The sequence below is a fragment of the Amblyomma maculatum genome, chromosome 3, assembly GCF_055883805.1.
Source record: "Amblyomma maculatum isolate TAMU_Amacu chromosome 3, ASM5588380v1, whole genome shotgun sequence".
Lineage (NCBI taxonomy): Eukaryota > Metazoa > Arthropoda > Arachnida > Ixodida > Ixodidae > Amblyomma > Amblyomma maculatum.
The window spans coordinates 47,756,200-47,900,378 of NC_139346.1; the positions used below are offsets into that span (position 1 = coordinate 47,756,200).

Sequence of the window (144,179 nt, forward strand, 5' to 3'; positions counted from 1 at the left end):
ACTGAAACCTAGAGCATCCCCTTCGTCTCCGCAATACTTAACTAGAGTTTGCAATTTTTCCATACTCTCAGCTAGGAGCACAATATCGTCTGCATGCATCAAACCGGGGAGGCGCTGCTCTACAGCCTTTTCACCTAATCTATATGACAGGTTAAAACCAAGGTTACTGTCTTGTATCCTCCGTTCCAGGTTTACATATAAAGCGCGAACAGCAGCTCTGGTAGAGGACAGCCTTGTCTTAATCCTTTGCATACTTTGACATCTTCCCTACTTCTTATCCCTTCCATTGTAATTTCTACTTTGTTATCCTGGTATATTTCCTGTAGGAACTCTTATCTCATAACCGATACCTTCTTCTTTTAATATGTTCCACAGGAGTTCTCTGTTTACGTTGTCGTACGCCCCATTTATGCACAGGAAGGCCAACTACAAAGGTCAATTTTCTACTCTAGATATTTCCATACATTGGGTAAGCACGAACAGGCTATCATCTAATTGCCTACCATTTCTAAAGCCGTTCTGAAGTTCTTATGGTAATCGGCCAGAGGATTTTATGTGCATCCTTTCTCATTTCGCTTTATAAATCAAATTCATTTTACTCTGCCGCCAGCTGTCCGGAATTTCCGGATTCCTCGGAACAGGTGCCACCTGGCAACATATAGTGTGTATATTGTCCAAAACGAATAACGCATTTAAGGGGCACCGTTTCTGTTGATTTGGTGGCGCAATGGATCAAGATCACCCATCTATGCTCCGATGCCACTTAAACAGCTCTTCGACTCCTGTGTTGCAATTTTTTTATATATTTGTTTTTGCAATTGCCTTCAGCACAATTACACACTGCCTTCAGTGAGTGTATGTTACCTTTACGTTGAGTTCAGAGAGACGCTCAGCAAGAATTGGCATGACACCCGTTACACTAGCCAGTTACATTACATTGCAGTTACATTACATTCCCCATTATCATTTCCTGCATCAGTGAGTGTATGTTACCTTTAGGTTGCATTTCGAGAGACCTTTCCTCAACAATCGCCGTTTAACTCACTGAGGGCGTTGTCTGCTCGAGTGCGCCTACGGGATATGGTTTAATTGCCAATACGCACCCTGGTGCTCTGCTTGCAACGCCGGTAAACTTTGATGCGTTCAGCAAAATGCTAGTTGAGTTCTGATACAACGCTCGATCACCTCAGCTAAAGCTTTCACTCCATATTATGTTCAAGAGCATTGAAACCCTAAAATGTTTTTAGATGTCAATAGGGTATCGCAGCAGAATATTGTCACGTACACGGTGACTAAGGATACCAATGATAGCAGGGGGTAGCCCAGACACAACAACACAGCACAGACGCAAACGCGCAATCGACACTTCATCGTCCTTTCAACTTCGTCCTCCTTTCACATCTCAGTCCTGCGCCACCTGGCAACGCTAGGTGGCATTCCCCCCCTTCCGAAAAAAAAAATACAGAAAATGAGGACGGCCGGAAAAAACGGTGTGAAAAGCAAGAGAGTGTTCACAGCGGGTGGCCATACGCTATCGGCGGTAATACGGCTTCATTCGCACTATGTGCACAATGTCTCGAGCTGGGCTTTCGACGTTTTGGTTGTGTGACACTGTCTGGAATAACTTCATAACTGAGGTCGCACACACGACGCAACACTTTGTACGGCCCGAAGTCTGACAAGCCTAGACGGCGAACTGGTGTCCATACCCAGACTTGGTGTCCAGGTTTGTAGTCAACCTGGCAGTGCCGGAGGTTGTAACGGTGCGCGTCAGCGGTCTGCTGCCGCCCAATGTGCACACGGGCGAGCTGGCGGGTTTCCTCAGCGCGGATGGCATATTGCTGGGCATCTGAGGGAAGCTGGTCGTCATCTGGGCACGGGGGAATGGAATCGAGCATGCTCTGAACTTTGCGTCCGTAAACAAGTCGAAATGGTGTTAAGCGCGTTGTCTCTTGTATGGCTGTATTATATGCAAATGTGACGTACGGCACCACCTCCTCCCAGGTCTTATGCTGCATATCGACGTACATTAACAACATATCTGCAATCGTCTTATTCAATATTTCTGTAAGACCATTGCTTTGTGGATGGTACGCTGTGGTCTTGCGATGGGTCGTGCAACTCAGCTGAAGTGAAGAAACAAGCTCCGAAGTGAAAGCTGTCCCTCTGTTGATAATGACGTATGAAGGGGCGCCATGCCGCAAGACTATGTTGTGCATGAAAAACTCTGCTACTTCGGAAGCTGTGACATGAGTGATTGCCTTTGTATCAGCGTATCGAGTCAGGTAGTCAGTAGCGACTACTATACATTTGTTTCCCGCCTGCGACAAAGGGAAAAGGCCAAGGAGATCCATTCCAATTTGGTCGAATGGAATTCGGGGTGCTTTAATGGGCTTGAGAAGCCCGGCAGGCTTCTGGGGCGGTGTTTTACGGCGCTGGTATTCGCGACAGCTTCGTACATAGCGTTTCACAGCTGCGGAGAGCCCTGGCCAGTAATACATGTTGAGCACTCGAGCAAGCGTCCGTGAGCAACCCAAATGATCGAGACGTCGGTTCATCGTGGCAAGCAAGAAGAATATCCTCACGGAGCTCGCATGACACTACCAGAAGGTAAGTTCTGTCTTGGCCCTGGGAGTTCCTTTTATACAAGACGCTTTGCCGCATGCAGAAGGAACCAAGGTGCTGAGATAGGTGTCGAGGCAGGGTGGTATCATGCCCTTCCAGATAATCGATGAGTGGAATGATGTCTGGATCAGCTCTTTGTCGATCCCTGAGCTCAGATGCGCTTAGGGCTCTTAGAAAACTGCTATCGTCATCGGCTGTAGTATCGCCAGTGTGAGCGGGTGCTCGTGACAGCGTGTCGGCGTCTTCGTGTTTGCGGCCGGACTTATACACAATAGTTATGTCAAACTCCTAAAGCCGTAAACTTTAGTGTGCAAGTCATCCAGATGGGTCTCTCAGATTTGCAAGCCAGCACAAACAATGATGGTCCGTGACAACTTTATATGGTCAGCCGTAAAAATTCTGGCGAAACTTCATAGTAGCCCACAGGACCGCCAGGCAGTCCTTTTCTGAGGTGGAGTAGTTCATTTCGGCAGGAGAAAGACTGCGGCTAGCATAGGCTATTACTCACTCAAACCCGTCTTGATGCTGAACAAGGACCGCGCCAAGACCGATACTACTGGCGTCAGTGTGCACCTCAGGGTCAGCCGCTTCATCGAAGTGCGCCAGAATAGGGGATGTTTGAAGGCGCTCACGAAGCAAAGAGAAGGCCATCTGCTGCTCAGAGTTCCACATAAAGGAGGGGTCCTACCTTGTAAGGCGCGTCAGAGGTTCCGCGATCCGAGAAAAGTCCGCAATGAAACGCCGATAATATGCGCACAGGCCGAGGAAGCGCTGAACAGCCCTCTTATTAGCTGGAACGGAAAACCCTGCGACGGCAGTAGTCTTACTGGGATCCGGGCGCACCCCATCAGCGCTTACAGCATGGCCGAGGAACTTGAGTTCTGTATACCCGAAGTGGCATTTTAGGGGCTTCAGCATGAGATCAGCAGAACGGAGGGCTTTCAGGACAGCTCGAAAGCGTTAGAGGTGTTGGTCATATGTTTCGGAAAAAACAACTACGTCGTCTAAGTACACAAGACAGATCTGCCACTTGAGGCCAGTGAGGACGGTTTCCATCATCCTTTGGAATGTAGCTGGGGCAGAGCACAATACAAATGGGAGTACTTTGAATTCATATTGGCCATCTGGAGGGACAAATGCGGTTTTTTCTCGGTCTCTTTCGTGTAATTCGATTTGCCAATAGCCGCTCTTCAAATCAATAGATGAAAAATACTTAGCACGTCGCAATCTGTCCAGTGAGTCATCGATGCGCGGCAACGGGTATACATATTTTTTTGTCACATTATTCAATTTTTGATAGTCGACGCAAAATCGGAGAGTGCCGTTCTTTTTCTTGACCAAGACTACCGGTGAAGGCCATGGATTTTGCGAAGGCTGCTCAACACCATCATCCAGAATCTCCTGAACTTTCGTCTGGTTCATTTCCCGCTTTTGGCAGACACACGATAAGGCTGCTGTCGTATATGGCGAGGGTCGTCATAAGTAATGATGCGATGTTGTGTGGTGGTCGTTTGACGAACCTTCTAAGAAGAAGCAAAACAGTGATTGATGTCCAGCAGCAGTTAATGTCGATGTTGTCAAGAGATGGCTCTTTAGTTTCTACTGCAGTGGATGCAAAACAGACCGGATCGTCCGCAACATGGTCAGCGAAAGCGATAGCAGTCCCCGAAACAAGTGCCGGTGCTCCTTAGAAAATTTGTGACAAGGAGTGCAGCCCGGCCATTGTGAAGCGATAATAAACTTCGAGCAGCGCAAATGCCTTGAGCAAGGAGTGAATGGTTCGCCGCCGCTACAGCATCATCGGTACAGAAATTGTAACAGGTAACTTCCACAAGAGCAGTGCTTCGCGGCGGGAGTGAGACGCTCTCGGCAAAAACACAAAGTGCGGCATTGCAAGGACTGCTACTATCTTGTTCGGCAGATTGTCCCATCGAAAATGTGACGAGTCTATTTCACAGGTCGATAACTGCTCCCTACTCCCGCAGAAAGTCAATGCCATGGATAAGGTCATGGGAGCAGCCCACTTAAAACAACGCAACTAACGACGAACGTACGTCCGTTAATCTGAATGCGAGCCGTGCACATCCCCTTTGGAGTAACTATATGACCGCCGGCGGTTCGAACGTACACACCTGGCCAAGCAGTGAGCACCTTCCTCAGAACAGTCGCCATGCGACCACTCAAAAGTGAATAATCGGCACCGGTGTCCACTAATGCATTGACCGTAGTGCGACCGTCTAAAATAGCCAGAATGTACAGAGAAACGCTTTTTGCTTCCCTAAGTGAAGGTACTAGCAGCTCGCGGTCGGATCGAAGCGGCGACGATGGGAGGTCTTCAACGCAGCGACTACCAGCGGCCTCGTCCCCGAAGGTCGCTGTTTTCAGTTTTTCCGATGAGGGCTAGACGAGCGGCCTTGGTTCTGTCGCAAGGAACCGTGGGTGAACGCCAAGGGGAGCGGGGCTGACGCTGTGAACGAGATGAAGAACGCTGCTCCGCCAGGTACTCCTCAATAACTCGGGGTCGTTGACCAAACCGGGGAGGAGGCGAGTCGATGCGGAAGCCGTGAAGATCGAGGCGTCGATATTGACAATCCCGGTAGGGATGTCCTGCTTCACCGCAGTGGAAGCAAAGCGGACGGTGGTCAGGCGTGCGCCAAATGTCGGATTTGCGTCGGGGCAGCGGACGATTGTCGAAGTTCTGCACTGGCTGCACCGAGGGCAGCTGAACTGTAGGTGGCGCGAGAATGGGCGGTGTTGAAGGGCAGCCTGACCCTGCAGAACTTCCGCATATGTGGGACGGTTTGTCGGTCCCCGACAGCAATGGCGGGCTCGTAACTACTGGCGACAGAGGGCTCTTGAGTGCCTGTCGCACCTCCTCCCGCACTATAGCAGAAACGGAAGCTAGCGATTGCTGCAGAGGGCTCTAGAACTTGCTTACTTCTTTGCGCACGACGCTGCGAATCAGTTCGCGCAATGCATCGGGATGCCGCTCGGAAGATGCAAATGATTCCGCGATTGTGCCTGTATGAAAAGGTCGGTCATAAGCCACGGCACGTTGTTATAGCACCCTTTCCGTTGTGGTGGCCTCCGCAAGGAATCCGTTTCAGTCGACGGTGGGTTTCGCACAAGGTCTGCGAACAGCTGATCTATCAAACCCCGCATCAAGTGGCTGAACTTTTTGGCCTCGGACATGGCGGGATCGGCTCGCCTTAAGAGGCGCGTCATGTCCTCGACGTACGCTTGGACACTCTCATTCGCCATTTGGATGGGAGAGTGAATGGCACGCTTTGCATGCTCGCGACGATCCGCGCTAGTGTAAGCCTCGAGCAGTTGACGACGGAATTCCCGCCACGATGTTAACACTTGCTCTCAGTTCTCGAACCAGATACGGGCACCGTCCTCAAGGCTGAAGTAGACGTTCCTTAGTTTGGCAGCATCGTCCCACTGGTTGAAAGCAGCGACACGTTCAAATTGAAGAAACAGTCCTCCATATCCTCAAAGAGGTCCTCATGGAAAGACTTCGGTACCAGAGGGGCCTGCAAGGTGTAGTTACAGGCCGGTGCGACGCCCGTTGCGTGCTGAGCAGAAGCACTGGATGTCATGGCGGCTGCTAAAGGCTGAAGCTCCTGAGACAGTCCCTGGAGCCGTCGACTGGCGCGATGCACTTTGGTGTCCAATGGCACAGGGCTTACGCGACGCCTTGCAGATGAAGACTCTTGCATAGGCGATAGTTTTCACCCCGCACCTCCACCAGAATGTCACGTACACGCTAAGGACACCAATGATAGCAGGGGGTAGCCCAGAGACAACACAGCAGCACAGACGCAAACGCGCAAGCGACACTTCGTCGTCGTTTCAACGTCCTACTTTCACACCTCAGTCATGCGCCACCTGGCAACGCTAGGTGACAATATTCTATTGGTGATCAATTCAACCTGGCCCGTGTAATCGGCATCACTAAGGCTTAGTAAAAGGTGATTATTTTTATAGTGCAGCTCTTTGGCGCCCGCGCAAGCGTTTCGCACCGTAGTCGCCGCCAGCGTCACCGTCGTCCCTCGTAACTAGCTTCGCAGCTGGGGTAGCGCGCGTCTCTTCCCCACCCCTTCCTGGTCCGCCGTGGCGGCGGGCGCTCGTGTTATCAGATTGCTGTGCGCGCTCCTGCCATAAAAGTTAGTTCGCCGCTGCGTGTACCCCCCCCCCCCCTTCTTCCTGCGTGGCGGCGACTGTATTCTCCGACTTCCCCAGTTGCCGAAGTGCCGGCTCACTACCACCGGATCACGCTGCGCGTATCCTAAGCCGAAACGCAGAGCCAAGTACTCTTGACTCGCTAGCGGCGTCAGCGGCATCAGTCAGCAGATGCTATCTCTTCACCTCGCAACGTTCCTATGGGCCCACGCTCTGCCTCGCGCAACCTCCAGAGAACTTAATATCTCTCTTGATTTCTTCGACCAAACGTTTGAGTGTTTCTTGAAGGAATATGTGTGAAAATATTCTGTAATTGTATATACATGTCTTGCTTGAAATCTTGTCCTCAACCTATTGAAAAGATGAAACAGCTGATTAGCTGAGCTCAAATATTGCATTACGAAGTAGCGTAATCGTGCGCGAATGTTTGTTTTCAGTAGTGAACGCTGCAAGGTTTTGGCAGCGTGATGAACGATTTACTTTCCTTCATTTACTGTAAATTTCGTCTTTTCTCGCAAAGCCTTTAAAAGCTTGATTTACTTGCAGCTAATGCACCTACCGAACCTTCAAGATGCGCATTTTATAAAGACCCACTGCTTCAGTTGCGTGCGATACGTTACAGGTATCCTACTAGGGAACCTTTGGTGACTGAGAGACTTCGGCGAGTGGCCCTTAGGAGAATAGGCTGTTCAAATATTTCTTTCTTGTCCGGAATCCAAGGTTCCAGTCTCAACCCATGCTTCACTTTGGAAGAAACTGACAGACTTGGTTATCTTGGATGTATCATTTATGTATGAAACAAAAAGGAATATCACGAATTTGTGAGTTTCTCTAATTTGGTTCTGTAATCATCTTCAAATTAACCATAATTTTTAATATTTGTGTCCTAAGACCTTTCTTTATTATTTTAACGCAGACTTAGCAAGTGATTCCACGCAACACTCCTCTTAGCCCAAATATTTATGGCGGTGCGCTGAAAGCCCAAAAGAAACTTACAAGTTGTAAACTTGTCTTTTATTGCGAAAGCAATACTACTCTAGGTTTCGAGCTTTACGCTAGTGCGACCGGTAGCCACGTCTTACCCACGTAACGCTGTGACGTCCCGCGCCACGTGACACTAATGTGAGAGCTGGGCGTCCAACACAAGCGGATGGCAGGAGCTGCCAACTGTAACATTCCTTCATTCCACTCACACCGATAAAAAGCGACGAATAATGATGAAGTACTATGAAATAATGCTGCTCAAAATCTGCTCTGGAAAGTTGCGGAAATTCCATTCTTAATAGGCTTCTAGAGTGCATGTCATTCCCGGCGCACGACACACCTGATGGACTTAAGTAGATATAGCATTTCTTGCTTTAGTGAAAGACGCTCTTTTCTTTGTTGCATTTTTTTATTGATATGCCTCTGCAATTGGTGCACTAACGCACTTGCATTGGGCGAGGATGTCTGCGATATAAATAAAAAGCTTTCACCAAGCCACTGGGAGCCAGAGCGAAGACGCTACTGAACTCAAACTTTGCGTACGGGTGGACGGCTGAAGACGTCAATAAAGGCGGTCTTTAAAGCGGACCAGGCAGCGAATTCAAACTCGGGCTTTTCTAACCAGTGGTTCGTATGATGCAACAAGTAGAAGACGACATTATTTACCTACATGCTGTCGCCCCAGCGGCTGTGAGCGCCCAACTGGTAGCTGGAGGAAAGCTAGTCCTGCACATCATGTTCGGTTAGTGCGACTGAAAATGGCAGTACTTCATTGACGAAGCGCTCCGGGGTAGTTGCGGGTAGCGGTGAAGAAACGGTTGGTTGGATGGTGTGAGATGGCATCGTGGTACCAAGGGTATGGCTGCGTAGCTTCAGGATCAGTCCTCATACACAGCTTTATTGTAGCGAATTTCGCTTTCTAAAGCTAGGTTAAGATAGCGGCTTGATAGACTTGGCTTGATTGACTGGTGCTCGCGCCTCGTGGAGGTGGTTCGATGCCAGGTAATCTTTTTTACAGTACAATGAAAACCACTCGGCTGGAGCAACATTGAAACAACCGTATTCTTCGTTGTTGTGGCGTGTTACTATGATCATCTGCGTCATTTTAAGCAAGCTGTTGGTTTTAATGATCAGCAGCGATTTCTCACTGCAGCAAGTCATTCCGAAATTTTCGCTCTACCTTTGAACTTAGGCTCCCCCCCCCCCCCCTCGACCCTTGTTCAGTGCTCTTTCATAGTGTAACCACCTTCTTCCTTTCGTTCTACTTGAGTGGTCGCTAATAGACACACGTGTATTTTTATTAACAACACGCGCCTCGTACACACTCGTGTACAATTCTGTTTATGCCTTAACAAGATCTCTGTCTTGTCAAGAAGAGCAAGGCACTAGTTTGTACTGGTTTCAAAGGATGTGCAGTGATTGGTAAGATGGCAATACTCATGGGGAGACAGAATGTTAAAATACTTCTTCAATCGAACCTTAAAGAAGAGAAACAAATGTCTTCCGCTTCTCGGTAACTCGGGAAAATTGTACAGGAATAAGTGCCGTTGTACACGAGAGGTGTACGAAAAATATGTTACAGAAAATGCACGTACAGGTGCGGACATAAGTAAACAGGGCGCGCTTTTTTGTTCGAATTAAAATCACTGCTTGTTTTATTTATTTATTTATTTCATCATACTGCAGGCCAATATGTTGGCCTAAGCAGGAGGGGCAATACTACAAAAATATTGGAATATAAACCAATACAGAGCAAAAGGAGCAAAAAACTGAGGACTAAAGTTCAACTCTGGTCACTGTAATTAAATGGGAAAAATTCAAGAACACAGTTCATCTTAAGAAGCTTTTTTTCTGAAAAGACATTCCATTTCTTTTAGGAAGTTGTTTGATTCATAAACATTTGGTGGTAGCTCATTCCAACCGCTCACAGTTTTAAGGAAAAAACTGTTCTTATAAGAGTTTCTTTTTGCGAAAATTGGAGCTAGCGTGTGCAGTGTAGTACGTCTTGTTCTTCTAGTAGTAGCTTTCTGAACGCGTTTCGGAAGGTTTAAGGGAATTTTTCTGACAGAAATTTATGAAGAAATAGAAGTCAACTTATTTTCCTGCGTATGTCCAACCTGGGATCTGATATTCTTGCTAAATAAACATGGAGAATCCAGTCTTTTGTATTTGCAATATATAAACATTACGGCCTTTCTCTGTATACGTTCCAGTTTATTTATAGCCTTCTTGGTGTAGGGATCCCATAGTACTGACGCATATTCCAATTCAGATCTTATACATGCATTATAAGCTAAAAGCTTTGCACTCGCAGGAGCATTCTGTAGCTTCTTTTTCAGGAAGCATAACTTTTGAAAAGCAGAAGCACAGATGTTCGAGATGTGTGTGGATCATGATAGATTGCTGGTAAGGGTTACTCCTAAGTATTTATAACTCTCAGCTTCGCAAATCGCACCACTACCAAGGTAATAAGTATAAAAAAAAACAATACTTCTCCACGTGAAAGGCCACTGGCGTCTACGACCGGTTCGCACATATCCCGACTGCCAGTTTCAATTACGCAACGCGTGAAGAATGGTAGAAGGAAAAAGCGTGTTCCGTTTACTTTTGTCCGCACCGGTGTGTGTGTGTGTGTGTGTGTGTGTGTGTGTGTGTGTGTGTGTGTGTGTGTGTGTGTGTGTGTGTGTGTGTGTGTGTGCGCGCGTGCGTGCGTGTGCGTGTGTGTGTGCGTGTGCGTGTATGTGTGCGTGTGCGTGCGTGCGTGCGTGTGTGTGCGTGTGTGTGTGTGTGTGTGTGTGTGTGTGTGTGTGTGTGTGTGTGTGTGTGTGTGTGTGTGTGTGTGTGTGTGTGTGTGTGTGTGTGTGTGTGTGTGTGTGTGTGTGTGTGTGTGTGTGTGTGTGTGTGTGTGTGTGTGTGTGTGTGTGTGTGTGTGTGTGTGTGTGTGTGTGTGTGTGTGTGTGTTGTGCGTTTGATGTCTGACGATTCTCAGGCTATGCCGGAGGTGATTGATAGCCGAAGCATAGCGGGGTGACGAAGGACGAGGTCAAGAAAGCACTATAAAAGCTATGAAAACGGCGAAATCAGCTGGAGAGGATCAGATAACTACAGATTTGCTGAAGGACGGGGGGATGTCGTGCTAGAAAAACTGGCCACCCTGTATACGCAGTGACTGGTGTCATCAACGGTACCGGAACCATGGAAAAATGCAAACATTATCCTCATTCTCAAGAAAGGGGACTCTAAGGACCTTAAAAATTACAGACAAATCACCTTACTGCCTGTATGTATAAGGTATTTACTAAGGTAATCGCTAATGGAATCAGGACAACCTTAGACTGCAATCAAGCAAAGGATCAAGCAGGGTTTGGGAAACGGTACTCTAATATCGATCATATTCATACCATCAATCAGGTGACAGAAAAATTCTCGGAATATAACCAGCCCTCATACATAGCATTCACTGATTACGAAGAAGCATTTGACTCAGTTTAAACCTCGGCGGAGATGCAGGCATTGCGAAATCAGGGGGTAGACGAGCCCTACGTGAAAGTGCTGGAAGATATATATATTGTGAAAGAAGGCCAGGTCCAGACGGCAAGGTCGTGAAGGCAAGGCAAGGTATGCCGCGACAGCGTTTAATCTGATGGAGAAAACCCAAGCGCGCGCCGGAGCCGGTGCCGGCGCCGCGGGACGATGATGATGGTATGTACAAGAGGAAGACGAAGACCATGGTATGTACAAATGAAAGAAGATTCGTGGAGGGCTCACAATATATATATATATAGTGGCTGCGCAGCAACCATAGTTCTGCATAAAGAAAGTAACAAAATTCCCACAAAGAAAGGTGTTAGGCAAGGAGACACAATTTCCCCAGCACTATTCACAGCTTGTTTAGAGGAAGTATTCAAAGAGTTGGAATGGGAGCAGTTAGGGATAAGGGTAGATGAAGAATACCTCAGTAATCTGCGATTTTCTGATGATAATGCCTTGCTAAGCAACTCGGGGGATGAACTGCAAATAATGATTGATTACCTAGACAGGAAAAGTAGAAAGGTAGGCTTGAAAATCAATATGCAGAAGACTAAGGTAATGTTCAACAGCCTCGGGAAGGAACAGCAGTTTACATTAGGTAGCGAAATACTGGAAGTAGTAGGCGAATATGTCTACTTAGGACAGGTAGTAACCGCAGAACCGGACCATGAAAAGGAAATAACAAGAAGAATAAGATTGGGATGTAGCGCATTTGGCAAGCACTCGCAGATTATGACTAGCAGCTCACCGGTATCGCTCAAGAAGAAAGTATACAACAGTTGCATCTTGCCTGTACTTACCTATGGGGCTGAAACGTGGAGGCTAACCAAGAGAGTTCTACTTAAGTTGAGGACAACCCAGAGGGCTATGGAACGAAAAATGGTAGGGGAAACATTAAGAGATAGAAAGCGTGCAGAGTGGGTCAGAGAAATAACTCAAGTTATCCACATTCTAGCGGAACTTAAGAAAATGAAATGGACATGGGCAGGACATGTAGTGCAAAGAGAGGATAATTGATGGTTTATGAGGGTAACACACTGAATTCCAAGGGAAGGAAAGCGTAGCAGGGGGCGGCAGAAAGTTAGGTGGGCGAATGAGATTAAGAAGTTCGCAGGGATCAAGTGGATGCAGCTAGCACAGAACCGGGTTAAGTGGAGAAATATGGGAGAGGCCTTCGCCCTGCAGTGGGTATAATCAGGCTGATGATGATGATGATGATGATTAATAGCCCTAAACATCTAGCTTTTATACATTCTATATATTTTATACAATCTTTCATTATAAGCAACATTTTCGAGTCTTCGCACATCGTTTCATTTTCTCTTGTCCGTGTTTTAGTGCAATTGCCCCATTCTCCCGATGTACCGTCTTTGCCAAAAGTAACCAAGCTGCGTGTTTCGCTTCTCCATATGGTAGCAGAGAATTCGTACCACTTCTGAAGCTGTAAATCTGCACAAAGTAAAGGCGAGCTCCTGTCCTCACTTCTCAGCAAGTTGTGATACTCTGGGAATCCGTGTTGGCTTTGTAATACGAGCGAGAAGCAAAACATGCAGCCTGGTTACTTTTGGCAAAGACGGTACCTCAATCAGCTAGACCAACTTAGCGCTCTTCTTTCAAGAGTGTGTGTCATAGCGGAATTTCGGAGGGAAAGGTCGTTTCCTGAAATGTTTTATTTTACTAGAGATGTGCAAAGTTGCTGAGAAAACAGCTGCGATCTCTGATTACGCCCCGACTTCGCGACTATGCAGATATTAAAATACTAAATATGCAAGCTACTGCCATAAAAATTTATGTGCGTTTCGAGAGCCTGTTATTACTTAAATCTGCTTCGTAATGTAGTATTCAAAAAAGATTAGAAATATGAGCTGCTATGATATGCGCTACAATTCAATGTCGCTGGCTTCCACTGCTCATACATGAATTTTTACTTCAAGGTGCTCATACCAAACCAAGAACGAAGTCGATATGAACCTTCCTGAACGTGCTGTTTCAGGTTGCTCGATTCACATCGCCAGTAACCCTCTCAGTGCCGAGAAATCCTATTGCTTCTTTTACCGTCGCATTTCTCAAAGGTACGGTCAAGTTCAAATATTAGGAAACGCTGGAGCATCTGAAAAACTGAAGCAACTTTAATCATTTCAATTCCATTATAATATCGTGTTTATTGAACGAATCACGAATTTTAGGAATTTCTTCAGACAAATGTCTGTCGCGATTTCCCGTGCTTTGAGGAGGACAGCTTTGAAGGGTTTGTGAGCTGGTATTCTAAATCAATGAATAGATAGACCGCAAGATCACAAATTTCATAAAGGTGTAATATATTCTTAACCGTTGGTTACTGCTTCCTGAACAACAATATTGGATAGTTAAAACGTTTAGGTATGTTGATATTTTTTTTATTTCTTTACTTAATCACAAGTCTTCGGTCCGCACTCAGTGTGTGAAAATTATTCTCTATTTCATAGGAATTGGAATAGGCTTTTACTTATGAGCATGGAACTACCTGTTCGCTGCCGTTATTAACCATCAACTTTCAGATTAAATTTCATTTTATCTGCCGGCCGTTTGCTCCACTAATAAATAAGGAGCGGCGTCCTTATGATTCCGCGTACTCGAATATAGTTAAAGGGGTCCTAGCTATCTTCAGCCTGGAATCTTTTCTGACAGCCAGGCAGACATGCTATTTACACGACTATTATTGATGAAGTTCACAGCCTCCTTTCCGCCGGCTTCTCCGGCGCGGTTTTCGCCACTCTATCTGAGAACCCTCCCAATCAATCAATCAATCAATCAATCAATCAATCAATCAATCAATCAATCAATCAATCAATCAATCAATCAATCAATCAATCAATCAACCAACCAACCAACCAACCAACCAATCAATCAATCAATCAATCGGTCAATCCATCAATCAGTCAGTCAATCCATGAATCAACCAAATTATATTTATTTCACAACTTTACAAGGCTAAAAAGGTGGACGTAGAAAAAGCTGCGCCACTTCAGCTTGACTACGCTCCAGCCACCCATCAGCCGGGGAAACGTATTACATTAATAAATTAGTACCAAAACAAATATGTTACACAACGCGTACCAGTACAAGAGCATATGGGCTTGCAAAAATGAAACATTACAGCTGTATTTGAATAAACATTAAAATTCTCATTACACTGTTGTTCAAAAATTAAAATATTGAAACATTAGCTCACGTAATACTACTGTAATGTGACAAGAACTTTTATACACTGCACTCTACATAGGGTGCAAAAGTTGTGAATACTGGAATTAATAAGCTAAAACGCATAAAATGTGTAGTAAAAATAACGGTAAGCTCAAAAATACAAGTTAACATGACCGAAAAATAAAAAAAGCGGGGTAGCGCATGAGAGAAAAAAAAAGAAAATCTACAAGATTGTAAACAAAATGTTGTCTAACTTTCATACAAACACGCTTGCGAACGTTTTTCTTGTTAACGCATAAGTGTCAACATATAATGAGTCGAAGTAATTTAAAGCTGTTGGCAATGTGTACAGAAATCTCTGCCGTATTCTGCGCGGGAAAAGCGAACATGCCAGGGAGGTTGGTGACGAAGAGGGTATGCTTTCCGTGGTACGTTCAAGATGTGCAATGTCGAGAAACACATAATCTGCCCTTAACGGCTTTATTATAAGAACACAAGGGGGTGTGATTGTGCAAGTCATGAACTCTATTGATTCGGCATTTTTCAAAAAGAGGTGCTGTCTGTTCTGAATACACGGTATACGATAAAACTTGGACACTTTTTTTTGCACTACTGTGAATTTGTGCTAGTTTTCCTCTGTGGTGTTGGCCCATACCAGCACAGAATAACATAAATAAGAGCTGAAAAGCGCATTACACAGCAATCCCTTAATCCTGTCGGGATAGTATGATGGTGTCGATTTATTATGCACACAGTTTCACTTTGCTTACCCAATAAGAACTGAAACTGCTAGTTCCATGAGATATATGTTCATTGAATACAGTGCCACCAGTTCTCACAGATTTCTCGATCGAAACCATGTAACGGCCAAGGGTAATGCATTTAGGCACCTCAGATAATGTTCTCAGCGCACGAAAGGACACAAACTTTTTTTTTGATTCGTTCAGCACGGGGCAATTTGATTTGCCCCGTTCATCTAAGCTGCCGCAAAACGTTTCTGCCTCAATAGCAGCGTATAAAAGATTTTTTTCCTTGAAACAAGATGGGGCAATCATCGGCATAGATAACGATTTTGAAATTTTTTTTTATTTCGACTATATCGTTTATGTAGAATAGGAAAAGAATATGTCCCAAAGTAGTTCCCTCTGACATCCCTGCCTCCGTATTTCTCAAGCGTGATTTGTGTTTGCCTATAGACCTCCTTCACTCCGGCTACGTCACGAAAATGCGGTGGCGCTGTCGTCGTTAGTGACTTTCGCGTGGTAGGCAAAAACACGCTTCAGTCGCTTTGCCTACCGTGATTGTGCGATGGCTTGCTGCTGCCGGGGAATGCAGAGCACCATGCCGACTAATCGCGTCGCTATGACATGTGTTGAAAGACACACAAGAGGAAGTTTAGTAAGCTTGCATAGGTTTCTTGCCGACAATGGTCGCCGTAAACAGTGGTGGGCCGCCGCGGTGAAGCGCCAAGGCTGGATACCGACGCCTGCTCATCGAATATGTGGCAAATACTTCGTCATGGCTAAGCTGAAACTTATTCACCTTTACGCCAGAGCGGTCTACCGGATCAAAGGTCGCGAATATCTCGAGTTTGGCTTTTTTACGACGCGTGATGGGATCTTGGTACTGTTTTAGTGCTGGTGCGGGCGCGGGGGCGCAGGTAACATATGTACCTGCGCGTTTCTTTGTTGCAGCATGCGTAGATGTTTTACCTTTGTAAACTGTTCCTCAAGCCCGTTTTTTTTGCTGTGTATGTAAGCGCAGTGAGCTGCTACGCAAGTGATCTGTGTAGCACTCCTCGATCCGTGATGTACCATATTGCATGGCTAAACTTCGCCGCGTTCACTCCAAATTATTTTAATCTACTTCCTGATGAAGATTGCCACTTCACGTTGACAGCTACTGATTTGGATTGGAGCTGCATTTTGTATTTATGCCGAGCGCTTTTATTTGTATTCACAGCGGCTGATTGTGAATGCGAGTTGTGGGGTTTATCCTACATTGAAACGCGGTCACAGTGGCCGAGACCGAACTGGGCCGCCCTAACTACGGAATCACGGGTGAAGGTAAAAACGGCCCCAGAAAAGAGTTCCTCAGAAGATACAGTCCCGAAAAAAAGGTCCCTGAAATATATAGCCCCGGAATAATCGTCCAGAAAGGTCCTATCAGGAAGCGACCCCTAGGAAAAAATGTCACCGAAGAAATTGGCTGAAAATCTGCCCGGAACTCACTCCGCGAAAAATTGAACACCTTATTGGACGCCCTTTTTTATTTTTTTTTAGAATAGATGCAACTATTGTTTGGGCAGTATGCCCTCTGGGTGTTTTACAGGTTTACAGGAACTGGAGAAGGCTTGGCGAGAAAGCATTGCAAAAAGAAAAAAAAAACGAAAAAAAAAAACCACCACTATAACATCCAGCGAGTATTATACAGTGCATAGTTCCCAGTTTCCAAACTGGGAAATATCGCTCTTTAATATAGGTCTAATCACCCGGCTAATATTACACATTCGAGAGACGTGTTTGCCCTCGACAGCACAAATTTCGGCGCCATAACGTTTTTTTTTTCTTTGCGAACACACGGCATCAGTGCCATGTTTTGCAAATTTCAAGCGGACGGGTAGAAAAAAGCACTGTAGCATACTTTATGACGGCTAGACACAAGGAAACTCAGTCTACGTTTTTAGTAAACAGAACTACAGAACGTAAAAAAAAAATAAAACGGCGAGGTTCAAAATATACATAATGTTCGCTAAAACAATAAACACAATGTAAGATAAAAACAGTGAAAGTTGATTACAATGAGCGTAATTCACCGCTGACAAGCCAAGCACCAGGCAAGGGGAAAGCTCGGCTTTGCAGTACGTTTCATTGCATCTGTTTGGAGAGGTTTTATCCGGGGCCATTTGTTCCTGGGACGTTTTTACCGGAACCCACGGAACCACAGTGGCCGCTGCAGCTCGTAATTGTAATGCAAGCTAACAGCGCGACTACCCGTAATAAAATTGCTACCTTTAACGACGACAGCCGCCCACGAACAAAGCAAATATAACAGATGCGCAGCGTTGTGATCTCAACCAATAACGCAATGATGCGCAAACCGTGCGGTGTCAAGGCTACCGTTGCCACGCTGACCTAAATCATCTTAACCATACAGCCGCTCGACGCTAGCGAGGTGCTTCGTGCTTACCAAGAACGCTCATTTGCCGCTCGGTGTGAAGAATCCTCCGATTATGCTATGATGCTTCGAGCGGACTATTCGTACGCGGTTTGCGAGCGCTATTTATGAGCGAGAAAAATCGCCGTCAGCTTACTCGACTCAAAGTAGTTGTAAGCATCCGAAGCTTTGTAATTCTCGATGCGTTCCATGCATAATTTTCTGGGAGAAAACAGAAAATAGATGCCAACGTCGCTCATTTTCCTCGGCTGGCAGCAACGCTTCTCTTGTGCGCCTTGAACCCAATCCCCATCGGTACGGCGTGCGGGTCCGTACGCTGCACGCCGTGTACGTAGAGTTTTTCAGTGTATCGTTTCTGTTCTCATCGCTGAGGCTCATGAAATACTAGCACATGGTCACTTCGTCTGCCTAGAAGGCGCCTGCAAATCACAATAACACTGCCTTGCGGCCACAGTGCCCCGGCTAGCCACTGTACACCGGCCGCGGTCGTGCGTTTTGCCTACCGTGGGATCGCTGACGAGAACAGCGCAACCTCGATCGCCTTGTTTGTTTACAAACATGAAGGAGGTCTATAGCAGTATATTGTAATTGACCCATACGATATGAGCAAATTAATTCCTGTGCTTCACGTCTGCATCGATAGCGCTTCATTTTGTCTTTTAATATTCCATGATTTATCCGGTAAAAGGCTTTCAGTTCAGTTCAGTCGTTCAGTCGTGTCCGACTCTTCGTGACCCTATGGACCATGTCACGCCACGCTCTCCGGTCTCTCACTATCTTCCTAACCTCACATAACTTCATCTGCAGTTCCTCGAGGATGCCATCTAACCATCGCGTTCGTTGCCTACCCCTTCTCCGGAGACCCCCAACCTTTCCAACATCAAATCTTTCTCCAGCGACTCCTCTCTTCTCATCAGATGACCAAAGTAGCTGAGCTTTAACTTTAGAATTTGACCCTCCAATGAGCAGTCAGGGTTTATGGTCGACAATATTGACTGATTTGATCTTCTGGCAGTCCAAGGAACTCTCAAGAGTCTTCGCCAGCACCACAATTCAAACGCGTCAATTCAGTTTAACTCTCGCATCCATACATCACAACTGGAAAGACCATAGCACGAGTTATACGGATCTTCGTTGCCAGACTAATGTCTCTACTCTTTACTAGGCGGTCAAGGCTAACCATTGCTCTCTTTCCCAGAAGCAGGCGTCTCCTAATTTCATGGCAGCAGTCTCCTTCCGAGGTAATCTTGGAGCCCAAGAAGAGAAAATCTGTCACAGCTTTCACTTCTTGTTCCTTGATGCTCCAGGACTTGATAGGGCAAGACGCCATGATCTTTGTCTTTTTAATGTTCAGTTTAAGCCCAAACTTCCCACTCTCTTCTTGTACGCGCATCAGAAGTCTCTTGAGTTCCGCTTCACTTTCTGCCATTAAAGTGGTATCATCCGCATATCTAAGGTTGTTGATACGTTTTCCAGCAATCTTCACTCCAGCTCAAGACTCGTCCAGACCGGCGTTCCTCATGATGCACTCTGTATATAGGTTAAATAGGCAGGGCGACAGTATGCAGCCTTGCCTCACTCCTTTCTCAATCGGAAACCAATCAGTAAGACCATGCCCAGTTCTGACTGTGGCCTGTTGCCCTTCATACAGGTTCCTGAGGAGACAGATGAGGTGAATTGGAACTCCCATCTCTTGGAGAGCTTGCCACAATCTGCTGTGATCTACGCAGTCAAACGCTTTTGCATAATCAATAAAGCAGAAGTAGATGGGTTTCTGGAACTCTCTTGCTTTTTCCATGATCCAGCGAAGGTTGGCAAATTGGTCTCTAGTTCCTCTGCCCTTGCGAAACCCAGCTTGCCCGTCCGAAAGCTCCCGATCCACATACTGCTGCAGCCTACCTTGGAGGATTTTCAACATCACCTTGCTAGCATGCGAAATAAGCGCGATCGTGTGGTAGTTGGAACAATCTTTGGCACTGCCTTTCTTTGGAATAGGGATGTAAACTAACCTCCTCCAATCCTGTGGCCACTGCAGGGTTGTCCAAATCTTCTGACATAATGTATGCAGAATGTTAACAGCGTCATGGTTGAGGTTTTGAAGCAACTCAGCTGGGATGCCATCAATTCCGCTAGCTTTGTTCTTAGCAAGGCTGGCTAAGGCCCATTCAACTTCACTCTTCAGGATGCCCGGCTCGAGATCAGTGATCACAACCGTCTTATGTTGGGTTTGCACATTCGGGTCCTTCTTGTACAGTTCTGTGTATTCCTGCCATCTCTTTATCTCTGCGGTTTCAGTGAGGTCCTTGCATCGTTTGTCCTTTATCACGCCCAGCTTAGCACAGAAGCTTCCTTTGATATCTTTGATTGTCTTATACAGAGCTCTTGTGTTCCTTAATTGGCTGTTGTCCTCAACTGCTTGGCACTGTATGTTCAGGAAGGCATTCTTATCTCTCCTTGATATTTTCTGAAAATCTGCATTGAGAACCTAGTATCTTTCTCTTTCCCCCATAACTTTTGCCATCCTCCTTTCCTCAGCTATTTGCAAAGCCTTTTCAGATAACCAGTTTGCTTTCTTGCATTTCTTTTGCTTTGGAACTACCTTAGTAGCAACTTCTAGCATTATATCACGAACATCAGTCCACATCTCCTCGGGCTCTTTGTCTTCTAGATCTAATTCTTGAAATCGATTCCTCACTTCCACAGCATATTCTAATGAAACTTGATCTATATTATACCTGAAAGGCCTTCTAGTTTTCTGCGTTTTCCTCAATCGAAGCTTAATCTTGGCAACAAGAAGCTGATGATCGGTGCCACAATCGGCCCCAGGCCTTATTTTTACTGCTTGTATAGCGCTTCTCCATCTCTGCCGGCAAATAATATAATCGATCGGATTCCTGTACAGACCGTCCGGTGAAGTCCATGTGTACAGGCGCCTCTTGTGCTGTTGAAAATGAGTATTCGTTATGGTCAGGTTGTTTTCTTGACAAAACTCTACTAGCCTCTGCCCAGCTTCATTTGGCTCACCAAGACCGAACTTGCCCGTAATTCCGGATATTTCTTCACTCCCTACCTTAGCATTCCAGTCTCCTATGAGAAAAACGACGTCTGATGATGGGGGGGCGGTCTAAAAGGCATTGTAGGTCCGCATAAAATCTCTCAACGTCAGCTTCTTCAGCAGTGGTGGTCGGTGCATAGACTTCGATAACTGTTATGCTGAAAGGGTGACGTTGGATCCGAAGTGAAATCATTCGGTCGTTTTTGGGGTTGTACCCTAGCACTGCTTTGCCCATTCTTCTGTTTACTATGAGAGTGACCCCATTCCTTCTCTTGGATTCGTGGCCACAATAAAAGTCAATGGTCACCGGAGTTAAATTCTCCCATTCCGGTCCACTTGAGCTCGCTGATACCCAAGATAGCAATGTTCAATCTGTCCATTTCTCGCTTGACGATATCCAGTTTACCTTGCGTCATAGATCTTACATTCCATGTTGCTATGTGATACATTTCCTTGCAACATCGGACTTTCCGGTCGCTTCCCGACACATCCACAGCTGAGCGTCCTTTTGGCTTTAGCCCAGCCGCTTCATTTGTCCTGGAGCTACTAGGAATCGCCCTTTGTTTATCCTCAGTTACATGTGGGACGCCTCCCAACCTGAGGGGCTCATCTTCCGTCGCCATATCATTAATGGTATTGTGACTGGCCATAGGGTTTTCTTGGCAGGAAATACTAGAGTGGGTTGCCATTACCTTCTCCAGTGAATCACATTTTGTCAGAACTCTCTGCCGTGATCTGTCTATGTTGGGTGGCCCTACACAGCAGAGCTCACGACTTCATCGAGTCTCGCAAGCCCCTCCGCCACGACAAGGCATTGATCCCTGAAGGGGGGTAAAAGGCTTTGCTGACATCCAAAACTAACCCTGGTGTCATTATATATTTTCCATGTTTTCTAATATAATTTTCTTCTGGGCCAAGAATGCACATTTTGGGGAACGGTGTTTCCAAAAACCGAATTGATGACCTGTTATGAGATCATGTTTGCTACAGAAACTGTCAGTATAGTGCTTTATTCACCTTTTCAAATCTTGTCGAGAAAATAGGTAAAATTGAATCAGGACGATAGTAGAAAAATGTTCTTATCCCCACCTTTATGGATTGCAGTATACTTTTAGGTCTTCATGTTGCTTGGAAACATACCAGTAGAAATCGATACGGTAAAAATATGTGAATGAGAGGCGCGATAACATCCAGCATTTACTTCACGGACTTCATTCGGAGGTTATCAGCTGTACGAATAATTGTGTTTTTGAGACCTTGAAACATTGATATTACTTCTACCTTAGAAGTAGGTTAAAAAAATAGAATGCGGAGATCTCAGGATACACGTAGCAGCTGTACAGATGTTCATTGTGTTACCTATATGTGCAACAAAGTCCATAAAGCAGCTCGCAAATTCCTCACGTTTTAATATAGTAATATTAATGACAAGGTAATCGATGATGTTTGATTTTGGATTCCAGTTTAATACTGAGTTTCATCATCATCGTCAGCCTGATTATACCCACTGCAGGGCGAAGGCCTCTCCCATACTTCTCCACGTAACCCGGTTTTCTGCTAGCTGCATCTACTTGACCCCTGCAAACTTCTTAACCTCATCCGCCCACCTAACTTTCTGCCGCCCCCTGCTACGCTTTCCTTTCCTTGGAATCCAGTTTGTTACCCTAAGCGACCATCGGTTATCCTATCTTCGAACTATATGCCCTGCCCATGCCCATTTCTTCCACTTAATTTCCACTAGAATGTCAGTAAGTTGAGTTATTTCTCTGACCCACTCTGCACGCTTTCTATCTCTTAATATTACCACTACCATGTTTCGTTCCATAGCCCTCTGAGTTGTCAACTTAAGTAGAACTCCCTTGGTTAGCCTCCACGTTTCAGCCCCATAGGCGAGTAGTACAGGTAAGCTGCAACTGTTATACACTTTCCTCTTTAGCGATACCGGTAAGCTGCTAGTCATAACCCAAGTAGCACACATTACATGGCCCACCGTGGCCCGTATGGGCAAGTTGGGCTTGGGCAACCACAATTACACCCACGAGGGCCCGCTTTAGGGATCAAGCGGGCAAGCCCAAATTGGGCTTGCCCCTGCTTTTTCCATCTGGGCATTATATAGGCGTGGAAAGGGCTAACTGAGTACATATTCCCACATCTGGCCCTCAAGGGTCCCGCTTGGGAAATTTTAGGGCCGATGCAAATGAAATTTGGGGTTTGTGTAGGAAACGCCTGGGCTAATCTAATTGGGGCTGCCCACTCAAAAGCCGAATAGGTCCCGCATGGGCCGCGGCGGGGCTAAATACGGGTATGCCCACACATTGGCTACATGTGACCCTTGAGGGGTACTTGAGGGAAGGTCAGACGAAAATGTGGAATTCATGCAGAAAATTCCAGGGGGGCCCCAAATAGGGCTGCCCACCAAAAACCTAGATAATTTCCGCGTGGGCGTTAGCAGGGCAGACAATTGCTCCTTCCCACTTCTGCCCGCATCGGTCTCTTGCGGGGCCATTTAGGGCAGATGCGATGCAAATGTGGGCCTAAAGCAAATAGAAGACGGGCTAGTCCGATTGGGGCTGCCCACGCAAAAACCGAATAGGTCCCGCATGGTTTGCGGCCGGGCTGAAAAGCGACCCCACCGCCACGCTGCCCAAACGGGTATTTCTTGGGGTACTTGCGGGAAAATGCAACATATATTCGTAGTCCATGCGGTAAAATTAAGATCAGCCCGATTGGGGCGGCCCATGAAACGCCGCAGTGGGCCCCAAATTGGCCGTAGGCGGGCTTACCGCTCTGAAACGTCTCCACCCTATATTTAAGGCACCATTTTATTTATGTAAATCATGTTATACCGGCTACTAATTGCCTCTTCTGATGGTTTCACATAACTGTCCTAAGCATATCTATGCTGTGAATAAAGATTACTAATTTTTACTCTAACAACAACGTTAATTAGGCAGCATCGACAGAAAATATGCAACAGTAACTGTGCCGCTTTACGAGTATGCACTGAACGACCTCCAAATGTTTCCTGTGACATTACTATTCTACACTCACCACCGAACTAAATATTCAGACCAACATGTTGGGGTTGATGTGAGTCAGCCCACATTATTGTAGTGTTGGGAATAAATTTCTCTCATTTTACTGAGTGTCGCATACAAGCAAAAAAATAGCGCTTAATATTTCGCAATTGATAATTATTACAACTTGGGCAGCCCCGAAAATGCCAGATTCAACCCATCAGGGCAGCACATGGGTCAGCTCGAAGCGAAATGGATTTCGCAATTCCCGCGCCTGTATAATTCAGGTATTGGAGGGATTAATCGACTTAAAAATTAAACCCTTGATCAATGGGATGCCATTGCCTGCACAAACGTGGGACCCATTAATGATTCTGGTGTGCTGCCCACATTCGTCGACCTGGGCTGAATGCGGACAGCCCTATTTGGGCTGCCCATACGGATACAGATTGGGACCGATAGCGGCAGAATTGGGCAGTCGACGCGGGACCCCTCTGGGTACGTGTTGCAAATCCCGCATGGGGCCCGTATGGGCTGCCTTCACGGGCCCAACGCGGGCCCCCACGTCATAGCCCACTTTGTGCTACTTGGGAATCTGTGAGTGCTTGCCAAATTCGCTCCTTCCTAATCTTATTCTTCTTGTTATTTCCTTTTCATGGTCCGGATCTGCGGTTACTACCTGTCCTAAGGAGACATATTCGCCTACTACTTCCAGTACTTCGCTACCTAATATAAACTGTTGTTCCTTCCCGAGGCTGTTGAACATTACCTTAGTCTCCTGCATATTGATTTTCAAGCCTACCTTTCTACGTTTCCTGTGTAGGTCATCAATCATTATTTGCAGTTTATCCGCCGAGTTACTTACCAAGGCAATGGCATCAGCCAATCGCATGACATTGAGTTTATTTCCTTCCACATAAGCTCGATTTTATGTATGCACTCATTATCAAATATACGTCTGTAATAATCATCCTTTGAAATTTTGATTACCTTGTTTAAGTTAATTTTAAATGACTTCGATGCTATCCTCTTACTGTGATCGCGAGACTTAAGGAAGTCGTAAAACATTTTAACTTTATTCATTTAATGTAGGTTACGAGAAATCCAAGGTTTTCTTAATTTTTTCTCTTACGAAATGTTTTCACTCGAAAGGAAGAATAATGGCACTGCTTAAAAAGCTCTAGAAATTTATAATAGGAAGCATTAACATCTGTTATCATTACTTCGCTCCAATCAACGCTCAATATTCTCTCTCTGAAACCTTGCAATGGAAGTCAAGATTTATCACTATAATTTATTTTTGCACTTTCTTGTTTCTCTGTTGGTTACAGTCTGTAAACAATCAAAACAATGGGATCACTCAGGTCCCAACCTAGGACTTTAGAAATTACTTGGTTGACATGAAATTTGTAACAGTCATGTATATCAACGATGTAGATGAATTTATAATTCTTTTTGTGCACAGTATTTCATTACAAAACCAGAACATTGTAAAAGTAACAGGAACTGGATAGCCGGGCCGTAATCCTTCAGGACATCAATATTGAAATCGCCACCAATCGCAAGTGTCAATGCATACTAATTGTCGTTTGCATGCGAAAGCAGATCTCCAAGAAAATCAAGAAACAATAGAACGCTACCATTAGGAGGCCGATACACAACACCGAATATGCTGTTTCCGTTTCTAATGCAGAAACGTTCATAGTCATTAGCAGTCTTAGTAAATTCAGTTGATAGCTGGAATTCCGACAAATATATTTGCACTGGCACACCACCACCTCTACCATCCACCCAATTCAAGTAGACATTAGTGCATCTTGGAAGCGTGAAATGTTCTGAATCATCTGGGTACCATGTCCCCGGTGAACATCATCAGTTCAAAATTTACGCCACAAAAATACCAAAAGTAGCACTGCCTCTTCCCTCTTCGGACGCAGGGACCTCGCGTATAGGTGCAAACATCTAAGCTATTTACTTGCCTTCTGGTTTCTTACGATATACACAAGTTCTTTTGAGGCAATACTGTCTTTAACCATGATTCAACAGCGTACTGATGTTTTATGGTCAAAGTGTAAGGCCTCATTCAGATGTCAGTGATAATATTGACACATGCCATTCAAAGACGACGAAGGTTTGAACGGGCGATTCGGAAAAGACGACGAAGCAATACGGTGCTGCGCTTTTGTGCTGCCTTGACTGGCTGTTGGTGTTCTTCGGTGCCAGAGTGCCAGAGCGCCTTCTCTGTAACGTTACGTTACAAATCTGGTGGAGGAATAGCCAGGTATCGATCCAGTCCTGCATAATCAACCTGTCAATACGGAGCTTACCCCCGTACATCAACGCCTCGGCCGCCGCCTACGTGGAGAGCCCCCTGAATTTGGACCCCTTCCGGCCGCTACCAGGACGACGCACCCTCAGACGGCCGTAGAACCTGCTGCAATGACATCTGAGAGCAGGCTTCCCACCCACATTCTGTGTCATCAGCCGCGAACACCCCCCTCTTTTCATGGCGACGTGTTCGAGGACGCCGAGGACTGGCTTGAGAACTACGAGCGAGTTGCTCGTTACAACGGGTGGACTGATGAGCGTAAGCTCCACAACGTGTTCTTCGCTCTTGAAGAGTCTGCACGGACATGGTTTGAAAACCATGAGGCTTCCTTCCCATCCTGGGCAGCCTTCTGTCGTGATTTCAAAGCCACGTTTCCTAGCGCCGACCGCCGGGAACGAGCAGAAGCTGCGCTACACTCACGCATTCAGCGCCAGAACGAGAGCGTGCGTATGTTCTGTGAGGACATGACACGCCTTTTCAACCGTGCAGACCCACAAATGTCAGAAGATAAGAAGCTGCGTCACCTGATGCGGGGCGTTAAGCAAGAACTTTTCGCGGGACTGGTGCGCAGTCCACCACGCACTGTGGCGGAGTTTCTCAGCGAGGCAGCGACCATGGAGACAACGCTGCAACACCGAGCCCGTCAGTACAACCGTGACGTGAACATCATTAGGTTCGACGCACCCCCTGTACATGTCGGCAGTGACATGGACTCATTACGCAATCTCATCCGTTCGGTCGTGCGGGAGGAATTGCAAGCGCTCCGGATGCCTTGCAGCACAGCATCTTTTCCTTCATTGGCTGAAGTCGTCCGGGACGAGGTGCGTATGGCAGCTCAGCAAGTTGCTGACGTTGTTCCCCAGCAGCGCGTTCCTCACCAGACGTTTGACGCGAGGCCCACCTACGCGTCCGTCCTGAGTAAGGCTCCCCCGCCAGACCATAGTATCAACGCCGCAGCTCCAGCAATGGAGCCGCAGGGTCCCCGCATGGAGCACCTCGCATGGAGCCGCATGCAGCCTCGCTACTCCCCTCCGCCAATCTACCAGCCACCCCGTAGAAGTCAAGTATGGCAGCCCCGGGATCGTCGGCCCCTGTGCTATCATTGCGGTGAAGCCAGTCACCTTTACCGGGCGTGCCCGTACCGCCACGTCAACATGCGGGGTTTCGCCTCGGAGGGCCTCTACCCTCGGAATGCAGAACGGCCCACTGAGATTGCAAGCGACCTTGCAGCACGACAGTACCCCGTCACATCCGGTTACCAAGAGCGTCGGTCTACGTCCCCGACGAGCAACCGTTCGACAAGTCCCCACTCTTCCCGACGCCGCTCTCCCAGCCCTGGCCGGGAAAACTAATACCAGCGGCTTTCGGAGGCAGGGTCGCTGATGTCGGGAAATGTGAAGATCCTCCGTCATCGTCAGGCCGACCCGACGAGATTTCACTTGTGTCAGGTAGCGGCAGCATCCGGCATACTACCTCCGATTTGTGTGTAACGATTGATGGAGTGGATGTCACCGCGTTACTCGACACTGGTGCCGATTATTCTGTAATGAGCCGTGGTCTCGCCCGAGAATTGAAGAAAGTTTTGACAAATTGGTCCGGCCCGAAAATTCGTACGGCGGGAAGTCACTTGATTGAACCTGCAGGCAAGTGCACAGCGCGGGTCGGCATCCGTGGTTTTGTGTATGTCGGAGAATTTATCGTGCTTCCTGAGTGTTCGAAAGACTTGATCCTTGGTCTAGACTTCCTGCAGACCAACGGCGCTGTCATTGACCTGAAAGAAGCGCGTGTTTCTTTTTCGACGAAACGAGCCGTGGCGCGCATTGAAAACGAAGATCCGGGTCTGAACGTTTTGCGTATAGTCGACGATGACGTGAGGGTTCCGGCACGTTCTAGTGTGCTGGTTCTTGTAAAGCATGATTTGTTCCACGATTACGAGGGCATCGCCGATGGGCACCTTCCGCTACTACTCGAGAAGGAATTAGCCGTTGCTCGAGGACTCGTACAACTCCAGAACAGTTGTGCTACTGTCCTCCTGACAAATTTTGCTAAGGAGATGCGGCATCTCGCCAAGGACACAGCTGTTGCCGTCCTACACGATGTTACTGCCTTACCTCATTTATGCACCGCCAGAACGAACCCTAAAGAAGAGGCCGCACCTTGTCATGCTCTGCAAACCGTTAAAATTAGCCCCGACTTGAGGCCCGATCAAAGGAATCTTCTCTCGGCTCTTCTGAGCGATTTCGCAGACTGCTTCGCCACAGGCTCGAAGGTCGGTCGTACTCCTGTCGCCAAGCACCGCATCATCACCGATGAGACCACGTTACCGGTATGCCAGCGCCCGTACCGGGTTTCTCCTAAGGAACGTGACGCCATTAAAACGCAAGTGGATGAAATGCTTGCGGACGACGTGATCCAGCCTTCGACGAGCCCATGGGCGTCGCCAGTGGTCCTTGTCAAAAAGAAAGATGGCACCTTGAGGTTCTGTGTCGATTACCGAAAGTTAAATAACGTGACCAAAAAGGACGTCTATCCGCTGCCCAGGATTGATGATGCCCTCGACCGACTACGCGATGCCAGGTACTTCTCCTCATTAGACCTCAAAAGTGGATACTGGCAAATCGAAGTGTATCAGAGAGACAGAGAGAAGACTGCATTTGTGACGCCCGACGGCCTATACGAGTTTAAGGTGCTTCCGTTTGGTCTTTGCTCTGCACCGGCCACGTTCCAACGTATGATGGACACGGTTTTATCAGGTCTCCAGTGGCAATCGTGCTTGGTGTACTTAGATGATGTTGTTATTTTCTCGCCTACTTTCGAGCAACACTTGGACAGGTTGCACATCATGCTTCAAGCACTCCCCCGCAGGGGGCACCTGTTAAAGCAGGTGTTTGTGTGTTTTGTGCGACACCACGGACCCCAGCACCCACGCTTAGCCGTGCGTGGCATTGCCGTGTCTGGGGAAAAGGGGATCCTGGTGGTTGAGCCGATGCCGAGTGTTTGGACCCTTAAGGCCCCTCGGCGAAGGCAACACACCACTTTGGCCCACGCTTCCCACAGACGGCACCTCCGGGCTGACCCACCCGGGGGAAATCGGCAGTCGCCTTTTCCTGTCCTCCCCCTTATCTTTCACTTTCCTATCTCTTTTCTTGGCACTGTCCTGTCTCCTCCTCCTTTCTTGTTTTTTTCTTTTTTCCTGGCGGCGAGGGTTAACCTTGTGTGGAGTAGCTACCCTGAGTTACCCATATTCGGTTATAGTAGAGGTGTACAGCTGGCGTCGGCAGGGCTTGTTGCAAGTTTCCTGTCTCGCCCCCTTGTTGGGCTCCGTGGTGGGTGGCTGGCACAACTACCGAAAAAGGAAACCTTTTCATGGACTCTCTATCTTCAACGCATGATCGTCCTCCAAACAAAAGAGGGCGGACCGATGTAACAGGCCAGTTCGTGCAAAAACAAAAAGAAACCTTTCCGAAATACCACATTGTTCATAGTGAACAGTCAGAAATCCCAGCTAGAAAAATCTCTCCATTTACGGTATCAAAATGTCTCACAGGAAGCCTAGGCCCCGGTTACAAGGTAACCAAACTAACAAATGGTGACCTCTTGCTTGAAGTCAGGACCAAACATCAGTTCTCTAATCTGAAAAATATTGTGGCACTTGGGGACATACCCATCTCCATCACACCCCACCGATCTCTCAATACTGTCCGAGGTGTTATATCAGAAAGTGACTTTTTGTCCCTGACTGAGGAAGAAATGGCAGAAGGACTTGCTGACCAAAATGTCATAGGTGTCTACAGAATCAAGATCCGAAAAGATGACAAGGAAATCCCCACCAAACATCTTTTTTTGACTTTCAACAGCAGCACGCTCCCAGAATCAATTGAAGTGGGATACATAAAAGTAAATGTCAGGCCATATATACCAAATCCAAGAAGATGTTTCAAATGTCAGAGGTATGGTCATGGATCACAGAGCTGCCGCGGCCGTACCACATGTGCCAAATGTGCATCAAACGAACATAATGCAGACAACTGTGCTGCAGCACCGCACTGTGCAAACTGTGACGGGGAGCACCCCGCTTACTCAAGAGCTTGTCCAACTTGGAAAGATGAAAAGCAAATCATTACCATCAAAACAACTGAGAATATAACTTACAAAGAAGCACGAACCAAATACTTCCAGACAAAACGCACAGCATTCCAGTTCACAGCAAAGCCAAATCTCGCCGAAGTGGTGCGACGGGGCGAGGCACCACACCGGCCTTCAACACCTGCCCAGGCCACACAAAGTGAGCTTGAGGTAGGGCCTTCTGCGCCCCTGGTGGAAGTGGTTAGTACCACTCCACCCCAAAAACAGGCCACCCGTTCCTCAGGGGCGGTGACCCACAAGACCTCTGCCCTTGAGGCGGGGTCTAAAAACAATGAACACGCGCCTCCGGCACAACTGTCCGCCTCCTCTGAAGAGGTGATGGACACATCCAGCCAAGATGGCCATGTGCCTTCGTCGTCACACAGACGGCGAAGCTCCTTGGAACGATCCAGGAAAGACAGGGCCCGCATCACGGGCCCTGAAAAATAATAACTCTACGTCTAAACTCACAAAAGAATAAGATGGTGTTCCTAGTGCAATGGAACTGCAGGGGACTTTTAACCAACATAAACGACATAAAAGATATCCTAACCACACTCTCACCTGTTGCGCTTTGCTTGCAAGAAACAAATCTAGGTCCCAAGCACACAAAAATACTAAAGAAATATCAAGTCTTCCGCCGAGACCGACAACAAGCCAGCAGACTTTCCGGTGGAGTGGCCATTATAGTGCAAAATGGTATTGCAGCCCGAGAACACCAATTAAACACCAGATTAGAAGCTGTGGCAGCCACATTACTTACATATAAAACCATTACTGTGTGTTGCGTGTATATTCAACCTCACCTAAAAATAACTCTCCATGATTTAGAACATCTTTTTAGCCAGCTTCCAGAGCCATACGTGGTAGTAGGCGATTTTAATGGGCACTCACCCATGTGGGGTAGTGAGAAAACTGACGCGCGAGGCCAAGTTATAGAGAACCTTATTCTTTGCAGTAACACATGTTTGTTAAACTCCGGAAAACCTACTTTCTGTTCTCCAAACACAGGAAAGATGAGCGTTTTAGATTTGTCCTTTTGCTCGCCCTCTATTTTTAACGATTTTAAATGGAATGTTTTAAATAATCCATATGGGAGTGATCACCTACCTGCACAAATCAATTTATCATCTTCATCTTCAACATCTGTCATACCAACCAAACCACGACGTTGGAAACTTCATTTAGCAGACTGGGATTTTTTTAGAACAGAAGCAGACTTGGAAACAATTTTTTCAGAGGAGCATAGCGTAGATAAAATGAATAAACTCATCACAGATTGCATTATAAATGCCGCGCGCCTTGCCATTCCACAAACCTCAGCAATGGTACAACAAAACAGCAAAATCTGGTGGACACGGGAATGTAGGGAGGCAAAAAAACAACAAAATAAAGCCTGGGGTAAGTTTCGAAGATATCCAACGTATGAAAATTTGACAGCTTATAAAAAAGTTAAAACTAAAGCTCGTTATATTCGTCGCAACGCCGAAAAACAATCATGGCAGAAATTCGTGACATCTATAAACAGCTCAACACCATCTAAAAGAATGTGGGAACAAGTCCACAAACTAGATGGCAGCTTCTCCTCATATACAATTCCGATTCTCACAGCACCTGGTATGCAAACGAGCATCGAAGAGTAGGCAAATATATTAGGGGAACATTTTCATAAGGTTTCAAATTCTACACACTACACAGAAACATTCCTAAAATATAAGAGCACAGCTGAAAAACAAAAGCTTCCAACAAGTGGCAGCACGAACAAACCATACAATAGTTTAATTACACTGCAAGAATTAAAGAAAGTCCTAGCTAGAGGTAAACAAACTGCACCAGGTCCTGATCAAGTTCATTACGAGATGCTTGCTCATCTATCCGAAGCCTCTGTAGAGGCACTTCTGAAATTTTTTAACAAAATTTGGGTTCTAGGGAAATTGCCGGAAGCTTGGAAAAGGGCCATTATTGTACCATTCTTAAAACCAGGAAAACTGCCAACTTCTCCTAACAGTTATAGACCTATTGCTCTCACCAGTTGTCTAGCGAAATCTTTTGAAACTATTTTAAATACTAGATTAACCTTTGTTTTAGAATCTCATGAACTTATTGATATTCATCAGTGCGGTTTTAAGAAAGGGTGCTCGACAACTGACCACATAGTACGCCTTGAAAACACTGTCCGAGAGGCTTTTATACATAAACAGCATTGCCTCGCAGTTTTCTTCGATCTATAGAAAGCCTATGATACAACGTGGAGGTACGGGATCCTGCGGGATTTAGCAGATCTAGGCACCCAAGGCCGAATGCTAAATGTTTTAAATAACTTTCTCTCACACCGTTTTTTCCAAGTCCGTCTCGGCGCCACCCTGTCTAGAAGCTTTGTTCAGGAAAACGGGGTGCCACAAGGGTGCATTCTAAGCACAACCCTGTTCGTTGTAAAAATGAATTCCATTTGCAGAGAAATCCCAAATTCTGTTATGTTTTCGCTCTATGTAGATGACCTTCAGATAGCCTGCACATCCTCAAACATACAAACATGTGAGAGGCAAATACAAATAACGATTAATAAACTAGCGAAATGGGCCGACAAAAATGGATTTCAGTTTTCCCCTCAGAAGACGGTGGCAGTTATGTTTTCGCTCAAGCGAGGCATTCAGAACAGCCCTGTCCTCCACTTAAATAAAAAAGAATTACCGGTGAAAACTGAACACAAATTTCTAGGCATTACGTTCGACAAAAACTTACGTTTCTACCACACATAAATATACTGAAAAAGAAAGCTTCCAAATCTCTTAACATACTGAAAGTTCTTTCGCGGAAACGTTGGGGATCCGACAGGGCATGTCTTTTACATATATACCGCTCTGTTATACGCTCACGCTTAGACTATGGGAGCATAGTATATGGTTCAGCTAGACCTTCATACCTTAAAAAATTAGACCCGGTACATAACTTAGGCATTCGCCTTGCGTGCGGAGCGTACAGAACATCCCCAATAAATAGTCTTTATGTGGAAACGAACGAGCCTTCACTGAAAGACAGACGAAATGCACTCACATGCGCTTACGTTCTCAAAATAAGGACACGAAAAAAACACATCTGTTACCCGATTGTCACAACTTGCCCCTCCCGAACAATATTCACAAATAAGCCTCAGACAACAAGACCATTGATTATGCAATTTGAAGATATTTGCCGTGAGCTCCATATTCTGGACACCTTGCCTGATGTTGCTCAAGAAAATAGGCCCCTGGCCCCATGGTACAACTTTCCAACAGTCTGTGACCTCACACTTACACAGTTCAAAAAGAGCGAAACTCCTACAGAACATATATTACAAGAATATCACGCACTAAAAGAGAAATACAGCAAATGCACAGAGTTTTACACAGACGGATCAAAAACTGCCTCCTATGTGGGCTGCGCTGTAGTGGATCGGAACTCCGAAAAAATTATTCGACTTCCTCAATGTGCATCAATATTTGCAGCCGAGTGTTATGCTGTCCTGGTAGCTGTAGCAAAAATTGTGTACGAGGGCATCGAGAACAGTGTTATCTATACAGATTCACTGAGTGTACTCACAGCTCTAAACTCCAGAAATGCAGTCATGCCATTACTCGGTAACATAATACACGATGTAATAAAGATCTCAACCCAAGGACATAACATAATATTCTGTTGGGTTCCAAGCCACATGGGCATTGAAGGAAATGAGAGAGCAGACGTGTGTGCTGCTCAAGCAGGCAGGAAAGAAATAGAGAAAGTAAACATACCTTATAGGGATTGCATAAAGTTAATTAAACGAAAACAAAAGGATATATGGCAGTCTATATGGAATAACCAAGAAAGTAATAAATTGCACCTCGTAAAGCCCAAAATAGAAGAATGGGAAACAAGCACTCATCAAGAACGCTTCATGGAGGTTACAGTATGCCGTCTGCGTATCGGGCACACACATCTCACACATAACTTTTTACTAATGAAACAAGATAAGCCTACGTGTGGAGAATGCGGAGAAGTACTCACAGTAAACCACATCCTGATTACATGCCCAAAACTAGAGACACTACGGAGAAAGCATTTCACTATTTTTTATGATCGTGCCATCCCTTTCCATCCCAAATTACTTTTAGGAGAAAGAGCAATAATAAACTTAACATGTGTTCTTAGTTTTTTAAAAGAAGCAGACGTTCTGAATAAACTGTAAACTTTAACGAACCTTTTTCCCCTTTTTAAATAAGCACAGATTTTAACCTTGCTCTTGGCGCATGATAGCCTGAGTTGCTTATGCGCCAAAAAACCCCAATACAATACAATACAATGCTTCAAGCACTCAAAGGCGCGCAACTAACGATCAAGCCTGAGAAATGCCACTTTGCTTTCAAAGAACTACGCTTCCTCGGCCATGTTGTCAGTGCACAGGGCGTTCTCCCTGATCCCGAGAAGACTACCGCAGTGTCAAATTTTCCACGTCCCACCGACAAAAAGGCACTTCGACGATTTCTAGGTCTTTGTTCGTACTATCGACGCTTCGTCAAAGATTTTTCTAAGATAGCTGAACCACTGACAGCACTAACCAGAGATGACATACCCTTCCTGTGGGGAGACGATCAAGAGCAAGCCTTCCAGGAGCTTAGAAGCCGCCTACACAAACCCCCAATTCTCGCCCATTTCGATGAAGACGCCGCAACAGACGTACATACTGATGCCAGCAACGTTGGCCTCGGCGCGGTACTCATTCAGTGGCAAGGCGGAGTAGAACGGGTTATCGCCTACGCGAGCCGAACACTCTCACGATCAGAGGCGAGCTATTCGACAACGGAGAAGGAGTGCCTTGCGGTAATCTGGGCCATCAGCAAATTTCGACAATATTTGTACGGACGACCCTTCCGTATTGTCAGCGACCATCATTCCTCGTGCTGGCTGGCAAGCCTTAAAGACCCGTCTGGACGCTTAGCTCGTTGGAGCCTCCGTCTTCAAGAGTATGACGTTACTGTTGTCTATAAGTCGGGACATAAACACCAAGATGCGGATTGCTTGTCACGCGCGCCATTGGACTCCACCGCAGTAGAAAACGCCGACGAGTTTCCCTTTATTGGGGCCATTACTCAATCCCATATGGCTGACCTTCAACGCAAGGACCCGGAGCTGGCGCCGCTCATCGATTATCTGGAAGGACGCGGTGGTAGAGTACCGCTTGTTTTTCGTCGTGGCTTGCAGTCATACGCTCTACGAAGTGGAGTTCTCTACAAGCGCAATTTTGAAAGATCAAGAGAGACATTTCTACTCGTAGTACCTACGCACCTACGGCCTGACATCTTGAGCGCTTGTCACGACGAACCGTCCGCCGGCCACTTGGGAGTTAGTCGTACGCTTGCAAGAATTCGGGAGAAATACTATTGGCCGAAATTATTACCTTCAGTACGATCCTACGTTAAAACCTGCCATGACTGTCAACGCCGAAAGACTCCACCCGTGAAACCAGCTGGATTTCTTCAGCCGATCGCTCCACCGCAAGCTCCATTCCAACAAGTGGGAATGGACCTTCTTGGTCCTTTCCCGAAGTCAACTAATGGAAAGCGTTGGATTGTTGTCGCGACAGACTACTTGACCCGATATGCTGAAACCGCGTCGCTCACAAATGGAACTGCCACCTAAGTAGCAGAGTTTTTTGTCCACGACATCGTGTTGCGTCATGGCGCTCCGGCTGTTATTATTACCGACCGCGGGGCAGCTTTTACGGCCCGCCTGACTAAGGCTATACTGAACCTTACACATACTAGCCATAGACGGGCCACGGCATACCACCCGCAAACTAATGGCTTGGTGGAACGGCTAAACAGAACTCTGGCCGACATGCTGTCTATGTACGTGGATATAGAGCATAAGACCTGGGATCAAATCCTCCCATATGCAACGTTCGCATACAATACGGCACTTCAGGAAACGACGCGGCTTACACCCTTCGAGCTTGTCTTCGGCCGTCGAGTGACCACTCCACTGGATACAATGCTGCCCGTATACACCGACGACGAACATGAGCTTGACCTGGACATTGCTAGTTTTACTCAGCGTGCGGAAGAAGCGCGGCAGCTGGCAAGACAGCGCATATACCTACAACAGCAACTAGACGCTGACCGTTACAACAAGGGACGGCGCTTCGCTGCCTACGAGCCTGGAGACTATGTCTGGATTTGGACGCCCGTTCGTCATCGTGGGCTCTCTGAAAAATTGCTGCGTCGGTACTTCGGCCCATACCGTGTCCTCCGCCGCCTCAGCGACGTTACTTATGAAGTTGAATCCGCGACCCAAGATCCCTCAAGCCGCAGACGACGCAAGTTCACTGATGTTGTGCACGTCGTCCGGATGAAACCCTACCACGATCGCCCCGCTGACTAATCTTGAGACTGATGGCGCCCCGTTTTGTGCTGTGGTATCCCATACCAACCTAGCATACTATCTGTCAGCTCATCACATCAAGCAGCATTTGCAGCATCGAGGCGATGCTGCCAAGAAGGGGGGCAATGACACATGCCATTCAAAGACGACGAAGGTTTGAACGGGCGATTCGGAAAAGACGACGAAGCAATACGGTGCTGCGCTTTTGTGCTGCCTTGACTGGCTGTTGGTGTTCTTCGGTGCCAGAGTGCCAGAGCGCCTTCTCTGTAACGTTACGTTACAATATTATCAATGTCTCTCTCACGCTGGATTAGCACAGCAGAGGTGTCAGTGCGTCGCACGAAAATGAATCATTTTTTTTATTCTTACATGTTTCCACTCGCGCTCTCGCTTTCATGCAATGGTCGCTCCAAGCAGCTTTTTCATAAACGGACAAAGGTTCTCATTTACGTAGATTGGCGGCCCCTCTAACGCGTCTGCTTGCTGGTCCTCAGATCATGAATGCTAGACCAGTACTGCATTGGTCAGTCTTTTCTTTAGCGATTATTTCCGGCACCTGATCACGCTTATCTCGTCTAAGAAACTGTACAATTAGGTTCGTCTGGTTTCTTGTCTTTACACTGTGACGTATATTAATGTCGGTACTTGCTATCGGCTCACCTATTGCCTCACCTGTCTCTTTCAGGATGTAGGGAAGGCTCTCGTTTGGTTCTTGCAGATTGCCTTTGCTTTCGGGATTCTTGTTTCACGACTATTCTTCTGCTTTTCAAGGTTGGTTTGATATTCCTGTAGGCGTTTTTCAAGCGTGCTCAGTCTCTGCCGAAGACCCTCATTTTCTTTCTTCAGAGCGATAGTTTCAGCGGCTGTAGTTGCTGCCTGACGATTTGCCTCTTCAAAGCTTTTCTGATAAGTTTTATGCTTTTCTAATATCTTCTGATGGGAGACACTTAAGCTCCGCCCTTAAGGAAAGGCAGCGTTAATGTCTCGGCTCTGGCTCCATTTCTGATCCTCGTGCACATACAAGCATATTGCCACTGACGTAAGTGTGAATGCTCCAATAGTTTTCTCGATAGGGGAGACAACCTGCGTCAGTGACATCCATGAAGACCTCGGCAAAACCTCTGTGCAGCGCGGCCCTCCGCATGTTGTCTGCTCCGCGTGGCATTCTAACTCGGGTTTACGCTCGCGCGTGCGGTTGTTTCTCTTCTCTTCTGGCCACGTTCCGGCTGCTCTTGCGCGCCAACAAAGGGGAAAAAAATCCGAACCAGAAGGAAAACACGATAGCACGTTTTTTTTTTGCAGAGCTTGTGTAGTAAACGGTAACGCAGTGGTTGTCGGTCTTTTTTTAAGTATGCCGTACAGCTCGTATCACAGACCGCTGTTTGTCCCTGGTGATGCCGCAGCGGCCATCGCGAAACCGAGGCAGCCCCTAAGAACTGGTGATCAACGTTTCTATCCTCATACGCGATTCTACTTCCGGGGCTCAGACGCAGCGCATTCGCTCGAGCAGATAACTGCACTGGATTGCAGAGTGGCTGTAGAACTACGAAGAGAAAGGTCTCTCTGGAAACCTGCCCCCCCCCCCCTGCACCCTAAAGTTGTCACGCATTGCCTTGATGTTCGCCTAGTGGAGAGAGAAACTCCCGCAAAAATGGCATGCATCGGTTTCTGACGAATGAGCCAGGTCGTTAGGAGCCCTTCATGCTTAGATGTAGATAGGTCATTGATTTCGGATGGCAGTGTGCAGCAACGAACTTACCCTGGCCGCTGCGACATGAACCATAGGGTAAGGCCATCGTGAAGGGAACATGTTCAAAGCGCACCGAAAAGAGGCGCCGGAAGCATCCTGTGGAGATATCATTCTGCTGAAGCAAATAGGTCATTATGGGTGGCGACGTTTACTTTCGATTCACCTTGTTGGGGGTAGCCTAAACCAACTGTCCCAAAAGAGTTTAATGGGCGTCTTCAATTAAGCAGTTAGAAAAAGAATGAAAACTCCCCGGTGCCTCCCAGGTAGCACAGAATGCGGGGCCCCAGTAGGTCCGATGTAGGCAAGTGGGGCTGGGGGAACCATCATAAAACCTTCATCGGTCCCCGATGGGCAAAAGTGGGCAAGCCCCATTTGGGCTTGCCCCTGCTCCTCCTGCATGGATCCCATGGCGGCGTTTCTTTTTGGGCTAATGCAGAGCACATTCCTGCATCCAGACCACAAGGGTTCCTTGCCGGATAATTGAGGGCAATCCAGCCTAAATGTGGGCTTTTTATGGGAAACCCCTCATAGATTCGAAATGAGGCCGCCCCCATTAAATCGTTGTGGGACCAACATCGGCCGTAGTGGGGCAAGAAAACGGACATACCCACTTGCTGCCCAAATCGGCCCCTTGTAGGTTACTTGAGGGCAGGTGAAATATGAATAAGGGCTCAATTTGGGAAAGCCCTCGTGAAGCCCAAATGAGGCAGCCTTAGCTAAACCGCTTTAGGTCCCACATAGGCTGTAATGGGTCTGGAAGGCGGGCGTGCCCGCATGGTACCAGGATCGGTCCTTTGTGCGGACTTTGAAGGCCCGTGCAACAGCAGGTGGGCTCTAGGTTCAAAAACAACGTCCAGCCCAATTGGGGCTGCCCACATAAAACTGCTTTATATCCCACATGGGCCGTAATGGGGCTGGAAGGCGGGAGTGTCCACATGATACCAAAATTGGTCCCTTGTGGGGAATTTGAAGGCACGTGCAACATCAAGTGGGCTTTAGGTTCAAAGCCAACACCCAGCCCAATTGGGGCTGCCCACACTTAACCGCTGTAGGTCCCACATCGGCCGTAATGGGGCTAGAAGGCGTGCATGCAATTGCGTAATCATTGTTTCCAACCTTTATTTGCATTAGATGTTGCCCTAAATTACTAATATAAATAATTCGTATAACAGTTGTTGCCATGTTTAGTCGATTAGAAATTTACATGGCTTTAGTTCTCGCGCTCATGCAAATTGCGCTACAAATACTAAAACGAACGGTTTGCTAACTGTTGCCTCTTATGTGGTTGCTTTGGACAGCCTGCAACTCCCAGCACAATATTACTGTTCAGAACACACATCTCCATAGCCTGAACAAGATGTACATGAAGTAATTTTGGCTAGATGAATGTTATGAATTATTGTAAAATTTAATATTGTAGCTGTTTAGAAAGTGCAGACATGAATAAAATAATTGCTTATGTGCTTAAATATTGATTGGGAAAACTTGGACTAGGGCTTTCCATCAATTTCCTGCGTCGGACCCTTATAAGAATAATGTGGGCAAGCCCAAGTGCGGCTATCGCTATAGAACCCGCATTGGTCATATGTCATTATCTGAGGGGCTAACTGAAATAAAAAAAGTTCCTCCAAAGCGGCTGCCCAAATCGGTCCAAAGTAGGACCATCGCGGGGAGTTGGCGGGATGTGCCCTTTTAACAATGCCAGAAAAATGCGGGCAGCCCCGCAAGGGCTGCCTGCATCGGCCCCAGTGGGGCCCATTGGGGTCTTGTCGACAGCCCCCTTCGGGCCTACGTCGGCCCCTCTTGCAGCACCCACATTGAGCCCACCGGGGCTGTCCTGCGTTGCCTACATCGGGCCCACCGGGGCCCACCCTTCATTGCCCACTTTGTGCTACCTGGGCTGGAGCACTCGTTTCTGCGTGCACGCGTATCAATGATTCCCCACGAGAAGGCTGGAACCTTGATTCTGTGAACGGCATGGTAAGAGACATCGTGGCTTCCGCATTATTCTTTACTCTCCCACAGCATAACATCACAAGAGTTGCCACCTCAAGTCCGTTAAAAAATACCTGTCGCTTGCCTCTTGTCTGTTAGTACTGAATCCGCTTTCATGCTTTTTTGTGTCGGAGCATGCCAACAAGCGCTCTTGAAAGACAATGTTAGCGGCGATCAATAATCACAAAGTCTTGCTTTCGGAAGCATCGATAAAAACATGTTTGCAACCAGTCTCTAGTCCTGCCAGGGAACCGAAAAAGCAAAATTAAGAAACACCACTGGTGAATAGCACCGGCTTGGCGCGCGTCAAGACGCGAATCTTCCCCCTCACCTTCATTCTCCTTCTCCTGGATCGCGTGCACGCGCGGCTGCTCGTGACTCGCGCTCCCACCCGAGTGGGCTCCACAGTCTCGACAGACAGCCGTGCACTGTGCGGCTGCGACTGCGCGTAGGTTCTGTAGTTTCTCTCCAGAAACCGAGCGCTGGCGTCGCGGAGAAAACTCCAGCTTGGGTTCCCTAATTACCTCCTCCACATTCATCAGCATACATTACTAAGTATATTAGGTGCAAAACCACTAGCATAGGTATAAACCGCACACTTTAATCAAGGCCTTTTTCTAACTCATTAGGCTTAGCGGCAGCATATTTCACTTGGGACTTTTCTTTCCTGACCGTCACGCGCGTTGAACATGATTGTTCTCCTCAGCTTCAGGCGCTGAACATATCAGAGCCGAATACCTGTTTTATAACTTCCCCCGTGCGAAAAGACGCCACCCTGGAGGCTTATGGTGATGGGATGACGGCAGGATCGTACTAAGGTTTCAGGCGGTTACTGTGTGCTATTTCACGATTGCGGCGACGGTGGTCAGTCGATGGCGTAAAGGGTTCGATGAGGTAGTTGACGGGGGTGTTTGCTTTACAATACGGTAGGGGCCTTGATACTTGCTCAGAAGTTTGGATGAAAGGCCGGGACTGGAGGAAGGCACCCGTAGCCAGACCAGAGTCTGTACGGTAAGTAGGAAGAAGTTCAGATTGATCTCGGGTGGTTTTCTGCTGTTGCTGGGCGTGAGAAGTGAAGTACCGGGCAAGCTGGCGGCATTCGTCAGCATACGTTGCAGCTTTGTAAACAGTTTTGAATTTGGAAGAATCCGGTCGGTATGGGAGAATGGTGTCCATCGTACAAGAGGGCTTACCATTGTACAGGAGTAAGTATGGCGAGAATCCGGTGGTTGCTTCAGTGACAGAGTTATAAGCGAATGTGTTGAATGGAAGAATGCGGTCCCAGTTGGAGTGGTCGGAAGCGACATACAGTGCCAGCATGTCGCCCATGGTGCGATTAAAATGCTCAACCATTCCGTTTGTTTACGAATGGTACGCGGAGGTGGCGCGGTGAACGATTCTACATTCTCTAACAGCAGCTTCGACAACTTCAGAAAGGAAGGCGGGACATCTGTCACTCAGCAATTCTTTGGGAGCCCCGTGGCGAAGAATGATGTGATGGAGGATGAAGGAGGAAATGTCTTGGGCTGTAGCAGATGTCAAAGGCACCGTTTTGGCGTAGCGTGTGAGATGATCAATTTCAACGATGATCTAGCGATTGCCTGTTAATGTGCTAGGAAGCAGGCCGTGCAGGTCGATTCCAACGCGCCCAAGGGGCTGAGCTGGGCAGGTCAGCGGCTGCAGAGGCGAGGCGGACTTTCGAGCTGGGTGTTTTCGGCGCTGACACTCTTGGCAGCACTGGACGAACCGACGAACATAACGGTACATCCCACGTCAGTAGTATCGCTGTCGCAGGCGAGTGAAGATTTTCAATAAGCCGGCGTGGGCACACTGGGGATCGTCGTGGTAATAGGAGCAAATCACAGAGCGCAGATGGGTCGGATTACAAGCAGCCACTTTCTATCATCCGGAATGTAATTCCTACGGTAGAGGAGCTCGTCTCTGATGGCGAAATGGTGAGACTGGCGACGGAGAGCGCGGCAAGAAGGTGGTGAAGCGCGGCCAAATAAAAAATCCAGGAGAGAAACGATTTATGCGTGTTTGCGTTGCTCGGAAGTGGGCATGTCGGTGGGATGTAGAACGGATATAGCAGGAGTGCCTTCAGACGGCAAGGGAGAACGTGAGAGAGCATCAGCATCGGCATATTTATGGCCAGAGCGATAGATGACGTTAATGTCGTATTCTTGGAGCCTCAGAGCCCAACGGGCCGGTCGATCCGAAGGTTCTTTCAAAGAAGACAGCCTGCAGAGGGAGTGATGATCGGTGACGACATAAAAAGAACGGCTATACAAGTAGGGGCGAAATTTTGGTATTGCCCAGAGGATAGCGAGACACTCTTTCTCGGTGACGGAATAGTTTTCAGCTTTTGTTAGGGTCTACCTGGCATAAGTGACAACGTACTCAATAAAGCCAGACTTCCGCTGACTCAGTACTGCGCCGAGACTGACACCGCTGGCATCAGTGTCGATTTCCGTGGGAGAAGAAGGGTCAAAATGACGCAGGATTGACGGAGTAGTCAGAAGGTGGTGAGTGTCGCCAAGGCATCATCACAGAGCGGAGACCAGGCTGAAAGATCGTGGCTGGACAGACGCTTGCTGAGTGGGTCGATGATTGTGGCGAAATTGCGAACGAAACGGCGGAAGTACGATCAGAGGCCGACGAAGCTGCGGAGTCCATTCACATTAGTTGGCTTGGGAAATTACGCCACAGCGCGCAATTTTGCCGGATGGGGAAGAATGCCATCCTTGGAGACGACATGTCCGAGAATGGTTTGCGGCCATGCTCCGAAACGGCATTTCTTTAAATTTAATTGGAGGCCAGCGTCGGTCAGGCATCGCAGAACTGTCTCAAGGCGCTGGAGGTAAGATGGAAAATCTGGGGAAAAGATGACAACGTCGTCCAGGTAACAAAGGCAATTGTGCCATTTGAGCCCTCTGAGTAGTTTGTCCATCATTCGTTCGAATGTGGCAGGGGTGTTGCACAGTCCGAATGGCATGATATTAAACTCATAACGCCCATTGGATGTGACGAAAGCAGTTGGGTGATCGGCCTCTGCCATCGGCACCTGCCAGTAGCCGGAATGCAGGTCTATTGAAGAAAAGAACTCAGCTCCCTGCAGGCAGTCAAGGGCGTCATCGATACGAAGGAGAGGATATCCGTCCTTGCGTGTGATCTTGTTCAGTCAGCGGTAGTCTGTACAGAATCGGATGGAAACGTCTTTTTTCTTGACGAAGACGACCGGAGATGCCCAAGGGCTGTGCGACGGTTGGATCACGTTGCACTGGAGCCTGTCAGTCACCTGTTCGTCAATAATGCGACGCTCCGCGGCTGAAACATGGTACGGACGATGGCGCAAAGGGGCATGGGTGCCGGTATCAATACGGTGTGTAACGGTAGTTATGTGCCCTAACGAAGGTTGCTGGGAGGCGAACGAAGCCGCGAAACGTTGTAGAAAACGTTGTAGGAAACGTTTTACAACGAACAAGCTGGGTTTGTTGTAAGGGCGTCAGGCCAGCGTCGGTGGACCGGTAGAAAACTTCGAGGGATGATGGGGTGGCGACAGGAAGAAGCATTATGGCGCTAATGTGAAGGCGGTGGTGGTATCGACGAATGGATAGGGGGAGTGGTATCGAGGAAAGCAACACTACCCAGTGACGGGCCACGGAGTAAAGTGATAAGGCAGGGGCACGGATTACAAACAAAAATTACGCTTCAGCTGCAAAAAATTGTCAGCACACCATGGGGCAGCAACACGGATTTTTGGTCAACGCATCGTAACGAGGGTGTGTAGATAACAGTGGTGTCGGAAAGAGCAGCACAATAAAGAGCACAAGTACTGAGGAGAAAAGCTGAACGTCGGTGTCCTCTGCAGCGTGCACGGTAGCAGCAGCAGCAGCAGCAGCAGCAGCAGCAGCAGCAGCAGCAGCAGCAGCAGCGCATGCGTCGAAAGAAGAGTCACTGAGGGGTGATAACTCAAGCACGGGCGCAGTCTATTATGGCGTTATGATTGGAGAGGAAGTCCCAACCAAGGATGCCGTCGTGTGATGAGGGGGCGAGGAAGAGGAATTCTATTGTGTATTGAACGTCATCGATGACAAGACGGGTGGTGCAGGCGGCTAATGGTCGAATGTCCTGAGCGCTGGCAGTGCGAAGAGAAACGGCAGGAAGCGGCGTCATTACCTTTTTAGGTCTGCGATAGACGGCATAATTAGGAACTGAAACGGCTGCGCCAGTGTCTACAAGTGCTTGGACAGGAACTCCCTCAATGAATACGGTAATAATGTTGGCTGGTACGGAAACAGGTCTTGAGTTAGTCCCTGATGGTACAGTTCTTGCTTCCGGAACTGCGGCCGTTAGTGTTCCGTGTAAACGGCTGATTGACGGTGGAGCATCGGAGAACGGAAACGACGGCCAAGAGAAGGCGAGCGGTGGGAGCGGCGATTGTAACTTGAAGAGGACGGCGGAGGAGGCTCAGGGAACACGGGCGAGGTGGGTGGGGGAAGGTTGTACGTCGGCTCACGTGTATAGTCATAGGGACGAGGTCCACGATTGCGGCACAAACGAGCCACATGGCAGGCGACTCCACAGGCGTAGCAAATAGGCCGGTTGTCTTGTGGGCGCCAGGGGTTGGAAGGCTGTGGCTGTGATCGACGGCGGAGAACAAGATGAATAGGGGGGATTGTGGGCTGATGAGTTTGCTGAAATCCCTGACGCTCTTATTGGAGGGGAGGCCGGCTGTAGACAGGGTCGACAGGGGGGTTGGCCGCACCAAAACATCAGCGCACGTGAGAGGAGCCGCCCCCAGGGACTGCTGAGGAGGCGAAGGCAGAACCTCAGCGACCTGCTCTTGTATGACACGCTGAAGAGTGGGAGTGAGCGGCGGCGCAGGAGCAGGGGCTGGCGGGCAGGTAGACAAGGAAAGCTGGCGTGCGACTTCCTCATTAACAAACTGTTGAATGTGCTGAATGAGCGACTGCTGGTCCTGGGCACCGTCCCCGGAGAGAGCCCAGCTGGAAAGGGTGGCCTGCTTAAGGCCAGCACGTCATGTGGAAAGCCGCCTTTTGCGCAGCTCATCGAAGCTTTGGCTGAAGCTGATAACATCGGAAACAGTTTGGGGGTTTTGGGCGACGAGCACCTGGAAGGCGTCATCGTCAATGCCTTGCATAATGTGTCCGATCTCCTCGGCGTCGCTCATGGTAGAGTTTACGCGCTTGCAGAGGTCTACAACATCTATGAAACTGGTGAAGTTTTCGCTCGTTTGGTGTCCCCGTATTTGCAAGCGTTGCTCGACGCGCAGCTTACGTATAGCGGGACGGCCAAAAACTTCGGTCAGGATGGTCTTGAGAGCCGTCCAGGTAGAGATGTCACTCTCATGGTTTCGAAACCATAGATTGGCAACGTCGATCAAATAAAAAATGACGTTTGTGAGCCTCACCGTGTCGTCCCACTTGTTGTACGCACTTACGCGTTCTTACGACTCCAACCAGTCTTCTACAACCATGCCATCGGCGCCACTGAAGATGGCTGGGTCACGCTGACGCGCTGCACCGGGACAGATGATAGGCGATGGGGTTGGCGGTTGGCTGGCAGTCTCAGGCATCGCGGAAGTAGTAAGCAACGCTCGGCTGCGAAACTCCAGGTTGAGGGGATTGCTGTCACCTCCATGACTTGTTGTAGAAGACATTGAATAGGGTGCTACACCGTCAACAGTCAATGGAATGTTCGGCGATTAGTCGTGAGACTTGCGTCAGCACACGCACGAGCGTCGGAGCGAGCTTCGTTGTCGTTTTCATTCCTGACCGTCACGCACATTGAACATGGTTGTTCTCTTCAGCATCAGGCCCTAAACATATCAGAGCCGAATACCTAATTTACAGATGTATTATTTAGAAGCAGCTTTGACGTTTAATTATAGTTCTGATTCCACCTCCGAATAGCACGCTGCAGAAAGCTCGTTTCAGTCACAAAAAGTGTCCGCCTAATAATTGTCCGTTCAATTTGGCCATGACGTCGATCTCTTTCGGAGACCTATTCGAATTTGTTCAATCTGTAGCGACAAGGAAGGGAATCCTAGTAGTGAAATATGAGCCAATGGACTAAAATATGCAGATATCCGGCATTGTAATTGGGAATGCGCTCTCACTTTTGAAGTGTTTCTACCAAATAAATTAGCCAGGCCAGCGTTTTAACAATAACCTGCGTATTTTAAACCTGCTCTAGGTTATGGATTTTCTTAAAGCACAAGGCACTAGCACTATTCCATCGTTCTGGTGCAAAATAGCATGTTCTTTTTGTTGCGAAAGCAGCACTACGCTAGTTCTGAGCGATTTCGCGGAGCCCCGGAGATCCCCAACTTCGCATGCGTGAGGAGCGAGTGACATCGCACACAGCACAGCTGGAGAGCAGCGTCGATGCCGCCGCCGACTCCTCAGCTGAGTGGGTGACTGATGTGCCACAGCCACCCCGACAGCTACGCATACGCCAGGACGGAGTGACCTCACACGATCCACAGCTCGCGCTGTGGCCTTAGCTGTGTCTGTTAAGAGGAGAATGGCGAAAGCCTACCCTTCCTTTCCAATCATTTGCTTCTCACCGGCGTTCGTTGCACAGCTGTATATATATTTAATTGGTTTGCAGGCAAGGGAAGGCGCACTATCTGGCACACGTTCTCCGGAAAGTGTGGTTGAACGGTAGAACACTGCTCCGGTGACATAGCGTTCCATGGACGCATAAAAGTCTCCTCTTTAATGCTGACGGCGCCCCAGACTGCAGCGCTCCGTTTTGCCTTAGCGACTGTGATGCTCCGAGGGGCTCCCCTCTCTGTGGAAAGCGCGCCGCATTCATCACACCTCTCCTAGCCACCCTGCCACAGTGGATGGCCAGGAGGTAATTTCGACCACATGCGAATATTTCACGTGCAGAGACATCGCACAGCACACGAACGCCTCTCCGTTTAACCATCTAAACGCACCCGCCGGCGGTGGGGTTTGATCCCGGGTGCTCTACCTAGATCGCCGGTGAACTTTGACACGTTCAACGGAACTCTAGTTGAGTTCGATACAACGTTGGGTCGCCTGCAGCCAAAGCTTTTGCTCCACATTTTGTTCAGCAGCGTTTAAACCCTTCAATGTTTTTAAATGTCAACAGCCTACCGCAGCGGAATATTCTATTTTAGATGGTGATCAATACAGCCTGGCCCTTGTATTCGTCATCACTAAGGCTTAGTAAAAGCTGATTATTTTTACAGCGCAGCTCTTTTGCGCCCGTGCTTGCGCTTCGCATCGTCATCGCCGCTCTCCCTCGCCACCAGCTCCGCAACTGGGGTAGCGCCCGCTCCTTCCCCCACCCTCTCCTTCGTCCTCCTTGGTGGCAGCCGCGCTTGTTATCCGATTGCTGTGCGCGCTCCTGCCATCACAGTTCGCCGCTGCGTGTACCCCCCACCCCTCTTCTTGCTGGTTCGTTGATTTGTGGGGTTTAACATCCCAAAGCAACTCAGGCTATGAGAGACGCCGTAGTGGAGGACTTCGGAAATTTCGACCACCTGGGGTTCTTTAACGTGCACTGACATTGCACAGCACACGGGCGCTTTGCTTTTCGCCGTCATCGAAATGCTGCCGCTGAGGCCGGGATTCGGTCCCGCGTCCTTGGGAACAGTAGTCGAGCGCCGTAACCACTGCGCCACCCCGGCGGGGCCCTCTTCTTGCGTTTCGGCGATTGGGCAATTGCACCTCTTCTTGAACAGGCTAAGGCTACGTATAAATGCGCATGCCTCCTCCTACTAGATGTCCAAAATGCATTTAACTGTCTCTCTCACAGTTCCATCTTAGACTCCCTTCGGTCCCTCGGTATAGTCGGGAACCTCTTTCGTTACATTCAAAACTTTCTTTCCGACCACACCTTCAGAGTTAGGGCTGGTTCCTCTTTAAGCTCTCCTCGCAGTGACCTCTCTGGTGTCCCCCAGGGCAGCGTATTGAGCCCCTTTCTCTTTGACCTCGTGCTGTCACACCTTCCCCGTCGCATCACAGCCCTTCACTCTGGAGTGCGCATTTGTTTGTATGCAGACGACATAGCCCTTTTCTGCCGCGGCTCGACGCTCGGTGGAAGCACTGTGCGCGCTGAACACCATTTCGCCTTACACACAGTACAACAGATTCTTCAAAGTGTCGGGCTTTCCCTGTCCCCCACAAAAACCGAAGCTCTCGTTTTTAACCCACGCTCCGCGGCTAGACACCTCATACCGCCTCTCAACCTAGGAAGGGTTCCACTCCTCTTAAAGAAATTGGCCAGCTTTTTGGGACTCAAATTCGACCACACAATCTCCTGGCGCCCAGCTGTCTCATCACTTAATAAAGCAGCCAATGAAGTCGCCTCTGCCGTGAACACGCTGCTACCTAAGGGTGAAGAATGCACAACATCCCTTTCCATGAGATTCTACAATGGCATTGCATTGGCCAAAATCCTTTATGCCTTACCTTTTGTCAACATGCCCCCTCTCCTATGGCAAGCCATTGACACTGACCAGCGAAGTGCTATTCGCAAATTCCTACGCCTTCCTAACTTCTTCTAAGTTGCAGCCACTTTTGCGGAAGCAGCGCAAAGGTCTGTTTCAATACGCGCTGAACGATTCGCCTTGAATGCGGTCGAGAGCATGAAGTTAGCCCCGACACTGCCGCCCTTGTTGAACAGTTCCACAACACCCCCTATTCCAAAATGGGACGCATAGTCAGAATTGTCGACAGCGAAATCGCGGACTCCCTCCGCAGTGCTCTCTGAGGCATCCCCCTCATTCTCGTCTGCCTCTTCAAATTAACCTCAAAGTGAGCGGAAAACGTTCCAAGAAAAACACACCGATATGTGCAATGCGTCGAGTCCTCTGCTCTAATTGACGAACTCCAGGGCAGACTGCTAATCTACAGTGACGGTTCGGTGGCACAAGATGGGACTGCTGCAACTGCAGCCTGCTTCGCTCCCGCCACCAATTCAAGTGCACAATGCCGCCTCCCTTTCGGAGCCTCCTCCACAACTGATGAGCTAGCTGCTCTACACTTGGCTGCGGATTTGCTCTTAAACAGTTCTCATGTTACCGCTACTGCCACCTTCTGTGATTCTAAGCCAGCCTTGCAGCTCCTATTCAAGCCTGAGTACAGCACACCTGATGTACAGTCATTATGCAAAAAGAGTAGAGCGGTGGAGGTCAGCGGCACGAACCTCATTCTCCAATGACTTCCTGCCAATGTTGGCATCCCAGGCAAGGTACACGTACACGTACAGGTGCGGACATAAGTAAACAGAGTGCTCTTTTTCTTTCAAATGAAAATCACTCCTTCTGCACTGGTTATAAGAAACTTCTCCATTTGAAAGGGCACTGGCATCTACAACCGGTTCGCGTATATCACGACTGCCAGTTTCAATTATGCAACGCGTGAAAAATGGTAGAAGGAAAAAGCGTGCTAAATTTACTTTCGTCCGCACCGGTATGTGTGTGTGTGAATGTGTGTCTGTGCGTGTGTGCGCCCGTGCGTTTGATGTTTGACAATTCTAAAGTGTGGTTTCTGGACTCGAGGCTATGCCGGATATGTTTTGATAGCCTCAAGCATCTAGCTTTTGTACAGTGTATACGTTTTATATTATCTTTCATATAGTTTGCATTTGTAGGGACTTAGCATTTTAAGCGAGCAATGTTATCTTGTGGCCTTCACATGAAAACCATAGTAATACTATACCATATCTATGAACGGGAAAGCCATTCCCTATGAAAAAAAAATTACAAGAGTTCAACGCTGCTGAACCAAATATTTAGCGAAAGCATTAGCTTCGTGTGACCGAGCGTTCTTCTCTTTTTCTTCTCTCTGAACCCGTTATATTATATCGTTATATTATGCCTACTTCCATAGTCACTGTTGTATCCCGCACAAGTTTCGGTTTCGCTTCCTTACACCAGTGCTATCATCATCAGCACATTTTCTCTCTCTCTTCTCTCTAGCTCACACGCTCACACTCTGAGGTAAATAAACAGTCTACCCTGAGCTGCGGTCTGCGCCTGTTCATTCCCTCCGTCCGAATACCGGACTCCACAGAATGGCGACGAGAATTCAAGCATAGTTTTCATTTCCGAAAACTGTACATTCGCCAACATGTCGGGCGGATCTTACCCGCCGCCCCCACCGTTCCTGCCTACGCCAGGCGAACCTGCAGTACCTTGGCAACAGTGGAAGCTGGTCTTCCTGAACTTCCTTGAAGTGGTGGGAGGCGATGAGCTACAGCCCAAGGTCGCAAGGCAATACTTCTGAAGTCCCTCGAAATCGAAGGCCAACGTGTGCACCAAAGCTTCGGCGCCACAAGGAGCACTGCAGATCCTTGGGCAAGTATCACGTCAAGTGCTCACGAGAACCCCTTCAATGCTGATGTCGCAACGCTGGATTTGCACTTCGCAACAGCAACCAACGACCTGGTGGAACGTCACCGGTTCCGTCAGCGCTAGCAACTACCCGGTGAGAATTTTCAAGCCTACGTAAACGGAGTACGAGAACGTTCCGCAACATGCAATTTCGGAACTACAGCTGACAGCCGGCATGATCCGTGACCAATTACTTGAGGGAACTGCTTCGCAAAAGATACGAGAGCGCTTACTTTACGAGGGATCGTCTCTCACTCTTCAACGCGCAGTTGACATTGGAAAGCAGATCGGGCAGGCAGAAAAGCAATTAGAAGAATTCAACGTGAGTGCTCTTGTGAACCGCGTGCGAGAAACAAAAACGGAATCATTCGACCCCTCGCATGGCAAGTGCTACCGCTGTGGTTCGGCTTCCCATCTAGCAAATTTCTCTGAATCCCCAGCAAAAGTCAGACACTGCCGAAACTGTGGAAAGATTGGACATTTTGCAAGCGTCTGCAGGACAAAGAAAACGAAAACTACTAAAAGAAGAGCACCATGCCCGAAAGCAGAGACCGCCAACGCCATTACACTCTTAAACGTCAACAATAAAGATGGGCAACCGAAATAAATTCGTGTCAAAGTTACGATAGGGCAACTTCCTTTTTCTCTCATTGTTGACATTGGGGCTACAGTCTCTCTGCTGAGCGAAGAACATTACCGCAGATTCTTCGCGTATATCTATGCGTTGTGCTCGCCTGCTGTCACCCTCCACAACTAATCCGGAGAAAAGATAAGCATCGTCGGATGCTTTCTGGCCCACGTGGTTTATGGCGAAACCACCGCCGGTGTGCTGTTCCACATCACAACTAAAGGCACGTCTTTGCTGGGACTCGATGCCATACGCAGTCTGGGCATAAACATCGTCGGTTAAACTTTAACCTGCCGCAGCGTCGCGCACGCAGACTCTCCCTCTCGCTCGCTGCCGAGCTGCAGGATCAGTTTTCGCACCTCTTCTCGACGGGCCTCGGGCTCGTAAAGAACTTCGTGCACCACATCCAGCGTCGTTCGTCCGTACCGTCGGTTTCTGCAAAACTGCAGCGCCTGCCCTTGACTCTGCGAGAGCAAGTTTCCGAGGAGCTACGCCGTCTGTAGTCGCAGGGAGTAATAGAACCCGTGTCTGCGTCGGAGTGGGTCTCCCCCATAGTCGTCGTGCGAAACAAAGATGGCTCGCTTCGGTTGTGCGTGGACCTCCGCGAGGCTAACAAAGCTGTCATCGCCGACGCGTTTCCTCTCCCGCACACGGAAGAAGTCCTGCATCAACTAGCAGATGGGACCTGTTTTTCAAGGCTTGACTTGGCGTCTGCTTACCACCAAGTTGAACTTACACCGGAGAGTCGCGACCTAACCACTTTTATCACGTATCATTGCTTCTTTCGATTCAAGAGTGTTTTGGTCTGGCCTCTGCTCCTGCGGCTTTTCAGAGAATGATGCAACTGTTGTTGAAGGACTGCAAGGGTCTGCTCTGTTACATTGATGACATAATCGTCTGGGGAAGGACACGCCAGGAGCATAACACAAATTTGAAGCAGGTACTTGAACCTATAAACGCTTCAGGATTGAAGCTAAATGATAAATGTCATTTCGCTGTTCCTGAGCTGCACATTCTGGGACATGTCGTTAGTGGGAAAGGTTTGTGCCCATTGCCTGCCAAAGCAGACGTTGTTGTGAAAACGCCTGCCCCTCGTGACCTCTCAGCATTGCGTTCTTTCTTGGGACTTGTAGGGTACTACTCCCGTTTTATTCCCCGATTTGCTGATTTGGTTGAACCGTTGAGAAAGCTTTTGAGGTCAAATCAAAAGTTTGATTGGAAGGAGGAAGCTCAACGCAGTTTTGATCACGTCAAAAGCTCCTTATCAGCTAGTCCCGTCTTACAGATGTTCAACCCAGAGCTAGATGTAAGTGTCACCACAGATGCTTCAGAAAAGGGCTTGGGTGCTTTGCTTCAGCAACGAGATGGTGAAGAAATGCGCACTGTTGCATTTGCATGGAGAGCCTTGACCGCGGCGGAACGAAGATATTCCGTGGGTGAACGAGAGGCTTTGGCATGTCTGTTTGCATGCGAGCATTGGCATTTCTACCTTTGGGGAAGAAGATTTGTGTTGCGCACAGGCTTTGGTAACTTTGCTTTCATCAGCTGGCGCAGGACGTCGGCCTCTTCGATTATCCAGATGGTTTGCTCGCTTACTGTGCTACAAAGCATCGAATACTGTTTACTCATTCCATTTCCGCATGAAATAATATTTAATAAATATGTTACATAGTTAATTTTCTTCAACCGTTCTAGTTAACTTTTGAATGTGTTATTTTGTCTAATCCATGCACTGAAGTTGATGATCTGTACATTTATCTTCTTTATTCTCATTGGTGTATCTTCTAAACGTTGTTTTGTAGGTTGTACTTTTACACTAATTACGTGTTACACTGCTTCTTTTTTTACATTTCCACCTCACTTGCTTGTTTCCGGTGGTCACCCGACAGTCTTGTACAGAAGGAGGTCCCGTAGTACAACTCCTACTGTGTCCATTTTTTTGCATGTATGTATGAAATAAACTTGAAACTTCCAACATATAAAGCCCCGCTTTAACCAAGTCGTATGAACGTTCCTTAGTGCCCAGTAGGGGTAACGAGAATGCTACGGTCCAAGCAGGCTGATTCTTACGTAATCGTCCAATGTGATACGAGAGACCCAAGTTGGCAGCTCCTGCCAACTCAGCCGCGGCTCCGACCGCGCTACGTCGACCGCTTGAGTTGGGAGCCGTGGCTAGGAGGCCATCTCTCGCTTTTGTATCACGTGGGGTGTGATGTCACAGCATCACGTGGGTAAGGCGTGGCTACCGCTGCGCTACGCCGACCACTTGAGTTGGTAGCCCAGCTCTCACCCTACCCTATTGCAAAAACCAATGCCACTGGGAGCCAGCGCCCCAGCGCCATACCTGATTATGGTCCCAGTATGACGCTGGACACTGGGCGCACTGGGACGCGGCATACTGGGATGCTGCGCGCTGTCGGTACTGGTCGCCCGAAAAAAAGGCGTGGGATAAAAATTAAAAACTAAAAAGCAATGAAACAAGTTAGGCACATAAAAAAACCTAAAAATGTAAAAAAAAGAAAAAAAAATAGTGCACCACGCGTGCCTCGAACTAAGCCCCTAGGTACATACCAATCACTAGTTCAGCACACTAACCACTCGGCCACGCCGAGAATTTTTTTTTCTTTATTGCATGGAAAAACCCGTAAAAAGGAACAACTCCACTTACTTAAACATGTCCATGTCTAAAGTTACCGGGCTGCTTAATACGAGCCCGTCATATCCTCAGCCCGACAATGCACAATCATCAGAACATCAAAAGTCTGGGAGACATACACATGCGTCTAGATACGGCATTCAGTTTGGAGGTTCATCACGTGCAGCATATACACTTCTCACCAAAGCACACTGCTCCCGAAACACGGATTTCGACGATCTTGGTGGCTCTGCATGCCTGTCGATCATGCGGCTTTTCCAAAGGCTGAACAGTCCCATCAACACAAATAGATCGTAAGGCACGACAGAGTTTTTGTCAGGAGGCAAAAATCTAATAGTATAAGCCGTAATTTCAATGTCCTTTTTAAGAGTTCTTTGTAGTATGCCCCAAAAGAACATAGCATCACGGCACAGAATAAAGCAATGATCAATTGTCTCAGGCACGTTACAGAGACGACAATTTACCGACCAGGGCACAAACATCTCTTTATTGTGAAGAAATGTCTTGACAGGCAACGTCGCTGTATGTAATTTGAAAAAGAACGTTTTTGCAGCTGCCTGAATGCACATTTGCCTAACACGCTTTAGAACAGTGGTGTCCAAAAACCCCAGATAAGGCTGCCGATACAACGGTGTAGGGAACAAAGACTCAGTGAGAGCCTTGGTCATCTGCTTTCTCGAGAGGCTATACAGGTAATCTACAGAGAAACGCACAGTGAGAAAATTGAAAGTGTCAGCAACCTCCTTAAGGAATCCCCATAAACGCCCCTCACGAGCCTGCCCAGTTGGTGCGAATAAGTAAGGCAAATGTGGACTAAGGCGCCTAATGAGCACAGTTACAAGAAACGGATGGTTTGCCGATTTGAAAAAGAAAAAACGGGAGACAAGTTGATGCACAAACAAGTGAACAAGGCCCACTCCACCAGACTCTAAGGGAAGAAACAAGTTGTCACGCCGCATGGGCTCCCATTGAGAGCGCCACACAAATGTTGCAAATATTCTGTGTATAACTTGTACTTTGCTCCTCGCACAATGCAGGACTTGAAGGACATACGCAAGCTTTGCAAACAAAAATATGTTACAGACCTGTGCCCTAGCAAACACTGAGAGTTCCCTACCCATCCAAGCCTGCGTTTGTCGCCGCATAGGTACGATTTGTGAATCCCAGTAGGCTGCGGTGTTACGAACTTGGTGCAGCGGAACCCCTAGGTACTGAAGAGGACTACAGTCCCAGCATATGCCTCCAAACTGGCTTGGTCTAGTGCCCCAGTGTCCCAACCAAAAACCTTTGGATTTATCTAAATTAAGGGCCGCGCCTGATACATCGCAGAACGGTTCAGTCAAGTGTAAAGCCTCAAGTACACTCTTTTTGTCAGAACAAAAGAGGGCGATATCGTCCGCGTAAGCTAAAATCTTAACTTCACATTGAGCCAGAGAGAAACCACGGATGGCTGCACTGTTAATTATACTGAGACAGAGGGGTTCCAGATATAAGCCAAACAACAGTGGAGACCTGGATTTCCTGTAAACATTTTTGCATTTTATGTCATGCCCCGCATTTATAAGGTTATGTTTCGCGGTCTACAGGCCATGGCTGCCGCTGTAACAATTGCAACTTCTTGATCATTTTAGCCGGCTGTCTGCTCTCACGACATGCAACTAATGTTCTGGGTGCCTATGCGCGCTATTTTGTGCAATGGAATCATTTTAACATGTGGAGTTTGACATCGCTGGCAAATTTACCAACGCCGGCTCTTGGGTGGTGCTCTGGTACCGTGGGCGTAATTTTCGCTGAACACGGAGCTTTAGTAGAAGCCTTCAAGGAAAAACGTGCGACCAAGCTTCAATACCGGCAAGCGCGGCAGCGATGACCCTAATTGCGTGTAACTAAACCTTATTTGTATGTAAACATTGCAGGAAGCGTTGCGATGACCGAGGGCTCGGCTGCTTGATTCGCAGAGTAAGAAGGAGCGCAAAAGCTTCAGAAACACGCCAAATATTATGTATTACAAGCGCTGTATGTTGTTGCTTTTTCTCTCATAGGCCCATCGCTCGGTAAACTACTCTCTTCCTCGTTTTAGTTTTTCTTTCTGCTGTTTATACTGGGCCGTGGTGCAGGCTACGCTCGCCTGCGATTGAGCTCACATTGAACATTTAGGCAGTAATCATTGTGTTAGAGTGCCCTTAAGATCAGCTGTGAAGTTGGTTTTGCATGGTAGCCCACATTATTCAATTCCAGCTTTAGTAGTGCGTTAATCGTCAGTCTGTCATGAGATAGAGGCGCGGCGATCGTTGTCTCTCTCGAAACGCTCGAAACAACCTATCGAAACATGGAAACTGTAGAAAAAAGATACTGCCTTTGTTTTCTTACAATTGCGCAACGACTTCGCAGCAAAAAGCGCTTGCTTGAACCATATTTTTCATATGCCCGCCGATGGTCGATTGAAAGTACGCTGTTGCCCTGTTGGCCCCTGAGGGATGCTACTCCGGCTGACGCCGCAGGCCGCACCGGCTATACTGGGGCACTGGGATCAGTGCGGCCCAGCGCACATACAGCGCATCTCCCAGTGCATCGCGGATGCCAGCGACACACCCAGCGTCAAGGGTCTAATCCCAGCGTTTTTCTCCCATCGCACGAGTGCAGCCAGTGTCTTCCCGTTACTGCTCCAGTGAATATCGCAGACCTCCAGCGTGCCCGGAAGATCCAGTGCCAAACCAGTGCGAAAATCTTACTGGTTTCGCACTGGAGACGCTGGTTTTTGCAATAAGGCTAGTCACGTGGGATGTGACGTCACAGCGTCACGTGGGTAAGACGTGGCTACCACCGCTGTACGCTGAAGGCTCGAAACCCAGAGTAGTATTGCTTTCGCAATAAAAGCCATTGCTTACGCGGAGTTGTCATAGACAGGAATCACTCGTGGAGCTCACATCTGAATGATATGAAGAGACTACTTGCCATTATCGACGTTCTCTCCTTAATCGGGGGAAAGTCAAGGGGCGCATCAGTGCACTCGATACTACACCTTTATCGATCATGATTTATGAGGTACATGCGGTGCAGCCTTCCGATATTCAACAAGATCATGAAGACGTACATTGGGACTCTCCAAAATGTGCAAGCGCAAGGTCTCCGCATCTGCCTCGGTTTGCCTAAAAGCACCTCAACGGCCGCAACTGTTCTTCTAGCCGGGAAACATCCTGTCACTGCCTATGTTGCCGTCGAGACACTGAGAACACACATCAGACACCTCGCACGAGTTCCCAATCACCGCCTGGCAAGTGTCCTGCCTTTTCCAAAACCGTTGAAGCTCACCACACTTACCTTTCCCCGCAGTTCACCCCTGCCTCAAGACCGTGCGCACAATATGGGACCTACATGAGCCCCACATTCACCTATCATTTCCTGGCATAAACAAGATAGCTGGGGTACCATTGCTTGCCTTGCAACAAATGACTCTGGATCACCTTCACTCTAAGCACAATCACCGATACATGTGTACACGGATAGCTCAGTTACGTCAGCCAGCTCCGCGGGGTCAGTGGTATTACCGGCAAGGCTTGTCTTGATAAAGCTAAAGACTGCACATCTCACCTCTTCGAATGGCGCGGAACTAGCTGCTCTTTGGGCTGCAGTCGAATACATCAGTCAGGAACTCCATCAAGAATGGTCAGTTTTCACTGACTCCAAAGCAGCGATTCAAGGCATGCAAGCGGCACTAAGCCACGGCTCAAATGAAGAACTAATTAAGAAGTGCTTGAGACCGGGCTAATTAAGACATCTTCTCATAACTGCTGCGCTGCTTAGTACAACCTCAGCGTTTGTTCAGTTCCTTTGTCCTTGTACAACTAAGCAGCGCAGCATTTATGAGCACATCTAATTGCAGGGATCCGCACGCTGCACCACTCCGCAATATCCGAAGGCCGCGACAGTGGTGGCCAGGACACTGTGGCATTGCAGGAAATAACCAGGCGGACGACGCTGCTCGTTCTTCCCACAAAGGACTTCCAGTCCAAATTCCGGTAACGAGAGCAGACGCAGCGAGCGGGCTTCACTGTTTGGCTGTGGAGCTGACACATTCAGCGTGGAACACCGGATAGTTCTGCAACCGTCGCCTCGAAGCATTAGACCCCGGACTACGCCTGTGTATTCCCCACCACACAACACGTCGTGAAACAACGTTACTGTGCCGCCTATGGATTGGCGTTGCATTCGCAAACAAATACGCATTCCTGACCGGGATGGCTGACAGCCCTGCTTATGAACGATGTGGCGTTGATGAAACGATTAAGCACCTCCTTTGTGATTGCCCTGTTTTTGCAACTGCACGACTTACGCTGCGTACAGCATTGATCGTCTGGACGCTCTTCCCTTAACGGAAGGGAGAATGAGTGGACCATGGCCACAAATGTCATCTGCGCTCAAAGCCTGCAAGGCACTTCTTCGCTTTTTTAGAGAGACAGCCTGTTTGAAAACCTGTGACTTTCTCACCTCCTATTCTCCTTTACCCTCCCCCTTTAATCCCTCATTCTCCTTTCCAAGTGCAGGGTAGCCAACCGGAATTAATTCTTTCTGGTTGACATTCCTGCTTCCGCCCTCCTTTTCTCCTCCTCCTCCTCCTGCCTCATAAAGTAGAACCAGTTGCGAGTCTTCGCGCATTCTTTCATTTTCTGTTTTCCATGTTTTAGTGCAATTGCCCTAATCTCACAATATGCCTCTATAAACTAGCCCACCTTAGCGCTCTTCCTTCATTAGTGTGTGCCATACCGGAATTTCTGAGCGGCGAGCCGCTTTCTTGAATGTTTTATTTCACTCAAGACGTGTAAATTTGCTGTCGAAATAGCTAATTTCTCTGAGGACGTCCCGCCCTGGCAACTATAGAGATATCAGAGTACTAATTATGCAATGTTCTGCCATGAAACTTTATGTGCGCTTCGAGAGCCTGTGATTCGTTAAATCTGCTTCGAAATGTATTATTCAAAATCTATTGGAAATATGCAATGCTTTGATATGCGTTATAATTCAATGTGGCTGGCTTGTGTTGCTCACACATTAGTTTTTATATCCAGGTGAGCATACCAAACCAAAAATGAAGTTGATAGCAACCTGCCTGCACCTGCTGCTTCAGGTTGTTCAATTCACATCGCCAACGCCGCTATCAGTGCCGAAAAATCCTATTGCTTCAAATACCATCGGATTTCTTAAAGGTAAGGTCAGATGCAAATATTAAGAAACGCGGCAGCATCTGAACAACTGAACCAATTTTAATCATTTCAATTGTGCTAAAATACCGTGTATGCTGAAGGAACCACGAACTTTAGTAATTTCTTCAGAGAAATTTATGTCGCGCCCTCCCGTGCTTTGAGGAGGACAGCGTTGATGGTTTTGTGCGCTAGTATCCTAAATTACTCAATCTATTGACAGCTCGATTACAAATTCAATAAAGGTGTAATATATTCTTAGCTGCGGTTTATAGCTTCCTGAAGAAAAAGAAATTGATACGACTATTACATATGCTGACATTTTTATACTTTTTACCTAATCACAAGCCTTCGGTCCACTGTCAATGTGTGAAAATTATTCTCTTTTGAGACAACGCGACAAGGAATAGGCTTGCACATATGAACGTGAAACTACCGGTTCACTGCAGGTATTAGACCGGAACCTTGCGCTTGTTTTGAATCTTATCTGCAGGACGTTTGCTCCAATAGTGCATAAGAAGCGGCGTTCTTATGATTCCGCGTACTCGAATATAGTTAAGAGGGTCACAGCTATCTTCAGCCTTGAATCTTTTCTAACAGCCATGAAGAAATTCAATGCACACGGCTTTTATTGATCAATTTAACAGCCTTCTTTACGTCAGCTTCCCCGGCGCGGTTATCGCCAATCTAATAACCCTCATAATGAGATAAAAAAATGTTAGAGCAAACCACGACCATATGCTCATAAAAAAACTCAAGGCTACACCGCATATACACAAAGGCGCCCACAACATGAAGAACGTGGCAAACAGGCTTGGTATCCACGCTATTTTTTTTGGAGCCCCGAAACCTTGCCGTACCAGGCCGGAGGATCAGAGGCGAAAAAAAATCTACATGTGAAACTTTCGTGAAAGGTGCAATGGCCATGGATTAGGAAATCTCGCTGAAATGTTTTTGATGGTGTATGTTGGCCGGACAGAACAATGCATGAATGAGCACGCAAAGTAGCATATATTTGGTTAATTCGTAATAAAGAGGCGCGAACGTGCCCGATCACAACATTGGGTGCAATGGCGTTAAGCCAATATTCCAGAGCATTAGGTTTATACGCAGGAGCAAAGATAAAATAGCCCATGACCTATTAGAAACATGTCTCATTTAGCGGAAGGTAGATCAATATTTTAGTGGCATTTCGGAAGGGGTGGGGGGATGGGTAATGATATAAAATGCGGAAAGTAACTTCCTGAGCGGCTATGCTGACCGATTTGAGCTGTCTTGATTTAAAATCTTCGTCGCCTCTTCCCCTGCTGATGCCCCATGAATACATTGTATATACAAGCATAAACGACAGGGATAAAATCAGTTAACCGTTTCTACTCTTTCAGTCGTTTTCCTTTTCTTCGTGCGACTGTGTTTTTGTGTGCGCAGCTCGTCAATAAATATAGGCGTTGCGTATGTTTAATCATATGAATGGGCAAAGCAGACTGATTACCCAATATGTTAGACAGCTTTGTGACGTACCGCTGCCTCATTGACTACCGCTTCGTAAACATCTGCTTTTTGTTTGGCTACATACGAGTAAAGCGCTGTTTTTAATTAGTTACTACGGTGCATGCTTTCTCATGACATAGTTTTTGCGACAGTCCTGCACTTTTCTCTTCCCCTGTACTCCTATGAAGAGCTGTAATCAACTGGATGAGTAAAACACCGTGCAATTCAAGTTCCCTCATTCACTGTTACTCCTTATTTGCACAGATTCTGCCTACGTGCCCAGCTAGCCATTTGATGGAGCATCAATCTCAGAGCTGTTGCAGAGTCGTTGCTGGGCTCTCGTCGGTGCTCTCGTCTTTCTGGTTCAGCTATCAGTGGAGACAATTTGGCCACATAATTCGTAGTGACCATATCCAAAACGTAAACTGCGAATGACCCTCCAACTACGCAGGAGAATACATTATCTTTAGTAACGACTAAAGTTACAAGTAGAAGCAGTCGATATGGTTGCTTAAGTTGAGCTGTTCTCTAGTGTTGTACTTTTGGTGCTCTAGAGCAGTTGTTTTAATTTTGTATTTTTAGTACCAACTCTTTTTAGCTCGGTATCAATACATCAAGGAATAGAACTAAAGGTGAAAGATGTAAGTTTCACAGGTAGGGTTCTAGGAATATGCAGCAGAGCGTAAACGGAAGAGTCGAATTAAGGATAATCTAGTAACTAGATTGTTCATGAGAAACCAAGAAAAATACAGTTGCAGATAAAATACTTTTTTGTTTTTGGGAAAGGAAGGTTAAGAACTATCGCTCTATATGACACCTTGTTTAGAGAGAAGACATGGGTAGTGTATGGTAGAAAAATGTGTAGGCTATTCATATTATGAACTCAGTAAGGATGTGTGCTCGACTCACAATGAGCAAGTTGAAGTTCGGATCACTAAAGTAGGTCATTTCTCCTGCATTGGGGTGTAGTCATGCTGGTGGTGATGATGCCTGTTAAGTTTATTTTGAAGATCTCAAGCCTTCATATCGTAGTTACGTTATCTTGCGCATAAACCTTTCTTGCAGCTGGAATCTGCCATTATGGATCAGTTTTCTTTAAAGGCGAACTGTACCCTGCGGACACTTGCGTAAGAGTGACGTGTTATGGTCTACAACGACAGATGACTATTGAAACGTGAGTGCTGGTTTTTACACTGATGCGTTTTATGGAATTTGAAATGAACGTCTTCCTACTTCTTGGTGTGTGCAAGTGCATAAAATTCATAAAGCCACATGGAAGCGAATTAAATAGCTGTAGAGAAAGACAACGAAGCGCTCACCGAAGAAAACAAAGCACTGAAAGAAGAAAACGGACAGCTAACGCAGCGCATGCCTGATCTTGAGCAATACTCGCGCCTGAACAACATTGAGGTGAAAGGTGTTCCAGCGACGCAAGGTGAAGCCTGTGTAACGATTGATTTGTTTGGTTTAACGTCCCAAAGCAACTCAGGCTATGAGAGACGCCGTAGTGGAGGACTCCGGAAATTTCGACCGTTCAGGCGATTGGTGACAAAATTGGCTGTCCGGTCAACGCGTCTGACATACTGTGCACCATGTCTCCGCTCGATATTTGTCAAGAGACAAGAAAATCGAGTTTTGTGATAAAGCTAGGAAGGCTAGGTTGTGCACAGTCGATATTGACTTTCCACGGAGCTCTGAGCAGCCAGTTTGCGTAACTGACCACCTTACACCTGAATGAAAACGTCTTTTTGGCCGCGCACGCGAACTCAAGAGGGAAAAACAGTGGAAGTACCTCTGCATCGATAACTGCACAATCAAGGCCAGGAAGGCTGATAAGAGCACAGTCTATCGCATCTCGCATGTCGAACACCTCGTAATCTTTGCATAGGCGCTGACAGTAAGTTTACCATTTATAAATTTACATTCATATGAGCACTTACTCGTGCAAGCATGCTAAAGCTCTACTCAACGATAAATAATCATTGTTATCATTACTGCACCTTAACATCCGCAGCATACGCAAACATCCCAATGGCATCATAACATTACTTACTTTGCTGGATCACTCCTTTTCCTTTATCTGTCTATCTGAGACGTAGTTATCTCACAATGATAGAAAATTATATGGGCTTACAAACTATGCCTCTGAATGCTGTAATCGTGACGCTTGTCGTGGCGGTGGATCTGCCATATTCATCAGATCTGAATTGACTTTAGCGAGCTTCAGTGCGAATTCATTTGGCTTGAATTTCATCAAAGTATGCTGCCCCTGAGCAGCCGCAATACAGTAGTTGGCTGCATTTATCGTTCACCGTCATCTTCGTACACAGAGTTTTGTTCGCAGTTAGAAGTAATCGTTAATATCTTGACAACAAAAAACAAAAACATAATAATATGTGGTGACATAAATATTAAAATTATTGACCCTAGCAGTTCATGCCGTTCTGAATATGTGCAATATATGCTGAGTTTTGCCATTTCTTCTCTAATTCTTTCTCCTATTCGTTCTGATTTTATTAGTTCGAATACATTTATTCATCACATTTTGACTAATACGGATGCAGATTGCACAGCAGGAGTAATACAGTATACAATTGCAGATCACAACCCCATTTTTTGTCCCTGGAGCTGAAAAAGAAGACCGTAAATAAACACACTAAAGCATCATTTAACTACGAAGAATTTACCGGTTTAATTCGTAAAATAGATTGGAGCTCTGAGGTTGAGGAGGAATGCCCAAATAAGACATTTGAGCAGTTTTCGACAAAAATTGCCACCTGCATTGATCAATGCACCATTGCATATCCCTACCAAGCGGTCGTTTCGAACACCACGAACTCCATGTACTACCATTGCCCTGCTCCGTTTTGTTAACAAGATAAATAATTTGCGCAGAAAGCTGAAAACACAGCCTTTTAATTTATTTGTACATACTATCAGTCCATCTGGACTAAGATAGGAGTGGGTTTGACATCAAAATTCATAAACGCAGGCCAGTACGATAAAACAGCAATTACAGTCAATAAAACACGGTTCATAAAATACAGTCAATGTAATGTACAAATTATGTGCACTCCTGCGTTAAATATTTGCATATAAGGGTAGCAAATTGCTCTCGGGATTGAGCATTCACAACGTGGTTAGGAAGGCTGTTCCAGTCGGATGATGTGGCAGGAAAAAAAGAGTATTTGAAGCAGTCCTTAAAAAAATTTTCTACCTGGACGTGTTTATTATGCTTATTACGAGTGACGAGCGTCTTTGCTTCGTTTATGTATTGTTCTTAACCAGGACAAAACCATTTATTACACAATAAAACAAAGTTAGTCTTCTTTCCTTTCTCCTGTGGGAAAGAAGAGACACATCGGCTTGAGCATAAAGAGGGGTCACTGAATCCAATCGTCGATACCGGGAGAAAATGAACCGTAGCGTCCGTCTCTGTATCTGCTCAAGCTTAGAGACAGACTTTTTGTGATATAGGTTCCATATTTCGCATGCGTAATCAAGTAAAGGCTGTACAAGCATCTTGTACGCTGTCAGTTTTGTGTCCGTAGAAGCCTGTTTTAGGACGCGTCTAATGTAGCCTAACCACTTGTTTCCCTTCGCGACAATGTTGTCAATGTGTTTTGCCCAGCTAATATTTGAGGTGATAGTCCCGCCGAGGTACTTGTATTCATTTACTCTGGAAAGCGGGCTACTTTGCAAGCTATACACATAGTTCAGGGGCTCAAGAATGTGAGTAATTGTCATGCAAACTGTCTTGTGAGGGATCAGTGACATCTGCCATTCCGTGCACCAAGTATAGATTTGGAGTAGATAATCATTAAGCTGAATTTGGTCATTAACGGATCTGATTTCATGGTAGATGATACAATTGTCTGCGAATAGCCTCGCTTTTACTGGTGTATCCCGGATCATGTCATTAATGTATATCAGAAATAAGAGGGGGCCAAGAACTGACCCCTGGGGTACACCTGATCTAACTTCGCAACAATCGGACCTCTTATCCCCAATGACAACATACTGTCTGCGACCTCTTAGGAAGTCCTCTACCCATCGAACTACACAGTTATGTCCCAAAACAGTTTTTACCTTAATTGGAAGCTTTCTGTGGTTAACCTTGTCGAAGGCTTTTTTGAAGTCTAAGAATATAACATCGATCTGGCCCCTGCAATCAACCACTTTACAAAAATCATGACAACATTCCAATAGTTGTGTCACTGTTGACAAGCCCTCCCGAAAGCCATGTTGGTATTCACTAAAAAAATCATTGCGCGTTAAGTGCTGGCGAATATGTTTTGATACAATATGCTCTAAAAGTTTACAGAACACTGATGTTAGTGCTATTGGCCTGAAATTTGAAAAGTTAGCAGCGTCACCATCCTTAAAAACTGGGGTAACCTTACCAATCTTCCAATCATCAGGAAGCATACCTGTGGCTAAAGATTTCTTAAAAATTACGAAGAGATACCTGGCCGTCCATTCAGCGTGCCTCCTTAAAAATAAATTCGGTATTTCACCCGGGCCTGCAGCCTTTGAAGTGTCTAGCTTTAGCAGTGAAGCCAGAATTCCCTCGTATGACACTTGCAATTCGTCTAGTTCGGGTAAATTTTTATGCGACGCAAACTGTGTCGGTTCTCCGTCATCCGAAGTAAAAACACTTGCAAAGAACCCATTGAAAGCCTCCGCAATTTTAGCCTTATCCTCAGTGAGACCCTGATGCGTATTCATTTTTGTTATTGGTGCCTTGATTGCCGACAAGTGTCTCCAAAACCTTTGGGGAGATTCACGAAGATATTTACTCATTGTGATGTTGTAAAACCTATGTTTCGACTCTTTAATTATTAATTTCAACCTTTCACTTAATGTCGTTAAGTCCTCACGTAACGCCGGGTTCACTGATCGCCGCAACCTTGCTTTACGTCTGGACACTTTTCTTTTTAGTTGAAGAGTTTCTCTCGTTATCCACGGATTGTGGGTACGTTTTTTCTTACATTTCAAGGGTACATATTGTGTTATACATTTGTGAACAGTTTCTTTGAAAGTTAGCCATAGTTCATTTATGTGTGCGGACTCATCGTGGCTTAATTTGTCAGAGTAGTCATAACGGTAGCTTAATTCGTCAAGTATGGTAGTGTCATCAGCTCTATTGAAATCTCTGTAGTATGTCAGGTGTTTTTGCATACAAGAGAATGGACCCAACTGCAAAGTTACACTAACTAAGGAATGATCCGAGATTCCAGGTAGAATGGCAACTTTGTGCAGCCATGATGAGACACTGTCTGTTATGAAGACTAGATCCAGAACCGATCCACCATCACCGTGAACACGAGAAAGCTCCCTGACTACCTGTGTCAGCCCGTGGGAAAAACACATGTCAACAGCAGCTATCCCTGCTTCATTCTCCCGTGAACCCGGTTCCATTTCATCCCATTTTACATCCGGAGGGTAAAATCTCCAGCAACAACAACATGTTAGTGCTGTGCGCGCAGGTCATAAAGAAAATCATTTAGCTTATTAATACCGTTTGAACTGGACCCAGGTGCACGATACATAGCCGCTACAAACAGCTCTTTTGTCCCTAAAAAGATTTTACACCATGTTTCAATGTCGGTCATTTTGCAAATGAATGTGTAATTAATAGACCTTTTAATGAAAATAGCTACCCCGCTCCCTCTGCTGCCACGGTCGTTCCTAAGCACGTTGTAACCAGGCGGGCATATTTCAGAGTCACGTACATCATCGTGCAACCAGGTCTCGGTCATGACAACAACATCAGGGTCATGCTCAATCAGCACATGTTCAAAATCAACACACTTGTTTACAAGGCTACGAGCGTTAAGATTCAGCAGCCTGAACACTCCGTCATGCGCAAGTCAATCCCCTGCGTGAGCCACTGGCGCTTTATCAGTAGCTGTTCTTTCATACGACAGCGCCGGTTTTTCGATTTGTCCCACGCGTAAGTTTCACCATTTATCTTAATCTTGTCGAAAACAAGTGTATCTTTTTTCCACTTTTCCTATCGTTTACTGCGCTGCTCCAAAGACGTTGTCGTCTTTATCTTACTTCGTATGAAAAGTCTTCGTCAACAAAGATCTTTGTTCCTTGCAGTCTGGTCCGGTAGCGCAGCATTTCTTTCTTTTCGTTATAATTCCCAAGCCGCACAATGACTGGTCTCGAGTTTCCCGTAGAAGGCTTTCCAATTCTATGTATACCGTTCTGCACTCGTCACTGCTACGTTAAGTTTTTGCGCGAAGACTCTACCGCAATCGCTTTCTGCTTCAATTGTTCCTCGGTTTCATTTTGTACCTCAAGAATGCCCCGGATCACCAAGTTCTTACTGCGGCTGCAATTTTCAATGTCATCAAGCTTTTTTGATACGCCCCCAACACTGGAGCTCAAACCTACAATTTCATGTTCAGCCTGCTCAATCCTTTTACATTCTTCTGAGGTCTTCGAAAGCCCCATTTCTAGGCCAACGAGCTTTTGCTTCAATTCAGCTATACCCTCTTTAATTTCATGCTGCCCGTCCAAAAGCATCTGCATCATACCTATTATGTCACTGTCAGGACCTGGATTTGCTTCAATATCCCCGCAACACTTCAGCAACAGTGCCATTGTGTCCCAAAAGTCAGCAATAATTACACAAAGTGCCTGTGGGCTTGGCAGCACAAGTAGACCACGACAGTCGTCTCTGATAGTAGATATAAAACGGTTTTCACCAACCTGTGCGAACAACAGAAGAGGGTTGGTCATTGTCGTTGTCAAACCAGTGCCGCCAAGCCCACTGACGGTACGACGGAAATCCCGGCCCGAAGAAAATGCCCCCTCTGCTGATGTCCATTTCCCTGGCGTTGTCCAAGTGAAATCGTCGACCGCCGGCAACTCGGCGGGAAAATGCCTGTGATGGTCAAATTTGTAGATATTGACAGAGGAATCCTGGTCTGGCTTTACTGTGAAGAATTCACCGCTGGCCTGCTCTAGCGAAGAACAAAGCAGCAGCAGCACCTGTGCGAACAGAAGAGGGTTGGTCATTGTCGTTGTCAAACCGGTGCCACCAAGCCCACTCAATAATGCTTTGAGATGTAGAGCTGCGAAATTATTCTAACGTACTTTCCTCAGTGCTGAAACTTGCAAAGCGTAACTGCTATCAAGATCGCATTTTAAAAAACGGAAACGACTGCAGGCTCAATTGGCAACTTATTGAACAGTTTCTCAACAATGAAAATCGCGAAGCATGCATAAGAAAAATAACATGTGAAAACACCACCTATAATATTTCCAGAGAAATTGCCAATGCTTTTAACCAGCACTACAACTTTTCTCAGAGTTTACAGGACGTAACCACTTTACCCTCCCTGACACGTTGCTTCCACACGTTTTAGTTGTGTCCTACATTTGTAGAAATCCACCAAGTAATTAAATCACTCAATACAACCAGTGCAGGATTAGACTCTATTAATCCCTCTAAAGTAAAGTTCATCTCTGAAGACATATGTGCAATTCTTGGAATTTTAATAAACAAGATATTTAAAGCAGGTGTTTTTCCAGACTGCCCTAATGTTGGTAAAATAATTCCCATTTTCAAGAAAGGCAATCGAATTTGTACCAACAATTACCGTCCAATTTGCATCTTCCTTTTTCGGCAAAGTCATCGAGAAGCTTTTTTACACAGGGGTAATGAATTACCTATGTGCTTTTAAACGTTTAGCTCATCAAAAATTTGGATTCTGACCAGGCTATTCTACCGAATTAGCACTCATAAATTTTATTGAGAGTTTGAAGCCAGCCATTGACAACGGTTTTATTTTTGGAGCCATTTTTATTGATTTAACAAAAGCTTTCGACTCCATTAACCATCACATTCTTGATATTAAACTAGAATCATTTGGAATCTCCGGCCCACTCCTCGAGTTCATCCGCAGTTATTTAAGCAATCGATCTCACCTAGTTCTTATAAATAATACTTTTTCTACCACTTATAGGCTTTAAACAAAAGTGTTCCGCAAGGATCGATACTCGGCCCTCTTCTCTTTTTAATGTTGAATAATGATCTGCCCATTGCCCTAAATAATACATTTTGCATGTTATATGAGGACAATACAACCATTTATGCTTCTCACAAATCCACCGCCACACTTCAACATATGCTTAACACAGACCTTATTAACACTACCACCTGGTGCAAAAATAGCAAGTTACAAATAAATCTCCGAAAAACAACTTTCGTGCTATTTCACTCTCCTTTCGCTTTCATAAATGTTCTTCCTAGAATAACAATTTATAACCATTCACTGCCTATCTCAGAAACTTCCAAGATTATGGGCGTAATTCTTGACAAGCACTTAAAGTTACCACCATGTTCAATCGCTCATGCATAAAGTTTCGTTCGGCATTCACATCATAATAAAAACCCGTGAATATTTTCAACCTCACATAATACGTTCGACATATTATGCCTACATCCATAGTCACCTTAACTACTGCTTGTCTTGCTAGGGAAATACATATTACACGCATATTAAAAGAAATCAACGCCTCCAGAATCAAGCCGTGAGGCTCTTGTCATTCAGTTCATTCCAATCACACTCTCTGCCACCGCACTACAATTTGAACATACTTCCACTTCAACAATCATTCAGCCTAAAATTGTCCATGATTATGTATACCCTAATAAATCATCATGATCATATTGATGGCATTACCAACCAGTTTGTAAATACTAATCCTACCTGGTTTAAACAGCGCAATAATCATCGTTTGCCTAAAATCAGGACTAATTACGGAAAATGTATTGCCTTGTTTGCCTGCATATCCTACTGGAATTCTTTACCTCCAGAAATCGCATGAAACAGTATTTAATAAACATGTTACATAGTTAATTTTCTTCGACCGTTATAGTTAACTTTTGAATGTGCTATTTTGTCTGTTCTGTGCACTGCAGTTGATGATCTGTATATTTATCTTTATTTTCATTGGCATATATTCTTAATGTTGTTTTGTAGGTTGCACTTCTATACTAATTGCTTATTACATTGGTTCCCATTTTTTTGCATTTCTACCTTAATTGCTTTGTTCTGAGAGGTCCCCTCGACAGTCTTGTACTACGGGACCTCCATCTGTACAACCCTTAGTGTGTCTATTTTTCGTATGTATTTATAAAATAAACTTGAAATTTGAAACTTGAATTCCCACGTTTGATATCAAGCATGAAAATCTTTTAGCTAATTGGTGGTGTCCTTTAATTGACCTCAATATCAGACTTAGTCTCTTTCTGGGTTTAGCTCAGTTTAGCGAGACGTTCTCTGCTCCGCAGGCCCTTGTACAGGACGCATGAGTCCAAAAAAATGTATGCGCTTCCTAAGAATAGAGCCCTCGGGGTCACAGAAATTCACCACATCTGAAGATGCCCAAAATTTTGGACGGCCACAGAGCTGAGATTCAAGTTTAGGTGTGCCGTGACCAAATGTCGATCACTGAATTTCTAAAATATAGCTTTGTCTGTATTTTCCTGAAATTACGTTCCAAATTTATTGCCAGCTCCGTGATTCCATGCAATATTAGGCGAACAGCCCTAATGTTAACCACCAGACTCCTGGGATTTTACTTCTCTCGATATTGACCAAAATTTACGTCCAATATAATTTTACCCCGGAAAAGTTATTTCCGGTTTACACATTTATTTATGCCACCCCAAGTTTTATAATTATTACGCATTCTCGGCGCATATGCCCTATGGGGCCTGATGAAATGCATGGTAGGAGGCGCCTTTTGGAAAGCGATAATATTCGAGTCACATGCCGCTGCAGACCACAGCTCACTCTGCCTAAACAACGCTATAAATAAGTGGCCGGTGACGAAGACGACAATACCACCAGGGAGCTCATAACAATTTTTATGCTTGTAAATATTCTCGGTTGGGGGAGAGGCGTTAATTATTTTCACAGGTGAGCTTCCTAATCCATACCAACTTGAAAAACCGAGTGAAGAAATTAACATTCTGAAATGTTTAGCAATCCCCATATGATGTTATGTAACATACACGAAAATCTTTAGCGCTGGAAAAATCAAACCAACTAGGAAAAACATATTTTTCTGACTGCTGAGCAAGGACTACTGTGTCTTATTGATCTCAAGCAAGGAAAAAAGTTGCTATTGGTTTTATTTACAGATGAGCGTTAACTTTAGCCGGGAGTGTGAGCACAAAGGTTGTAAGCCTACTCTTCTACGCAGTCACTCCGTTATCAATTTTTTGAGCTTGCCCTTCTTTTTTGCGTAAGCAGCCTTTGGGATAGTCCGGGTAGGTTGCAAAGGAAAATACATTCAGCTGAGCTGCATACACGCATTCCAACTATGTCGAATTTTCCGAGAAATTTGACCGCAATAATGTGAGCAAGAACGATGAACAGGCGTGTATATTGGAAGCCAACCTTCTCGGATAAACTGCGGTTTCTTATGAAGAGGGAAAAACCTTGCTTAGGAAGATTGAGCCTCCCAGGCCCCATGGTTTTCCTTTCTAACCCACTACAGTCAAATAATCCTAACTAAAAGGACTGTGGTGCCGGCTCCGTGGCAGATAAGAATCTTTTCCCTTGCGGAACATTGTCCTATCTCCCAGTCCTCCTATATTGGTAGTGACTCCAGCCCGCTGAATCGAGGCCAACCCGGAATGATCAGAATGATATGAGACAGGTTTCTGTTCTGTACATTGCACAGAGAGTAGGAAGGTGGCAAGGGTCGGTATCCAAGCAGCACACCACCACTGGAACAACGAAGGTTCAATGGTAGAAAACAGTGACATCAATAAGGGACCTAGAATGGTTCTCCGGAAGTTTCCTACCTTTTTATTGTTAGACCATCGTTCATGCCAATATTTGTCCATTACACTGCCAGTTTGGTGTTACAAGTAATATTGGTTTAACTTTCTATTATTAGTCAATGTAGGGTAACTTTCATATTCCACTGGATTTTCTAAGGTTGTATAAGTAGTGGCATTTCCCTCATGGGCCTATCCCATGCTTTTCCATTCATGTCTCACTTTAAACCTGCGCATGCTTTAGGCATTGTCGAGCCTCCCAGCTTATCCTGCATAGTTATGTGACTTAATTTTCCTATTTTAGCCTGTAAAGAGTGATGCGCAATTAATTTTCGGGTGAAACGTTTTAGTGAACCTTTATAATTTTAAGCAACTAGAATGCATTCACAAAAAGAGACAACAAAAGGATTTACAATATATATATATATATATATATATATATATATATATATATATATATATATATATATATATATATATATATATATATATATATATATATATATATTGTGGAAAAAGGCCAGGTCGAGACGGCAAAGCAAGGGGTGCCGAGTCTGGCGTTTTACTCCGATGACAAAGCCCAGGCGCGCGCCGGAGCCGGCGCCGCGGGACGTTGAGGGTGGTATGTACAAATGAAAGAGGAAGATCATGGAATGAACAAATTAAAGAACACCCACGGAAGGCTCACACAATCTGCCCGGGGGGTCGAAAGCGGCCAGCCTGGCCGCTCCTAACTAAGCGATGCATCGCGGCGCACAAACGGTTTCAAGCGAGACACATGAACAATTTTAGTTCCACGGTGGCGTCGATCAGCTGGGGTATCAACAGGCGTCACTTTGTAATTCACTGGGGAAGTTTGCATATGACCTCATAGGGACCTACGTAGCGGTGGTGGAATTTGTCACTAAGGCCAGGGGTGCGCAATGGTGTATAAAGCAGTACTTCGTCGCCAGGACGAAAAGAGACCACTCGATGTGTAGAATCATAGCGAGTCTTGCGATCTTCCTGGCACGCTGCCGTGTTGAGGCGGGCAAGATGACGGCATCTGGCCACACGAGATAAAAAATGGGTAGGTACTGATGTGGAGTAGTCGGGCGTAGAGAAGAAGGAAGCATCAAGAATGGTAGTGGGAGGACGGCCATAAACGAGGAAAAATGGAGAATAACCGGTAGTTCGTTGTACTGCTGTGTTATAGGCGAATGTAACGAATGGTAGAATAGTGTCCCAATTTCGATGATCTGGTGTGATGTACATGGATATCATGTCTGACAAGGTGTTATGAAATCGCTCAGTCACACCGTTAGTCTGGGGATGTTAGCTTGAGGTTGTCTTATGAAGGGTGGATGACGCGTGAAGAACTTCGACAACGACTTTCGATAAGAAGGCTGTACCGCGGTCACTTTGGAGCACCCGAGGAGCGCCATGACGCAATACAATTGATCGCAAAAAGAAATTTGCTACTTCTTCAGCGGAACCAGTGGGTACAGGTGCTGTCTCAGCGTAGCGTGTGAGGTGGTCGACAGCTGTTATAATCCAATGGTTACCCCCATCGGAGAGAGGTAGGGGACCATATAAGTCGATGCCGACTACGTCGAATGGCGTGGCGGGACAAGGAAGAGGTTGTAGAAGGCCAGCGGGCGAAGAAGTCAGTCGTTTGCGACGTTGGCACAGAGGGCAGGATGCGACGTATTTGGCAACGGTGGAAGATAAGCCAGGCCAAAAGAATCGTTTTCTCACGCGGTTGTAGGTTTTGTCAAAACCAAGGTGGCCTGCAGTAGCGTCATCGTGGAGAGCCGCCAGTATACGTGGGCGAAGCACACGCGGCACGACTGGGATCCAGCGAGTTCCATCAGGGCAATACACGTAACGGAGTAGGATGCCATCTTCGAGCTTGAAAGTGCGAAGCTGTCGGCGAAGCCTAGCCTTGGGCGGGTCCGAAGCGCCGATAAGGCGGTCGATGATAGGACGGCAGTAAGCATCATCTAGTTGCTGCGAGCGGAGTGCGTTTGTGCTCAGAATCGTCAAAAGAAACTGTTGTGATATGCGTCGGGGGAAGAGATGGTCGGCTGTGGTCAGAGGTAGAAATGCGTTGCGAAGAAAAACAGCAGGCTGATTCCGTAAGTGGGCAGCGAGAGAGAGCATCGGCGTCTTGGTATTGGCAACCAGGTTTATAAGTGACGTCGAAATGGTATTCTTGCAGGCGTAGAATCCAGCGGCCAAGTCGGCCTGTCAAATTTTGGAGTGAAGACAACCAGCAAAGAGCATGGTGGTCGGTCACAACTGTGAAGTGCCGACCGTATAGATAAGGGCGAAATTTTTGGACAGCCCAGACGACAGCAAGACACTCCTGCTAGGTAATGGTGTAGTTTTTCTCAGCTGGAGTCAGAGTCCGACTGGCAAAGGCAATCACTTTCTCACGCGATGTTGCATCACGCTGCAGAAGTACAGCGCCAAGACCGTGACCACTGGCATCGGTGTGCAGGATAGTTGGAGCGATGTCACTGAAGTTGGCAAGAACAGGTTCTGATGTGATGGCGTGCTTTAGGTCATTAAAAGCAGTTTCGCACTGTTCTGTCCATACGAAAGGGCTGCGTGTTTTAAGTAGCTCATGAAGTGGTGCAGCAATAGTTGCAAAAGGCCTTATAAAACGCCGGAAATAAGAGGCGAGGCCGAGGAAACTGCGCAAATCTGTAGTCCGTTGTGGACGAGCAAAGTTCAAGACCGCAATTATTTTTTCAGGATCTGGGCGAATGCCGTCATGGCTGACCAGATATCCCAATATTCTAATTTCCTTTTGTGCAAATTGGCATTTTTTGGTGTTGAGCTGAAGGCCTGCCGAAGCGAGACAGGTGAGGACTTCATTCAGGCGCGTGAGATGTTCATTAAAGGTTTCCGAAAAGACAACAATGTCGTCCAAGTAACACAAACAGGTTCTCCATTTTAGGCCACGAAGCACAGTATCTATCATTCTTTAAAATGTCGCTGGTGCGTTACAAAGTCCGAAAGGCATAACATTAAATTCGTAAAGGCCATCAGGTGTTGCGAAAGCGGTTTTTTATTTGTCGTCATCGTGCATAGGTATTTGCCAATAACCTGAGCGGAGGTCCAAGGTCGAGAAATATTCGGAGCCTTGGAGAGAGTCAAGGGCGTCATCAATTCGTGGCATCGGATATACATCTTTGCGGGTAATTGTGTTGAAGGCGCGGTAATCAACACAAAAGCGTACCGAGCCGTCCTTTTTTTTAACTAGCACTACTGGGGAGGACCATGGGCTTGTTGAGGGACGAATTATATTGCGATGGAGCATGTCATTTACATTTTCTTCAATTACTTTTCGTTCAGAGAGGGAAACCCGATAAGGCCATCGGCGAACGATAGAAGTTACCTTCAGTAATGATGCGATGGTGCGCAACACTAGTCTGTCCCAATGGTGTGGAAGTGGCATCAGAAATGGCTTGGTGGTGTCGAAGCAATGTCAGCAGTTCTTGGCGTTGGTTCGGCGTGAGTTTAGGATTAATAGTCTTTGCGAGAACAGAAAGACGTCTGACGAATCAGGTTGCTGAGGCGGAGGGGTTGTGAGCACCATCAGGGAAAAAGGTTGAACATCCACCATGCAATGCAGAGAAGTTCCTTTTGGGAGCACGAGGGATTCACGTGAAGTGTTAGTGGCCACTATTGTCGCTGAGCCGTTGTGGAACCGGACAAGACTTGACGGGAAGGCGATGCCGCATGCTAGATGACTATATGATGGTGCTATGAGTACGACCCCGTCAGTTATGTGATCAGAAACAACAGTAATCAGTTTTTCGCAGTGAGGAGGCAAAACAGTATCAGCGGCGGCAACGAGGGGATGATGTCGTTCAGGAAAGTCAGATGAAAAATCGCTGTCTGTCATGTGGATAACACGCTCACCGCAAGAAATTAACGCTGAAGCGGTTGACAAAAAATCCCATCCAAAAATCATCAGATGCGCACAACGTGAGAGTACAGCAAACTGCACATGATGGCGGATGCCGTCGATGACAACTCGTACGGTGCACTTCGCTGAAAGGGCGCAAAGGGACGTCACTGGCTCCACGGAGTTCAGGCCCATCATATGGTGTTGTCACTTTTCGCAAACGGTAGCACAAATCAGCGTGAATGACAGAAATTGCAGCCCCTGTATCAATCAAAGCTTCGACCGGTAAACCTTCAGCGATAACAACAATCACGTTATGCGGGCGATCAGGAGGACTTTTAGTAAGTTCGCAGAGTGCAGTTTGACCTCCGGAAACTGCAACACTTAGTTTTCCGGATAACGGAGAGGGAGAGTGTTGCGGGGCGGAGAGGGGAAATTGAGCTTCGGTATGGGGAAAGGGACCGGCGTCGAGATACATGGGCGCCATTGGTTCAGACGAGGATACCGGCGGTGGAGAGGATCGGCGAGGTGGGCTGGGAATAGGTCGCCGTTGATAATATGAGGGTACGTCACTTTCGAAGGCGTCGTAACCACGCCGCTTGTTTTGAATGCGTCGACGACAGAAACGAGATATATGCCCTCGGATTCCACAGTAGTAGCACACTGGGCGAGAGGGGCGCCAAGGTGCGTAATAGGGTGGCGCAGGCTGAGCCGTCGTCACGGCGTTGATGTGGTTGTAGGGCGGTGCCAGTTGGGGCGGCGGAACGAAAGGAGTTGGTGATGCTGCGACGTGTGCGTAAGTCGATGCTGGGCGGGGTGCAGGAGGGTCGGACACCATAGGCCGAGTGATTGTTGCCAGCTCATCTTTAATGATGTTGCGGAGACCGGCGTCATTAGAAGGTACCGAAGAATGATCGCACCCGTATTGACAGACAGGCTTGAGGGCTTGAAGCTCCTCCCGAATGATGGCTCGAATCAGTGCCCGCAGATCTAGGTCAGCAGAGGCCGGGCCAGTAGCAATGCAGGGCTGCAATCGGGAAGACTGCAGCTGGTCGATACGTTGGCAGGTCGCAATAATGGCGTCAACAGTGGAAGGATTTTGGACAATCAGGTTGTTATATGCCACTGAATTAATTCCTTTCAAGATATGGTGTATGCATTCAGGTTCCGGCATGGTGGGACTAATACGCCGGCAAAGTGCAAGTATGGCCTCTATATAAGACGCGTACGACTCATCGGGACCTTGGAGGCGAGAGGCGAGCTTATTCTTCGCGACCTCAGTCCGAACTGCTGGGTCCGCAAAATATTGGCGGAACTGCTGCTTGAACGTGGTCCAGGTAGTGGTGTGGGCTTCGCGGTTAAGAAACCAGGTGCTGGCGACCTCAATCAGATAGAAAGAAACATTCAGAAATTTTAGAGCATCGTCCCACCGGTTGTAGTTACTGCAGCGTTCATAGGTGTCCAGCCAGTCATCGACGTCTTCATCGCGACGACCAGCGAACAACGGCGGGTCGCGTTGTCGTGTGGGCACAGTCGGAGGGGGTGGCGCAGCTGAGGTAGAGGGTGCTGCCGATTCGTGGGTACTCTCGGTAGTCATAACGATGGTGGTAGGCGGTAAACAGCGACCGGAACGTAGCTCCAGCGAGAGGCAGGACACAAGCACAAAACAGCAAGGGGATCAAGTCCTACCTCCACCACTTGTGGAAAAAGGCCAGGTCGAGACAGCAAAGCAAGGGGTGCCGAGTCTGGCGTTTTACTCCGATGACAAAGCCCAGGCGCGCGCCGGAGCCGGCGCCGCGGGACGATGATGATGGTATGTACAAATGAAAGAGGAAGATCATGGAATGAACAAATTAAAGAACATCCACGGAAGGCTGACAATATATATATATATATATATATATATATATATATATATATATATGTATATATATATATATATATATATATATATATATATATATATATATATATATATACATATATTTATATTGTAGTGTCGCACAAACGGTCGGTGTCTGTTGCAAAGAAGACGAGCGTATGTAAAATGGCGCGTGCTAAAAAAGCAGACTACGCAAGAAACTGTCCTGCTAGTTAAAAACGTTCGACGGTAACAGCGACCTAAGAACTTGAGACTGAACGTACTCTTACATTTGGTGGCGGCTGCTCTTCGTTCTCTACTCTCACGCTGGATCTTCGCAGTCGCACACTCGCTCCGCCATCCGCTATGCCCGAGGCAACAAGCCAGACCGCTACACCAGGCTCGACTGATCCCACCGCTCCGCCTACTATCATGTGCTCTGGTGGGCTTCGCCAGCGTGACCGCAGCTTCTTCAGTGGCGCAGATGACCAAGATATGAATGATTGGCTATCCTCATATGAACCTGTAAGCCCCTACAACAAGTGGGACGTTACCACCAATTTAGATAACGTCCTCTTCTACCTGACAGACGTAGCCAATTTATGGTTTCGCAACCACGAACCCGACCTGCCCCCCTGGTCGCTCTTTAAAACGAGCTTTTCCGGGGTGTTTGGGCGCCCCGCCCACGTCGCCCGGCTTTGCCGCCTGCACGCGCAGTCGTACCGCAATAGCCCCCGCCTGTACAGTTACAACTACAGTTACAACTATGAACCTTTCCTTCCCCCTCTCGGTACTGGCCCCTGTATGTACTCATTGTATTCTGACCGCTCTTCCCACTCCTCCCGCCGATCACAGTCTCCCCGCCGTCGTTCCCTCTCGCCGCTGTGCCGTCGCTCTTCTGCTGGCCCGGAGAAAAACTAACCGCCGTTATGGAGGCAAGAACTGCGTTTTCTTCTACTTATGCAAGTCCTCTGTTTTCCGCGGCTAACGTTATAGAAGTGTTTGTTGATGGCATCGCAGTTCTCGCGCTTGTGGACACTAACACCGCTGTGTCTATTATAAGTGCCAACCTTTGCCGCCGACTTCGTGAAGTTACAAACCCTGTTTCGAATGTTTTCTCCGAACAGCCAGCTCATATCGCATTCAACCGCTTGCGGCGTGCACAGCTTAAATTAGCATTCAGGGTGGTTTGTACGTCACCGAAATTCTTGTACTGTCCGACTGCTCTCACCAATAAACTTTGGGTTGCGACTTTCTCACCGGTCATCATGCGATTACTGATTGTGCCCGAGCCAACATCGAATTGTTTCCGCTTTCACCTGCCGCCACGTCCGACACGCAGCTCCACGTCGATAAAATAACCGTTGCCGAAGATACTGACATCCCCGCCTGCTTTACCGTCCGTGTGCCGGTTTCCTGCGCCTGCTTTTCCGAATCGACTGTTCTTTTCACTCCGAATCATGCCGCTAATCGTCTCCATTGCTTAGTCCGGTCTTTCGCCCTTCTGACCTTCTGTGGTGGCTACAGCGCTATGCACGTCTCTAACCCGTTTCCTCGTCCGTCAATGCTTCTTCGTGGAGAACGTCTACTTCATGTCAAATCGTTTCATGACGCTAAGACACATGATGTCTCAGAAGACACAGCCCCACTTCAGCTCGATACTATTGACTTGCCTGCTTCTGTACAGAACGACAACTCCGCTTCAGCTTTTTCTGGCTGTCTTGATGCCACTCTTTCAGCAGATCAACGCGACCAGCTCGCCAGCTTGCTTCGGCGCTTCCGTTCCTCATTCGATTTTCCTCAGATATCTTTGGGGTGCACATTCATTGTTACTCGCTGCATCGACACCGGTACGCACGCCCCGGTACGCAAGCGCCCTTATCGCGTATCGGGTGCAGAACGTCAATTTACCAACGCGCACATTAATGAGATTATTCATCGCAGCGTCATCCAGCCTTCGCACAGCCCTTCGGCTTCTCCAGTTGTTCTCGTGAGGAGAAGGGATGGCTCTATCCGGTTCTGTGTTGATTACAGGCGATTGAACAAGATAACGCGAAAGGACGTGTACACCCTTCCACGTATTGATGACGTCCTCGATTTCCTTGAAGGTGCCGAATTTTTTTCATCTCTAGACCTGCGCTCGGGCTATTGGCAGGTACCCATGGCAGCTGACGATCAACCAAAAACTGCTTTTGTGACACCTGACGGCCTCTATGAATTTAACATCATGCCGTTTGGATTGTGAAACGCGCCGGCCACCTTCGAACGCATGATGTACAATTCTGTGCGGACTCAGGTGGCTTGACTGTCTTTGTTGTCTGTTTTCAAAATACTTTAAGTCACCTTTGAACCGTCTCGAGCCTGTGCTCAGGTGTTACAAACCTGCAACTGCGGCCTGCAACTAAAATTGAAAAAGTGCTGCTTCGGGGCTCGCAAGCTTCCTATGTTGGGACACGTTGTTTCGAAAGACGCTGTTCGTTCAGAGCCTGTGAAACTCCGTGCAGTAGCTGAGTTTCCGCGTCCAAGTTCGCTAAAGGAACTGCGTAGTTTTATCGGGCTGTGGTGGCATTTGCGTCGCTTCGTCCGCAATTTCGTGTCGATCATCTCGCCTCTGACTGAGATCCTTGCCGGGGGCGCCATTCTTTCCGGTGACGCCATTCTTTCGTCTAAGACGTCCGACTGTGATGAGGCCTTTCGACGCTTCGGCGCCTTCTAGTGTTGCCTCCGATTATCCGCCATTTTGACCCTGCGGCGCCTATTGCACTTCACACTGATACCAGCGGTGTAGGTCTCGGCGCTATTCTTGCACAACGAAAGCCCGGCTGCCCAGAGTGCTTTGTTGCGCATGCCACCCGCACCGTAGCAAAGGCCGAAAAAATTATTCTGTAACCGAAAAGGAGTGCTTGACCACATTTGGGCCATTGGAAAGTTCCGCCCATATACCTACGCTCGTCCCTTCTCTGTTGTCATGGACCATCACGCACTGTGCTGGTTGTCCACCCTTAAAGACCCATCTGGCCGTCTTGCTCGTTCGGCGCTCCGTTACAAGAGTACGACATTCAGGTGACATACCGCGGTCTGGCCCTAGGCATTCTGATGCCGACGCCCTGTCTAGGCCACCTATTCAATGCGCTCTGAATCGACAGCTATCGTCATAGGTGACCCATCTTAGCTAGAAATCGCCGAATTGCCGACCCTTGGGTCGCTTCTCTTCTCACACTTCTATCTACACCTTCTCTGCGCCCAGCTTTTTGAATGCTTCGTCGCCAACTCGTCATTTTGCCATTCGGGACGGCATGCTTTACCGCCGAAATTAGCCTTTCCGAGTGACGCAAGTGGCTCCTTGTCATTCCTCGGCAGCTCCGTTCTTAAATATGCGTCGCTCTTCACGCCGATCCTCAGTGTGCCCACGCCGGAGTGTTGAAAACTTACACTCGTCTTCGCTTCCGCTATAACTGTCGGGGTATGTACCGCGTTGTGCGTCATTACGTCCGCGCATGTCAGGAATGCCAACGTCTCAAAAACCGTCCACTTCACCGTTCCGATACAGCCCTTGCCATTCGATCCTGTGGGTATTGATTTTTACGGGCCACTGCCAGTCACTCCAGCTGGTAACCGTTCGGTCATGGTGGCTGCTCACCACCTTACCCGCTACTCAGAAACATCCTCTTTACCTTCGGCGTCGGCGCCAGACGTTGCGTCTTTCGTCCTGTGCCATCTTGTTTTGGGCCACGGTTCACCTAAAGAATGGCTCAGTGAGCGTGGTCGTGTTGTTCTTCCCGAGACCATTGAGGCCCTTCTTTAGCAGTGCCGCATTGTCCCCCGTTTTACCTCTGCTTACCATCCGCAGACAAACGACCTGACGGAACGTTTTAACCGCACCTTGAGTGACATGCTGGCCATGTATGTCGCGTCCGACCACTTAAACTGGGACCGGATTCTCCCGTTCGTCTCGCACACTTACAATACTGCAATACAAATCATGACCTATACGGCCGTGAACCCACCTCAACTATGGACATCGTAATTTCTTATTGCCCTTACAACTCCGAATCAACCACAGTATCTGAAGCGGCCGCATATGCAGAAGAATGTCGTCGCCAATTGGCCCGACTATTCGCAACCCAGAACCAGTGCCACCAGCACTTCCTTCGCGCATCGACATGTCCAGCTCCTTCATACACCACAGACTCCCTCGTGTGGCTTTGGGTTCCCGACACATCCTCCGACTTCTCTACGACACTTGCTTCCAAATGTCATGGTCAATATCTCCGGTGAACTACTTAATAGAACCGTTTGCATCGATACCAAATATGCGTTGCCGCGGGCGTGGAACAGTGCACGTAGACCGCCTCAAGTCCTGTTATGACCCGCCTGTTGTGTCGACGGCATGAGCCGGCAGGTTGCCTCCTTTTTCTCCCGGGGAAAATTGCAGTGTCGCACCAACGCTCGCTGACTGTTGCAATGAAGAGGAGCGTATGTAAAAAGGCGCGTGCTAAAAACGAAGGCGTCAGGCAAGGAAGACGACGCAAGAGACTGTACTGCTAGGTAAACCAAGAAACTTTGTTGGGCGGGTTGGTATTTTTCATTATTAATTTACACAGCTCGAACACGAAGACAAATGACAAGATATAAGAAAGCCACAGTACAAGCGCTGACTCACAACTATGCCTAAGCCCTTTGCTCCAAGGCGCAGATAAGCAAAAACATGAAAACAAAACGATCACGTGAAACAACCCCTGGGTTCAGCGGCTGCACAAAAAGTCACTCAAAAAAGACACCTCTTTGCTTGAAAGAGCAAGAGAAGTCTTGCTGACACACTGATTGTCCGTTGCTAGCTAAAAACGTTCGACGGTAACATGGACCTGAGAACCTGAGACTGAACGTGCTCTTACAATATATATATATATATATGACTCTTAGGTACACGAGTACACGACGTAAATGTATGCTGGCTGAATTACGTAGGGCATAGACGGTTCAACTACTAGCACTTATTCACCTGCTTTCGCTTTAACATAACCTCATACTGATAAGCGATCCCTTGACATGTATGAACTAAATGGAGGGACAGTTATTTCGACCCAAGTTAGGTTGTCCAGGTAGTTTTGTCTATGCGGCCATGAGGAATCAGGTGTTCAGGGGCTGAGCTGGGATGGAAACTGGCTGTGGAGGGTGCACTGTCTCTGAGAACGGCTTGTTTCTGCCGCCTCGTCAACGTAACGAACCCAGAAAACACCTGCGGATGAAATGTTCAGAATCAAGAACAGCAGTTTCTGCCTTCACGCACGGATCCGTAAAATCATAAAAACGAAATCAAAACACACACCTTACTGCACCAAGCAGAAATAAGGTAGATTGTTAAATAGACAAGCACAGAAAGCAAACAATTGACAGTATATATGTATAGTTGTCATCGCGCATAATCTCGTACTGCTGGCGTCGTATTGCAGTCAAATATGGCGTTTAAAACATGATAAAGGTCACCTTCTGAGAAACTGCGTGGAGCCTGGCTGGAGAGGGTGCACTAGTTCAGCGAACGGCTTCTATCTTGCCGCCCTCTCGATGTAACAAACCCGACGACCATTTACGGATGAAATTCTGTTAATCGAAAACTGCCATTTTTGCTTTTACAAATTACAGATGTGAAAAATAAATAAAAATAAATTCTAAACAGAAGCCTTATTGCACCAATTATAAATCTCGATTGATTATCTACATAAACCCTCATATAACGCAAAAAAATGGACAACATACGTATGCATGTCCTTGCGCATAATCCCCTATGGCGAGCAACGTAAAGTAAAATATATATTTTAAGAGATGCTAGAGGTTACCTTTTGGAGAGACATTGTTGAGCTGTTACGATGGTGTCGCGGTGATCAATAATAATATAGATTGTTGGGCTAGTTGGGTATGTTGCTATTTATTATGTCGAGGTAATATTGTAGGCGGCTGGCAGGTTCAGGCCAATCGTCAACAGCGCCTTGTAAGCACATGAACTCAGATGGCTTAAAAGTCTGCTCAGTATGAAGAGTATCTACGTTTTTGCAGTTAATCTGAATTAGTTTTAAAATCTCACGTAACTAACTGCGTAAAAAATTACACCAAGGCCACATTTATCACCCCTTAAACAAAATGATGCAGTTTTGGGAGAAATGAGTGAAGAGGTAAACAGATTGCAGCAAAACATGGGAAGTCTTGTAAGGAGTGAATATTTCTTGGTATTTTTTTAGTATCTATTTGGTATTTTTTTAGTATTTTTTTATCTTGTACCTAACCACTCTGATTTTATTTCCCAATGAAACGTGTGACACGGCCAAATTAACATATTCAAAACCAAATGTCACAACTACGCTTCTCTACATTACGACGCCTCTTTTGCAGCATATATATAAGACATTATTTAGCTTCTTTGAACAATTTTTATCCTTGCAAATTAGCTAGTACACTTTTCTGCATATGCTGAATGCATGAATTTCAGGAACGGTTTGGTTTCTACAGCAATAATGCGTGCCAACTGTATATCTACGTCCCTCCGCATGCTGAGCAATGGGACGGTATAACTAGGAGAAGACAGAAACAAAACATTGGCAAAATTATCTGGAACCAGAAATTCTGCACCCGAAGAAATTTATGTGAACTAAAATCTCAACATGCCAAAAAGAAGCCACATAAAAGTGTTAAACGCTAATTTAAAGCTATTAAACATGCAAGTGATCAGGCTCGCTATTTCTGCCGCTACGTCCCAAAATGAATTCCGAGTGGATGCAATGACTCAAGCTGGAAGAATGACGAATTTCCCACAAATTTGAATTGTCGGGGACCAATGCTGGTTGCGGCGACGTTAGCTCAATTGCCCGTGAATAAATGGGAGATAACAAAGTGTGCACGAGATGGTAGATGACATGCTAAAAGTGGTCAATGTTTGGAGGATAAATATAACCAAAGAAAACAGATGAAATTCTTACCGCTCGGTCAGCGCTGCTTTGTGTATGGCGCAAAGCTAGAAATTTTGCACAAAAAGTTATTATTAAAACGCTTTCCCAGTTTTTTGTCTCATTCGCTATTCATGCCGAACAAAAAGCAACTGGAGGATAGACTACATTAATTTCCAAACGATTCACAAGATTAAAGGACGAAAGGAAGGTGTTATTCAGAAATAGGACCTTGCAAGACGGGTTTCTGAATAACGCTGCAGCTGTCACGAAGTGTAGAATGTAGCTTTGTTTCTGAAGACTATGAACAGCTTCATATTGCTGCGGGCCATTCAAATGTTTATTTGCTAAATTTCGGCAGACGCCGGCAAGCGGCCGTATCACTGATTCTAGCATACGAATAAATTCTGTATTTGTTTCTTCATACTCGTTGTCACGAGACTCGTCTATCATTTCCTTTGTTCCGGCAGATGAGTCGAAATGTTCCTCGATGGATTCCAGCCCGCGCTTTTATTTCTAAAATGTTCCAGTTTATGCTAGTCTCCGTTCGCGGTTTTGTCTAGATGTTCCTGCGCCGCTTTTGAAATGAGCCGTGACTAGTGGAACTGGCATTGTTCATTACACGACCGCCGAGCACGATTCTTGCTATCGGCGCCACCGATTATTTCTTTCGCGCGCGCAATTAATTCTAAAAAGGAATTGATTTCAGTGCGATTTCGCCGGCCTTCTCTTTTGCTGCATACCGCCTTGTCACCACCACGTGACATCTGGTGGAGCTGTTGCCCTTTGATATCCGGTCTACCCCTTGAAGCAAAACCCGAAACTTCGTTCCTGTCACCCTAGGGGACAAGCTTGCAGGTCCCCTAGGGCTTGCCAGCCGCCGACTTCAAGGGCTCCAACCTCAACAGCCTTCTGCTGGACCCCGTTCTTCCCCAAAACAAGCCCTCGAAATTGACAATGGCCTACTTCACAGCACCGGTTATCTTCGTGCAGCCCCAAAAGCCCGCCATCTTCCAAGGACTACTTACTGAAGATGCAGAAGACTGGATGGACTGTTTCGACCGCATGTCAGGATTCAATGCCTGAAACGCGGTTTCGAAACTTAGGCAACTCTACTTCGCGCTACAATGATCTGCACAAACCTCGTCCGAAACTAATTATACTTCTTTGAAGGAGTGGGAGCCATTCAAAGCGGAGTTTTTGATCGCCTTGGCAAGTTCTGTTCTCCTCAGTTCAAGAATTCAGGTCCCAAATGAGTCTGTTCTCATTTACGCCAAGCAAATTATTTATGCGCCTCTTGCGCAGTACTAACCCAAACATGAAGTGGGAGGAGCAAGTGAAACGTTTAATGAGAGGTGTGAACGCATCACTGCTTTCAGGCCTTGCTAGGAATCCGTCGACAAAAGCGGCCGTTTTTGAAAAAGAAGCCCGTATCCGCCAATACAGTCGACCATAAGAGGCTGTCTATGGAATCACCTACAACACATCATCGGCAAACAAAGACAGCCTGCGAGATCTTATCCGCGAATTCATTCGGGAAGAGCTGCGCAGGCTGCTCCATCATTCTCGCCAACTAAACAAGCGGAACTTGCGGACGTCGTCCGTGAAAATGTGCAGCAGGCGCTTGGGAATCCTACCTTGCCGGATCAGTTCAGTCGTTCAGTCGTCTCCGACTCTTCGTGACCCTATGGACCATGTCACGCCACGCTTTCCGGTCTCTCACTATCTCCCTAACATCACATAACTTCATCGGCAGTGCCTCGAGGATGCCATCTAACCATCGCGTCCGCTGCCTACCCCTTCTCCGGCGACCATCAACCTTTCCCAACATCCAATCTTTCTCCAGTGACTCCTCTCTTCTCATCAGATGACCAAAGTAGCTGAACTTTAACTTTAGAATTTGACCCTTCAATGAGCATTCAGGGTTTATGGTTGACAATATCGACTGCTTTGATCTTCTGGCAGTCCAAGGAACTCTCAAGAGTCTTCGCCAGCACCACAATTCAAACGTGTCAATTCTTCGGCGGACAGCCTTTTTCACAGTCCACACTCTCACATCCATACATCCATACAACTGGAAAGACCATAGCACGGGTTATACGGATCTTGGTTGGCAGTCTAATGTCTCTGCTCTTTACTAGGCGGTCAAAGCTAACCATTGCTCTCTGTCCAAGAAGCAGGCGTCCCTTAATTTCATGGCTGCAGTCTCCATCCGAGGTAATCTTGGAGCCCAAGAACAGAAAATCTGTCACAGCTTCCACTTCTTGTCCATTGATGCTCCAGGACTTGATAGGGCAAGACGCCATGATCTTCGTCTTTTTAATGTTCAGTTTAAACCCCAAATTCTCACTCTTCTTGTACGCGCACCAGAAGTCTCGTGAGTTCAACTTTACTTTCTGCCATTAAAGTGGTATCAACCGCATATCTAAGGTTGTTGATGCGTTTTCCAGCAATCTTTGCTCCAGCTGAAGACTCGTCCAGACCGGCCTTCCTCATGATGCACTCTGCATATAGGTTAAATAGGCAAGGCGACAGTATGCAGCCTTGCCTCACTCCTTTCTCAATCGGCAACCAGTCAGTAATACCACGCCCAGTTTTGACTGTGACCTCTTGCCCTTCATACAGGTTCCTGAGGAGACAGATGAGGTGAATTAGAACTCCCATCTCTTGGAGAGCCTGCCGCAATCTGCTGTGATCTAAGCAGTCAAACGCTTTCGCATAGTCAATAAAGCAGAGGTAGATGGGTTTCTGGAACTCTCTTGCTTTTTCCATGATCCAGCGAAGGTTGGCAATTTGGTCTCTAGTTCCTCTGCCCTTGCGAAACCCAGCTTGCATGTCCGGAAGCTCCCGATACACATACTGCTGCAGCCTACCTTGGAGGAGTTTCAACATCACCTTGCTAGCATGCGAACTAGTCGCGATCGTGTGGTAGTTGGAACAATCTTTGGCACTGCCTTTCTTTAGAATACGGATGTAAACGGACCTTCTCCAATCCTGTGGCCACTGCAGGGTTGTCCAAATCTTCTGACATAATGTATGCAGAATGTTAACAGCGTCATGGTTCAGGTTTTGAAGCAACTCAGCTGGAATGCCATCAATTCCGCTAGCTTTGCTCTTAGCAAGGCTGGCTAAGGCCCATTCAACTTCACTCGTCAGGATGCCCGGCTCAAGATCAGTAATCCCAACCGTCTTATGTTGGGTTTGCACATTCGGGTCCTTATTGTAGAGTTATTCTGTGTAGTCCTGCCACCTCTTTTTTATCTCTGAGGCTTCAGCGAGGTCCTTGCCTTGTTTGTCCTTTATCACGCTCAGCTTAGCACAGAAGCTTCCTTTGATATCTTTGATTTTCTTATACAGAGCTCTTGTGTTCCTTAATTGGCTATTGTCCTCAGCTGCTTGCCACTGTATGTTCAGGAAGGCATTCTTATCTCTCCTTGCTATTTTCTGAAAATCCGGATTAAGAACCTTGTATCTTTCTCTTTCCCCCATAACTTTTGCCACCCGCCTTTCCTCAGCTATTTGCAAAGCCTCTTCAGATAACCAGTTTGCTTTCTTGCATTTCTTTTGCTTTGGAACTACCTTAGTGGCAACTTCGTGTATTGTATCTCGAACATCAGTCCACATCTCTTCGGGCTCTCTGTCTTCTAGATCTAATTCTTGAAATCGATTCCTCACTTCCATAGCATATTCTAATGGAATTTGATCCAGATCATACCTGAAAGGCCTTCTAGTTTTCTGCGTTTTCCTCAATCGGAGCTTAATTTTGGCAACACGAAGCTGATGATCGGTGCCACAATCGGCCCCAGGTCTTGTTTTTACTGCTTGTATAGCGCTTCTCCATCTCTGCTGGCAAAGAATATAATCGATCTGATTCCTGTACAGACCGTCCGGTGAAGTCCATGTGTACAGGCGCCTCTTGTGCTGTTGAAAATGAGCATTCACTATGGTCAGGTTGTTTTCTTGACAAAATTCTACTAGCCTCTGCCCAGCTTCATTTGGCTCGCCAAGACTGAACTTGCCTATAATTCCGGATATTTCTTCACTCCCGGCCTTAGCATTCCAGTCTCCTATGAGAAAAATGACGTCTGATGGTGGGGTGCGGTCTAAATGACATACTATACAGCAACCCTACGAAATCAACTACGATGCTTCCACACGCCTTCCTGTACCCCGACGCGACTCACCAACCACGCTCGACGCGAACAAACTGCACCTGAACGTCGCCACTTGGCCCCCGCCCGCCATACCTACGAACAACGTTCAAGCCCCAGAAAGTGCGACGCCTGCAGTGCTGCGAACAACCACCCGCTATGCTTCCACAACGGTAAGGACGGCCCCATATTACGCCACTGCCTATACAAACGCATTGGCCTGCGCGGCTTCGCAAGGCAGACTACATGTCTTCAAAACACCCATGCCCCGCATAGTCGCCGCAGCACTCGCGATTTGCGTCACCGGGCCGCAGTTATGTCCACGGAAGGTCGCCTATCCCCCGTAGGGAAAATTAAAGCAGCAACCTTTGGAGGTGGCTCAACGATGAATTAACAAAGATCGTCCGCCGCCGCCGACGAGTAACGACGACGCCGCTCTTAAGCCTACTTTTTTATGAAAATGCCCTCGACTTCAAAGTGACACCACCGCTACGTACGAAGACAAAACGTCTAGAGTGCAAGCCGATACCACCGCCCAGAGAGGCAACAACGGTGTGCCTCGTCCATGACCTCAATAAACGACGGAACCGAGATCGGGTACCAAGGCCCACGTACAATTCGAGGACACGAACAAACGACCTTGAAATTGCTGTCGACCGTCGCACGTTCACCGCCCTAGTCGACACCGGAACTGACTATTCAGTCATCACTGAACGTTTTGATTCGAGCTCAGGAAAGTAACGACCGCTTGGAATGCCCCGTTCTTTCGCACCACTGGTGGTCACCTCATAACTCTGTCGGGACGATGCACCGCAAGAGTAACAGTGTATGAACGCACTTACGACGTTCCGCAGTGGTGCTGCCGCGACTTGAGTTTGGGCATCGAATTTCTAAACGAACATAGGGCGATCATCAACCTCTGATCGAAGCTCATAAAGCTCTCGACGGACAAAGCCACACCTGCTGCAACGACGGCGACGCAAACACGTTGCTCTAAACCTCCTTGACAGAGAATTGACCATGCCACCCCAATCAAGAGACGTAGTCGTCATTGTTAGCGCAGAAATTGAAACCGCCAAAGGCATCGCGAAGGAAACACCCAGGTTTTTCTAGATAGAAAAATTAGCATTGCAAGAATCATCATTCATATCCGTCATGGACAAGCTCAGATACTGGTCATGAACATCGCCGAAGAATACTGTCACCCGAACAAGGTCACGACGACCGCTTTTTTCGACCAAGTAGAGGAAATCCGAGATGCATTTGCCGTCCCCGACCAACCCCTGGAAGACGCACCAGACTAATTTCTTCAGCCTACATTTGACGTCAACCCAGAATTAAGTTATCGCAGAAAAGACCAGATTTGCAGTCTTCTCCGGAGCTACAGTGAGTGCTTCTCGTCATTATCGAACGTGATACAGACACCACTTGCCAAGCACCGTATTACAATGAGTGAACACGCCCGGTCTCTGTGACAAAGCCCCTACCGCGTACCGCCGCGAGAATGCCAAGCCCTCCGAAGCAGGTCAATTAATTGCTTCGTGAGGACGTCATCCAGCCATCAAAGTGCCCCTGGGCGGCACCAGTCTTTCTGGTTAAGAGAGATGGGAGACGTCTTTGTGCGTCGATTACTGCCACCTAATCACATACCGAATAAGGGTGGGTACCCACTCCCGCGCATCTACGACACAATAGACCGACTCTGCAATGCAAGGTACTTCTCATCGATGGACCTAAAGAGCGGCTGATGGCAAATTGAGGTCGACGAAAGAGATCGCGACAAGACCGACTTCATTACACCGGACGGCCTTTTCGAGTTCAAGGTGATGTCATTTGGCCTCTTTTCCGCGCCAGCGATATTTCAACGAGTAATGGACACTCTGCTGGCGAGCTTGAAGTAGCATATTTTTTCTGATATACTTGGATGATGTCATCGGCTTCTCTTCGAGCTTTGAAGAACACACTGGCAACGCCGGCGAACATTGCTCCCAAGCCCTTGACATTTCACTTCTTGCCCCCTTCAAGGTGGCCGCTATGGGCTTCACCCCAGCTACAGTGTTCTTGACTTCCACTACAGCAGTTTTTTCTAACCTCCTGCGAGGGGTCAGAGTCCCGCAGCGAAGAGAGATGCAGCCAATGGTTTTTTATATTACACTTTTATGCCAATAAGAGACACAAAATGGCAGAAAGGAGTGAAATTGTTCTACTGCCCTACGTCCAACTCACTTTTTTTTAGAGTGTGACCGAGTCCCAGCGCGTTTATTTGCTGATACGTTAGTACTGCATCAGCCAATCCGCGACATCCTCATAGGCCAGCCGAGATGTTCAGGGCTTACGTTCGTGGAGCAAAGAACTGACCTTTATTTTATGCTCGCGGCTTGGGTTGGAAGCGCTTCCAGTTTAACGCAAAGTATGACCTTCTCGTCGTGGCTTGCCATGGCTGTTAGGTGAGGCGGGAGCCCGGCCAAGCGTCTGCTTCATCGATGTTCGGCACCGTCCAGTACTATCCCGCACCTCCACCAAGTTATTACGGGGATGCGTTATTGTTTACAAAACAGGAGGACATGCATATTGATGGTTGATGTTTCCACATTCCATCATTATTTTGTTTGTAGGAGCATGCACTCGCACCTGCCATCGGTTGAATAGCTGCCCATTCATCTACCTATACCGGTCGATCATCTTAGGCTCTACGCCATCTGGTTCTGGACTACGAGGGAGGAGCGGCAACAAGGAGATACATACGGAGGGTGGACTAAAGATCGCAGGCCACAAAACCCTGCTACAAGGCGTCACATTTCAATGGAAGTAAGGTTCTCGAAGTTGGCGCCTTTTGCGTAGACGAAGCTTTGCAGTTGAGAAATAAAACGTACTTCTTCTAGTCATCCGCCTACGTGCCGAATTTCGAAACAGTTGCAAAAAATTTGGTGGGTGTTGGAACCTCTATTTAAAGCTGATGGCACTGAATCATGTGGGTTGCTTGTACTGTGACTGCTCAAATCAACAAAAATACAAATGGACGCGATAACAAGAGTGCCTCGCCTCATACCGCAGCTTTAGCATGTTTCAAGATTACTACATTTCACAGATACGAGGCTAGCAACAGCTCCCATTATAAAAGCTTGCCTACGTGCAACTTCCACATCGGACCTTATCACTAGTTGTCTTGCAGAAATGCACGAAACTACGTATTGTAAATGTGAATAGTATAAGCCTTGGCCCTCAAGCTGCCGCGGAAAAAGCCTATCGTTAACCAAAATTCAAGTTGTAAATGTGAATGGAAAACGCAATGCGCAATGTACATTGCAAATTCTGAAAGTACCAATAAAATACTAGGTGTAAGTATTCAATAGCCCTCGCTAGTTTGACACGTAGGCGGTGCAGATAATATAAATCAGATGCCATCCCTGCTGCCGTCATGCTTCCTTTATCAAAGCTCATTACGTGCTTTGCCCACGAAATACAGGGCATATTGTGACCTAGCTCCGATAGTATGTAGATAATACAAGAAAAAGAAACATCTGTCTGCTCTATAGATATAGCCTTGTGTTGTATGTTACACATTTTGTTCGTCATTTTATTTTGCTTGCAATAGTTGCCCAGAGAATACATTTGTTATTGAAAGCTGTTACAGAACCTAACGCATAATGCCCATTATTTATTCAACCCTTCGGGTGACGTTGTCACAACCTTGCACACACTTTTGGTAATTGGGCATCAGCATGTATAGAGAAACATTTCAATCTTCACATAAGAAGAACATTGATTTTCATTGCCGTGTAACGCCTATCTGACGCAGGTGCCTGTCTAGTCAAGAATTTAAAGGGCTCTGCAAGCGGAAAGCGATACAACCTGAAAAGACTGGCCAGTTCCCACACTGCTGCGACCTGTACACTTGCAGAGACCAAGGTAAAAACGATTTCAGGCTGATAGAGACCGATAATGCTGATTTTTAGCAATTTGAATCGCTAAACACATTTTTGCTGTGTTTTGCGGGTAAACATTGTTTACTGCCTTAATAATTTGGTAGCTATAAATGCTCAACTTTTCTAACTACGGCGGAGTCAGGCGTTAAGTTCGTCAGGATGCATTTTAGAAGTGAATTATTAGAGAGATATAATAGAGATATTTCAGTTATGTGAGTATTGTTTTTCAATCTTCCAACAGGTATTTCGCCCGATGCAGCTGCTTTTCCGATGGAGCGGATCCTGCCAGACGAAGTCACTCCCTCAATTATAAGTAAGGCAACGTTTTTACAGAATCCAGAATAACTTGTGAGTCTACTTCGGCGTGAATATTTTTCACTAATGATGGTCGAATAGATGTAAAGCAATTAATAAATGACTGTGCGCTGATTTCGTCGACCATCCCAAAAATGCCTTTTCAATCGATCTAAGTGAACTTCTTCATTAATTATTTATTTATTCATTATTACCCTGAGGCTTGAAACATTAGAGAGCGAAGTATAGATACAAAGAGAGGTGAAATATGAAATAAGCAATAGAAAAAAGCGGGTAATCCCGATAACAGAAGGATAAATAATGTAGAAATGTATAGATAAATTTGGACAGAATATGGTACATTAGGGTGATTAACATGCATTATACAATTATCTTTGCATATCTGAATTTAATGATTACACATTTAAAATCAGGGAGGTAAATAACTGACACACAGTCAGCAACCTATTTTTTACAATACTAAAATATCAGGATACTGCATGTTGCACACCGCAGACGGAAATAGTGGAAGTTTATTAATCACTGCAGGGCAAGAAAGAAGGTGATTCCAGTATTTCGAGGGGCGCGGGATAGCACAGTCCAAGAATGCTTTGATACTAGATGCGATTGTGCCAACTTCAGAAGATGAAGTAAGCTTGAAGACCGATATGAAGTTGAAATAAGCAGTTATTTATGAAGACTTTTCTGGTAAAAAAATGTATGTAGCACAGTCGGGATGCAAGTGGTGAGAAGTTCAGCGTATACCTCACTGTAGATAGGATACATTTCATTGTCCAATTGTTGATAGAAAGTATGAATCAAAAGATGTTGTTTTGAATAAGTTTGATAAAATTATTAAATTCAATAGTGCCTGGGTATAAACGGGCGATTAATACACTCTTTGTGGATAGAGAGTAAAAGAGTAGTTTAGTGCTTGAAGTGGATGAGTGGTAAACTCGACTTGAATCTTTCACCATAGGTTACAAGTGATATAAACGCCAAGGCACATGCAAGCCGTGGCAGATTCGAGAGCGATATTGTTAATGTGGTACAGGGTTAAGTCGCTTGTGGCTTGAGATATGAGCAAAAATTTATATTTGATAACGTTAGGCGTTATTCGATATGTTGCGCACCAAGAACAGAGGGGGTCAATATCAGTTTGAAAGGCAGGTACGTCAGCGTCGGCTGTTATTTCACGAAATATTGAGCAGTCTTCAGCAAATAAACGAATAGATAAGATAAAGCAATCAAAGAGGTCGTTAATGAATACAAAAAGTCTAAAGGGCCAAGGAGAGTGTCCTGTAGAACGCCAGAAAGGAACGGTTTCAAAGAAAGTTGCATGCTATTAGATGTTGCGAACTCCTGACGAGTTGTAGGAAACGTTTCATGTCGTTTTAGTACGTCTGTGCCAAACATTCGAGTAGAATTGGTAACAAAAGGCGCTAACAATGTAGAGTAGCCCCTGAAAAAAACCAAAAAGATGCAATTCGTGATTGAGCGTCCGTCAGAATGGCAACTTATGAACGAAGAAAAGAAAATATGTTTTGCATGATTCTCGAAAGGCCGCTTCCCACTAAAACGGCTGCCAATATACCTTATATCGGCAGCCGTTATATCGGCAGCTGTATCAATATACCTTGCATACCTTGATCTGTTTCGCTGGGTCGGGTCTGAGCAGCAGTCTCCCAATGGTCACAGTCACATATGGGGCTCCCAGGTAGGGACCGTGGGCATTTACAGAGCATGTCCTAAATCGGCTTTAGTGTCACAGGTTTTGTATGGGTCTTGATAGAGTCCTTTTGAATGTAGCCTAAATATATGGGATTTCAATTGGTGTTACCTTGAAGTTTACTCTAGCTTTGACCGGTGTTTGGAGACAGTTTTTGTGTAGGAGGCATCAGTGTCTGGTAATCCAGTAATGGTGTAGGAGATCGCTTTATGGAGACAACCTGTCCTTGGCGAAGTATCCCCGGGTAGTTGCACAACTAAGTCGGCGGGATATTTAGTAGTTTGATTATGAGCCACCTCAGCACCATTAAAGGAGGCATACGCAGGCGTCCAGACATTGATACTTACAGATTAGGTGCTGCTTGGGGAGAGATTCTTTCTAAAGTGAAATGAGCACGGATGAATAAACAATCTGATGACCGAGGGACGGCGCTCCTGCACCCGATACTGCATAATGTGTATGCTGTGGCGTGTGTACGCATGTATGAGTGCTCGTTTGGCTTTTGTTGTTGCAGGTACCAGACGATTAGTTTCTGTTTCCTTATCGTTCATGTACTGTTGCACCCGATTATATGTCTGTGAACCATCACCTGTGTTCCATTCGTTTACTTATCCAATTGAAACGCCTGTAACTGCGTGCACGATTGGGATTGTTCTTCGTGCTTATTGCCATGTGTTAAGATCTATTTAAATAGGAACAAGTGATATGTTGCAACCCGCATGAAGCTTCACACTAGACTTTGACACGAAAATTCACAATGGTTGCACTCAGCGAGCCAATGAAAGAAGTACATGGTAGCAGGAGATTGACACAACAGGATTATGGTGTAATTTGTGCACAAACTGACTTCCTCAAAAAGATGCGGCATCCAACATTCGGCATAAGTACGACAATAATGTGGTTATTTACCGTCGAATTAAATGGACGAGACCATTCTTTCAAGAGCTGATCTCACCCCCCAATAATGTTTTCTGAACAGTAAATAAAACATTTATGACGTAGACTGCCGGCTGGTGGCTACACCACAGGACGCCTAAATCTACCTTCAAACCAAGAGCATTCTTGTGTGTCATCGATGTACGAAGTTGTGGTCGTTTTAGAAGTGAACCTTGGTAAACTCGTCTAATAAAAAGTGTAGTTTAAGGCGACAGCCTTTCTAGGCTCATGGAAATAAATCTAGCGCGCGAGAGTTGTACGCGGAATTTGTGCCTGATCTGTACGCTGATGTGTCACATGTCAATCATGCTAATGGCATTAAGAGATCAATAAAACTCCTTCCTTCATTGGGAATTGAACCTTCATCCCCAGTATCCCGAGCCGAGTGCTTTAACCAACTGCGGCACGCCCGGGATCGTGAATACCGCATCATAATTCCCTTCTACAGTGAGTACGATAGTAGCGATGACAGTGATGTTGAAATAAGTGATAATTACAAACAGGACAGTAGCAATGATAACGATGGTGCATATATTTGAAAATGATACTGAGAGCAAACGGGGTGCATCGCGTGCAGCAGCAACACTCAGGATTTCGCAATTCTGCAGTGTACATTCCACAGTCCTCTCGAACTACTTTTTAATGTAAACCACATACAAAACTAAGTACTCTCACAGTTTGTTCATGTATGAGCTCATCACGCTTTGCGCTGGCGTACTGTGTTTATTGTTGGATCTGGGTGGGGCTTTGAGCCAGAGATGCGGGGATGTGTTAGAGGACCCTTGTAGACCTGCGCCGTCATCTGGTTTTATTCGGCTCTCTCCATGCGCGGTATGCATGCTTTTTGGTTAGCATCTCAGCTTCTGAGTCTTTTGTGATTGGTTCCTTTGTATCCAGCGGTGTGTTTTACGAAAGAATGGCACAGAAGTCTTTACAAATGCTTTAAAAAGCTTGGAAACGTGGACGTTAGACACACGACTAAACAACCGATCCCGGGAAACGCGAACTGAGTGTCTGGTCGGTTCAAGAACGCCAAGTTGCTATGCTGGGACGTATAACCCGGCATCTGCTTTAGGCGGTTGGTTAGGGCGACCGCGGGTTGCAAGATATTTCTTGGAGTCATAAGTACGCTGTTGCAAGTAGCTGTAAAATGTATGTGTGTGCTGTCCTAGAAGAATCTCCAAATGCTGCTTTCACCATCACCAACCGAACAGCGCCACCATGCCGGTATTATGTCTGATGCTCATTTCTGCAGCTGTCGGTGTTCTGTTTCGTCTCGCGGCCAGCACCGCTAACACTCGTCGCTGAAAACGACTCCACACGCTTCCATTCAGTTAGTCGATCTGACATTAAACTGAGGATTGAGCTATCACCGCAGCCTTAGAACACATTTTTTAGCCTCCTTTTTACGGTACGCTGCATCCCCTTATGCATCAAGCTTCATTCGTGACCAGGCCAGTCAACATGAATGATGACGCACTCACATGCAAGTGGAAGCCAAATTTCGAACTTTTGGTTGCTTCACACAAAGTGTTCATTTTCCGTTCTGATATGCTTAGGGCCCCACAACGTTGCACCAGATTTGTGATAAATATATACTCATTAGCATCAACGTAATGGCACTCATACGGCTACAAGGAACGATGTCAGGGTTCTTAAGTTTCTGATGAAGCTTCGTAGCCTCTCTCTGAAGCCATATGAGTGCATTGATGGAATGCTTCCCGCAATCGCTCTCCTATCGCATTTTCCGTGTACGTCAAAAGCTGGGTAGCTTTGAACTTCCATAGGCCGAGACTAAAACGCTACACACTTGGGGAACAACGCCATGTCAGAGGTGATAAGTTTTCAGGCTGTTCAGGGACATTGATTCTGCAAAAAGAACTAATAAAAAGCGAAGCCTGCGATCCAGGCCTTGATATGTAGCTTTCTATTACCGTACATCGTTCGCTGGCAAATGTCATTCAACGCATACTGATTCGTGCGCTAAGCCGCCAAGCCTGGCCCTAACAATTATTTTACCGCGCAGTCTCTAAATCTCTTTATTGAACTTTGCATTTCTCCCGTTAAACAACCGCATTAACCTTTTACTATAAATCTCTCATAACTTCTTCCTGCGCCGCATAGGTGTCACTAGCGAATTGAGATATATATTTTGTCTTTCCTTTCCTATAAAAGTATTGCCCCATCGCGGTGGCGAAAATTCCCGATCACTGCACCAGAGTACCCGGATTCGATCCCGCCCGCCGGGGGCTCCATTTCGGTAGAGAAAGAAAAGAAGACGCGTCCTTGTTCTGTGCTATGTCAGTGCACGTTAAAGCTGCCCAGGTGGCCGAAATTACTTCAGAACCCTTTACTGGGGCACCCCCTTCCCTCTTTTTCCGGTTTCACTCCATCCTTCTTCCCTTCCCTTAAGGCCAGATAATATCTCCAAAGAACGAGTGTGACATATACAGAACATTTTTATTTTCCTGTGAACAAATTATTATATTATTTCTCCTAAGCATAATCATCATCATCATCATCATCAGCAGCAGCAGCAGCAGCAGCGGCGGCGGCGGCGGCGGCGGCGGCGGCAGCGGCGGCGGCGGCGGCGGCGGCGGCAGCACAGCAGCACAGCAGCAGCAGCAGCAGCAGCGGCGGCAGCAGGACTATACCCACTGCGAGGCGAAGGCCTCTCCCATACTCGTCCAAGTAACCCGGTCCTCTGCTAGTTGCATCCACTTTACCCCTGCGAACTACTTCACCTCATCCACACACCTAATTTTCTGCAACTCCCGTCTATGCTTTCCTTCCCTTTGAATACAATTTGTTACCTTACGCGACCATCGGTTGTCCTCTGTACAGGGAATATTGAGAATTACCTAAAGAATGCGAGCAGCCTTATATCAAATCAGATATATGCGCTAAGAGAGAAGGCGGGCAACTTCATATTCATCACGAATATGAACAGGATAATTAACTTAGCTGAGGAGTTCTGTGCTGATTTATATAGTAGCTGAGGTTATAGCCGAAATAACGATATAGGCAGTATTAAAAGGAGTCAGACGTACCACCAGTAACGAAGGATGAGGTTAAAAAAGCTTTAGAAACAATGAAAAGGAGGAAAACAGCTAGAGAGGGTTAGGTAACTACAGATTTGTTGAAAGACGGGGGGATATATTACTAAAAAAATTGGCCACCCTTTATATGCATTGCCTGGTCATTGACTGCACAGAAGCCATAGAGAACGCTAACGTTATGTGAATTCATAAAAAGGGAGACGCTAAGGACTGGCAAAATTGCTGGCCAAAGAGCCTATTATCAGGTACATAGATGTTTACTACGTAATCGGTAACTGAATCTGGACAATCTTGCAGAATAATCAAGCAATAAATCATGCAGGGTTTCAGAGAAGGTAGTCTACTAACAATCATATCAATACCATCAACCAAGTAATAAAAATTACAGATAATATAGCCAGCACTTATCATAGCATTCTTTGATTACGAAAAATCATTTGACTCAGTAGAAACTTCGGCAGTCATACAGGCATTCCGAAACTAGGGTTTATACGAGCCTTATGCGCAGTATATGTGTAAAGTACTAGAAGATATATATATTGTCTACACAGCAGCCATAGTTCTGCATAAAGAAAGTAACAAAATGCCAGTAAAGAAAGGTGTTAGGCAAGGAGAAACGGTCTCCCTAGTACTATTCGTAGCTTGCTCAAAGGAAGTATTGAGACACTTGGAATAGGAGCGGTTAGGGTTAAGGGTCGATGAAGAATACCTCAGTAATGTTTGATTCGCTGATGAGATTTCCTGTTAAATAACTTAGTGGATTAACTGTAAAGAATGATTGATGACCCAGACAGGGACAGCAGAAATGTATGCTTTAACATCAATAGTCAGAAGACTAACGTAATGTTCAACAACCTCGGGAAGGAACAGCAGTTCACTATAGGCAGCGAAGCACTGGAAGTGGTAGGCGAATATGTCTACTTTGAACAGATAGTAACCGCAGATCCTGACCATGAAAGGGGAATAACTAGTAGAATAAGACTAAGAATGGAGCGCCTTTGTCAAGCACTCGCAGGTTATGACTAGCAGCACACCAGTATCGATCAAGAGGAAAGTATACAACAGTTGCATCTTACGTGTGCTCACTTATGAGGTTGAAACGTGGAGGTTGACGAATAGGGTTCTACTTAAATTGAGGACAACCCAGAGGGGTATGGAACGAAAAATGGTAGGGGTAACATTAACAGATAGGAAGAGGGCAGAGTGGGTCAGAGAAATAACTCTAGTTAATGACATGTTAGTGGAAATAAAGAGGAAGAAGTATGCATCAGCATGTAGTGCGTAGAAAGAAACGCATAATAACAGTTGGTTTACAGGAAAGGGGATGCATCGTTTGTCACACAGTTTCTGTGTGTACCTGAACCGCTCTATCAGTGAAAGAATGGAGTTGGTAGTGAAAGTGAAACGAGAGAAAGATGTGCTGTATTGAAAGGTGTGAGTAACGACCACCATTTGGTGATATTTAGCATGCGCTGACCTCGCACACTACGCGGATGCGCCTTCATTTTGGCTCTACCTAAATGCAGCCGCCAGCGGTCGGGATTGAACCTGGCTACTCCGAAATACTAGCCGTTCGTCTTAGCCACTGCGCCACTACGGCGAGGCCTTCAAAAGCAATGTAATAATAAAATCGAGGAAGCATAAGGAAATGTTATTAGGAGCTATCGAGTCTACGCTATGCATAAGATGAATATGAGCGGCATCCTATTCACACTTCCAATGAAGCTTGCTAAATCGCGTGTAACCATGGTTACATATTAGACCTTTCGCTCGAATAAATAGTTTGCTGATCCGCCTATATAGCGTAGTGGTGAAAAGGTCCAGATACTATGCAGGAGTACCCAGGGTCGAATCCCACATCCGCCGGCTACGTTTTTATGTTGGCTGAAGGGAGAGACATCCGTGCTCATTGCTGTGTCAGTGCACACAAATACCTCAGGTGGTCGAAATTTCTGAAGACCTCCCTACGGCGCCTCTCATAGCCTTAATCGCTTTGTCACATTGATCGTCATAAAGACAAAGCAGTATGAAACCATGCGTACATCTACAAGACATTTATAAAATGATATATATGCTCTAGATTGTTGTACTTTTGTCACATGACAACATAGGCATGCTAAAACCTTAATGCAGCCGGAAGTTTTGTTATCACTTTCTACAGTCCGAATGTATAAATTAATGTAGATGAACAGAAAAGGAATTAAGGCGCCTTGCTGGAGAACAAACCTATACATCGGCACTTGCGTAAACGCATAAGTAAGCGGAATAAAAATAATTTGACTTTTTCTCTCAGCACACAGCAGTTTCAAGAATTATGATGTGGTAGGGGCGGGGGGGGGGGGGGGGGAGTACTATGGCTACCCTCTATAAATGACCCTAAGTTTCCCTGCAGGCCTGAAGGGTATGTTTGCCTAAAATGTTTTCTTCTATACGTTTCATCTTTTGCAGTCCATGTTGGAAACACTTATCCAGACACAGAGACAGGTGAGCTGTAACTTGGTTCTTACCTCGAATACGCATTTTAAGTACTGTACTCTAGGCAGACGTCTTAGATATCATAATTCTGGGTTTATCAATTGTTTTTTAAATAACGAAAATAATGCATTACTCAATCCTAACAGGCCGTGTCGCTAGTGGAAACCATTGCTAACAAAGGCATATCCCCAGAGAAGAAATAGGAAGAAATCTAAAGGCATGAGCAAATTTTCATGCCAGCTTTGAATGCCTTGTCTGAACTTGTAGGCCATAAAACATACTGCATAATAACCGCGGAAGAACATTTATAAAGCAAAAAAGCGTAATTGAGCTATGAGCCTCAGAACATATTTGTTGAATGGAACGGAATAACTCGTGACTAGGAAAATGAAGACGCCATCTGAAAAACAAAGTCGGTTAAAATAACTTTGACTAGATTTCACGTGAAGTTTCTTATTATAATCCACTATTATGAAATGAATTCCGAGAGATTTCTTCAAATGTCTTGCTTTGGTGGGCGGAGGGGACAGCCACTTTTTTAATGCAACTGAATGGGTTAAAGTCTAAGGATTTCATTAAGGCCACTATTGCCTGATCTTCATTGTGTGGCTTAGCAGGAACACATGGCAGCACAACTGCTTTCACTCGAAGCATACTCATGCAGCCTCTTGATGGTATTATCAGTGGGCAAACGAGAGAATAATACTACACAGGCGTCACATTCATAATTATGCTGCTTGCTGTAGCAGAGGGAGAATGAAGATTCATTGATTTTATCCCTTTCATGGCATGGGAAAGTTTGAAAAAAGGATACAAATGTCCATATGTCTGTGTAAATTGCAAGGAAGGCTTACTCATCGGCATCATGGTGGTTGTAGTGCTTTTCTTGAATGCAAAAATTCGAAGCCAGCAGCGTACTTTCAGTGATTGCCTACAGCAACGTGGGCAGCATGTCAAAGATAGAGAAGAAATTTTACATGACATGCAGCCAACCAGAGTAATTCCTGTGATTAGTTGTGAACGATTTCACAGCGACTTGGCAAATAAAGTGCGACCAAGGTATTTGGAGTAGAGGTAGACAGAGCCGTCATGAAAAATCTTCTCACGTCTAAATTAGGTAGCAACAATTTTAAGCCTATCTTGTGGAGCGGAATGGTAAAATTGCGTGTGCACTTGTAACTTATTAGATATATAGCACGACGAATGCATTTAGATGCTGTAAAATGGGCCAGTTGAAACATTTGCGCTTCTGGACTGCCTAGAAGGCAGGATGTTGGACTCCCCCAGCCGTTACCTACTTGTCTATTAAATGACACATTTTACCTAAATGGCTCGTTTTAATTTTCATACTGGTAGGATTCGTTCAGTACACATATTAGGCAGGTCTATATCAGAGCGATATACCGCTCACACCGGACAATTCAGTACAGTGTAGAGCTCAAACGAGCAGATTATTTCTTCGAAACTAGTCAGACCGGACACACCATGTCTTAAATCAATATCAGAAGGACCGACCAATGCAGTATGGATCTCACAAAAGATAGACCATGTCCGGTAAGATATCATGGCAGACACACTTGTCCTGAATGGATATCTAACTCGAACCTATCCGGTATGGAGCTCATATACCGGACACACCATGTCCATATCGGAGCTCAAACCGACCGATCCGGTCCTGCATGCAGCTTATACCATAAAGTGTACCTAAGTTTCTGAAGTCAAACCAAACCAAAGGACAAAGCTCCAGCGGAAAGACCCAGCTGAGCATGGTAGCGCGCTTGTGGGATGAACACGGGCATATTATACATTATTATTATCCTATATATGTTTGAGCGGTTTTTTAAATACCTGGAAGCTGTGAGGGCTTTATAGTGTATACCGGCTGTCACGGAACATTAAAATTGCCTTATGTGCAGAAAGGTGAAAGCATGTTGATCACGATTACAATTCTTAAAATGGCCTTGATTTCTGGACAAAGAGAAGGGAAGGGAAGCACTTCCGTTCTAGGAAAAGGCAGAGACTCGCCATCTCGCTGTCTACTTTGTTCTTAGAGAGAAAAGAGCCCGAAAATATCTCTCAGTACTCTATCCTCCTGCAGAATCTCCATTCCTCTCTCGACTATTTCTCTAGAGAGAGAGATGTATGAAACCAGAAAGGTTGAGAAGAAGGGAGGGGTAGTGGAGGAAGCATTATAGAAAAATAAGGGAGGGAAATAGAAAGAGTTAAGGAGACAATGAGAAAAAGAAGGGAAAAAGAGAGAGAGAGAAGTATGGAAGGGGTAGAAAGGGAGAGGAGATAAAGAAACATGTAAACAAGTATAACAACGTACAATTCGGTTGAACGTGAACAAAAAAATTGATGTTTAGTACGACGCAAATGCACGAGAATTTGATTGTCCATAGTTGCTAGCCGGCATATTGAAACCCGCTGACTTCAGAGTTGCTACACACTCCCCCAATGAGCTTAAACCTCATTCGTGGAGGGATTCTCAGGGGTTTAGCCATTGAATCGGCCTTAAGATGCTCCCACTAGGTAGGCGCGCCATGTAGGCATTAGTGTGCCCATCACGGCCGACAAGCACATCAACCACTTGCCCGGTTTCCCACAGCTGTCTTGGCAAGTCAGGCTGGTAAACTAGGACGGCAGTTCCTTTTTTTTTCAAGCACTAGATAAGCTTGAGGCTGATAAATGAGCAGAGCAAAGACCAGTCAGTACTCTCGCTTGCACCTACGCCAAAAGTGATCAGCCAAACTGTCGATATCTCCAGCGTTGAGTCAATTGACCAGATGTGGCAGATGTTGACTGAACGCTACTGGCCGGGGCAGGGACGTTAAACGCTTTACCACGATAAATTGAACTGGTGCGAATGGCTGTGGCCCGTCAGCGTCTTTAGAAACGTAGGTTAGAGGTCTTGCGTTGATCATGGCTTCTATCTCTGCGAAAAAACGTAGTGAGCTCCTTGATTGTACAAAGCAGAATCCTAAATTCTATTTCAAAGAAGTCTTCACTGTACGAACCATTCGCACCCAGAATCCTCCCCACCAGGCGTATCTATGTCCTGTTCGTGCGTCGACCAAGTGGAGAGTGGTTTCTTTAGGTCAGTAGTTCCAGTGCACCAAATCGCGCTTGATGTAAGGGCTTTGGGGCTCACTCTTTTTGTCAGAAGGTCGGGAGGAATATCTGCTCCTGAGCAGTGATTCCCGAGTTCTGGATCAGCCAGTTGTTGAATTCGCAACACGCGGTCGGAGTCGAAAGGTATCCACTGCTGAGCAGAACCACGCACTCAGTGAATTCCGATTGTCGAATCTGACCAAAGGAATCACTCTTCGACTTCGAGATTGTGTGATCGTGTCAGGTAGCCATTTAGTCTAGAGCTCATTAGCATTAAAATAAGTTCGTCTAGGGAAGAAGAGCTGCTTCAAAAGCTCAACCCTCGATTTGTAAAGATCAAAGTTATTGTCGGCCTGCCTTCTTGACATGCTCGCAAGTATGCGACAGCTCCCTAGGCCGTTGGACTTGCATATATGAAAATGTGCATCTCCAATTGGTAATTAGCAGCGCTCGGATACCATCTGGGAACGGTTGTCTCTGTTAAGATGAGCAGCGCTCTATGCCACTGCATCCATGTTATTCGCACCTAATCAGGCAAAGGTGCATCCCTCCCAGTGAATGCCCAGTATCTACAGCTCCTGGAACATCAATTTAGCTGTGACGATAACTGGCGAAATCAGTCCGAGGAGATGTTAAACGCCTGCTGACACTTGGAGAATAGATCTTTTGTGCTGCAGCTGTGATCTAGAAATTTAAACAGTGTCCATCGAAAAGGCCAGTTGGTGTGCTTCTTTGTACCACACAAGGCCAAGCACGCAATGTTATGCTGGATGTGCTGCATTTCACTTGTCTTGTTCAGTTCAGGCGTTCAGTCGTGTCCGACTCTTCGTGAACCTCTGGACCACGTCACGCCACGCTTTCCGGTCTCTCACTATCTTCTTAACATCACATAACTTCATCTGCAGTGCCTCGAGGATGCCATCTAACCATCGCGTTCGCTGCCTACCCCTTCTCCGGCGACCCTCAACCTTTCCCAACATCAAATCTTTCTCCAGCGACTCCTCTCTTCTCATCAGATGACCAAAGTAGCTGAGCTTTAACTTTAGAATTTGACCCTCCAATGAGCAGTCAGGGTTTATGGTCGACAATATCGACTGATTTGATCTTCTGGCAGTCCAAGGAACTCTCAAGAGTCTTCGCCAGCACCACAATTCAAACGCGTCAATTCTTCGGCGGTCAGCCTTTTTCACAGTCCAACTCTCGCATCCATACATCACAACTGGAAAGACCATAGCACGAGTTATACGGATCTTGGTTGGCAGACTAATGTCTCTGCTCTTTACTAGGCGGTCAAGGCTAACCATTGCTCTCTTTCCCAGAAGCAGGCGTCTCCTAATTTCATGGCTTCACTTGTCTTGTAGGACACCCAATTTCTTCAGTCTCAAAAAGCTGCTGTAACTTTTTTAATTCGAATTCAACTTTCAAAGAACCATGCTGTGCTTTCATTAGGCTCATCGCCTCTCCCTAAAATTTTTCAGGTTCTGCTTCAATTTCCCATGACGAGATTGTCATTAGAAACATTTTCGGTAAGCGTAATTGCTTGGTCAGGACAATCGTTAATCGCATGGAGATGATGGCTTATTGTCGTGGCTAGTAGGAATGGACTACTGGTCACCCCGAATCGAAACCTTGTCATCCTCCAAACTTCTTGTCGAGGATTCAGTCGTTTCTTTGTTGGGAATCGCTCATACTAAAAGAAACGCACAGCGTCACAATCTTCCTTTCTCAATTCGATCTACAGAAAAGCATTTTTGATGTTTCCCTTTCGGAAATTTAGAATCATTTTGAGGATATCAGGGTTTTAGTTCGGTCCTAGATCTAAGGCTTCGTTGAGTCCAACGCAACCTACATCACTCTATGGCGCGTCAAAAACCACTCTGATCTTCGTTGACATGCTGTCAGGCGGCAGGAAAGCTCGATGAGGCATGTAACATATTCTGTTCTCTGTTTTCCTGATTTTATTCTTTGGAACATACTCAGCGAATCTCGGTTCGAGGTACTGGCGCATGGCCTCATCGTACTTGGTCAGCATTAGTTTCTGCGTGAGGCTGGCAAAGCGCTTTTTCTCAATTCCTTTCTCATCAGCAAGAAGATCGTTCACAAGCTTCCAGGGAAGAACTACTGTGTACCTTCCATCGATGCGTCCAATAGATGATTAAAAGGATTGGTGAATCTCTTCGTGTACTTCCTCTAGCTGAAGGGGTTCGACGACGCCCATGCATGTAAGCTCCCAGAAGGACCTAGCTCAGTGGTCGGTTCCCCGATGTTTTTAGTCACACTGGCTGGGAGAACTGTTATGGCTTTCCTGCCGTTGCTGCAGGGTATCGCTCTCTGAAGTGTTCATCCGAAATGTGCTTTAATTGCCACTAGACAGTCCTGTAGCTTCTGCACTTCACTAGTGAGTAGTGCCCAGCTCTGATGACAATGCTAATGCCATTTCTTGCTACCTGCGCAGATGGCAAATGTCTGCAATATCGGTCATGCTCTATCTTCCCTGTTGTACGACATCCTCAGGGAGCAGAAGCTGATCAGAACCGATCTCAGGTAGTTCCAAAGCCTTCAGGGAAAAATCTATTCGGTCGTGCTAGCTCCTCAACTAAGTTCTAACTCGCAGCGCCTGATCCAACAAAAGAGTAGATGGTACTATCTTCCTAGCCCAGTACCTCTATCTGCAGTTGATGAAAAAGTTCGTCTGTAACAAAAGTTTGTTCACTTCCACTGTAAGGAAGATGATTCAGCGCCCACGCAAACGACGACGAAGACGGCTGAGTTCCTGGCCGATCAGATGGCGCGCGCACTCGAATCTCGGACTGTCTTGTTCGGACGAGATTGTGCCTTACTCTACAATCGTCGTGTGTCACCGGTTGCCGTCTCCAGTCCTCCGAATAACCCCTAATAAATCCCTCTTCATTTGGTGGAAAGAGCCGGGGTAAGACTCTTACACGATCACCGTAATGCTCCGCATCCGTACGATACCTATGGCGACAAACGAGGTAGGCCAACAGCCGGTGGCAGCCCCTTCGCAGTCCATCTCATGCTCCGGTGTCATTCGGCAGCGAGACCCCGCAGTTTTCAGCGGGCAAGTTGACCAGGACATTGAAGATTGGTTGGCCTTGTACGAGAGAGTGAGTCGTCATAACAACTGGGATGACCGCATGGAGATCAACAACGTCATCTTCTACCTTAGTGACATTGCTAACCTATGGTACCGAAATCATGAGGCCGACATGTCAACTTGGGCCAACTTCAAGGCAAAGTTCACGGACGTTTTCGGTCGTCCCACAGTGCGGAAACTACGCGCTAAAGAAGCCCTGCGCACACGAGTACAGCATGAAGGGTAAACTTCACCAGGTACATTGAAGACGTCGTGGATTTGTGCAAGCATGTCGACCCATCTATGGATGAGGCTAAAAACATAAAACACATAATGAAGGGCATTGATGTCGATGCATTTAACATGCTGTGGGCAAAGAGCCCCACCACAGTGGCCTCAGTATATAGTCTTTGCCAAAGTTTCCATGAGCTGCTCAATCAACGCCTCTGCACTCGTCGCCCTCACGCACCTGCTGCGGCCATCTCTGGCCTGGATGTGAGCAGCGACCTTTTAACTCACATAAAAGACTTCGTTCGAGGTGAGGTCTCTTGACAGCTTGGGCTTTTGTCTGGCTAATGCCCATCATCTAAAGCCCAGCTGCTTACCCCTTCTATCCGACACACCATCCCGCAGGAGGTTGCCGATGCCCTTCCCAGTTTTGGCCAGCCAGCGCCCGTCACATCTCATGCCGAACCTGTTCCACTGCAGCCCACACGTCTCGGTGCACCATTGAGTTACAGCCCCCCCCTGTTGTCGTGCCGTCTCTACCTGTGCAAGTACAGATGCCTCCCACGTATGCACAAGTTACCACCCGTCCACCGCCGCCACAGTCCTTTGCGTACGTGCCGACTATGGCGCCACCGTCTGTCGCCGCACGGTTCCGATCAACGACGCCTCCCTACAATCCTTGGCGCACGAATGACAACCGGCCTATTTGCAATGCCTGCGGTATTCGAGGCCACGTCGCCCGCCTGTGCCGTCGTACTCTGCGCTCTGCCCCTGCACGCACTATGGCTTACTGCAATTATCAGTACGACACTTTGCGCCCACCTCCAGTGACATCTCCAGGGCAGCCGCACAACTCGTCGGGCCGCCAGCACATTCCACTGCACCGCTCGCCGCCCCCTCGCCGTCGGTCCGTGTCTCCAATGCGGGGTCGAAGCGTGAAACAAGACTCGGAAAACTAGCCGCCGCAGTTCCTGGGGCACGAACTGCGCACATTTCGCCTACCACAAGTCCTAGTCTGCCTCCGCCGAACGTTCTCGAAGTTTTTGTTGATGATGTTTGTACCCTTGCACTCGTCGATACAGGGGCCACTCTCTCCGTCATTAGCGAAAGCTGTTGCCGACCGCTTCATAAAGTCACCACCCCGCCTTCTGGACTCTTTCTTCGCACCGCCAGCGCCGCTTCCGTTCGTCCGTCTGCTGCTTGCACAGCACGTGTAGTTATCGCGGACGTCTCATACATCGTCGAGTCTTTAGTGCGTGCGTCATGCTCACATGACTTAATTCTTGGCTGGGATTTCCTGTCCAGCCACAATGCGGTTATTGACTGCGCCCGCGCCCTAGTCGCCTTCTCTGCGCTCGGTGATGCGGTTCTTGACGATACGCCGTCTTTTTCTTGCGCCAAACTTGTTGTCGCCGATGACACCAACATTCCGCCTAACTTTGCTGTGATTGTTCCCGTGTGTGTACCATTTTCCTTAGACGCGACTGTTCTTTTTGCGCCTTCTCCCATGTTCGCTGCTCGCCGTAAACTCCTTCTTCCCTTTGCTATCATTGATATTACCCGCGGCGCCGCTGACATTGTTGTTGCGAATGCCTCAACCGCTGTGGTCCCGCTACTTCGCGACGAATGTCTTGGTCATATTGAAGTTGCTTACCTCCTCTCGCCGTTTCATGTTGACGGGTAGTTACCACAGAGTGCCCACGTAGCCTCTCTAATGCCGATTACTGCGCCTCCCGATATACCGAGTTGGGACCTTTTTCAATAATCTGTGGCCAGTGACTCACAGTGAGCAACTGTTTGCTCTCCTCAACCAAATCCGTTCTTCGTTTGACGTGCAGACGACTTCCTTGGGCCGTGCGACCGAGGTTGTTCACCACATTGACACCGGCAGTCATGGCGCTCTTCGCCAGCACCCTTACCGTGTTTCGCCTACGGAGCGCCGTGTTATTGCTGAGTAGGTCGCCGACATGCTACAATGTGGTGTAATTCAGCCTTCATCTAGTCCGTGGTCGTCTCCCGTAGTACTTGTGAAAAAGGATGGCTCCTTAAGATTGCATTGACTACCGCCGTCTTAACAAAATTACACGTAAAGACGTAGACCCGCTACTCCCCATTGATGACGCCATCAATTGTTTTCAAGGAGCCGAGTTCTTTTCGTCCCTGGACCTGCGCTCTGGCTATTGCCAAGTCCCTATGGCTGAGCCTGACCGTCCCAAGACAGCCTTTGTTACCCCTGATGGACTATATGAGTTCGCTGTGATGCCGTTTGGTCTTTGCAATGTACCTGCTACGTTTGAGCGAATGATGGACAACATCTTACGCGGCATCAAGGGGAACATCTGATCTGCCTTTGTTATTTCGATGATATTGTCAATTTCTCCCCCGATGTTCCAACGCATCTCGTGGGCTTGCACCAAATCCTGAGCTGTCTCACCGGTGCCATTCTTCAACTTAACCTGAAGAAGTGTCGTTTTGGCGCCCGCAAGCTGACAATACTGGGTCATGTCTTGTCCAAAGATGGTATCCTGCCCGATCCGGACAAACTACGTGCGGTCACTGAATTCCCGAAACCGACTTCTGTTAAAGAGCTGCGCAGCTTCGTCGGCCTATGCTCATATCTTCGCCGTTTTGTCCGGAATTTCGCTACCATCATTGCATCACTTACAAAATTGCTGAATGTTCCTGCCGACTTGTCTACCTGGACTCCAATCTGCGACGATGCTTTCACTACGCTCCGACGTCTACTCACTTCGCCACCTATTCTCCGCCATTACGACCCATCCGCTCCTACAGAGGTGCACACTGACGCCAGTGGCATCGGTCTCGGTGCTGTCCTCGCTCAACGCAAATACGGCTTTTCTGAATATGTAGTTGCTTACGCTAGCCTAGCGCTAACGAAAGCTGAATCTAACTACACCGTCACGGAAAAGGAGTGTCTTGCAATTGTGTGGGCCTTAACAAAGTTTCGCCCCTACTTATATGGCCGCCGCTTCAACGTTATCACCGACCACCATGCCCTCTGCTGGTTGGCTTCCCTCAAGGACCCTTCTGGAAGCCTCAGCCGCTGGGCTCTTCGCCTTCAAGACTTTGACTTTGAGGTGATATATCGATCAGGACGCAAACACCCCGACGATGGCGCCCTGTCGCGCTCGCCGCTGCCTTCTCCTGCACCCTCGGACTCGATATCCGAACCCTCCGTTGCAGCCCTTACTTCCGACGGTCTTCCTTTTGAACAACGCCGGGATCCCTGGATATCTTCACTCCTAGACGTCCTCACCGCGTCCTCAACATCTACACTCCCGGAGCCCTTCGTCGCCAAGCTTCCCATTTTATGATCCGGGGTGGCCTGCTGTATCGCAAAAGCTATCGCCCGGATGGTCGCAAATGACTATTGGTCATTCCTCGCCATCTTCGCACTGAAATTTGTGCCCATCACCATGCCTGCCCGCAAAGTGCACATGCTGGCTTGTTGAAGATATACGAGCGTCTCTGCCAGCGGTAATACTGGCGGGGGATGTACAACTATGTCCGCCGCTATATTCGCTCCTGTACTGCTCGTCAACAGCAGAAGTCGTCTCCGCGCCCCTCCGCCGGCCCATTACAGCCATTGCCTTGTCCAGCGCGACCTTTCGATCGTGTCGGCATCGACCTCTATGGCCCCCTTCCATCTTCGACATCAGGCAGTCGCTGGATAATAGTCGCCTTGGATCACCTCACTCGATACGCGGAGAGTGCAGCCCTGCCTACGGCTAGTGCTCGTGACGTCGCCTCCTTTATTCTACGTCACGTCGTTCTACATCACGGGGCTCCTCGTGAACTTCTAAGTGACCACGGTCGCGTCTTCCTATCACAAGTGGTCCACGAGCTGTTAGAAGCTTGCAAAATAATACATCGAACCACCGCAGCTTACCATCCTCAAACCAACGGTCTCACAGCAAGGTTTAACCGAACACTTGGTGACATGCTCGCCATGTACGTTTCCTCTGAAGCGTCTACTTGGGATCAGGTGCTTCCGTATGTCACCTATGTCTATAACACAGCGTCTCATGCAACGACTGGATTTTCCCCATTCTTTCTCCTGTACGGTCGTGAGCCTTCCTGTCTACTGGACACTATACTTCCTTACCACCCGGACAATTCAGAGTACACTTCTCTTTCTGCTGTTGCCCGTAATGCTGAACAGTGCCGTAGGCTGGCTCGTTCATTCACGTCGGACACTCAAGATCTTCGCCGATATGAGATCGATCACGACAAGCCTGCTTCTGACTTTCCTACCAACACCCTCGTTTAGCTCTTTGGTCCGGCTGATTCCGAATTCTTTGCAAAGTATCATGGCCCTTATCGTGTATTAGAGCGCACATCTCCAGTTAACTAGGTTGTGGAGCCGGCAACGCCTTCTTCGGACCACCGTCGCCGCGGGCGAGAAGTTGTTCATGTCAGTCGACTTAAACCATACTACGATCCTCTAGTTGTCCCCTCGCCTTAAGTCGCCAGGATGGCTCCCTCTTTCCGCCGGGGCGATTGTAGGGAAGATGATTCAGCGCCCACGCAAACGACGACGAAGACGGCTGAGTTCCTGGCCGATCAGCTGGCGCGCACACTCCAAGCTCGGACTGTCTTGTTCCGACAAGATTGTGCCTTACTCAACGATCGTCGTGTGTCACCGATCGCCGCCTCCAGTCCTCTGAATAACCCCTAATAAACCCCTCTTCACCACCATCAAAAAGTTCAAAGCGAGAGCTCTTCGCTGGCTGCTCTCTTGCCAGACTTGAGCTGTCTGCAGCAGCACAGTAAATGCCAATTGGGCCTTAGTCGTCGCAGAGTGATACTCAGTCACTGTGCTATCTGATCTGGTATCTGACCGTTTGCATCTTGGGGCGCACATCGGAGTGATGTGCCTCCTTCCACAATTTTTTCATTTGACTCATTTGTTGCGACACTGCTTGGAAGCGTGCCCTCTGAGTGAGCACCGGAAGCACAGGCCGGCTTTCTGCAGCTAAGTTTTCTTTTCTTCCAAAGAAAAAAATTATTTGCAATACTGAGTAACATGTACATTCGATGCATAAATTGCGCAATCTTCGGACGAGTTCGGCTGACTTGTTTACAATGAAGCTGCAAATCTCTTTGGAGTGTTCGGCCGTTTAGAAGTTGAGAACCTTTCAATTTTTTTTTCTGGTTTTTTAGCTTGCCTCGTTGCTTTACCACTGAGCGATTGAAGTGCCTTCTCTTAACTCTCGATTTTCATTTTCAAGAATTATAGCAAGCTCTCTATCTTCAGATTGTCATTCGCTTTGTCTGAAGACCCACATTTGTGAAACTTGGAGACGAAAGCATCAGGTGGCTTTCTGTACAGTGCGGAGAACACCATGGTTCCATAACTACTGCTGCTATGCACTCCAAGAGTCCTTAGAGCTGCCATATTACACTGTAGGGAATCATAGAGGCTCATATTTAACCAGACAAAGGACGAGATACAGGAAAGAAGAGGACAGAAAAAGGCTGTCTGTGTCTCGTCCTTTGGGTGGTTAAACATGAACCCCTACCAACTTGCCTAGTCGTCAACCTTGTTGAATCATAGAGGCGTCGTAAAGAGGTCACCTCGTTTGTTTTGCGTACAAGTGGCAGGTAAAGCAGCTGTGTCAGATGTTCTTGAATCAGGACATCAGGCTGACCAAAGCGTTTCTTGAGTAGGTCGATTGCGGCGTTGTAGTTTTCTCCCGTCGCCTGAAGGCATTCCACAGCTGACAACGCCTTTCTTGTAAGTGTTGAGCGCGGGAAGAGAAATTTCTCGGAGTTGGTGAGCGCAGCGTTTTGTACGGCGTGTTGAAACTGTTTCTAAAACCGCTGCCATTCTGTCCTGCCACCTCGATATCCTTGAAGCTACTACTTCGGCAGTATAGCATTTGATCCATAGCCGTTCCCATCTTCCTTTGGAGGACATATCGATCTCTCCGCCAGTTACCTCTTTAGATGAGCTTTTTTCGGTTCCTGGTCCAGCTTCGCCATTACGCGACGATCTGGTCGCTTATCTCGATCGTGAGGATGTAGTCTTCTTAAGTGTCGCTGTCTGATACGTATCATTCTATAGCTTCTGCCACTTCTGTAAGCTTCATCTGAAATGGGCGTAAATTGGCCAGCAAAATGTTTACGCTTTTTTCGTCGGAACCGCTCCGGAGGGATGAGTTAATGTCCGCGAGCAGTGTCGTCACTTGAGCTCTCAGAGTCGCCCTCTTCGGTCTCAGGCGCTTCATCGTAGCGTCTCCGGTTTCATGGCGCGAAAGCTCCGCTGGGGCCCGACGCGCAGTTACGTCCCTAGTTGAGCGTCTAGGTGTGGCCGTTCTCTCGCACGTTTACGCTGATACAGTGGCCTACTCGTTACAGACGCTTGTGGCTCGTATTGCCGCTTGCTTTTGTATGTCATCTAAAGTGAAACTGAGACAACAGTTAGCAAGTTTTCTTAGCCAAAATAAACTTACCGAGAAAACAGTAATGACATTGACGTTGGATGAGCCTGACCAACATACTGAGAGAAAGAAAAGAGAAAAACACTTTATAGAAGAGCGCAAATTAAGCACCCAACATATCCTTCGCCTTGTTTACCAAGGCAAGCTGGTCTTCCATCTGTGCCAATGACCGCCAGGCACTTCAGGAGGAAGGTGATAGGAAGAGGATGTAGTGACTGGACAGGAGTAGAGGAAGTGTTCGAGATTGGCATACAGCACAGGACAGTTGGAACAGGAAGAGTCTGAACGAAGACGGAAATGGAATTGTTGGGAAGGTGTAATAAGAGTGTTTGAATCCTACGAAGTATATGTGCTTGAGCAACACTGAGATGCCGATGGGGGCGGGATACGTGCCTAAATGACGTTTTTAGTTGGCGGTAGTGTTCCTTAATTGTGAGTTTATAGGCCAACGGATCGTCCCACGTCGGAAGGCTTGACCAAAGGATCACAGACGCCCGGATGTGAATATCGCGGGCTAGCTGATGAGCCAGCTCCTTTCCTGTGATCCCTGCATGGCCAGGGACCCACCGTATCGTGACTGACGATGGAGCTAACGAACGCAAGGCGTAGTGTTCTAGGTCCATTTCTAGGTCCAAAGAAATTAGCCGATGCTGCAGCAACCGAATAGCCGCCATTGGGTCAGTGTAAATGGTGTACGAAGAAGTGCGAGGAAGTTCAGAGAAGGATATGATGGCATGAATGATAGGTACAATCTCTAGACTAGCGATGGAGGGAGGATTGCTGTATGGGCCGCATGTGTGAAGGTAAGGGTCCGCCTCCAAAGGGGTGAACATTACATATGCCCCAGAACCTGGGTCCAATAAGGTGGCGTCTGTATATACTACTGTCTGTGTTGATAAGGGAGGACTGTGGTGAGCTGCCTGAGCTTCCCTGCGACCATTATTCGCACAAAGGGCCATATGACGGGGTAGAGGGGCGAAGCGCATGTTGGTGGGAAGGGGTGCAGATGATTGTTCGATAGGCAGGCTGATAGGAGACAGATTAGCTTTCTCTAGGCGCCAGCGACCCTGCAAGGTGCCAGAGAGTCATGGACAGGGACCCACTGTATCGTGACTGACGATGGAGCCAACGAACGTAAGGCGTAGTGTAATGATGTTTCTAGGTCCGAAGCAATTAGCCGCAGAACGGGCAATGTGTGGAGGGGAAGAAAGAGGCCCGTGTCATAGAGCCTCTTGTTTGAAGTGTGTACAGGGAGGTTAAGGGATGCTTTATATAGGCTGTTGAGTGCTGATGAAGCTTTTATAGTTTGCTATTGTGCGAGTTCAAAATAAGGAACAGCGTATAAAATTTTGCTTAGTGCTAGGGCATGTACTAACTGACTGGCTTGTTTTTTTTTGCAATCCGGCGTGGCGTTTAACAACACGCCTGATCAGGTGAGTAACGGAGCACCACGCACTAATCGCTGAATTGACACTTAATTGATTGGACCTTTCATGAATATTAATGCCTAGACTTCTGCATTAAGAAACCTGTGGGATAGGATGGTTGGCTAAATGAAGAGATATGTGATGATTGACGAATATCTGATAGCGTGTACGCGATAGGAGGAGCTCGGACTTTTCTGGTGCTGGCTGGAGCCCAGCAGAAGTCAGCAACTCGGATATAATCTTCGAGGCCTTGTTGAACTGTTGCCTCGACCTCCCCTGGGCAGCCTTGTGTGCACCACAGTGTGAGGTCGTCAGCATAAAATATAAGAGGCAAGTTTGGAATTTTCTGAAGTTGGCGTGAAAGTGGGACCATACCAAGATTAAAGAGGGTGGGGGAAAGAACAACGCCTTGAGGGATGCAGCGGGTGAGAGTAAAGGGAAGGGAATTCTCGCCTCCTATGCGGAAACATGCAGTGCGATCTTTGAAGAAGTTGCGTGTGTATGAGTAGAGAGTGGACCCACACAGGTTCTTGAACATAGCGAAGTATATGATCGTGGGAGATATTATCGAATGCTTTTCGCACATCTACTGTGACTAGGGCACGGACTTAGGTGGAGGGCGGGGGAAGATATGCTGGAGTAGCAAAAGAAATTCTTGAGTAGATACGTGGGGGCAGAAGCCAATATGGTTATGTGGGAGAAATGATATGGTTTCCAGATGACGTTGAAATCGGTCCAACACCATCCGTTCCATCGTCTTGCCTACACAAGAAGTAAGCGAAATGGGACGGAGGTATTGCAGTGCCGGCGGCTTGCCAGATTTTGGGATCATGACAATGGTAGAGGAACGTCATTCCTGGGGAAAGTTCCCTTTGACCAATGTGTATTGATGAAGGAAAGTAGTTGCTCCTTGTCGTGCTCAGGAAGGTTCCGGAGTAATGTGTAAGTGATTTCATCATCTCCCGGCGAAGATGTTTTGGAGTTTCTAGCGAGAGCCCAGTCCTGATATGCCAGCGTGAATTCCTCGTCGAGGTCTGAGTTATCTGGCCCTGGGTACGAGGGGTGCGAGCATAGCAGTGGCGCAGGTATAAAAAGATCCTGCAGTGTTTTAGTAAGCTGTGCTTGGCCATGTACGGTTAGGTGCTTATCTAGAGTTCGTACGGGGAGCGGTTGAGGACCAAGTAAAGCACGAAGTAGGTACTATGCAGATTTTTGATGCAAGCTGCCGTCAATCTGATCATATATTTTTGTCCAGTTCGAGTTCTCAATGGAAGCACAGTGCTGACGGACTTGAAGATCCAAAGATCCTATTCGCTCCCTAAGCTGGTAAATTTGGGGCTGCTCCCTTATCCGCCTCAGGATCCGTTTTCGACGCTTCCACAGACGGATCAGATATGGGTCTGGTGACCTGCTCTTTAGTTGCTCGTGCCTGCGTTCGCTTTACAGATTGAACCCACTCATCATACGATTCAGTGGAGCTATTTGAATTCACAAGTTTTCGGAACGCATCCCAATTGGTGTGCTTGACTTTAATTTTACGTTTTCGAGAGCACATGTCTAAATAAATGAGGATCGCTAAAACGTTGTTCTTGGGGGTGAGTCCAGGAGACATATGCAGATTCGAGAAACAGTGTGAGGTCAGGTGCGGTAGATAACTGACGACCTACACCTTCGCTGCTTGAGGTATCAGGATTATTAATTATAGTGAAATGCTGCAGCGTGATATACGAATGCAGAAGCCTGCCTGGACTTAGGGTGCTCCGATATTAGCAGATGACGTGGGGGGCATTGACATCGCCGCCCAAAAGGACCTCATCCTTATTGGCGAGCACTGCAGTGAAACTGAAAAGGGTCTTGAAGAGTTTGTGTTCTTTAGAAGGATTGTAAAAATTTTGGAAACAAAAAGGTTCACGTTTTGAGAAGGGGTAGAAAGCGAATGCAGTCAGGTGATTTGCAAGAACTGCGGGAGGCTCTAAAGGCTCATACTGGAGATTCCGCTGAATGAATGTGGATACGAGTGGGACCTCGTTTGGTTGAACATGAAGTACGCGATACCTAGGAATATTGATCGCATGTCGAGTTTCCTGAAGTAAAATAACCTGCGGAAGGAACGGGGGGTGAGAATTCACTGATAAAGGGACGTGCGGTTGGATTTCAAGCTCCTACCATTCCACTCGATGACGCTGAGTGCCGATTTACATCCATGATGAAATATATGAGGATCCGGTTGCGGGGGAGATTGGAGCGGCGGTTGTGAAGGAGGAATGCCCGGTTGTGCGGGCTCAGGCGATCTTTTGAAAGATTGAAATGTTGCTTCCATAGGTGTTTGTGATAATAAGAGAGCGGAAAAAGTTTTTTCTAACAAAACTACAACTTTGGTGAGCTCTTCAAAGCTCTTGTGAGCTCTTGGGTTAACCATACTCAGAATGTTCGACACCATTTTCTCCAAGTTTGTCATGCTTTCGGTGAGTTCAGCTAAATGTTGTTCACACGGAGCTAACCTTTCTTTCAGCAATGTGAGTTGTTGGTTAATGTGCGGATGTTTAAAGGGAGCTTGGGCTATGGGGGAGGAAGGAGTAAGGGGTAGTGGATGGGGTGAGCAGTACTTGGCAGATTCGTTGGCGGAGAAAGCCCAGGCGGGTTTGCGGGCGGTGAAGTGGACGACTATCGTGCGTCCTCGGTGGGGTCAGCATTGGAAGCCTTGTTATCCGAAGTGGGCTTCAGAACTCTTCCGACTGGAGACTGTAGAATGGCCGGCTGGAGAATGGTTGGGTGCACTTCTGGGATGGTTCAATAGGCGTTGCAGGAGATGGAGACACATGTCCCTATACCGATGTTTTTGGTAGCGTTGATGTTTGCACAGGCGCAGATGCTTGCTGCCAAATTGTGCGGCATGATATGTCAAGTCGTTGATAGTGCGACGCCTGCTGGTTCGCATTTGTCTTCGTTGTTGGTTCGTTTTGCAGCGGCTCTGTTTGTTGACTGAGATTGTCGCGCTTGGCGGGTGATGACATCCGTGTAATGGCTTTTTAAAGGTTTTTGCGGAGGTGTACTCGCTGGTCGTAGGCTGCCTTGATACTGGCTTTGTCCTTTTGTTGTTGCACTGAGCATGTAGGATCGAAAGATGGATGTTCACCGCCGCAGTGATAACACCAGGGAATGCATTCATGTGTTGTCTGATGTTGTGAGGCGTAGCACACGTAGGACATCACCAGAAAGTCGGCACAATTGGGGGCAATTCATGGTACGATGCCCGTAGGTCCTGCATCTGTCACATTTCAGGGCTTTTGGATGATAATGGCGGCACCTGTATGATGCTCGCGGCGTCCCAGGAGGCCCGATTTTGGGGGCGGCGCGGTCCAGAGATCGCGTAACGGGGCTCGGACCGCGCGAAAGTCACGTCCTTCCGCTCTCAGAGCCGCTGAAGGAATCCAAAATACTGAAGCTTATAGCGATGCGAATGCATGAGAAGCTTTCGGTTTGTTCATAGTTACCAAAAGACACATTGAAACCCGTTGACTTCAGTTTCTACACGGCAGGAGAATAGAAAAGGAAAGAGGAGAGAGTCCCTTGTTATTTCTCTCTCTCTAGATAGACTCGTTTCCTACTTTCTCTTTTTGTCTGCCTGTGAGAGACTACACCACCTTCCTTACCACTGACTATCATCATATATCACTAGCATAACTATCGGTTACTATAACCCAGAACCCCACCGATATCGCACAGAACCCTGCAGAATCTCGGCGGCAGATCTCACCCACAATTTCGGCGCAAGCTTTTTGCGGGCGCCACTTACGAGCTGCTAAAGACTTTTGGCTGAAAACTTCGAACTGGGTTTATTGGTTTATTATCAAACAGAATATCTATGTCCCTAAAGTCAACTAAGTACGAGAGAATCAACAATAATACGAAACAATTCACAATTGAACAATAATGTGAAAAAACGCACACAATATATATGCTGCAGGTAAAGGTTTTCGCAGCGTGCTACATTCTACCAAATCTGCACCATCAGTGTGACCGCGTTTATGCACACCGAACACAGTCCTTTTGAATGGGATCACATTCAATAAAAGTTTGGGTGATCGAATTTTTGAATTTCTCGAGGCCATATTGCGACAAGCGTGCGCTACTACTCCCATGACCGCTTTTTCTAGAATGTAATGGAAGACTGGAGCCGGTTCTAGTTCTTAACATGTTATGCTTCAGATGCATTTACTACATCGGCTGCATTTCAAATGTGCGGAATCCAACTTTTGCAAATGTTCCTTTCTGGCACATGGACTGTAAATCCAGGATACCTGGTTTTTCATGGAACTCATTTGTATATATAAATACTGTAGAAAGCTGTCTACTGAAACATCAGGTGAATAGTCAAAAATTTCCTGAGCTGCATAAAAAGCATTCTGGGTAGGTGAAAGAGGCTGCTTTTTGTGAAAACAAGCAGGAAATCCCTGCAGATAACAGTTTTCTATACACCTGTCTCGATATAAATTCTAGACAAACACTCAGTATATATCTCTAAGAAAGGATTTGTACAATATTGCAGCAATACATAATTCAATGCGTACGCTGTCTACTCTTTTCCACTTACATTTCATCATCAATGAAAACAGCACTACAGAAAAGGTAGTATTCCCAGAGCCATAAAAGTATCAACTGATATCCCATCAGACTATTGGAAATCCACTGATTATTCTTAGCGATGAAGAAAATGACTGACCGAAAGTGTTCTTTATGCGGTATGTAATAAAAGAAGTCAACAACATATACAGAAAACGTTCAGCCTGTTGGAGGTTGTCTCTAAAATGTCAATCATTTCTTACGAGTTCTTCACAACAGAAGGGCATGTACCTTAACTAATGCCAAAGTTAGTAAATGAAAATGCTAACCAGAATTTAAAATGATCCTTACTCACTTACAATGTATCCTAAGGGGCGTGACTTTCTTATGAGTGTTAGTGGTAAAGAACACTAATAGAATCCTACGCTTACTTTCAATGATACGTTTCGTGAGCTTCGAGTGTCCAAGCTTTCCACGCAACGAATCGGACCAATTCGTTAACTTTGCCTGCCTAAACTTAACATTATGGAAGGTCTTAATGAATTATACTGCTTTTTCACTGAATGTCATAGCTCACATACACACCGCAGCCGCCTTTATCTGACTGCATCGACCGCAAATCATTATCTTTGAAAACGGCCACAAATTTGTCTCAGAAACTCCAAAAGGTCAACACTTTTCGACACTCTTAAGAATGCAGTCCACACCATTAAACGACATCAGTCTTCATCTTTTGGTTGCGCTTGATTTGCAACCTGTCAAAAATGGGCGCCTGTGAGCCGGCAGAAGCTGTCCGCTATCGTTGTACGGTCTATTCTTAAGTAATGCAATCACACCTGCTAGAATATGAGCATCCTCTAAGATTTGTGCTTTGTCTGCAGCTGCTACATGCTTCTGTTTGTTCTGTAAAATAAGTTAAACCACCACAGCATGTAATAATGGAAGACTCTGAGGGCCCCAGAAGTTAACGACTTGCACAGGTTCCAACCTTCCCTTATATCGTAGGAAATGCGATCATAGTTGCCAAGTTCCTTCATGCCACACAACCAGTTTGAGGAAATGCAAATATGTGATCGCCCCACGGTACACTCGATCTTATTTGCATTGGAAAAATTGGGTCACCCGTAGGGAGTTCTCAATTACTCTGATGCTGCACATAAATGAATATATCCTTCTTGATGGATTTGGAAGATTGTATCACGTGACAAAAAGTAATCTACAGCATGCATATCCTCTGCGTATGGTTGTGATAAAGTATTTTTGGAAGTGTATGGCTGATGTCGGCTTCTCTCCTCTTTATGTCGTCCTTTATCAGGACACAAATCTGGTAATGCCGCGTAAATTCCTTTAGATCCCATTTTGAACGTTCTTCGTCCTATAGCGTATACGTTCATGACAAGGAACAATCGGTCCAGCTCGTCCGATCTCGTGGTTCGCATTCTTATTGCTTACCGACAAAAGAAAGGCTTGGAACGCAAAAGTAAATTGAAGATTGTAGGGTTTCGCTAGCAACATGAAAACATGGTCGAGTGTAACTATATCACATCACTGACCCTCGAATTAAGCACTCTCAGCTGAATATCAGATGACTGTTCCTTAATTGCGCTTAAATGGGCAGGAGACATAGTACTAAGCGAATCATTGGCATCACTGCACCCCGTTCAGCACGTGAAGCTAAAAGATGCAATGACACAAATTATTTGTCATCATATCTCTGTGTGAAGCAAGACATACATGGATTTTAAGATGCTTACAGAACAGCCAGCATAGGGAAATTATATTTTGAGATTCGCCTACAAAATACAGATTTGGTATATAGATGTAGAAAATTCAAAACCTCTCATGAAAGTCAAGAAGCAGATTCTGTACGTTTAAAGGGCGATCCATGAAACACAACCGCAGATTCTGCTCTTGGGGAAAATGCACAGTGTGAAAAAGCTATATCATGACAGAATATGTGGAAAATGACTACATTTGTCAACGGCTGTCAGCTGAGGAACGAAAGGGCAGTGGTTGCATCCTTGCTGCTGTTGTGCCCTGAAAGTATCCTGGTTGGCACACAATAAGGTTCAATTTTGCTTCTTTCACGTTTTTAAATGTGTGCATGTTATTTTAAAGCTTTATGAAGTTTTTGTGCCCTAGTTTACTTTTTTAACTAAACATATAATTCTTTGAGGCATTTGTACTGCCTGAGTTATGGTTACAGTCGTTGGTGTAGAATTTGGTGGCCCAGGGCCGTCTTGCAGACTTTCCTGACATATGTAAACTGGCGATGCACGGAGACGGCATATTTTATGCTTCAAAAGAATCATTTGAGTAAATTACATAAGTCCGTACTAACTCACAAAAAGACCGTGGACAAGCACTCGATACTGACTCGATATGCAATTCGAATGTGATGTAAAGATTTTGCTATGGACCTACCGGAAATACAGCAGCAAGCAGCCGGCTCTCCGTCTCTTCCTATCTCAAGAAACTGAACCACTTGCAGCTATTCTGATTCAAGGCTCCACCTAACAGACAATAAACTCCAGGAGTATATGATTAGTTAGCACGGCAAATTAACTTCTACGTTAGTAAAAATATTATGCGCTGCTGTACTACAGGGCCCTGTAGAGACGGATATTTTGTAACAATATAGCGCCAGTATCCCTTCCCAAGAAAAGGGACAATCACACAAGCACAGAATATCAATAGCCCCCCTAATAAGGCATCCAACGCTACGATTCCTCGTAAAAACATGTCTGATCTTAGAGGGCCATGCCGTTTGCGTGATTGGGGGCGACTTTAACGCAGCGCTCACTTCTTCTGGCTACACTGAGGCGACACAAAAAGCAAGAAAACTGGAAATATTTCTCCAAGCACGTTACCCATATTTTTTATTTTCACTTAATCTACGAATCCGAAAAACAGTGTAGAGAGGTCTGCGTGCCCGGACATGATGTTCGTCGTGACTACAAACAATTCATTTTTGAGGAATGCTGAGCAGTACCTGGGAATCGATCCTTTTAAGCTTTCTCTGCAGATAAGCAAAATCGCTTGCGAGCGAAACATAGCTATCCCAAGAATAACAACTGGCAGAGATGAAGGAAATACATAGGCATCAACTGCAAATCATAACACTTGCATGAAAAAGTGGTCATGCTGACTTTGCAATCTTTGTAAGCTGCTATAAAAAGGTCCGCAGAACAGGAAACAGCAGACTGGTGAGCCAAGCCATCTAGTTTTTGCGATGCAGACATCTTATTAAAGAGCAGATGGAGAGAATAGCGGCTTAATCACAAATTCAAGAAAATATACACACCGGTAAGAGAAAGGTAGAAGCCCGCACGTTGTTGTTAGCCAAAAAAGCAGCTGTGGTTTAGCTTGTGGTTAAACCTGGAGTTACACAAGACCTATCTACATGGCTACGCTCAGGTTCGGTTTAAAATAAGGGCATGGCTTTTGCACATAGTAGTTTACGGTTTCAGCTTTATTTACGAGGGGGAAATTTTGACACTGATCTGCGATGAGGCGAAAAACCTCTATCCCGCGGTGGTCCGAATCCCTCTACTGCGGCACCTCTTTACCCGATAGCGTAAGCTGCCTGCCAACATATAAAGCCGTGCTTTAACTTAGCCGTATGAAGGTGTCGGCGTCGCCTAGGGATACCATGAATGCAAGGGTTTTGACAGGTTGATTGTGAAATCGCCCTCCCATATGAAAGGAGAGATCAGAGTTGGCAGCTCCTGCCAACAATAATGTCAGGAATCCCTATGTCCAGTTAGTGCTCCGCCATGTCAGCTGCCAGCTGCTGCTTCCACGACTTCTTTCTTCGCTCTTCGGACATGCACAGACAGGCATGAACAGGCACGGTGAAATGCGAGATTGGAGCCAATGTAGCTTTAGTTGCAAAATACCAGAATACCCTACGCGATCTTATTCAGGGAATCTAGGTGTGTCGAACATTCAGAAGCTCATGTGTGTATTAATCCAGCCAGGAGTTAGTCGGCCGCTAAAGACAGGCTCATAAGGACCGCACTCACCAGCAAGTGTAATATACAGTTGATGGAGAACCTCAAGAACAGATGCGTGCGCACGTACCCGGTCATGAAGCAACGGGATAATTATTAGCTTTCCAATATTGAGCCTGACATATCACTCACGAGAGAAGAAATAAAAGTAGAAATCGCACTGAAGAGAAAATATAGAGGTTAAAGTACCCTCGCAAGAATTTGTTACTTTCCGCCGGCGCAGTCGCTGCCGCTGCTTCTATCTTCAAGCGTTTTCAAGCAGCACCCGATGTGTTGGACAGATGTGCCATGCATAGAGGCATCCATTGTGCGCTGGAAAAGTCCCAGTTGCTCAACGTAGAGACCTTGAAGCATCGCTGATGCAGAACTTGATGGTGTATATACTGAACCACAGATAGTAGAAAATCATGGAGGTTAAGAACCTACAGCCATACATCTCTCCAGAGCGCACGGACATGACAAATGTGAAGACGCTTATTTTATTCTCTACAGAACCCCGAGAGAGTGAGAAGTTCGGGCTTAAACTGAACATTAAAAAGACGAAGATCATGGCGTCTTGCCCTATCAAGTCCTGGAGCATCAATGGACAAGAAGTGGAAGCTGTGACAGATTTTCTGTTCTTGGGCGCCAGGATTACTCGGAAGGAGACTACAGCCATGAAATTAGGAGACGCCTGCTTCTGGGAAAGAGAGCAATGGTTAGCCTTGACCGCCTAGTAAAGAGCAGAGACATTAGTCTGCCAACCAAGATCCGTATAACCCGTGCTATGGTCTTTCCAGTTGTGATGTATGGATGCGAGAGTTGGACTGTGAAAAAGGCTGACCGCCGAAGAATTGACGCGTTTGAATTGTGGTGCTGGCGAAGACTCTTAAGAGTTCCTTGGACTGCCAGAAGATCAAATCAGTCGATATTGTCGACCATAAACCCTGACTGCTCATTGGAGGGTCAAATTCTAAAGTTAAAGCTCAGCTACTTTGGTCATCTGATGAGAAGAGAGGAGTCGCTGGAGAAAGATTTGATGTTGGGAAAGGTTGAGGGCCGCCGGAGAAGGGGTAGGCAGCGAACGCGATGGTTAGATGGCATTCTCGAGGCATTGCAGATGAAGCTATGTGATGTTAAGAAGATAGTGAGAGACCGGAAAGCGTGGCGTGACATGGTCCATAGGGTCACGAAGAGTCGGACACGACTGAACGCCTGAACTGAACTGAACTGAACAGAACCCCGAGCGTGTAAGAAATGAACACCATGGAAGAAAGTAAAATGAACATCATCCTCTTAGAGCAAGCCTTCGTGCCCTCGAGGGTAATGTTTGGAATAATATTCCTTTGCTTTTATTATTGAGAAATACAAGCGCTTCACACACTCAGCAGAAATACCTACAAGGTGGTCCTGAGGGTAACAAACTCCACTTTAGTGGTAGACCTTAGGGTTTTAGATGTTCTTCATGCTCACAAAGAGATGTGGGAATCACAAAGTGTCTCAGAACTTGACATGTTCACCCTCAGAAAACCGCGAAAAGAACAGCTAGAAAAATGTCATACTAATCTGCCTATATTATCACCAGGAGCGAGGAGATACCATGTGATGCGAGGAAACACATTAAAATGTAGCCGATTCTGCAGAAAATATATCCCACATATAACACGGTAAGAAGAAAAACAAAATTAAAAAATCAAAAGTAAAACCTCTTTTACAGTGCTGAGTAGAGGTCTCCATTAGAAACTCACCATTTCCAGCTGTTCATTAAAGGTCCACTGACATGCTTTCTATTTATATTAGACATTTTTAATTATTACAGGTATTACTATGCTCTCTCCAATATCTAAGAAGTAAAAAAAAATGCAACGAAAAACCCAAAGTTCTATGCGTAGATGCAGCAGACCAAAAATTCACTGCTTAATATTGTGGTTTCAACACCGTCTGGGTCAATGTTTCACTGTGCCCTGATCAAAAGATCTCACCCCACTCACGCCGAAGTGGCAGCTATCGAGTTGCTTTTGATGTCTAATCCAAACGCCCTTGTTATACGGATGCACTGAATGTCTTTTTCAACTTCACCAACCGGTTGATTCATTGGTAAGGGTTGTCATTGCTGATTCTGCATACACAAACAAAATCTCAGCCATTAGCGGCTCTAACCCCTTCTGTGCATCATCGGTGGCGGGACGAACGCTTTCAAGTAACCGAACGGTGCCCGCATTGTAGTGCTTAACCGGAACTGTGCGACGTGAAGCACCTATTGTGCAATAAAAAAATAATATACTCAAACCACGACGAGATAACGAAGCCGCTCACCGGTATGTCCGATCTCTTCTATAGCGGCAGTTGCCACTGATGACCGTGATTGGTGTGTGACTTACTATCTTCAAAAATGTGTGTCGATAATACCTAACTAGAACGTACAGCAGCAATGTGTACTTAACACGGCATAAATCATTTAGTAAGTTACAAAAGAGCACCATTAAGAGATTAGAAGTCATTACCAATACAACCCCAACTTGGTTATAACAGCTTTATTCTAAAGTGTACTATACTCAGTCCGGGCCCTGTGGAGAACTGGCTAAACTATGCCACATGGTGGGGACAGGTCATCTCAATTCCACGCTCGACTCTATTCCAAATTCTACAAATAAACAGTTGGTTGCTATTCAGCTCAACGATGATCCTGACCACCATTAGCTCTGGCTAATTCAGAGGGCCAACGCAGCAGCGATAACTAGTGGATTGCAGACTAGGCGGTTCACCCACATTTCCTAGAAAAAAATTCTGAACGAAGAAGTTTGGAATCAATCGATCTCGCACAATGAAGAGATCTTGACGAGGAGCTGTTTAGTGTTGCTGCAGGAGGCCGGAGGGGACTCCTCCATTGATGCTGCGAGGGCAGATCTTTTACAGTGCTGAGCACTGCTCAAGGATGTGTTTCATCGTGACTATTCATGAGAAGAACTAACTATTCCCACCTGTTCATTAAAGATGCAGATACATAGAATTTATGATGGACTTTTTATTTATTGTATACATTTTATTATTACAGGTAATTCAATGTACTCTCAACCATCCCAGAAGTGCTGAGTCTATCCACGTGAGAAAAAACAATTTTAAAGTATGCGCGCTTAGGCGGACAGAGAAGTGTTAAAGAGACGCACAAGGATATTGCGAGCAATATACCAACTGAGGGCTTATTCCAGAAAACTGAAACTTAGAAATTAAGTACACATGACAATGGTCCGGCGATAACCTGGAGAAAAACAATAAAGCACCCAAATACGTAGCCATGACGGTCAGGACGGAACCGTTATCGCAGCATGTCTGTGTGGTTTTTTGTTTTCCTCCCCTTTATGACCTGAACATTCTCATTTGCATTTTTGTTTATTCATTCGAATATGCTAGAATAAATCATTGTTTGGTATATTCCGCCTAATATGTCTGTCCATCTCGTTAACAGACCACTGTCCGCCTAACCAGCACCTCCTTTCAAAAGACCTCAAACATCCTTATAATCCAAGTAAATAATATATCATAACATTATTTCTGTGAAAAATTTCTGGTTTTGGCTTATGAAAGCCGCGTAAGTGAAGTAGAATTTATGTCGTTCGTTTCTTTTCGGAAGGTTCTTTAAACCCTTCCTATTATGTAGCTCGGCGTAGAGAAGACCAGGAGACGTACTTGAAGGTGATGATGGTAGAGCTTATATTTACAGCATGACATATATATATATATATATATATATATATATATATATATATATATATATATAATGCCGCGAAACCTTCAAAACAGTATTTGTTGCTTTTTAACAGCCGCCGGCATACAGGCTTATCACTCTGATTCTGGACCGCGTATCAGTTCCGTAATCTTTGTTTGTTTATGCTCGATGTCGCGAGTCACACCTTTATCAGTTTTGTTGTAGTTTTGTTCAGTTGTAGTTGTAGTTTCAGTTGTAGTTTTGTTCAGGCGCTCCTTACGGAGCGCCTGAACAAAACGATCGCGGACATGATCGCTATGTACGTCGACGCTGAACACAAGACCTGGGACGCCATCTTGCCGTACGTGATCTTCGCGTATAACACGGCAGTCCAGGAGACGACCAGAGCGACCCCGTTTAAGCTTGTGTACGGCAGGGAGCCCACGACGACGCTCGACGCAATGCTGCCGCACGTAACCAGCGAAGACAACCTTGACGTCGCCGCCTACCTGCAGCGTGCAGAGGAAGCCCGACGACTCGCACGGCTGCGTATTAAAGACCAACAGCGCACCGACAGCCGACGATACAATTTACGACGACGCCACGCAGAGTACAATCCAGGAGACCAAGTGTGGGTTTGGACACCAATTCGCCGTCGCGGATTAAGTGAAAAGTTGTTGCGTGGATACTTTGGGCCATACAAAATCCTTCGCCGCGTCGGCCCACTGGACTATGAAGTCATTCCCGACGGAATGTCAGCATCACAACGGCGACGCTCACGCCCAGAAATTGTACATGTTGTACGACTAAAGCCATATTACGCGCGTTAAAGAATGTGTGGTGTTTAAAACTTGCAGTGCTTGTGTTTAAGTTGCTTTGTTTTGGAACATCGAGGCGATGTTTTTTTTTAAGGGGGGAGTAATGCCGCGAAACCTTCAAAACAGTATTTGTTGCTTTTTAACAGCCGCCGGCATACAGGCTTATCACTCTGATTCTGGACCGCGTATCAGTTCCGTAATCTTTGTTTGTTTATGCTCGATGTCGCGAGTCACACCTTTATCAGTTTTGTTGTAGCACAAGATGCACCGAGATCTGTCTCGAAGGTTCCGGCCACTCGGGTGTCTTTCCACAATGTTCCAGCCCGTGCTGGTAGCTGTTTGCGACGTTATCTAGATTGTTCTGTGCAGCCTTTAAATTGAGCGTTGCCGAGTGTGACGGGTATTCTTTGTTCGACGATCGACGAGCACGTTTGTTTCTATCGCCGCCGCCGAGTTGCTTAGTTCTTTTGCGGGCGCAAGTCAGCCCAAATAAACAGTTTCTTTAGTGCAATCATCGACCCCTTCATTTTTGTCGTCGACCTCGTCACCACTACGTGCCAATATATATATTATATATATATATATATATACAGATTAAAATCGGAACATGAAATGAATTTACAAAAACAACACTCTGCGCTACTTTACTCTTCGACCTAATTGGTTAGAGCCTAAGTAGAACAGCCGCGTTACATGCCTACGCATGGAGCCCCAGCTCAGACTGGACTTAACTCTCTTGGATCACGTTCCGTTTTACACCTCCACAAAACAAAGAAGTAGGGGCGGTCATTTTCAGAGGCCAGCACCACACATCAACTGTCCAATAAGGAAATATGCTACATGGGCCTAGCTCCATGGGTTGGCCTTAGCCTCTAACCCAGGGCCCCACTAGCAATATAAATTACAAACAAACAAAGCACAGCGAAACTCTTTCCCCAGTGCGGGTGCCGAACCCTCTCCTCTCGGGAGACTTTCTTCCCACTTGTCTCCCGCACACCACCGCCACATCCACGCTGCGGCTGCTGGCTGAATCCTTTCCACAATGCATTGCCCTGCGCCACCCGTGTTTACCACTACGAGCAACGACATGGAAAGGGAAAGATCAACCAGCCGCCATGCTGAAGGCCTGGCGCCGGAATAAAGGGAGCTTCTGGCTTGCTCACTCTGAGCGCAATACGCGAGTCAACTCCTGAATGCTTCTTCGGGCGCTCTTTTGTCGCATCTGCGGACAGGATAAACTTCCTGTCGCACTGCTCAAAGTCGTAGTGTAAAAAAAAGGCCGAAGGGTCATTTGGGTGCTTACTACCGGCCAGTACGAAGGGTGCCATACATGCGAGCACCCGGCAGCACGTTCCGCTACGCATGTTCCCATGAATGACCTTCGGGCCAAAACGGTCCCGCAAATCCGGCGCCGACGGTCCGGTCGGCTCTCCCCACACGCGGCACGCTTGTAAAAGGGGGACCGCTTCTACAATACCAGAAGCAGACAGGCGGGTGGCGGCACCGTGCAGAGACGCGCACCTGCAAGTGATTATCCTCGGGCGCGGCCCTTCAAGCGATATCAACCGTGGACAGTAATATAAGGCTCAAATCTATGACGCGCGCACTGCTGTATCTTGTGCTCCCACGCACATACGCGGAAATAATATATCATAACATTATTTCTGTGAAAAATTCTGGTTTTGGCTCATGAAAGCCGCGTAAGCGATATAAACCGTGGACGGTAATATGAGGCTCAAATCAATGACGCGCGCATGGCTGCATTCTGTGCTCCCACGCACAAGCGCTTTCCGACCGAAGCAAACAAGTAACGGCGTAAATGTGCATCTCTACTTATAGCAAGCAGCTTGGATTAATGCGAGGACTCATCTACATATGTCTCTATTGAGGACATTAACTCTATTATAGTTCATTACGCAGTTGAAGGCACAATATACCTAAAACATTATACGTTTCTCGAATTCAGAATTTTGATCGGATATTCTTTAGGTTGATTGATTTCTTAACATCTTGAAGACATTTTCTCTTTTGAAAACGTTCTACAGATAGCTGAATAGACCAATGTGATTGTATAAAATGGTGTGAAAAGTTTGAATGTGCTATCTTTTCCGGCTTTCTTTGGATTATAGTTCTAGAAAAATAAGAGAACGGTAGCAAAGGTTATATGCATAAAACACTATGCATTTTATGTACGAACATTATTTGGTATTTACACATGTAACACATAATTTTATAAAATTTATTTTGTGTCGGTTGATTTTCCTACCGCTCACAAATTTACCGTGGCGGCCACCAGCCGGAAAAAATTATTCGCATGAAAATTGGGATAGTGTATGCCATAGAAAAACAATAAACAGTAATTGTCTAATAAGAACTCAGAAAACAGAGATGGTCAGGCGTACAACTTGAACCTATTTCGCGCGGGATGACTCTTATCAGTTATGAGTTCTTTAAAAAAATCTCTACAGAATATATGCATGTGATTCGAAGTCGCTCACAGTTATGCAAAAGCATTTCGAGTCAGTAAAAGTTTAGGAACCGGCCCTGGAGTTTTACCTGTACCGCTAGCACCGCCATGTAGCCTTCGCGACCCTGTCTTAAAAAGTCAACTGCAGATATAGCGACTGGAGGCATTGAAGGGGAGGTAAATTATTTATAAAGCGAGACTAGTCATACGCCTACAAACGCTTTGCGAACAAACTGTGCGCTCTGTAACATATTTCGCTAGCCATAAAACATTGGGGCGGCAGAGCTACGTTCATGCATCTGGACGAACACGGTACATCTCATTCGTCGTTACGAGCTGCTGTATCACCTTTTGTATACGGAACCCAAGCTCAAGTTTCGGTCCGCAACGCAAGCGCTACGTCTACTCTGGCGGTGAACCGTCGACGCTAGTGTGGCGAAGCGCGGTGAGTGCGACAGGCGTTACCGGCCAGACGGCGGGGGTAGCGTCAGTGGACAATTTTAGCTGGCCGTATCTTATAAATTTGTGTACGCACAGCTCTTTGCGTTCCGTGCGGTGCAGACAGCTCGAATAGGAGACCTTTAGTTGGCTATGCCGCAGTATGCACCACATACGGTATGTAAAGTGCCACACTCTAGTGGAAAAATATAAAAACAACTGGATGCTGGTTTGAAAAAAACTACTCAAGCTGGAGGAAATGAAAACACTGACAAAAAGCTTGAAAACACACTTTGTTGCTATGACGAATACACACTGAGTTTACAGATAGACCAGCCCGCTTATCTTGAAAATAAGTAATCTTCCCAACAAGGATTATCCCAGGCAGAATAAATATTTGGGCAATATTGGCACTACGTTATCAGTGTCCGGCCCAGCATATGAAAATGCATTGCCAACAATGTGTCGATACTGGAAGCTGGTTTCTACCGCCTGGGTGGTAGAATACGCTTTGACGTGTGGGTAAGAGTGAGTGTAATAAATGTGAACGCCGCAATTTACAGCGAGCTGTAAAGTGTTACACTCTAGTCAGAAAAGGCAGAGCAACTGGGCGCAGGTTTGAAACAAAAAGCAGCAGTAATTATCGACAAGAACAACAGTCGCATCATCAGCCTTTTTTTAGTAAAAAGAGAAAAACTACTCAAACTGAAGAACATGAAAGCACTGAAGAAAGCTTGAAAATGCATGTCGTTGCTATAATGACTAAGTACACAGTTTACAGACAGACCAGCTCGCTTATCTTGAAAACAACTGGGCGCTGGTTTGAAACAAAAAGCAGCAGTAATTATCGACAACAATAGTCGTATCATCAGCCTCCTTCTAATGCAAAGAGAAAATTATGGCTCATTTGCATAATTTACCAAAAACGAAGTAAGTGCGTAGCACCAGTTATCCTCGCTATATACCTTTCATGCATTTTATGCTTTGTTATACTTTGTTTTGCTTTGATATAAACGCAATTAGGATGTGATGGTTCGTACTTGGGCATGCACCCCGAAGTTTCTTTGTTCCCCAAAGACGTGTAGAATAAGATGCAGCTGGTTCACCGAAGTTAGACGAGATAGACACAATTTATTTACATATTTACGAGTCAAGGTCAAGATCGAGGATCAAGATGATTTAAGAATTCCTTGAGGTCGCATTTCAAACCTTCCGAACAGCGAGTACAAATTTCGCAGGTTCCTAATTAACCAATAGCATTCAGTAACGAAAAAAGAAAACCCGCCCCTCGGTAAGGTGGTGCCTTCACACTCACGCCGGTCTTCCCACCACGACGCTGGTCGATTGATGTATGATCCCGCTATGGAATGGGAATTCTTCGGAGCCGACGAAGGTGATCTATGTTCGTCCGCTGTCTGGCTTGCGTTAACGTGAACGTCCAAACGAGCGCGACTCCGTCGACTGTCTATTTATGGGCCTCCGGATTCCGGTTCTGCCGCCTCACTTCTTTTGACGCATCCGCGAACAGTGTCACCTGACCAAAGCAGCGGCGGCGGTTGCGCGACTACAAAATGGGCGCCGGCTGCTTCCGAACCGCAGGGCGCTGCGCAGGCGGCGTGTAGACAGCAAAGGAAGGGGCAACAGGCCGTCACCGGGAACACGTGCTCGCGACCAAGAGACTTCAAGGAATGCCGCTTTGTAAACACGCGCACATACTCTGTCCTGCAGCAACCTGCCGCTTTTCCCACCATTCACTCGGTTTGGCGCAAACTGTCCGAATTCCAGACAAGTAAAGCCCAAAACCTTCCCACCAAACTTAAAATGAACTGCTCTGCGGCCGAAAGATCTGGGGCGGGATTATAAGGGAAGAGAAAGAGAGAAGAGATACGGAAATGAAGGAATCGCCCGTTAAGGTGCGGAGGCTTCACATCGTGGCGAGCGGCTCGCAACCGAGGTTCAGGGAGCACCGCGCGTGCACGCTGCTCTCCGTAAAGGCTGGGAAATGACTGATGTGAGGCTGAGATTCAAAGTTGAGGACACGCGTGCGATACAAGACTTAGCGCTAGTTACACACGCTTGTGGAACCCTGCCCAGGAGATGGCCGCCACGTCCGCAACTGTGGGTGCATCTATGCGGTCGCTGCGCCCCCGCAATGGTAAGTCGCGTAATGCAGGTGCCGCCAATTTCCCTTTCTCCACTTCAAGTTCATGAAGAGACGAATGGACAGAGAGAGAAACCAGCTTCTGGGCTGCTGCAGCTAGGCCTTCTGAATGCTGAGCCGCGCGATGCGCACGTCTCCACCCTCCCTTTTTCCAATTCAAGTTCACGAAGGGAGAGAGTGAGCGGCTTCGGACAGATATTGGCGAAATCCATGATTGCAACTTCTAGTGCTACGCACTAAAGACTACTCAAATTGAAGAAAATGTAAGCACTGACGTAAAGCTTCAAAATCCATGTTGTTGCTATAACGACTACATACACAGTTTACAGACAGACCTATCCGCTAATCATGAAAACAAGTTATCTTCAAAACAAGGGATATCCCAGGCAGAATGAACCGTTGGACAATACTGGCACTACATTGTCAGTGTTCAGCCCAGCATATAGAAATGTACTGCCAACAGAGTGCCGCGACTGACCGCTAGGTTCTTCCGCCAGGGTGGTAGAAGATACTGTGACGTGTGGGTGAGAGTGAGTGTAATAAAAGTGAACGCCGCCATTTACAGTGACCTGTAAAGTTCCACACTCTAGTGAAAGACGTCAGAACAACTGGGTGCTAGTTAAAAAAAACAGCAGTAATTATTGACAAGAACAATAGTCACATCACGAGCTGTCTTTTAGTACAAAGAAAAAACTACTCAAAATGAATAAAATGAAAGCACTGACAAAATGATTAAAAATGCATTTCGTTGCTATGACGACTACATGCACAGTTTACAGACCTACCCGCTTATTCGCAAAACAAGGTATCTTCAAAACAAGAGATATCCCAGGCAGAATGAACCCTTGTGCTAATATTGGCACTACATTGCCGGTGTCCAGCGCAGCGTTTGGAAATGTACTGCCAAAAAAGTGCCGATACTGGCCAATGGTTTCTGCAGCCAGGGTGGTAGATTAGTGAGTGTAATAAAAGTTAATGTCACCATTTACAGGGAGCTATCGCGTTGGTGAAAGCAGTGGCGAGATGTTTTTATGTTGAGGGGGCGAACAGCGTGTCGCATTATTGCCAACATATCTCGAACGTCTGTAGAAACAGACGTACGGCTGGACTTTATATGTGGGTACGCACCCTACACAGGCCGATATACATTCGGATCTGCGCATACGCATTTGTTACCCGCATTGTCGCTGAGTAAGTATCTTCACTACGCAAGGCCGACAGAGGTAGGAGTACGAGAGGAAAGGCACACTGCGCGCGCTCTCTATCAGTGGATGCTACTTTGCAAAAAAAGAAAGATATTGTCACGTGGTGGTGACAAAGTCGATGACAGAAATAAAGAGTAGGTGATTTCACTGAAGAAACTCTTTATCGGGAAACTTGCGCCCGCAAAACGACTAAGCAACTCGGAGGCAACAATAGCAACAAACGTGCTCGTCGATCGTCGAACAAAGAATGCCCGTCACACTCGTCAATGCTTAAGGCTGCTCATAACAATCTTGATACCGTCGCAAACTGCTACTAGTACAACCTGGAACATTGTAGAAACATACGCAAGTGATCGAATCTTCGATACAGATCTCGGCGCATCGTTCGCGACAAGCATGAATATACACGGTATGCAAAACTGATACGCGATCTAGAATCCGTGACAAGGCCGCATGCCGGCGGCTGTTAAAAAAAACAACAAATACAGTTTTGAAGGTTTAGCGGCATTACTCCCGGCTTAAAAAAACATCGCCTCGATGTTCCAAAATAAAGCTACTTAAACATAAACTCTGCGAGGTTTAAACACCACAGATTCTTTAACGCGCGTAATATGGCTTCAGTCGTACAACATGTACAATTTCTGGGCGTGCCCGTCGCCGTTCTGATGCTGACGTTCCGTCGGGAATGATTTCATAGTCCAGTAGTCCGACGCGGCGAATGGTTTTGTACAACCAAAATATCGACGCAACAACTTTTCACTTAGTCCGCGACGGCGAATTTGTGTCCAAACCCACACTTGGCCTCCTGGATTGTATTCTTCGCGATGTCGTCGTAAGCTGTATAGTCGGCTGTCGGTGCGCTGTTGCTCTTTGACACGCAGCCGTGCGAGTCGTCGGGCTTCCTCTGCACGCTGCAGGTAGGCGGCGACGTTAAGGTTGTCCTCATTGGTTACGTGCGGCAGCATTGCGTCGAGCGTAGCCGTGGGATCCCTGCCGTACAGAAGCTTGAACGGGATCCCCCTGGTCGTCTCCTGGACTGCCGTTTTATACGCGAAGATCACTTACGGCAAGATGGCGTCCCAGGTCTTGTGTTCAGCGTCGACGTACATAGCGATCATGACCGCGATCGTTTCGTTCAGGCGCTCAGTAAGGCCATGGTCTGAGGATGGTACGCAGGTGTTCGTCGATGGCTTGTGTGACTGTATTCCAGGATGGCTTGCGTCCACTCTGCCGTAAACTCCGTTCCCAACTCCATGATGAGCACTTCTGGGGCACCGTGTCACAAGAGAATTTGCTCGACAAAAAATCTGGCGACTTCTGCCGCGGTACCATAAGGTAGTGCTTTTGCTTCGGCGTAACGAGTAAGGTAGTCAGGGGCCACGATGATCCACTTGTTACCCATAGACGAAGATGGAAAGGGGCCGAGGAGATCCATCCCGATTTGTTGAAAGGGCAAGATTGGGGGTGGAATCGGGTTTAGTAGTTCTGCTGGTCTGATCGGTGGCGTGTTCCGTAGTTGGCACTCACGACACGTCTTCACGTAGTGGGCAACTTCGGCAGGCAGTCGCAGCCAGCAGTACTTCTGGAATCGACGCAACGTGCGCGCAAATCCGAGATAGCCTGCTGTGGGCTCATCATGCAACGCCTGCAGAACTTCCTGCCGGAGGTTTTTAGGCACTACAAGAAGTTGCGCGATCCTGTTGGGTGCGAAGTTCTTCACGAGGAGGCCATTGCTTAATGTGAACGATGATAAATGTCGCTTGAACACACCAGGAGGGGAAGCGGTTTTTGCTTCTAAGTAATCGGCAAGCGCTTTAAGCTCAGGATCTAATCGCTGTTGTTCTGCGAAACTGCTGGCGCTTACTGGTCCCAAAAAGGCGTCGTCGTCATCGTCCTTCAGAGGAGCGTCGACGGGAGCGCGAGATAGGCAGTCTGCGTCGGAATGCTTCCGGTCCGATTTATAGACTACACTTAAGTCAAATTCTTGAAGTAGTAGGCTCAATCTGGCAAGGCGGTCCGAGGGATCTTTCAAATTAGCCAGCCAAGAGAGCGCGTGATGATCGCTTACCACCGCTTACCACCTTGAATGGTCGGCCGTATAGGTATGGACGAAACTTAGAAGTGGCCCAGACGATCGCGTGGCACTCCTTTTCGGTTGTCGAGTAATTTATTTTGGCTTTTGTGAGGAACCTGCTAGCGTAGGCGATTACTTTCTCCTGTCCGGCACTCGTCTGGACGAGAGCGGCTCCTAGGCCCACACTGCTCGCGTCGGTGTGAATTTCGCTTTCGGCATTTTCATCAAAGTGGCCAAGTACAGGAGGTCACTGCAGGCTGCGCTTAAGTTCTTCAAAGGCTCCTCCTTGCGGCGCTTCCCATTTCAAAGGTACGTCAGCCTTTGTAAGCTGCGTCAAAGGTTCGGCAATTCGCGAAAAGTTTCTGACATATCGTCGATAATAAGCACACAGCCCAAGGAATCGGCGCGCAGCTTTCTTGTCGGCAGGCGGTAGGAATTGTGCAATTGCAGCTATTTTCTCCAGGTCTGGGCGAATACCATCCTTGCTAACGATGTGACCTAGAAACCGCAGTTCTTCGTAAGCGAAGTGGCACTTCTCTGCTTTTAGGGTTAGTCCCTATGATTCAATGGCTTCCAGCACTATCTGCAGTCGTTTTAGGTGGTCTTGAAATTTTGATGAGAAGACAACAACGTCGTCCAAATATACCAAACAAATTTGCCACTTCAAGCCTGCCAGGACTGCGTCCATTACTCGTTGAAACGTGGCTGGTGTGGAGCAGAGGCCAAATGGCATCTCCTTGAACTCAAAAATGCCGTCCGGTGTGACGAATGCGGTCCTCTCGCGATCTCTTTCGTCGACCTCAATTTGCCAATATCCGCTCTTCAGGTCCATCGATGAGAAGTACCTTGCATTGCAGAACCGGTCGAGAGTGTCGTCGATGCGTTGACGCGGGCAGACATCCTATTTAGTTATGGTATTCAAGCGGGGGTAATCAACCCATTAGCGAAGTGTGCCGTCTTTCTTCTTGACCAAAACGACTGGTGCCGCCCAGGGGCTGTTGGATATCTGGATCACGTCATCACGCTGCATTTCCTCAACTTGATCGCGTATGGCCTGGCGTTCTCGTGGCGGTATACGGTAGGGGCTTTGACGTAGCGGTCGAGCATTTTCGTCCGTGGTGATGCGATGCTTTGCCAAAGGTGTTTGCCGAGCCTTCGACGCTGAAGAAAAGCACTCAGTGTAGTTTTCAAGAAGACTGCGAATCCCGTCTTGTCTGTCCCGGGGGAACGCTGGGTTATTGTCACAATATGGCTGCTTGGCTCGGTTGGGTCCATCGTCTTTCCCAGTGTCCGCTAGCTCGTCAAGGAAAGCAATCGTCATGCCCTTGTTCAGGTGTCGGTATTCGTCGGTGAAGTTCGTGACGAGCACATCAGCTTATCCATGACTGAAGCGGATGATGCCTCTTGCGATTCTAAGTCCTCTATCCAGTAACAACTGAGTGTTTCCTTCGACAACCCCTTCCGTGATTTCGACTTTTGTTGTAACCACAGAGACAATGACGCTTGATCGGGGTGGTACAGTCAGTTCTCCGTTGATGACTTTGAGATTGACATGATGCGTTGGAGTTCTCGTAGAAGGTATCTCTTTGTCGGTCGAGAGCTTGATGAGTTTGGATCGAAGGTCGATGATCGCTCGATGTTCGTTCAGAAAATCTATGCCCAGAATCACTTCGCGGAAACAGTGCTGTAGGACGACGAAGCTGGTAGGGTAGGTACGTCCATTTACTGTAACCCTTACTGTGTATCACCCCGACGGCGTGATAAGGTTACAACACGCGGTGCGGATTAGCGGGCCGTCCCAACTGGTCGTCACTTTCTTTAGCCGGGCGGCGAAAGCTCCACTGATGACAGAGTAGTCGGCGCCGGTGTCGACTAGCGCGGTAACCATGCGTCCGTCAACAGCAGCCTCAAGGTCGCTTGTTCGCGTCCTAGTATTGCACGTTGGCTTCGGTGTTCGATCTCTGCTTCGTCTTGTGCTGAGGTCGTGGCCGGAGCACACTGTCGTAACGTCGCTGGGCGGCGATGTCAACTTGAAGTCTGGTCGTGATAGCGTCGATTTTGTCATCTTGTGGATCGGCGATCTAATGGCTGCGTTGTCGTCACTGATTGTCGGCGATGGAGGATCTTCGTGTTTTCGCCGTGCAGCAACCTCACCTCCAAAGGTTGCTCTGTTTAGTTTCCCCTGCGCGGGCTTGGGGACCATCCGCAGCATACTCTCATCATAGTTACGGCCTGGCGACGGAATGCGGGCCCTGTACGGCGACGGAGACCTGAACCGACGGCTTGGTGGCGCAATCTCACCGCTACGCAGATAGTTGTCGATTTCCTGCGGTCGTTCACCTGGGCGTGGTCGTGGAATGTCGACTGCAAATCCACGGAGACCGATTCGTCGGTACGGGCAGTGCGGCAGATTGTGACCGGCCTCACCACAGGGGAAGCCCAATGGCCAGTTGTTCGCTGTCCTCCAGGCGTTGCACTTCCTGGGGCCAGGGGGTCGTTGGTAGGCTGGGCGGGCGTGGGCCAAGGGGCGGCTTTCAGGAACAGGACGGTAGCGGCGAGGGCTTGTAAAGGCATCATTTCGGGGCTCAGGGCGACGTAATGCAGCAGCGTAAATCATCGCTGTTGCCTCTTGTGCTGGAACGGTCCTAGCCATCGCTTTAGGAACGCCCAGCGCCTGTGGGACTTCTTCACTGGCGATGTCTGTGAGCGTCGCCACCTGAGGTTGTTGGGATGATGGCAGCAATCGGCGGAGCTCCTCTCGCACGATCTCCCGGATGAGGTCCCGAAGATTCTCTCCGCTTGTAGATGCGCTGGGGTAGTGGCTTGAGTAGTCCGGTTGAAGTGGACGCTAGTAATGGCGCATCCGGTTGTCCAACGTCTTCTCGATTGCAGACGCTACCCTTTCAAATTCCGCCGCGGTTTTTGGCGGATGTCGTACAAGACCTGCAAAAAGCGATTATTTAACACCTCGCATTAAAATTTGACCCTCTCACCTTCGGTAATGTTAGGGTCGGCGCGGCGAAAGAGGCGCTTCATCTCGTCAATGTACGCCAGGACTGGCTCGTTAGAGAGTTTGTCTTCTCTGAAGAGCCTGAACTCTTTCTTTTCGGACGACTTTTGAAAAACAGTCAAAATGCTTCCCTGAGAATCTACCATTCCTTCATAGCTGCCTCATGATTTTCAAACCAAACTCGGGCATGTACTTGAATAAAGTAGACTTGCCTGAGCTTCGCGGTTTCGTTCCAGCCGTTTAATTCTGCCACACGGTCGAAAAGGTGCATCCAGTCTTCCGCATCTTCACTGGGCAGTCATTGGAAGATGGGGGGCTCTTGGGCCTGCACGAAGACGACTGGTTCTCTTGGGTGGGCCATTTAGGAAGTTGGTGCCTTCTGGAGTCGAACGAGCTCAGGCAGCAGAGTGTGTTGCGATTGTAGGCCTTGAAGTCGGCGGCTCGCTTGGTTTCCCGTAGGCTGGTCCCCAGGGGGACAGGAACAAGGCTGAGGTCTTCGCTTGAAGGATCAAGGGCAGCACCTCCACCCGATGTCACATGGTGGTGACAAGGTCGATGATATAAATGAAGAGTCGGTGCTTTCGCTGAAGAACCTCTTTATTGGGCTGACTTGCGCTAGCAAAAGAACTAAGCAACTCTGCGGTGACGATAGCAACAAACGTGCTCGTCGATCGTCACACTCGTAAATGCCCAATTTAAAGGCTGCTCAGAACACCCTAGGTACGTCGCAAACTGCTACTAGTACAACCTGGAACATTGTAGAAACATACGCAAGAGATCGGAATCTTTGATGCAGATCTCGGCGCATCGTGCGCAAAAACGAAAATGATAACGCGTCGTATCGCGACAACTAGCATGAACAAAACGGGATACAAAACTGATACGCGGTCCTGAATCAGAGGGATAAGGCCGCATGCCGGTGGCTGTTAAAAAACAACAAATACAGTTTTGAAGGTTTCGCGGCAATATTTACAGTAGGTTTACTCTCATGTATCTTGGTCGCCTTAAATGTTATGAAGAATAAGAGAATAGGGGAACAAGCTAACCTTTCATTCAAAAAGGGGAATGTTCCTATTAAATGCTAAAAAGCGCCAACGACTCACTCATTCTTTAACCATACTTTACCTGCTACGTTGATTAACAATCCTAAACAATTTTGGAACATTGTCAACAAGAAAGACACATCCACAATATTACTCACATCTTCTGACGGTGTTGCGTTTCCACCTAACGAATGTGCTTCTATTCTCAACAATATTTTCGCGGCAGCTTTTTCTGACAATGTTTCTATTGCTAATCGCGATGGCCCGGTTTTTGATGTTGTTCCCATGGATCCAGTTCTATTTGACGTATCAGGCGTTCTGAATATTATTGAAAATCTTAAGGTCTCCTCCTCCTGCGGTGTTGACAATATTAATTCTAAGTTTTTGATAAACACAAAGTCATCATGCTCTATAATCCTTACTAAATTATTTGATCAGTCTCTTGAAACAGGTTGTATTCCCAATGATTGGAAAGTTGGGAAGGTGATTCCTCTGCATAAGTCTGGAAATAAACATTCTCCTCACAACTTTCGTCCTATATCACTCACTAGTATCCCTTGTAGGATCATGGAACATGTTATATACTCGCATCTTGTTTCTTTTTTAGAGTCGAATTCCTTTTTCAGCATAACCCAGCATGGATTTCGTAAGTCATTTTCATGCGAAACTCAGCTAATATGCTTCACACATGACCTTCATTGCATCATTGATCGCGGGCTTCAGGCAGATTGCATATTTATTGACTTTTCTAAAGCGTTTGACAAGGTCTCTCATGCGCTTCTCTTCCTTAAATTAAATAACCTGAACATTGACCCTAAGGTGCTTGCATGGCTGAAGAGTTTTCTTTCAAACCGTTCACAATACGTTACAGCAAATAACATTGATTCACATTCTATACCTGTCCGTTCTGGCGTACCTCAGGGGTCCGTTCTCGGGCCCCTCCTTTTTCTCATCTATATAAATGATTTACCGGCTAACAATTCTTCTTCAATTAACCTTTTTGCTGATGACTGCGTTATTTACCGTGTAATTAATGAGGATAATGATGCCTCTTGCCTTCAGTCTGATATTAACAAGGTTTTTGATTGGTGTAAGGAATGGAATATGGAATTAAATATTAATAAGTGTTAGCATGTGCACATTTCTCGTAGTTCCAGCATACCCACTACTTATCAGATTAACAATGTTTCTCTTGAGACAGTGTACTCTTACAAGTATCTAGGTATTTACGTTTCTTCTAACCTATCTTGGAAATCCCACGTTGACTATATTGTAAATAACGCAAACCGCATGCTAAGGTACCTTCGGAGAAATTTCTCTCGTTCATCCAGTTCTTTAAAATTATTGCTTTACAAAACTCTGGTACGCTCCAAATTAGAATATTCTGCATCTGTCTGGAGCCCTGGCATTGATTCACTCGTTTCCGATTTGGAAGCTGTGCAGAACCGCGCCTGTCGCTTCATACTGTCAAACTATCCCCGAACAAGTAGTGTAACTGTCATGAAATCAAGTTTGTCCCTTCCACTTCTATCTCACCGCAGATCAGTAGCATCATTATCCCTTTTTCATAAAATTTACCACAACAGCTACCTGAAAGAAAGATTACTAACAAGACCATCTTACATATCAGCGCGCATTGATCACCGCCATAAAGTTGGGGTTCCATCTAGTCACACAAAATGTTTCCATGACTCATTCATACCTAGAACTTGTGTCAGTTGGAATCATCTTCCCCATGATATCGCACGTATAACAGAAAACGACGCATTTCGGAAAGCCATTGTTGTTTTTTTAATGTATATTGCTTGTTACTATGTTGTTTTCCCTTTACTTCCTGACAGTTTTTACTTATCCCCACTGCATTGTGAAGTTTTTTTTTCCTTGTTCTTTTTGCGCATGTTTTTATGTACTTGTATTTTCTTCTGTAACTTTGCTGTACGTACATCCTTATACTTTTATGTATCCCACTCCCCTCTGTAATGCCTCCGGGCCCTGAGGGTAAATAAATAAATAAATTAATTAAATATGAAGTGTTGCTTACCAGAAAGAATTTCTTTTGCGGTCACAAATCACCCTTTGATTTTACCGAAGCAATGCATTATACAGCATGAATGCTTTTCTGGAGGCCCCCATTGCTTCAGTTTGAGCACACAGCTAGGGTTTCTCCCGTCTCAAAAGAAAACTTTCACTTTGCGTAGAATGATCATACCTGCTATAAATAAAGATATTTGTGCTAGCGTCGGCTTTTCCCGCGGTCTTAAACTCCTGTTAGCTTTGGTAAAATAACAATAAAGAACTAAAGCTTCCTTTTTAGATTGTTAACACAATGTGACCTATGTTTGTACTATTATTTACGCGTGCGATTTGGGTACCCGTGTTTGATGAATGCAGCGCTGACCACTTCGTTTGCCAAACCAAGTTTGCGCTTTTAAAACGCAGTTTCTCAAAAAACTCAAGTCCAAACATGGCGTGAGAACCAAAATTCATGAGAGGAGCTTCTCATTCTAGTTTATTTTATCTTGCCTAGCTTTCCAGAGCCTAAAACTACTGCCTCTTCACATGCAGCTGCTTCCGTGATACTTAAATGAATGGAGAACGCGTGTCTCTTACCCTCCCCGCCATTTTAGTGGACAGATAGCACTGTCGTGAAACATTTTTCTCGCACGCAATCGAATTTACTACCTAAGAGAACACAATTATATAAGAAATAAAAAGCCTGCTTGCCCCATTCGATGGCGCGGAGGGCAGATCCAGTGCGCCAGTGAGGATTCTGCTTTGTAAGGCGTTTAGACCATTCGATATTTAGAGCGTATACCAAAGTATTAGAAGGAAATAAGCACCGCTGTTAAAAGCATGACGCAATAGCGCGTGACGTACCTGGATGATGTTTAGTACATTATGTTCTTTACTTTTAGCTGTTCTTGGTTCATTTTCTATCTCTAAATTGTTTACAACGGTTCTTACCATGCACAAATACTGCTTTATATTCTTATGTTCGGCGATGCATGCGCTGATATGCGCATAAGAAGAAAAAAGAAGAATCTCGGTAGTTTTTGGCGAAGACGACGACGACGTTCAAGCACTGTCGGCTGGTGCCTGCAGGAAAGGCCTGTTGTGTGAAAGCCTTGTCTCCCGCCTCCGCTCTCTGCAACCTTAAGCTGAACTACTCCTCGTAACATCTTGGTGGATGCGCTTTCGATCACCTTGCCACATCTCCTTGTATTTCCGCGCGAGAAACCTGGATTTGCGCAGTGGAAGCCATCTCCCCGAGCTCACCCCACCGACTGCCACAGTGAGCATGGAATCCCCGGACGCATAACCTGCTACGCAAACTCTACCTGCCCCCATAGTCTTAACCAAACTCCCTCAACCGCCTGTCTTTAATTGCAAAGACAAGGCGGATGTTGAAGATTGGCTCGATGAATACGAAAGGTGCAGCAAGAACAACCGGTGGGATGCTAGCGTAATGCTTGCCAACATCATCTTCTACCTAACGAGAATGGCGAGGACCTGGTATACCAGCCATGAACAGGCGATGCCTACTTGGGACATCTGCAAAAAAAACCTTCAGGAGTTG

General features: G+C 46.7%; 2 protein-coding genes across 2 annotated transcripts; both read left to right on the forward strand.

Annotated features, from left to right (window-relative positions):
- The first annotated feature begins 13,212 nt into the window (after positions 1–13,212).
- Positions 13,213–100,821, forward strand: LOC146194709 (uncharacterized). Its single transcript, XM_084596623.1, has 6 exons — positions 13,213–13,397; positions 59,099–59,236; positions 61,787–61,895; positions 92,182–92,291; positions 92,550–92,621; positions 100,775–100,821. Exons 2-6 carry the CDS (start codon positions 59,119–59,121, stop codon positions 100,819–100,821), a joined length of 456 nt encoding a protein of 151 aa, XP_084452749.1. The 5' UTR covers positions 13,213–13,397; positions 59,099–59,118.
- Positions 29,453–30,661, forward strand: LOC146194710 (uncharacterized). The gene has a single exon (XM_084596622.1). It carries the CDS (start codon positions 29,453–29,455, stop codon positions 30,659–30,661), a length of 1,209 nt encoding a protein of 402 aa, XP_084452748.1.
- Positions 100,822–144,179: the final 43,358 nt, after the last annotated feature.

Coding starts and splice junctions, on each gene's coding strand:
- LOC146194710 (XM_084596622.1), top strand. CDS start 29,453: ATGGACTCTCTATCTTCAACGCATGATCGTCCTCCAAACAAAAGAGGG.
- LOC146194709 (XM_084596623.1), top strand. CDS start 59,119: ATGAAGTTGATAGCAACCTGCCTGCACCTGCTGCTTCAGGTTGTTCAA. Junction 92,292..92,549: donor GTACACTTGCAGAGACCAAG/GTAAAAACGATT, acceptor ATCTTCCAACAG/GTATTTCGCCCGATGCAGCT. Junction 92,622..100,774: donor AGTCACTCCCTCAATTATAA/GTAAGGCAACGT, acceptor CATCTTTTGCAG/TCCATGTTGGAAACACTTAT.